Source organism: Salvelinus namaycush, chromosome 8 (assembly GCF_016432855.1).
Source record: "Salvelinus namaycush isolate Seneca chromosome 8, SaNama_1.0, whole genome shotgun sequence".
Lineage (NCBI taxonomy): Eukaryota > Metazoa > Chordata > Actinopteri > Salmoniformes > Salmonidae > Salvelinus > Salvelinus namaycush.
The window spans coordinates 13,546,174-13,690,352 of NC_052314.1; the positions used below are offsets into that span (position 1 = coordinate 13,546,174).

At 44.5% G+C, this 144,179-nt stretch overlaps 1 protein-coding gene across 1 annotated transcript; it reads right to left on the minus strand.

The window, feature by feature from the left end:
- Positions 1 to 15,755: 15,755 nt before the first annotated feature.
- On the minus strand, positions 15,756 to 115,679 carry LOC120052413 (potassium voltage-gated channel subfamily KQT member 1-like). The gene is made up of 5 exons (XM_038999300.1): positions 115,608 to 115,679; positions 114,386 to 114,480; positions 110,474 to 110,514; positions 105,863 to 105,924; positions 15,756 to 16,436 (listed from the first exon to the last, which is right to left on the minus strand). Exons 1-5 carry the CDS (start codon positions 115,638 to 115,640, stop codon positions 16,260 to 16,262), a joined length of 408 nt encoding a protein of 135 aa, XP_038855228.1. The 5' UTR covers positions 115,641 to 115,679; the 3' UTR covers positions 15,756 to 16,259.
- Between the last annotated feature and the right edge of the window lie 28,500 nt (positions 115,680 to 144,179).

The following is a 144,179-nucleotide window of genomic DNA, read 5'->3' on the forward strand; positions in this document are numbered from 1 at the left end:
CTTAGAGCACCATGAAGGCCTCACTCCACTACAGCCTTAGAGCACCAGGAAGGCCTCACTCCACTACAGCCTTAGAGCACCAGGAAGGCCTCACTCCACTACAGCCTTAGAGCACCAGGAAGGCCTCACTCCACTACAGCCTTAGAGCACCAGGAAGGCCTCACTCCACTACAGCCTTAGAGCACCAGGAAGGCCTCACTCCACTACAGCCTTAGAGCACCAGGAAGGCCTCACTCCACTACAGCCTTAGAGCACCAGGAAGGCCTCACTCCACTACAGCCTTAGAGCACCAGGAAGGCCTCACTCCACTACAGCCTTAGAGCACCAGGAAGGCCTCACTCCACTACAGCCTTAGAGCACCACGAAGGCCTCACTCCACTACAGCCTTAGAGCACCAGGAAGGCCTCACTCCACTACAGCCTTAGAGCACCAGGAAGGCCTCACTCCACTACAGCCTTAGAGCACCAGGAAGGCCTCACTCCACTACAGCCTTAGAGCACCAGGAAGGCCTCACTTAGAGCACCAGGAAGGCCTCACTCCACTACAGCCTTAGAGCACCACGAAGGCCTCACTCCACTACAGCCTTAGAGCACCAGGAAGGCCTCACTTAGAGCACCAGGAAGGCCTCACTCCACTACAGCCTTAGAGCACCAGGAAGGCCTCACTCCACTACAGCCTTAGAGCACCAGGAAGCAGGATGCAACAGGAAGACACCTGCAGCAGCTCTTAGGGGGCTCCTGATTCATTCTGAAGTGTGCAGGTGGGTAACCTTAGCTCTGCTGTTTACCCCCCACTCAGAGCTGGGCCCATTGTCCCTGTGTGTTTGGCTTTGTGCAGAGGGCCATTGTGAGGTGCGGGCGCTCGGCACTGTTGTGTCTGGGGCTCCCATTCAGACAAAGGGCCTGCTGGCTGAAACACTGGAGTGGATGAAGGGGGAAAAGGAAGTGGTGTCTGCAGTTTGAGAATACCACACTGAGAGGACCGTTGGGGGTGGTTTGTGTCATTAAGTCATATTGACATGGATATTGGTCAAGCTCAACGTGGGGTTATAGGTGGCAAACATTTATTACACTAATTAGTTGGTTCATTTAAAACAGGAGCCCCTGTGTTTTTTATAAAGCTCACCAGGAATAAATTGTATAATTGGAATTGTATAATTTCTGTATAATACATTTCTATCCATCTAAATGGTAAGTTTGACCTTGCAGGTGATCCTGGCTATTCTCCAGAGGCCCAACCAAAGGCTGGACTGGAAATGTTCAACATAAAAGTAGCTTACACTGTTATTACATTGTTATTATCTGTGGTTTGACAAACAAGGTTTCAGGTTTAGACAAAGACAGTCATCCAATGAGCCATACCTGATGGGTCCAAATATATTGTATCTGAACTGCTGTCAACTGGCTGCCACCTTTCATATACCCAGAACTGTGGAGGCCAAAGAATATAGTCAATTTGTAAGTCCTAACTTTCAGCTTTGCTATCTCCCTGAAATGTTTTAAATTCACACACAAAACAACACATATATTTTTTAACTTTATTCTTATTCACTTTGACCACCACAAAGACCACTATGAAGTTGGGTAAATAGCAGACATCCAGTGTATCAGAAATTGAGAACATTTCTTTGTCTCAGTGTTATATGTACCAAGCTAGACAGACTGAATCACACTTCCTAGCTATATCAACAGCAACAGGTTATCTTTTCCTGTTAACCACCCCAGCACTTAATATAAAACCACTGGTTCCTCCCCATGTTTCCTGAACTGGCCACAACCAACGTCATAACCCAATCTGCTGGCACAATTTCCTACGAAGGAAGAGCGCCTACAAACACGTGCGTGTGTTCCCTTTTCTCTGAAACACAGAGCACAATGATGACAAATCCGTTGTTGGAAATGAGTGATTGGAGAGCGAGAGAAAGAGAGGAGCATGCAGACAGGGATGTATGCTGTGTAGAAATGAGATGCTGTATAGCATCAAATGGTAGATGTACAGATGTGTCTGTGGCATGTTTGGTCTTGGTGGGAGCGATGGGTAGGTCATAACGCTCATTAAACGAGCGCACCTGCCGCTTCATCAAAAAGCCTTTATCTGTTATCGCCGCAAATCTGCTCACTCTCAGATAGAACGGCGAAAACAAGTTAGGCACACTCTGTCCCTTTCCTACATACCTCCTACCCCATGACCAGTATGTCTGTCTGTCTGTGGTACCTGGCCTAAGCTCGTCAGGAATGTCTGACAGATGCATTCAGATGCTGTTGGCCGGAAAGGAGGGCCTCTCAAACATCTGAGCAGTGCAGATAGCTAACAGAGTTGTGACAGACAGGGATTGGAGGGAGCTAAGAGCTAATGAAGTGGCAAGCTCATGGATATCATCAGGGGTGAAGACCTGCAGATGACTGCTAGAGAGGAGGACCACACTTGATACAACCAGCTGTTCTACAGTACATATACAGGGCAGAGATATTTCAACAGGTTGTAGTCAGAGGAACTATTTGTTCAGTGGTAGGTGGGGTGGGTGGAGGGTGTACGGTTCACATTTTGAAAAATGTCCACACTACTGAAGCAATAAGAGGTCCAACCACTGTGTATTACTATGCTGTATACAGCTGTTTGTTGAAGATAAATATGACAGAGGTTAAATGTAATCAGAGTTGACATGCTTAGCTGGTCTGTCGTTTACTGGGCATGATGATGAGACAGAGTGTGGTGGTGTGTGACATCACTTCACCACAATGATGCAAAACGCAGCAACATTCTGAAGAAGTGTATGTGGCAATCATTCCTGTCAGTCAAATCAGTCAAATGCTATTACACAGCAGTAGTAGTAGTAGTAATAGTAGTCATAGCAGTAGTAGTAGTCTTAGTAGTCATAGTAGTAGTCTTAGTAGTCATAGTAGTAGTCTTAGTAGTCATAGTAGTAGTCATAGTAGTCATAGTAGTAGTCTTAGTAGTCATAGTAGTAGTCTTAGTAGTCATAGTAGTAGTAGTCATAGCAGTAGTAGTAGTCTTAGTAGTCATAGTAGTAGTCATAGTAGTAGTAGTCATAGCAGTAGTAGTAGTCTTAGTAGTCATAGTAGTCATAGTAGTAGTCTTAGTAGTCATAGTAGCAGTAGTCATAGCAGTAGTAGTAGTCTTAGTAGTCATAGTAGTAATAGTAGTCATAGTAGTAGTAGTCATAGCAGTAGTAGTAGTCTTAGTAGTCATAGTAGTAATAGTAGTCATAGTAGTAGTAGTCATAGCAGTAGTAGTAGTCTTAGTAGTCATAGTAGTAGTCTTAGTAGTCATAGTAGCAGTAGTCATAGCAGTAGTAGTAGTCTTAGTAGTCATAGTAGTAATAGTAGTCATAGTAGTAGTAGTCATAGCAGTAGTAGTAGTCATAGTAGTTGTCTTAGTAGTCATAGCAGTAGTAGTAGTCTTAGTAGTCATAGTAGTAGTAGTCATAGCAGTAGTAGTAGTCTTAGTAGTCATAGTAGTAGTCTTAGTAGTCATAGTAGTAGTAGTCATAGCAGTAGTAGTAGTCTTAGTAGTCATAGTAGTAGTCTTAGTAGTCATAGTAGTAGTAGTCTTAGTAGTCATAGTAGTAATAGTAGTCTTAGTAGTCTTAGTAGTAGTCTTAGTAGTCATAGTAGTAGTAGTCATAGTAATAGTAGTAGTCTTAGTAGTCATAGTAGTAGTAATAGTAGTCATAGTAGTATTAGTAGTCATAGTAGTAGTCTTAGTAGTCATAGTAGTAGTAGTCATAGCAGTAGTAGTAGTCTTAGTAGTCATAGTAGTAATAGTAGTCATAGTAGTAGTACTCATAGCAGTAGTCGTAGTAGTCATAGTAGTTGTAGTAGTCATAGTAATAGTGGTCATAGCAGTAGTAGTAGTCTTAGTAGTCATAGTAGTAGTCGTAGTAGTCATAGTAGTAGTAGTAGTCATAGTAATAGTAGTCATAGCAGTAGTATTAGTCTTAGTAGTCATAGTAGTAGTCATAGTAGTAGTGGTCATAGTAGCAGTAGTAGTCATAGTAGTAGTAGTTATAGTAGTAATAGTTGTCATAGTCGTAGTAGTCATAGTAGTAGTAGGAGGAGTAGTCATCGTAGTAATAGTAGTAGTTATAGTAGCAATAGTTGTCATAGTCATAGTAGTCATAGTAGTAGTAGTAGTAGTCATAGTAATAGTAGTAGTAGTCATAGTAGTAATAGTAGTAGTCATGGTAATAGTAGTAGTGGTCATGGTAGTAGTAGTCATAGTAATAGTAGTAGTAGTCATAGTAGTAGTAGTAGGAGTAGTCTTCGTAGTAGTAGTAGTAGTTATAGTAGTAATAGTTGTCATAGTAATAGTAGTAGTAGTCATGGTAGTAGTAGTCATAGTAATAGTAGTAGTAGTCATAGTAATAGTAGTGGTAGTCATAGTAGTAGTAGTAGGAGGAGTAGTAGTAGTAATGATGGTAGTTACTTTATTGTCCCAGATAGAAAGTTGATTGTGGAATACAATTTTTTTTTTACAGTAACAAGAACATTTCAAGAAGATTGAGATGTATACATAAATACATGACTATATATGAGGATAAGGAACATATTCATAGTAATCCAGTAAGCGTTGAACATGTCATAATGAAACAGAAGCCCTGTTTACACCTGGTTCTAACATGTCCTTTGTCCTGATCTTATCCACATTCTGACTGTGCCCACAAATTTTGACAGGTGTAGACAATTAAAATACGCTTTGGGGTAAGATTGTGATCAGATATTATAAGTAGAAACGTACAATATCAGGACGAAGGACGCATGTTAGAACCAGGTATAAACGGAGCTAGAGACACCAATAAATAAATTACCTCACATCTGGCACATCCATAGAGGAAGAAGGGCCAAGGCACACTAAAAAGCCACTCTCTCTCTTCCCCCCTAAACACCACAGCCAATCTGTTTTGTGTCACAATTAAAATAAATCAGCGTTTCTTGAAACTGCATTAAAACACTGTTGAGTGTTCCTTTGATCAATCAAGCAGCCAATGACTCTAGCTGATTCAGGCTATAACTGAGGCCTTCCCAGGCTACCAGGCAGCACTTCAAAAGATAGTAGAGGTTTATAACACACATCTGCAGCACTCAGAAGAAGGCTTTTCTTCTACATGCGGGTCTCTTGCATCTTTGTAGGAGCCACAGCAGGCCTGAATCCTGGCTTAGTGGGGTCCAGAGAAGATGGCTGCTGTAGGGAGGAATGAACATGTTCTCAAACACACAGCATGATGAGAAAAATAGAACACGCTCCTCTCTTTCTGTGTTGGGACTTACTGTATCTCCATTGGCCACAAGTACTTCAATATTCACTCTGTTATGTGTTGGCAGCAACCTGTATGCATCAATACTTGTGCCTTTTTAGTAATTTTACATAATGGGAGGTACATCAAACATGGAAGTAAAGCTTAACCCTTGTATATTTATTGGCTATTGTATCAGAATGTGTTGTATGTGACATAACGCCATGCCTCCTCCTAGCCTATGGCTCCCTGTCCCTTCCTGTCCTCTCTGGCCCTGCCCAGTCTCTGACTCCACTGTAGCTCCTAGCTGCAGCTGTCCTCCAAGCCTCACATACTGTTCTGGCTGGCCAAACCCCACCGCACCACTGAAGTCCTTCCAGTTCCAGCCAGGAATCTCAGGCTGTCTGGGGGAAAAGTCCCCAATACTGTAACCAGGGGTGCAACTTTGGTTTTAGAAGTGGGGGGGACATAATATATTTCATCAAATAGGGCTATCTTCCTTACACCATCCCTACCTTGTCACAACACAACTGATTGGCTCAAACACATTAAGAAGGAACACCTGTTAATTGAAATGCATTGCAGACTACCTCATGAAGCTGGTTGAGATAATGCCAAGAGTGTGCAAAGCTGTCATCAAGGCAAATGGTGGCTACTTTGAAGAATCTCAAATATAAAATATATTTGGATTTGTTTAACACTTTTTTGGTTAATACGTGATTCCATATGTGTTATTTCATAGTTTTTATGTCTTCACTATTATTCTACAATGTAGATAACAGTAAAAATAAAGAAAAACCCTTGAATGAGTAGGTGTGTCCAAACTTTTGACTGGTACTGTATATATATATTTTTTAATCCAGTCGGATAAACACTCAAAACAGCCTATCCGACCGCTCTGAGCCATCCGCATGGTCCTAAAGCACACCGTTGCCTCGTTTTGTATCACATTCCATTGATAAAACTGGGGAAACGTCCCCAGTGAAAGTTGCGCCCCTGACTGTAACCTAGATAAGCAACGGACAGCCTCTCTGTCCCCTGGCCTCTTTACATAGCATGTGTGCACTACCCCGGACCTCTCCTCCTCCTGCACCTCCTTCTCCTCAGCAGCTGCTGTTGGCTTACTTGGCCAGTCTTGGGTGGGGTTATTGTGGCCGGCTGGCATGCCCTGGCCTGGACATGAAGCAGAGCAGCGTGGGGCGTTGCAGAGGGATCTTGAGATCTGGTTGTTGATGATGTTGTTGTTGGCTATTGGTTGTTGAACTTACCCTGGTTACTGGGAAGGACGAATACCAGACATATGGCCAAAGGAAATCTCAGAGGGCGAAGGTCACAGAGGGCCAAACTAAACCTTTAACCTCTTGGTGATTTGTCTCCCAGGGGTGATGTAGCAACTAGCTATACCAACCACAGCAGAAGTCAAAGCTCATGCACTGTATCGGTTCCTCTTGTAAATGATTACATGGAAAACCATTATCCTGTGCTCAGCAGAAGGAGGCTGGGGCGAGGGAGGCCTGTTTTTAAGTTGTAGTGGGTCAAAGGCCAGGTTCCCTAAGGACAGTACTTACTGCGGCCTGCTTTACACATTACTATGTTACACATTACGTGAATGGTGTATGCCATTTTTATTCCCCTTTACTTGCTTTTTTAGCATGAAGCACATTGTCCTGCACTGGTTTTGTGTGACATTTATATATTTTGAAGGAGCCCTTGGGTGAGGGGATTTTGAATGGGAATTTGAATTATGCTTCAACACTAACAGGGGCTGAGAAGCCTCAGTAGCAACAAAACCAACTGTCTCTAACCCAACCGTTGCCCTCCACTATTTAGGGACTCTCGATGGAGTGTCTAGCATCAGCTGCTGCTGACACTGTCTGTGTCCCTCTCCTACACACATGCAGGCGCACACACACGCAGTCTCTCTCGCTCTCTCTCACACACACACACACGCACGCACGCACGCACGCACGCACGCACGCACGCACGCACGCACGCACGCACGCACGCACGCACGCACGCACGCACGCACGCACACACACACACACACACACACACACACACACACACCTGTTCTCTGATATCTGCTTTCATATGGCGTTGATGGGCCTCCATAATGCCTGCCTACCAGACAGGTGGCCCTGCTGGGGCCTCACTGTGGGCTAGCATGGCCCCTTAGGGTGCTGCAAGGCCCCTCCTCCCGGTAGACTTAAAAAACATATTGCATGTCTCCACTATTCTCAGTCCAGCCTAACATGCATAAGGAGATCTCACCTACAATCTAATGTTAGTGAAGACTACATGACTACACAGGAATAAAAACAATTGGTAAAGGAATGTTTGGGAATTAAATGAACCCAAAGCCTACTTGGTAGCTGGGAGTGGTGAATTTCCACAGTATACTTCACGTGATAACCCATTGATATAGATATACAGTAGCTTTCTCAGATTCTCTAACATTCCATCATGAATATGGGGTATAGGGTTTATATGAGGGTATAGGGTACATACGAGGGTAAAGGGTATATATGGGGTATAGGGTATACATAGGGTATAGGGTATATATGAGGGAAATGGTATATATGGGGGTAAAGGGTATATATGAGGGTGCAGGGTATATACGGGGAATAGGGTATATATGAGGGTATAGGGCGTATATGGGGTATAGGGTATACATATCTTTATTTAACCAGGTAGGCCAGTTGAGAACAAGTTCTCATTTACAACTGCGAACTGGCCAAGATAAAGCAAAGCAGTGCGACACAAACAACAACACAGAGTTACACATGGAATAAACAAATGTACAGTCAATAACACAATAGAAAAGACTATATACAGTGTGTGCAAATGAAGTAAGATTAGAGAGGTAAGGCAATAAATAGGCCATAGTGGTGAAATAACTACAATTTAGCAATTAAACACTGGAGTGATAGATGTGCAGAACATGAATGTGCAAGTAGAGATACTGGGGTGCAAAGGAGCAAAAAAATAATAATATGGGGATGAGGTAGTTGGGTGGGCTATTTACAGATGGGCTATGTACAGGTGCAATGATCTGTAAGCTGCTCTGACAGCTGATGCTTAAAGTTAGTGAGGGAGATATGAGTCTCCAGCTTGAGTGATTTTTGCAATTCGTTCCAGTCATTGGCAGCAGAGAACTGGAAGGAAAGGCGGCCAAAGAGGAGTTGGTTTTGGCGGTGACCACTGAAATATACCTGCCGGAGCGCGTGCTACGGGTGGGTGCTGCTATGGTGACCAGTGAACTGAGATAAGGTGCGGCTTTACCTAGCAAAAACTTATAGATGACCTGGAGCCAGTGGGTTTGGCGACAAATATGAAGCGAGGGCCAGCCAACGAGAGCATACAGGTCGCAGTGGTGGGTAGTATATGGGGCTTTGGTGACTAAACGGATGGCACTGTGATAGACTGCATCCAATTTGCTGAGCAGAGTGTTGGATGCTATTTTGTAAATGGCATCGCCGAAGTCAAGGATCGGTAGGATAGTCAGTTTTACGAGGGTATGTTTGGCAGCATGAGTGAAGGATGCTTTGTTGCGAAATAGGAAGCCGATTCTAGATTTAATTTGGGATTGGAGATGCTTATATGTGAGTCTGGAAGGAGAGTTTACAGTCTAACCAGACACCTAGGTATTTGTAATTGTCCACATATTCTAAGTCAGAACCGTCCAGAGTAGTGATGCTAGACGGGCGGGCAGGTGCGGGCAGCGATAGGTTGAAGAGCATGCATTTGGTTTTACAAGCGTTTAAGAGCAGTTGGAGGCCACGGAAGGAGAGTTGTATGCCAATGAAGCTCGTCTGGAGGTTTGTTAACACAGTGTCCAAAGAAGGGCCAGAAGTATACAGAATGGTGTCGTCTGCGTAGAGGTGGATCAGAGAATCACCAGCAGCAAGAGCGACATCATTGATGTATACAGAGAAACGAGTCGGCCCAAGAATTGAACCCTGTGGCACCCCCATAGAGACTGCCAGAGGTCCGGACAACAGGCCCTCCGATTTGACACACTGAACTCTGTCTGAGAAGTAATTGGTGAACCAGGTGAGGCAGTCATTTGAGAAACCAAGGCTGTTGAGTCTGCCGATAAGAATGCGGTGATTGACAGAGCCGAAAGCCAGGTCGATGAATACGGCTGCACAGTATTGTCTTTTATCGATGGCGGTTATGATATCATTTAGGACCTTGAGCGTGGCTGAGGTGCTACCATGACCAGCTCGGAAACCAGGTTGCATAGCGGAGAAGGTACGGTGGGATTTGAAATTGTCGGTGATCTGTTTGTTAACTTGGCTTCCGAAGACCTTAGAAAGGCAGGGTAGGATAGATATAGGTCTGTAACCGTTTGGGTTTAGAGTGTCTCCCCTTTGAAGGGGATGACAGCGGCAGCTTTCCAATCTTTGGGGATCTCAGACGATACGAAATATATTTTTTACAGGCTAGAGGGTAAAGTGTATATATGGGGTATAGGGTATACACTACCGTTCAAAAGTTTGGGGTCACTTAGAAACGTCCTTGTTTTTGAAAAAATAAATAAATTGTCCATTAAAATAACATCAAATTGATCAGAAATACAGTTTAGACATTGTTAACGGATGATTTATAACAGAATATCTACATAGGCATACAGAGGCCCATTATCAGCAACCATTACTCCTGTGTTCCAATGTCACGTTGTGTTAGCTAATCCAAGTTTATAATTTTAAAAGGCAAAACACCATTCTCAACGTCAACAGTGAAGAGGCGACTCCGGGATGCTGGGCTTCTTGGCAGAGTTGCAAAGAAAAAGCCATATCTCAGACTGGCCAAGAAAAGAAAAGATTAAGATGTTTCTAAAACTAGACATTCTAATGTACTTGTTGTGCACCGGGGCCTCCCACTCCTCTTTCTATTCTGGTTAGAACCAGTTTGCGCTGTTCTGATCTTTAGTTTCTTTGCAATTTCTCGCATGGAATAGCCTTCATTTCTCAGAACAAGAATAGACTGATGAGTTTCAGAAGAAAGGTCCTTGTTTCTGGCCATTTTGAGCCTGTAATCGAATCCACAAATGCTGATGCTCCAGATACTCAACTAGTCTAAAGAAGGCCAGTTTTATTGCTTCTTTAATCAGAACAACAGTTTTTAGCTGTGCTAATATAGTTGCAAAAGGGTTTTCTAATGATCAATTTGCCTTTTCAAATTAGAAACTTGGATTAGCTAACACAATGTGCCATTGGAACACAGGAGTGATGGTTGCTGATAATGGGCCTCTGTATGCCTATGTAGATATTCCATAAAAAATCTGCCGTTTCCAGCTACAATAGTCATTTACAACATTAACAATGTCTACACTGTATTTCTGATCAATTTGATGTTATTTTAATGGACAAAAAATGTGCTATCCTTTCAAAAACAAGGACATTTCTAAGTGACCCCAAACTGTTGAATGGTAGTGTATATGAGGGTATAGGTTATATATGAGGGTATAGTGTATATACAGTCCCTTCAGAAAGTGTTCAGACCCCTTGACTTTTTCCACATTTTGTTACGTTACAGCCTTATTCTAAAATTAATTAAATTAAAATACATCTCAGCAATCTACACACAATACCCCATAATGACAAAGCGAAAACAGGTTTTTCGTATTTTTGCTAATTTATTGCAAATAAAAAACAGAAATACCTTATTTACATAAGTATTCAGATACTTTGCTATGAGACTTGTAACTGAGCTCAGGTTCATTGATTGGAGTCCACCTGTGGTAAATTCAATTTATTGGACATGATTTGGAAAGGCACACACCTGTCTATATAAGGTCCTACAGTTGGCAGTGCATGTCAGAGAAAAAACCAAGCCATGAGGTCGAAGGAATTGTCCGTAGACCTCCGAAACAGGATTGTGTCGAGGCACAGATCTGGGGAAGGGTACCAAAACATTTCTACAGCATTGAAGGTCGGCAAGAACACAGTGGCCTCCATCATTCTTAAATGGAAGAAGTTTGGAACCACCAAGACTCTTCCTAGAGCTGGCCGCCCAGCCAAATGGAGCAATCGGGGGAGAAGGGCCTTGGTCAGGGAGGTGACCAAGAACCCGATGGTCACTCTGAAAGAGCTCCCGAGTTCCTCTGTGGATATGGAAGAACTTTCCAGAAGGACAACCATCTCTGCAGCACACCACCAATCAGGCCTTTATGGTAGAGTGGCCAGACGGAAGCCTGGAGTTTTCAAAAAGGCACCCTCAAAACTCTCAGACCATGAGAAACAAGATTCTCTGGTCTGATGAAACCAAGATTGAACTCTTTGGCCTGAATGCCAATCGTCAGGTCTAGAGGAAACCTGTTATCCCCCTATGGTGAAGCATTGTGGTGGCAGAATCATGCTGTGGGGATGTTTTTCAGTGGCAGGGACTGGGAGACTAGTCAGGATCGAGGCAAAGATGAATGGAGCAAAGTACAGAGCGATCCTTGATGAAAACCTGCTCCGTAGCTCTCTTTCTTCCTGTTTTTCAACAGGACAATGACCCAACACACTGCCAGGTGGCGTAAGGGCTATTTTACCAAGGAGAGTGATGGAATGCTGCATCAGATGACCTGGCCTCCACAATCCCCCGACCTCAACCAAATTGAGATGGTTGGGATGAGTCGGACCACAGAGTGAAGGAAAAGCAGCCAACAAGTGTTCAGCATATGTGAGAACTCCTTCAAGACTGTTGGAAAATCATTCCAGGTGTCATCCAGCTGTCATCAAGGCAAAGGGTGGCTTTTTGAAGAATCTCAAATATAACATATATTTTGATTTGTTTAACACGTTTTTGGTTACTATATGATTCCATATGTGTTATTTCATAGTTTTGAAGTCTTCACTATTATTCTACAATGTAGAAAATAGTAAAAATAAAGAAAAACCCTTGAATGAGTAGGTGTTCTAAAACTTTTGACTGGTAGTGTATATGGGGGTATAGGGTATATATGAGGGTATAGGGTATATATGAGGGTTTAGGGTATATATGGGGTATAGGGTATATATGAGGGAATATGGTATATATGAGTGTATAGGGTGTATATGAGGGTATATGGTATACAGTATATGGGGTATAAGGTATATATAGAGGTATAGGGTATATATGGAGGTATTGACTAGCATGTCTCACTGACCACACAGAGCTACATTCTATTCAACTTTCTTCCTGGCTCTCTCTTGATGTTCCCTTTTAGCTTGTGCTCTTGCTCTTGTGTTCTTCTGACATCAAGCCCTCGTTTGAAGTGGGGAGTCAGAGATGAAAGTGAAGTAGCAGGGTCTCAGTGGTATAGAGCTGAGCTGGCTCAGTAAACACCAACTAGACCAGGGGGAGACCGTGATATAAACCAGGGGAGGACAAAGGCAGCATAACACCATGGCTTGGCTGTGGAGACAAGGCTCTCTGGGTAATTGAAAATGGCTCTGGGCTGCTCCTCTACTCCCTCCACCTCCTCCCAGTCTGCCTTCTCCTGCCCTTCTCCCCTCCATCCACCCCTCCCTAGAGACCTCTCTCTCCCCGCTCTGGCCGTGCTGTTTTTGGGACATCCCCAGTATTTCTTGGCCTTTGAAGGGAAATATAATTGAGTGGTAATTTGAGACGTATTCTCTTTCTTTCTCTCTGTCTCTCTCTCTTTCTCTGTCTTTCTCCCACATGCCTCCTTCGCTCCTCAATGGATATGGAATATTGAAGTTCAAAGTGTAAAAGTGCAGTGTAAAAAAATAATGAATTGAAGAATTCTAAACGTTGTGGGATTGAGAGGATATGGCTTACCTTGACCTGATGTGGCCTGCAAATCGAACGGACAGCCAAGAGAGAAGAGTTGAATCCAAGGAAAGGAAATTATAGACTAACTGGTAATCAAGACACACTGAGCCCAAGGAGAGCCCAGAAAATGAAATTAAATTGATTTTTATTTACACCAGATTTACAGAGGGTTGTGAATATAATTTACAGTCATTCCAATCCATTTTACAACACTTCTCTTTATTTCTCATCATCACTCTGCAGACCAGGAGTATTCCCAGGTTGATCGTTTGTTCCACATGATAATAAATATAAGTCAATGTTGCTATTTACAACTCTTATAAAACTGTACAGGAGAATGGTCAAACAGCCAGTATGTGAAGCAGTTATCTCAAAGAAACTGGCTTTAAAAAGCAGCCTGTTATATAAAATACATATTCCAAATCTTCAACCACAGCAAAATAATAAAACATACTGAACAAAAATGTAAACGCAACAGTGTTGGTCTCATGTTTCATGAGCTGAAATAAAAGATCCCAGAAATGTTCCATATGCACAAAAAGCTTATTTCTCTAAAATGTTGTGCACACATTTGTTTACATCCCTGTTAGCGAGCATTTCTCCTTTGCCAAGATAATCCGCTTCTTCACCTGCGGGATTGTCTGAGACCAGCCACCCGGACAGGTGTGGCATATCAAGAAGCTGATTAAACAGCATGATTACACAGGTGCACCTTGTGCTGGGGACAATAAAAGACCACACTAAATGTACAGTTTTGTCACACAACACAAGTTTTGAGGGAGTGTGCAATTGGCATGTTGACTGCAGGAGTGTCCACCAGAACTGTTGCCAGAGAATTTAATGTTAATTTATCTACCATAAGCCGAATCCAATGTCGTTTTTTGAGAATTTGGCTGTACGTCCAACCGGCCTCACAGCCGCAGACCACGTGTAACCATGTCAGCCCAGGACCTCCACATCCAGCTTCTTCACCTGCGGGACCGTCTGAGACCAGCCACCCGGACAGCTGATGGAACTGATAGGTATTTCTGTCTGTAATACAGCCCTTTTGTGGGGAAAACTAATTCTGATTGGCTGGGCCTGGCTCCTCAGAGGGTAGGTCTGGCTCCCAAGTGGCTGGGCCTATTCCCTATCAGGCCCACCCATGACTGCACCCCTGCCCAGTCATGTGAAATCTATAAATTGGGGCCTGATTTATTTATTTAAATTGACAGATTTCCTTATATGAACTGTAACTCAGTAAAATCGTTGAAATTGTTGCATGTTGCGTTTATATTTTTGTTCAGTATATATACTAGTAGTTCAGTGTTTTTCTCTTCCTCCCCTCTCTCTCGTTTCACCCCTCCTTTGTGTTGCCATCTTTCGAGGAATGTGCACACTATAATTATGGAAGGGATTGCACACATAGCTTAGTTATTGTTTTCTATTTTCAACTGGCTAAACCCAGCTGGGTCCTGGCCGTACGACAAATACATGGAGTGAGAACAAAAAGAGAGACATTAATTATATTCAACGCTTTAAAGGGCTTTAAAGTCAAAGCTGAAGCTTGGTACGTCTCTCTCTCTTAGAAGTAGCCTGATATTTCAGACCTTCACACTGAATTATGGAGTGAGCCGTTCAAAGCCTACTGTTTAAATTGTACACATTTTCCAGTGTTCTTTTCATTAGTCAACTCACATACATTGCTATCTCCCCTTACCAGGAATTCAGCACTTAATTAGCAATAGACAGATAAATAGTCAGCGCTCTAATGGGGCAAATTAATTACAAATTGCACACTGCAGTTTAAGTCCAAAGAGGGAAAATGAAAGTGTTTTAGCATTGAGAAGGATGGGTGGGGTGAAGTGGTTCATTGGAATATCCTAGTGAAAATCTTGGCACGGGGTGTTGCGTCAACTTTAACTTCGTACCATAACTCTCCGTACTGTTCTTTCCCTCTCTGTATTTCTGTAATACTGCGTTCTGCCTTGTCACGACTGTTCTGCTATTTTTATTAGCTTAACCATAGCTGTAAATCAGCGGAAGATTAGTTCCTGCAGAGCTGTTTCATCACTATACTTTGCTCCAGCAGCCTAGGCCCAGCCACTAACAGAGGCAGACCCTGGGCAAAGTCAACAGATAGTCTCCTGGTCCTTCTCTATGTCACTCGATTACTACTAACAAACATACGCCGGCAACTAAATACAGTAAGGTGAGATGAATTGGTGGCTATATAGAAATAGTGGTGCTGTATTTTGGTTTGAATGGTGCCAAGATCAGGATTTGATCTCTGCTGGTCTCCTCATTCTCTGTGCTGTACCCTTTAACAAGTGCTTTACCGCTTTGACTGCACAATCTCCAAATAATATCATTAGTGTGATGGTTTGCTTGGAAATAATATTTTAGTGCTTGGATGTGCCTCGCTGAATGAATACAGTTGAATACATTCTCATATCTTACGTGATAATGTGCTGAGTAGTGAAAGTGTCAGGCTAATCTTATAAAACAAAAGGGAATTGAAGTATGCTTTTGCTACAATGTATGCTGTGGAAGTTTCAGTACACTCTTAGAAAAAAAGGTTCCAAAAGCGTTCTTCGGCTGTCCCCATAGGAGAACCCTTTTTGGTTCTACCTGGAACCAAAAGGGTTCTACCTAGAACCAAAAAGGGTTATTCAAAGGGTTCTCCTATGGGCACAATCGAAGAACCCTTTAAGCTTCTAGATAGCACTTTTTTTCTAAGAGTGTAGTATGTTTTCATAGTGCTGATATTAAAGAGGGAGAAAGAGGGAAGAAACTTCTGAAGAAGAGGAGGACCTCGTATGCCCATTCACCATGATGGGGGGAGGGAGGATGGACGGCATCACTGTACGTCTCTAGCTGTCAGTATACTGCTGCCATGTCCCCTCTCATAGTTCTCTATAGCCCTCACTTTCATACAAGCACGCCTCTTCAGCAGAGGAGAACAGAAGCAGGAGCTGAGTTGTTCACGTTCTCTCTCTAAGGTCAGCGGTCAAAGACAGTGATGTAAAGGTTTTGGGGGTTATAAAACAGAGGGCACTAGAAGTAGCCAAACGACACCATCTTTTTAATAAGGTAAGAAGAGTGCTCCCTTTTCTTTATTGGAGTCTGTGCCCTCCTGGTCAAGCAGCTGACAATGAATTTTTAAATGATTTATCTTCACATTGCAACTGATATCTCACGGTTGGTCCTACTGGTCCCTGGTGGTTCCATCCCCGGCGCCTGTCTGCCCACTGTGACATCACCGTCCCTCGTCCAAGCTGACGCCCATGTTCTGACGCCTCATGATGCTGATGCGAGAGCTGTAGGGGGCTGGGAGTGGAGGGGCTGGGGCCCTCTGGAGCAGCTCTGCCTTGGGTTTGTACTGGTCCACCAAGATCTTCAGCACCGCCTCCATCTTATGGCTCATCTGGTCCATCTATTTATACAACACACAGCAAACAAAGGTACATGTTTTAGGTTATAGATCGGTGACTATAGTGAGGACATTTAACAAACAACAGTGAGGGCTATGTTAAAATGTCTATTCTACTGAGACATTTACTTTATGTTCCAATTCTTATTTTTTACTATTTCTTATTGTTGTTGCATTGTCGAGAAGGAACCTGCAAGTAAGCATTTCATTGGACGGTCTATACCATGTGTATCCTGTACATACGACTAATACAACTTGAAACTTGAAACATGTTACATACATTCGTGACTGTAGATTTGTACTGCTGTAGTAATTATATGTGCGGGACTAGTCAGTCAGTGAGGACATTTCAATGGGTGAAGCATTTGAGCAGTGTCACTGAGTTTCAGCCTTTCTTTTGTCCGCCAGGCCTCCAATACTGAATACACATATTCAAGTCCACACTAAAGATACACCTCTTCACACAGGCTTATCCGGATTATTTGTCGTCTTAACTTTTATCCTCCCTCTAGTTCACTTCCGGATTAGTCTGTCCTTATTCTTTTATTTACTTATGTGACTTTGGGTTTTGTGAAAAGCGCTTAAAATAAAATGTATTATTATTGTTATAATATGGCCCCATCCCAATGACAGACCTCTAGTGTATAATAACATGTTTGTCTGTCTGTCATGGTATACCTGCAGAAGCCACTCATTAAAGCAGCTGGCCCGGCTCAATGATCCAGGAGTGGGAGGGAGGGCTTTTAGTACACACGCATGCACACGCACGAACGCATGCACACACACACACGCATGCACACCCATGAACACACACGCACGAACGCATGCACACACAAACACACACACACACGCACGAACGCATGGACACACACACACGCGCACTCACACACATGAACGCATGCTCACACACACGCATGCACAAGCACAAACGCATGCACACGCACAAATGCATGCACACACACCCCAGGGACTCAACTGTAAACACAGGTGTGTCTGTCACACAACAGACAGAGACATCTCAAACAGGGAACCTCCTTAGTATTTCTAACCCCTGTGTGTACAGCCAGCGCCCACGCCCTGTATGGCAGAGGTAAACAAGCCAGGCTGTCTGCCGACACACAGACACACACGCTTGCGCGCACACACCTTTCTAAACATCAAATAGTTTTTTTTACAGATCTTTATCATCCTGCCCTCTGCCTTTACATTGAAGTTATGTAGTTATACTTTCAGGAATGCATTATCTTTGGCTTAATTTATCACTACTTGTTAACCTGATTTATAAATGTAATAATCATTGAGATAAGTGGTAATGGATTCCGATAAAGTTGGAGAGGTTATGTGTACATCATAGTACATGAAAGAGCCATGGCATCTCACACAACAGGCAGGCAGGCAGGCAGGCAGGCAGGCAGGCAGGCAGGCAGGCAGGCAGGCAGGCAGACAGACAGACAGACAGACAGACAGACAGACAGACAGACAGACAGACAGACAGACAGGCAGGCAGGCAGGCAGGCAGGCAGGCAGGCAGGCAGGCAGGCAGGCAGGCAGGCAGGCAGGCATTTGCCGACGTTCATTCCAGTCAAAACTGATAGTGAGGAACTGCAGTATTTTGTCTGACATTCACATCGCAGAATCCACTGGTATGTTTGTGTGTTGAGGATTGGGCTCCTTGCTCTTTTAGTGAGTGTGCTTGACGGCCATCACACTTTTATAGTACAACAGGACATTGAGCATCAGTCATTGTTCTTGAGATATGAAACCATGGATGACGCCTATTCAATTACATCAAATAAGATCACCGCATGTATACCAATGACTCACAGGTATCATAGACTCGTCAAAGTAGGAGGAAAAAACGAAATAACAAAAAGTTAGAACAAGCCCTGGATTAGACTACAAGGTTAATCATGACCTAAATAGCTGTTTTAAAACCTCTCTGGGATATTCGGGACGCTAGCGTCCCACCTCAACAACAGCCAGTGAAATTGCAGGACGCCGAATTCAAAACAACAAAAATCCCATAATTAAAATTCCTCAAACATACAAGTACCTGTAGTCTCCTGGTACAAATACAAAAATATTGGGTGGAATAAATAAAAAGACAGACAACCCATTTTAAAGATAAACTTGTTGTAAATCCAGCCACAGTGTCCAATTTCAAAAAGGCTTTACGACGAAAGCACACCAAACTATTATGTTAGGTCAGTACCTAGTCACTGAAAAACACACCATTTTTCCAGCCAAAGAGAGGAGTCACAAAAAGCAGAAATAGAGATAAAATTAATCACTAACCTTTGATCATCTTCATCAGATGACACTCATAGGACTTCATGTTACACAATACATGTATGTTTTGTTCGATAAAGTTCATATTTATACCCAAAAATCTCAGTTTACATTGGCGCGTTATGTTCAGTAGTTCCAAAACATCCGGTGATTTTGCAGAGAGCCACATCAATTTACAGAATTACTCATAGTAAACATTGCTAAAAGATACAAGTGTTATGCATGGAATTTTAGATCCACTTCTCCTTAATGCAACCGTTGTGTCAGATTTCAAAAAAGCTTCACCGAAAAAGCACACCATGCAATAATCTGAGTACAGCGCTCAGACAACAAAACAAGCCATACAGATATCCGCCATGTTGTGGAGTCAACAGAAGTCAGAAATAGCATTATAAATATTCACTTACCTTTGATGATCTTCATCAGAATGCACTCCCAGGAATCCCAGTTCCACAATAAATGTTTGATTTGTTCGATAAAGTCCATAATTTATGTCCAAATACCTCCTTTTTGTTTGAGCGTTTAGTACACAATCCAAACTCATGACGCTCAGGTCAGACGAAAAGTCAAACAATTCCATTACAGTTCGTAGAAACATGTCAAACAATGTATAGAATCAATCTTTAGGATGTTTTTAACATAAATCTTCAATAATGTTTCAACCGGAGAATTCCTTTGTCTGTAGAAATGCAATGGAACGCAGCTAACACTCACGTGAGCGCGCGTGATCAGCTCATGCCAGACTCCTGACTCAATCAGCTCTTATTCCCTCATCCTTCACAGTAGAAGCATCAAACAAGGTTCTAAAGACTGTTGACATCTAGTGGAAGCCTTAGGAAGTGCAATATGACCCCATAGACACTGTATATTCGATAGGCAATGACTTGAAAAACTACAAACCTCAGATTTCCCACTTCCTGGTTGGATTTTTTGTCAGGTTTTTGCCTGCCATATGAGTTCTGTTATACTCACAGACATCATTCAAACAGTTTTAGAAACTTCAGAGTGTTTTCTATGCAAATCTACTAATTATATGCATATTCTAGCTTTTAGGACTGAGTAGCAGGCTGTTTACTCTGGGCACCTTTTTATCCAAGCTACTCAATACTGCCCCCTAGTCCCAAAGAAGTTAAGAAAACGGAGTACTCGCTGCCTGGTCAGGGGGCAGAACATACACTATATATACCTCACCCTTCAAATGAGTGGATTCGGCTATTTCAGCCACACCTGTTGCTAACAGATGAACAGAGCACACTGCCATGCGATCTCCATAGACAAACATTGGCAGTAGAATGGCCTTAGTGAAGAGTTCAGTGACTTTCAACGTGGCACCGTCATAGGATGACACCTTTCCAACAAGTCAGATTGTCACATTTCTGCCCTGCTAGAGCTGACCTGGTCAACTGTAAGTGCTGTTATTGTGAAGTGGAAACGTCTAGGAGCAACAACGGCTCAGCCACAAAGTGGTAGACCACACAAGCTCACAGAACAGGACTGCCAAGTGCTGTCATCTGTCCTCGTTTGCAACACTCACTACCAAGTTCCAAACTGCCTCTGGAAGCAAGGTCAGTACAAGAACTGTTCGTCGGGAGCATTATTTACATTTTGGTCATTTAGCAGATGCTCTTATCCAGAGCGACTTACTAGTAGCGAGTGCCTACCTTTTCATACTGGTCCCCCGTGGGAATAGAACCCTCAACCCTGGCGTTGCAAGCACCATGCTCTACCAACGGGACCCTGAAATGGGTTTCCATGCCCGAGCAGACACACACAAGCCTAAGATCAACAAGTGCAATGCCAAGCGTCGTTTGGAGTGGTGTAAAGTTCACTGCCATTGGCAAGTGATGAATCCCGCTTCACCATCTCGCAGTCTGACAGACCAATCTGTGTTTGGTGGATACCAGCAGAACGCTACCTGCCCCAATGCATAGGGCCAACTGCAAAGTTTGGTGGAGGAGGCATAATGGTTTGGGGCTGTTTTTCATGGTTTGGGCTAGGCCCCTCAGTTCCAGTGGAGGGAAATCTTAACGCTACAGCATACAATGACATTCTAGACGATTCTGTGCTTCCAACTTTGTGGCAACAGTTTGGGGAAGGCTCTTTCCTGTTTCAGTTTGACAACGCCCCTGTGCACAAAGCGAGGTCCATACAGAAATGGTTTGTCGAGATCGGTGTGGAAAAACTTGACTGGCCTGCACAGAGCCCTGACCTCAACCCCATCGAACACCTTTGGGATAAATGGGAACGCCGACTTCGAGCCATGTCTAATCGCCCAACATCAGTGTCCGACCTCACTAATGCTCTTGTGGCTGAATGGAAGCAAGTCCCTGCAGCAATGTTCCAACATCTAGTGGAAAGCCTTCCCAGAAGAGTGGAGGCTGTTATGGCAGCAACGGGGGTACCAACTCTATGTTAATGCCCATGATTTTGGAATGAGATGCTTGACGAGCAGGTGTGTAGTGTCTTTTGGCCTAGGAGTGTATAACAGAGTAATAAACATGTCAGCAGTAATCTATACTTATCAGCATTCCTGTGGTTTTTAGCATGGATCAGGAAATCATTTCATTTCTTTGGGCTGAACAGGGTTAGAATCTTGAACAAGGTTAGGGTTAGGGCTAAGGTTAGAGGTCTGAACAGGGTTAGGGTTGGAGTTAGGGTTACGGTTAGGTTTAGGGATAAGCCTTTCTCATTACAGTGTTTTCCTCCTTTTACAGGGCTCTAACCCTAACCCTAGCTTCATGTCCCCATCCTGGTTCAACATTACCCTAGCCTCAACTACAACCATAACCCTAACCCTAGCTTCATGTCCCCATCCTGGTTCAACATTACCCTAGCCTCAACTACAACCATAATCCTAACCCTAGCTTCATGTCCCCATCCTGGATCAACATAACCCTAGCCTCAACTACAACCATAACCCTAACCCCAGCTTCATGTCCCCATCCTGGTTCAACATTACCCTAGCCTCAACTACAACCATAACCCTAACCCTAGCGTCATGTCCCCATCCTGGTTCAACATTACCCTAGCCTCAACTACAACCATAACCCCAACCCTAACTTCATGTCCCCATCCTGGTTCAACATTACCCTAGCCTCAACTACAACCATAACCCTAACCCTAACTTCATGTCCCCATCCTGGTTCAACATTACCCTAGCCTCAACTACAACCATAATCCTAACCCTAACTTCATGTCCCCATCCTGGTTCAACATTACCCTAGCCTCAACTACAACCATAACCCTAACCGTAGCCTCAACTACAACCATAACCCTAACCCTAACTTCATGTCCCCATCCTGGTTCAACATTACCCTAGCCTCAACTACAACCATAACCCTAACCCTAGCTTCATGGCCCGATCCTGGTTCAACATTACCCTAGCCTCAACTACAACCATAACCCTAACCGTAGCCTCAACTACAACCATAACCCTAACCCTAACTTCATGTCCCCATCCTGGTTCAACATTACCCTAGCCTCAACTACAACCATAACCCTAACCCTAGCCTCATGTCCCCATCCTGGTTCAACATTACCCTAGCCTCAACTACAACCATAACCCTAACCCTAGCCTCATGTCCCCATCCTGGTTCAACATTACCCTAGCCTCAACTACAACCATAACCCTAACCCTAGCTTCATGTCCCCATCCTGGTTCAACATTACCCTAGCCTCAACTACAACCATAATCCCAACCCTAGCCTCAACTACAACCATAACCCTAACCCAAGCTTAATGTCCCCATCCTGGTTCAACATTACTCTAGCCTCAACTACAACTACAACCATAACCCTAACCCTAGGTTCATGTCCCCATCCTGGTTCAACATTACCCTAGCCTCAACTACAACCATAACCCTAACCCTAACTTCATGTCCCCATCCTGGTTCAACATTACCGTAGCCTCAACTACAACCATAACCCTAACCCTAACTTCATGTCCCCATCCTGGTTCAACATTACTCTAGCCTCAACTACAACCATAACCCTAACCGTAGCCTCAACTACAACCATAACCCTAACCCTAGATTCATGTCCCCATCCTGGTTCAACATTACCCTAGCCTCAACTACAACCATAACCCTAACCCTAACTTCATGTCCCCATCCTGGTTCAACATTACCCTAGCCTCAACTACAACCATAACCCTAACCCTAACTTCATGTCCCCATCCTGGTTCAACATTACCCTAGACTCAACTACAACCATAACCCTAACCCTAGACTCAACTACAACCATAACCCTAACCCTAGCTTCATGTCCCCATCCTGGTTCAACATTACCCTAGCCTCAACTACAACCATAACCCTAACCCTAACTTCATGTCCCCATCCTGGTTCAACATTACCCTAGCCTCAACTACAATCATAACCCTAACCCTAGTTTCATGTCCCCATCCTGGTTCAACATTACCCTAGCCTCAACTACAACCATAACCCTAACCCTAGCTTCATGTCCCCATCCTGGTTCAACATTACCCTAGCCTCAACTACAACTACAACCAAAACCCTATCCCTAGCTTCATGTCACCATCCTGGTTCAACATTACCCTAGACTCAACTACAACCATAACCCTAACCCTAGACTCAACTACAACCATAACCCTAACCCTAGACTCAACTACAACCATAACCCTAACCCTAGCTTCATGTCCCCATCCTGGTTCAACATTACCCTAGACTCAACTACAACCATAACCCTAACCCTAACTTCATGTCCTCATCCTGGTTCAACATTACCCTAGCCTCAACTACAACCCTAACCCTAACCCTAACTTCATGTACCCATCCTGGTTCAACATTACCCTAGCCTCAACTACAACCATAACCCTAACCCTAGCGTCATGTCCCCATCCTGGTTCAACATTACCCTAGCCTCAACTACAACCATAACCCTAACCCTAACTTCATGTCCCCATCCTGGTTCAACATTACCCTAGCCTCAACTACAATCATAACCCTAACCCTAGTTTCATGTCCCCATCCTGGTTCAACATTACCCTAGCCTCAACTACAACCATAACCCTAACCCTAGCTTCATGTCCCCATCCTGGTTCAACATTACCCTAGCCTCAACTACAACCATAACCCTAACCCTAGCTTCATGTCCCCATCCTGGTTCAACATTACCCTAGCCTCAACTACAACTACAACCAAAACCCTATCCCTAGCTTCATGTCACCATCCTGGTTCAACATTACCCTAGCCTCAACTACAACCCTAACCCTAACCCTAGACTCAACTACAACCATAACCCTAACCCTAGCTTCATGTCCCCATCCTGGTTCAACATTACCCTAGCCTCAACTACAACCATAACCCTAACCCTAGCGTCATGTCCCCATCCTGGTTCAACATTACCCTAGCCTCAACTACAACCATAACCCTAACCCTAGTTTCATGTCCCCATCCTGGTTCAACATTACCCTAGCCTCAACTACAACCATAATCCCAACCCTAGCCTCAACTACAACCATAACCCTAACCCTAACTTCATGTCCTCATCCTGGTTCAACATTACCCTAGCCTCAACTACAACCCTAACCCTAACCCTAACTTCATGTACCCATCCTGGTTCAACATTACCCTAGCCTCAACTACAACCATAACCCTAACCGTAGCCTCAACTACAACCATAACCCTAACCCTAACTTCATGTCCCCATCCTGGTTCAACATTACCCTAGCCTCAACTACAACCATAACCCTAACCGTAGCCTCAACTACAACCATAACCCTAACCCTAACTTCATGTCCCCATCCTGGTTCAACATTACCCTAGCCTCAACTACAACCATAACCCTAACCCTAACTTCATGTCCCCATCCTGGTTCAACATTACCCTAGCCTCAACTACAACCATAACCCTAACCCTAGCTTAATGTCCCCATCCTGGTTCAACATTACCCTAGCCTCAACTACAACCATAACCCTAACCCTAGCGTCATGTCCCCATCCTGGTTCAACATTACCCTAGCCTCAACTACAACCATAACCCTAACCCTAACTTCATGTACCCATCCTGGTTCAACATTACCCTAGCCTCAACTACAGCCATAACCCTAACCCTAGATTCATGTCCCCATCCTGGTTCAACATTACCCTAGCCTCAACTTCAACCATAACCCTAACCTTAGCCTCAACTACAACCATAACCCTATGGTTAGGGAGGGGGGGATAGGTAATGATGACGCTGTCAACCTCCTTGTGTCAAAGGACATATGATACAGGGACAGATGATACAGGGGCAGCCTCAACTGTCCCCAACCCCCCACCACCCCACCCTCCCAAACAACACATGACCACAAACAGCCTACCCCACACATTCTCTGTGGCACAATAAATGTTTCTAGGGCGGGGCACCAAGGCCCTTAGGATAACACAGTAGCCTGAAAAACACAACCATTTTCAGTTGAATGTTCAACTGAATTTAAGCGGGGCTAAACGTGTGCAGGTGGGGGACAACAGAGCTAGACTGGGAGCCCACCCCGCCAAGCCTAAGCAGAGGTAGGTAAAACACTGTTCTGAGAAACATAGTGGCCCAACCCTCCCTCTGCAACCCTGTCTGTCCCAAAGTGTCTCCTCACAGGGGTATCACAGTGGTGGGAACATGGGCTTGGTGGGGACTGACTGGAGACAGGGGACCAGGACACAATGGCTGTGTTAACAGAGGAACACCCTTCCATTCGTAGCTTACCATAGCTGTATTATCTGCAGGGCAGCCTAACCCAGCCGCTAAACAGTGCTGAACGCCAAACACCCCTTTCTCTGTTTGTTTGTGCTTGTTTGTCACTGAGAAGACAACAACAACAACAATAACAGCGAACCATTCAGTCCAGTCCAGAGCTCAGGCTTGTCACAATGACTTGGGACTTAGTTTATACAATTCATACTCATGTGTGACCCTAGTCACCCTACTAAACACTAGTAATCAAAAATAAACAAGAGAAAAAAACAGTCTAAAAGGATAGTAGCTGTTGTTACAGTTCATTTGCCCATCTAACATACGTCATCAGGTCAGTTCTCTACTCACAGACAAGACACTAAAAGACTGGTCCGCCTCGTCTAATCGGATGGTTCAATTTTAGTCTAAATAAAGGCCATGTCTGCGTCTGAAATGCCACATTAAGTCGGTCTTATTAGGTGAAATCATAAAGTAGGCTCTTATTCAGGAGTTAAACACAGGACTGAACACGAACAAGGGTGTCATATATATTGGGGTCTTGGCTAAGTGAGCAGATAACTCACTGAATATATACCAGATGAATGAAACCACAATATCCACTCTCTCTTTCTCACCCACTCACCTTCTCTGACTTTCTTTTTCACTCTCTTCTCTCTCTTTCTCTCCTTTCTTTCTTCTTTCTTTCTTTCTCTCTCGCTCTCTTTCTCTCTCTCTCTCACTCTCCAATCTCTCTCTCTCTCTGACTCTGACAGTGAAATAGAGAGGAGAAGACTGCAAGGGGGGAAAACAACCATCTCCAGGAATTCCTTGGCATCTAATAGGAGTCAGCCTCATTCAAAAACAAGATTCCCATCATCGAACTGCTGTAGCTCTCCATCGCAACTGACAACGAAGAGAGAGGAGGGACAAAATGGTGGGAGACAATGGGCAAAAGAAAACATTTCCACACATCACAATCAGTGCCCATCATGGTATACGTGACATTTATTTTCCCTCTGGTGACCCTTGACTGGAGCCCCTGCGTATCAGCCTAGACAGCCACATCCAACAGCCGGTGCCCCCCCCCTCTCTCTCTCTCTCTCTCTCTCTCTCTCTCTCTCTCTCTCTCTCTCTCTCTCTCTCTCTCTCTCTCTCTCTCTCTCTCTCTCTCTCTCTCTCTCTCTCTCTCTCTCTCTCTCTCTCTCTCTCTCTCTCTCTCTCTCTCTCTCTCTCTCTCTCTCTCTCTCTCTCTCTCTCTCTCTCTCTCTCTCTCTCTCTCTCTCTCTCTCTCTCTCTCTCTATATATATATATATATATATATATATATATATATATATATATATATATATCCCGACCCTGGGTCTGAAGCCGAGGGAATGTCAGTGGAGCTTCCTGTAAAGAACAACAACACAAGGTCAGGTCAGGTAAGCTCGGCACGGCCCTGAGGGAGCTTCTGCCCAGGCCTACGCTGCCCTGGCTGCCTCCTCATTGTGTGCAGTTTCCCCGACCACAGCCACTGACCAAGCCTTACCTCCCCTCATCTCCCCGCCTCCCCGCCTCCCAGCCTCCCCACCTCCCCGCCTTCCAGCCTCCCAGGGTTGGGCCTTGAGAAGAGCAATGGAGCAAGGAGAGAGGCTGAGCGCATATGAAGCCTCAGACAACCTATGGGATCTAGTGTACCATATTACCTCCTAGACATCTGCCTTCTCCCTCAGCACACACAGAGAGAGAGAGAGAGAGAGAGAGAGAGAGAGAGAGGGAGAGAGAGAGCGAGCGAGCGAGATAAAGAGAGAGAGAGAGAGAGAGAGAGAGAGAGAGAGAGAGAGAGAGAGAGAGAGAGAGAGAGAGAGAGAGAGAGAGACGGGCTGTTTTCTGATGTCTGCTTCTCTCTCGGAGCATAGGACAGAAAGGGCCTGAGGAGACAGAGGGAGGAGGGAGTGATGGAGGGAGGAAGAACAGACAGATCGACATCAAAGCAGACCTAGCCCAGCATTCGTCTGGCTTGGAGTTAGTTCTTCCTCCTTTCTGTGTGTTGACTGGGAGATTGTTTGTCATGAGATTTTTCAGATACTCATATCTCATCACTTATATATTTGAAGTGTGTGCATGTGTATGTTGATAGTGTGTTGTGTTTTGCTAAAAAGCTGGTACAATCTGGGTAAAGTGTGTGTGTACTGTACGTGTTTGTGAGATTCAGAAGACTTGGGTCAAGGGTTGTGTTTTGATTTGAGCAGTGCATCTGCATGTTTTGTGTGTTTATTTGAGTCCAGTGCAGGAGAGAAAGGATCCTAAACAAATGTGTGTGTTCACAGATCCAATTCACCACCCACCAACCAACCAACCAACCAACCAACCAACCAACCAACCAACCAACCAACCAACCAACCAACCAATCAAAGGACCAACCAACCAACCAACCAACCAACCAATCAAAGGACCAACCAACCAACCAACCAACCAACCAACCAATCAAAGGACCAACCAACCAACCAACCAACCAACCAACCAACCAACCAATCAAAGGACCAACCAACCAACCAACCAACCAACCAACCAATCAAAGGACCAACCAAGCAGTAACTACGACCAACTGGAAGCCGAAGGAGTACAGCTCAGATTCACAGAGCCGGCCGACCCCTGCCAAGATAAATGGATTCAGTTTAACATTGGCAGTTACAATATGTTCTTTGTATTTGTAAAAAGGAGAAAGTGGAGGAGGGGTGGAGCGAGGGAGGGAGGGAGGGTGGTGTAGGGTTTGAGCAGTGGGATTTGGTGCTAGGGGGAGCTTAAAAAAGAACAGGAAATCAAGCGAGAGCACCTGACGCACATGATAAATATCAAGGCCTTTGCCACGTGCCATTACACTGTAACCAAAGCCTTTCCAGGGGGGGGAGCAGGCACTCGCCACCACCTGATCTCCTTTGCTGAGTGGGCGTGCTCTCAAAGCTGCTTTTGTTTCAGAGCGTTCCAGAGCTACTTTCACAAGGAGGTACAATCACCTTCCATACGGGGCAGGTGGCCTCTCTCTCTACCCCACCCTCCCTCTCCTCCCCTCATCCCTCTCCTCTCTCCACCGACCTTAGCACTCTGTTGTTGGGAGTGCCCTTTTCCTAGTCCACAGGTCTGTGCCATCAGGGCCCATATACAGGGTGTACAGAGGGACAGGGGCATTTTACTTTATTTACTGATCACCCTGTTAAGACATGATGGAGGAGCTGTGAGAGGGAATGTGTGGGAACAGTTAAGACTTTCATGTAGAGTAAATTCAGATGGAGAGAGAAGTTTGATGGCTTTCAAGTCCCGGTGGTGGTCCATTAGAGGTGGTGGTCCATTTTTTACCTTGAGGGATGTGAGAGACGGCGAAATGTTACTGAACACCAAATACATGCGGTGGAATAAACAGGCTAGTAGCTGGATGAAGAGGTGAATTATGAGACGTGTCCTGACTGATGAGGTGGTGGTGTGTTAGGGAACGCTTTCATGTTGTTGTTGTTCTCACAGTAATGTGGATGCATGTTGACTTGTAAGTCTGCATCACTGAATGAGAGTCTGTTATGGCCCGATTCAGACTTAGGAAATCTACGCCTTTTTTATGCACGACTTACCTTATGCAGATGCATAACGGGCTTTGCAGGCGTGGTTCCCTTGCACGCGCTGATTACATTTAATTAAAGTACAATAATCTAAAGCCATCACTTTAAATGTGGTGTACCTTTCATTTTCATTTAATTTACTGACTTACTAGAATAAATAGAGAGAATAGTTCAGAATATTAGGTATCAATGAAAGAAAGCCACATCGGCCTAAATACACGCATATTCATCTCCTTTAAAACACACATTGGTAGAAAAAATATATAAAAGTGTATATTATTTAGGGTTAGGAAAGTATTTCTGGATAATAAAAAAACAGGTCTGGAGAGCCGTTACAAACAAAATATATTGGAGAATCAAAAATGTTGATCCTGAAAGTTGCCATATTCAATTGTTCAATCCATGAAATATTGGAAGGAGAGAAAAATGGAGAACAGGGATTGAACAGTAGTCTTTTAAATCTACCCTAATAATCCTCACTAATCATGGAACTGTGATGACAACAGTCCAGTCGCTGTGAACTGTGCGCCAGGTAAGTATGGTCTGTGTTCCATAATGATTCAAATAGGCTACAAGTCCCAAATGATTTCACAACTTGTAATACGTTAGCCTAATATGATCCACTATTACTAGCGATCCTCAGGAACAACCACACGAACGTGGCAGAGGAAAGAAAGGTAAACTAATTATGTAATGCAATTATACAAAATGAAAGGAAACTTACCCTAAAGTGACAATTATAAATATATGTGGGTTTCACTGACGGTGGCTAAAGGTAGTGGCTAATATTTAACATGATACAAATTGTAAAAAATACAGTGACAATATATAATTAAAACATTTTAGAAATCATAAATCAACTCAGTAGGTTTGGCACTATACTGTCATTTGCTAATGGCTACATCCTTGCAAGTTATAAGGCCAGCATAAACTTCACAGTGGAAAAGGGGCTATGTTGATGTGCTTCAGTTTGTTGCCATATGACTGGTTTCACATTTGTCTCCAGCGATCATAAGGTAAAATAGATCTGTCATTTATATTTACAATCCCCTTATACAAACGGCTTAATCATGTACCTGGCTCTTATCATTAGCTCTTATCAAGTTGTACATTACAGTGCATGGAGAACGGTGTTATTCTATTGGAACAAAGAAAGTAGATGTTGTTCCACTTGGAACCAACAGGTTGCTCCACCTTATTCATAGTTTCATCGTGCGTGAAGGTGGTGGAATTCCGAGGGAATTAAGTGAAGGTCAGAAGAGGGCGTATCTGTAGACACCTCCGCCACACCTTCCATTTCTTACATCTCCACCCCAAAGGAACAGCGGGTGAATAGCATCCTATTCTCATGCTTCAGTTCAAAATCAGAATATGCGTAGAGAGAAGTACATAAAAAGGGAATTACGTTCCATTTACGCGCGCTTATCTCGGGTCGGAATTCCCCCGCCATGTTAGTGAATAAATGGATCTATATACTGTACCTCTCGGCCACAGAATGAAATAGAACACCCAGACCAAGTCAACCTCCATTTACTGGGCTCCACCAAGCTGTCACCACACATGGGGATGCCACTCCAGTCTGGCTGTCATAAAACGTATCATAATCGTTCTTATTTCACAAAGCTGCCCGTAAAGTTGTGTGGATGTGGAATAAAACCAGGGACCTGGGAGAGGGGTCCTGTAAAATATTGGGCCCGATGCCTTTTTTAACATGTGTCCTTAGTGACAGCTGGGAGTCCTCCTCTCTTTACTGGTCCCCAGTGTGGTGGTCCAGGGCAAGAGAGGGGCGGCACACACACACACCCACACACACACACACACCCACCCACCCACGCACGCACGCACGCACGCACGCACGCACGCACGCACGCACGCACACACACATACACACACACACACACACACACACACACACACACACACACACACACACACACACACACACACGGCTGTCTTTCTAGGACCATGATGTTTCTCCATAGAGCCTTTACAATGCTACTACACTTCAATGTGTATTCAGGTCTGAAATTAAACTTTAGTTGAGTCAACCTCCCTGATGAAACTGACAAAAAGCATTTCAACCATAACTGATATCAGAACTGTGTTGAGAGGAAACAATGTGTTCAGCTAATGTCACAATGACTCCTGGCACCTCTCTCAGCCGTCATAAACATGAATTGGACAAACGTCACGTCATCTGTTCGCCAGCCTGACCACTAAGCCCTGCCCTACCCTGGCAACCTGTTGCTGGGCCTGTTTGTGATTCACTCTCTCTCTCTCTCTCTCTCTCTCTCTCTCTCTCTCTCTCTCTCTCTCTCTCTCTCTCTCTCTCTCTCTCTCTCTCTCTCTCTCTCTCTCTCTCTCTGTCTGTCTGTCTGTCTGTCTGTCTGTCTGTCTGTCTGTCTGTCTGTCTGTCTGTCTGTCTGTCTGTCTGTCTGTCTGTCTGTCTGTCTGTCTGTCTGTCTGTCTGTCTGTCTGTCTGTCGCCAGAGTCACAAGGTCTGTTGGCAGCTGGCAGCTAAACCACTGTTACCAACCAGCCATGCGCGTGCCACAACAAGGGAGAGACACAGGGCTGGTCTGTCAGCTGACTGCAGTGCCACAAGTGTGGTTTAAATGTCAAAGTACAGGGACACATGGGGCTTGGGGGCCTGGAGGCTATTTGACTGTGGGCCTGGGGTCCAGGGCGTCACCCCCGAGCTAGTCCTGATCCCTCCTGTGTGGCCAACAGGAGAGGCTTTATAGGGGTGAGGTGGCCCCTGGACCAGCTGCTACCACACATTATGTGCCAACAACAACCAGTCGTGGTAGCTAGCCACACCACATGCCTGGTGACAAGGGACGTGGCTGTTTAAACAAAATAGTGTTTGGGTGACCAACCAGTCGCTTGCATGCCACAAGACTGCACTAGCTTGCTAAGCTAAAGCTTATGTGTCTCTGAATCACCTCTTGTCATCCCTCACTAGTCTTTGTCTTGTTGGCCTATTATAGTAAATCTCATGGAATAAATGGCATTACAGGTCAAAGGTTAATGAGATACTGACTGCTACATCTGTTGGGCGTCATTAGCAACAAAGGGACTCTTGTCAGAGATGATATCAGACACAGATAACGCCTGCCTGCCTGGCGTTATCTGACTGATCTGAACACCCTGACTGATCTGAAGGGAATCACAAGTCAAACACAGTGAAGTACACAATCTAGTCAGAGCCAGTCAGTGTAGGGTAAACAGAGTCAGAGAGAGCCAGTTGTTTGGGGGACAGAGGAATGGTGATGTTGGTGGGACCTCCAGACAGACAGAGTGGGGTCTGGGTCTGGGTCTGGCGTGTGCCCGACCATCAGCTGTCACCCACTGACTCCAGGCAGAGACGTGCCCAGACTGTGACCCTGCCTGGCGCTCAGGTTGGTGCCAAGGCCAGCCAGCGTGCCAGCAGATCCAGCCCGCCCGTCGCCACTGGAGAGCTACCGCCTGCCCCATAAGATGTATTAATCCAGATAAAGCCAGTTTTCTGCTGTATGTCCTCCCAGGTACAGCTGGCCCAGAGAGAGACGGAGAGAGAATACACAGTGGAACCATCATTCATGTACATTTTGTTTTCTATTCATTAGCCATTCCCTCTTTTTCTTATTTTATACATTAGTATATTGTACTGTATTTACTGAAATACAATTTCTAGATATTGCCAAAGCAGTATGTCATGCCAATAAAGCAATCTGAATTTGAATTTGAGAGAGAGAGAGAGAGCAAGAGAGAGAGAATGAGAGGGAGAGAGAGCGATAGAGAGAGAAAGGGATAAAGAGAGAGAGAGAGAGGGAAAGTGTGTGAGAGAGAGAGAGAGAGAGAAAGAACGAAAAAGAACTAGAGAGAGACAATGGAGGAGAGAGAGAGAGAGGGAGAAAAAGAGAGAGAAAGAGAAAGAATGAGAGAGTAAGGGAGAGAGAGAAAGAAAGAGATAGTGATGGAGGGCGGGAGAGAGAAAGAGAGAGAGAGAGAGCGAGAGAAAGAAAGAAAGTAAGAGAGAAAGAGAAAGCAGAGCGAGAGAGAGAGAGAGAGAGAGAGAGAGAGAAAGAAAGAGAGAGAAAGAACAAGAGAGAAAGAAAGAGAGAGAGAGAGGGAGAGAAAGAAAGAAAGTAAGAGAGAAAGAGAAAGCAGAGCGAGAGAGAGAGAGAGAGAGAGAAAGAAAGAGAGAGAAAGAACAAGAGAGAAAGAAAGAGAGAGAGAGAGAGACCTGTCGTCCTCTGGTTCCAAATATAGTATGCTCTGTTTTTGTTATTGTGGCTTTATTTTATTCATTAAAGACGCAGACATGACAAAATCCGTTTTCCTCCGGAGCATTGCTTTGTACAGACGTTTGTTTTGCTTCTATCGGGTGATGTTTTGGTTGCGACTCAGATGGTGAAAGGGCAGAGGAAGATAATTATACATCCTGGAGTCGTCTGGTTGGATGGTGACAGTCTGACGTTGACTGGTTGGCTAGGGACAGTGTTCTGAAGTCTTTTGGTTGGCTAGCTTCAACTCAATTTTGCAAAAACAACCCCACCTCCAAAATAAATGTGAACATTTTTGCAGAACTGAATGAAAAATAGACCAATATGTTACACAACTCTAAGGTGTAATGGCGTACTGTTAAAATGACTATTCACCTTACTACATGTCCAAGACGGGATTTCAAACTCTGTCACCTCTATCACAACCCTACATTCTTCCTGTAAGACCAACAACCACCATGCAGACAAAATATTGAATGTAACGGATAGGGCCAAATGAAAATATTCCAGACATTTTGCTACACTGGCCAGTAACATTGTGTGCCTCCAAGCCCACCGGCACAGCGCTAATATCAACATAAAAATACAGTCATTGCTTTGTTTCGCCCCCCCCCCCAAAAAAAGTGACTATTCTGTTCGATATCCCAGGCTCTGTTTTGGTTGTCCGGTCGGTGCATTAACCTTGTTGGGTTGGCACGCCCAGCATTCCCCCCTAGATGCTAATCATCATGAGATTCTTCAAACACAAACTGTAAGGTATTTAATCAAAACATCGGTAAAAAGTTCCATCTCAGAGAGAGGGAGCAGAATTGCAGAGAGAGAAAGAGATATTTAAATATATATATATAAAAATGTTTATTTCACTTTTGTTTATTATCTATTTCACTTGCTTTGACAATGTAAACATATATTTCCCATGTCAATAAAGCCCTTACATTGAATTGAACATTGAGAGAGAGAGGGAGGAGAGAGAGCTGCCCGGAAACAATCAGCCTCACAGTACCTCCTCAGTCTGCAGCCCGTCATTGGAGAAGGCCAACTGCCTTTTGTCAGTATGATGGTACAAGTGGGTTGAAGAAGAAAAAACACACGGGCAAAAATAGAGCCTTAGTCACTGAGTTGCTGTTCTGAATGGCAAATACTGTACTCACATAGAGCCTCCACACCAACAACAGCCCCATTAACGTCAATGGGACAGGGATTCATAACACTAAAGATGCATTAAACTCTGTGGACTTTTATAGCTTAGAAAGCATGAATAAGAGAATTCAGCTCTGTATTGAGCTGCGGACACAGGCTCTGTGTGATACTGGGCTTTTACAGGGCCCGGGCTGTAACAACACACACACACACACACACACACACACACACACACACACACACACACACACACACACACACACACACACACACACACACACACACACACACACACACACACACACACACACACACACACACACACACACACTGCTCTTCCACCTGTTGCTCCCCCCCACAGCGATGAGGGACCTCTCTCTCTCTCTCTCCCCTTGGGCTGGACCCTCAGCACTCGGGCTGGGCTGGGGGGACAGAGAGAGTCTGAAGGGCCAGAGCACCAGCGACAGGCTGATATTTTTAGCCTGTAGTAAACAGGGGAGAGGGCTGCCTGCGCCCATCAAACACAGCTCGCTGCCTCTCTCCTTGAAACCCCCCATGTCCCCACGCGTCTCCATGTGAGGAAGCAGTCATGAGAGATCACAGTCCTCATTTAGGCAGCATGTTGATTTAAAAAAGGGGGGGGGGGTAGGCCCACTCAGGAAATTGCAACAGGTAGCTCTTTTCAAGTTCCTCCGTGCTGAATTAGGCCTTTCTATTTTTAACACGACGTTGGCACAGTGTTTCACTGTTTCCCTGGGTGAGGTGGTTCCTCTCTGATGGCAGCCAGGGCTACTACATACCTTGCTGCCATCAGACTGAGAGAGACTGAGAGAGACAGAGAGAGAGACAGAGAGAGAGACAGAGAGAGAGACAGAGACAGAGACAGAGACAGAGAGAGAGAGAGAGAGAGAGAGAGAGAGAGAGAGAGAGAGAGAGAGAGAGAGAGAGAGAGAGAGAGAGAGGTAGAGAGAGGTAGAGAGAGGGAGAGAGAGGGAGCGCGAGAGAGAAAGAGAGAGAGAGAGATAGAGAGGGAGGTAGAGAGAGAGAGAGCGCGAGCGCGCGAGAGAGAGAGAGAGAGAGAGAGAGAGAGAGAGAAAGAGAGAAAGAGAGAAAGAGAGAGAGAGAAAGAAAGAGAGAGAGAAGGACACTAAACAAATAACAACACAGAGAGTTATCTATCCAACATGGAGAAGTATGGGTAAACCACTTCTCTAATCTTTTTAGCCCTGTAACAAAGAACAAATAGCAAAAACATATACATGATCAAATACAAATCTAAGAATCAACTATTAAAGACTACCAGAACCCACCGGAAATTCCAATTACATTGAATGAACTACAGGACAAAACACAAACCCTCCAACCCAAAAAGGCCGGTCGTGTTGATGGTATCCTATATGAAATTATAAAATATACAGACCACAAATTCCAATTGGCTATACTTAAAGTCTTTAACATCATCCTTAGCTCTGGAATCTTACCCAATATTTGGAACCAAGGACTGATCACCCCAATCCACAAAAGTGGAGACAAATTTGATCTCAATAACTACCGTGGGATATGCGTCAACAGCAACCATGGGAAAATCCTCTGCATTATCATTAACAGCAGACTCGTACATTTCCTCAGTGAAAACAATGTACTGAGCAAATTTCAAATTGGCTTTTTACCAAATTACCGTACGACAGACCATGTGTTCACCCTGCACACCCTAATTGACAAACAAACAAACCAAAACAAAGGCAAAGTCTTCTCATGCTTTGTTGATTTCACAAAAGCTTGTGACTCAATTTGGCATGAGGGTCTGCTATACAAATTGATGGAAAGTGGTGTTGGGGAAAAAAAATATGACATTATAAAATCCATGTACACAAAAAACAAGTGTGCGGTTAAAATTGGCAAAAAACTCACACATGTTCTTCCACAGGGCCGTGGGGTGAGACAGGGTTGCCACTTTAGAACCAGCCTCTTCAACATATATATCAACGAATTGGCGAGGACACGAGAACAGTCTACAGCACCGAGTCTCACCCTACTAGAATCTGAAGTCAATGTCTACTGTTTGCTGATGATCTGGTGCTTCTGTCTCAAACAAAGGAGGGCCTACAGCAGCACCTAGATCTTCCACACAGATTCTATCAGACCTGGGCCCTGACAGTAAATATCAGTAAGACAAAAATAATGGTGTTCCAAAAAATGTCCAGTCGCCAGGACCACAAATACAAATTCCATCTAGACACCGTTGCCATAAAGCACACAAAAAACTATACATACCTCAGCCTAAACATCAGCGCCAAAGGTAACTTCCACAAAGCTGTGGACAATCTGAGAGACAAGGCAAGAAGGACCTTCTATGTCATCAAAAGGAACAAAATTCGACATACCAATTAGGATCTGGCTAAAAATATTTGCCTTTTATGGTTGTGAGGTGTGGGGTCTGCTCACCAACCAAGATGTCACAAAATGGGACAAACACCAAATTGAGACTCTGTATACAGAATTCTGCAAAAATATCCTCAGTGTACAACATAAAACACCAAATAATGCATGCAGAGCAGAAATAGGCCGATATCCGCTAATGATCAAAATCCAGAAAAGAGACGTTAAATTCTACAACCACCTAAAAGGAAGCGATTCCCAAATCATCCATAACAAAGCCATCACCTACAGAGAGATGAACCTGGAGAAGAGTCCCCTAAGAAAGCTGGTCCCAGGACAGCAACATAGTTAGACCCAACCAAATCATGAGAAAACAAAAATATAATTACTTGACACATTGGAAAGAATTAACAAAACAACTGAGCAAACTAGAATGCTATTTGGTCCTAAACACAGAGTACACAGTGGCAGAATAGCTAATCACTGTGACTAACCCAAACTTAAGGAAAGCTTTGACTACATACAGACTCAGTGAGCATAGCCTTGCTATTGAGAAAGGCCGCCGTCTCATGGCTACCCATGTATTTCCATGGAAATATAACGTTTATTTGGAAAGTAATAAATATATTGCTATTTTAAAAAGCATTCAAATCAAATCAAAGTTTATTTGTCACGTGCGCCGAATACAACAGGTGTAGACCTTACAGTGAAATGCTTACTTACAGGCTCTAACCAATAGTGCAAAAAAGGTATTAGGTGAACAATAGGTAAGTAAAGAAATAAAACAACAGTAAAAAGACAGGCTATATACAGTAGCGGGGCTATAAAAGTAGCAAGGCTACATACAGACACCGGTTAGTCAGGCTGATTGAGGTAGTATGTACATGTAGATATGGTTAAAGTGACTATGCATATATGATGAACAGAGAGTAGCAGTAGCGTAAAAGAGGGGTTGGCGGGTGGTGGGACACAATGCAGATAGCCTGGGTAGCCAATGTGTGGGAGCACTGGTTGGTCGGCCCAATTGAGGTAGTATGTACATGAATGTATAGTTAAAGTGACTATGCATATATTATAAACAGAGTAGCAGCAGCGTGGGGGGGGGCACATAATGCAAATAGTCCGGGTAGCCATTTGATTACCTTTTCAGGAGTCTTATGGCTTGGGGGTAAAAACTATTGAGAAGCCTTTTTGTCTTAGACTTGGCACTCCGGTACCGCTTGCCATGCGGTAGTAGAGAGAACAGTCTATGACTGGGGTGGCTGGGGTCTTTTACGATTTTTAGGGCCTTCCTCTGACACCGCCTAGTGTAGAGGTCCTGCATGGCAGACAGCTTAGCCCCAGTGATGTACTGGGCCGTACGCACTACCCTCTGTAGTGCCTTGCGGTCGGAGGCCGAGCAATTGCCGTACCAGGCAGTGATGCAACCAGTCAGGATGCTCTCGATGTTGCAGCTGTAGAACCTTTTGAGGATCTCAGCACCCATGCCAAATCTTTTTAGTTTCCTTAGGGGGAAAAGGCTTTGTCGTGCCCTCTTCACGACTGTCTTGGTGTGTTTGGACCATTCTAGTTTGTTGTTGATGTGGACACCAAGGAACTTGAAGCTCTCAACCTGCTCCACTACAGCCTCGTCGATGAGAATGGGGGCGTGCTTGGTCCATGGGGGCGTGCTTGGTCCATGGGGGCGTGCTTGGTCCATGGGGCGTGCTTGGTCCATGATTTGCGTTAATGTAATATACTAACTATTACTCTTGTTAAAAATATGAAATGGTATTACTTTTTTAATTATTTTTTTCACCTTTATTTAACCAGGTAGGCCAGTTGAGAACAAGTTCTCATTTACAACTAAGACCTGGCCAAGATAAAGCAAAGCAGTGCGACAGAAACAACAACACAGAGTTACACATGGAATAAACAAGCGTACAGTCAACAACACAATAGAAAAAAAAGAAAGTCTATATACAGTGTGTGCAAATGGCATGAGGAGGTAAGGCAATAAATAGGCCATAGTAGCAAAGTAATTACAATTTGGCAGATTAACACTGGAGTGATAGATGAGCAGATGATGATGAGCAGATGATGGTGTGTAAGTAGTGATACTGGTGTGCAAAAGAGCAGCAAAGTAAATAAAAACAATATGGGGTTGAGGTAGGTAGATTGGGTGGGCTATTTATAGATGGACTATGTACAGCTGCAGCGATCGGTTAGCTGCTCAGATAGCTGATGTTTAAAGTTAGTGAGGGAAATGTAAGTCTACATTTGGTGAAGAGCACATTATGACTTGTTTAGGACTCGAAACTCAAAGTTTAGGACTTGAGAGTTGACTTGATACTTGTTGGTCTTGACTTGAGACTTGACTCGGACTTGCCTGTCTTGACTTGGGAGTTGACTTGGGACTTGTAAAACAATGACTTGGTTCCACCTCTGCTTTACAGTAGTTAGGAAAATGAGTATGAAATAGGAGGAAACTAAACATCTATAGCTATCTACATCGTGAGCGTTAATCATTTATTCAACCTTGGATGGAGCAAGTGAGACATGACAAATGCAGGAAGGTTTCAGACGAGAGGAGGGAGACATTTGTTGCAGAATCTTAAAGGGCAACACTTTTCAACCTAATTTTCATTATCTCCAGCACAAAACCATTATCAACATATGTGAAAACAGCGCATTTCTAAGTTTGTTGTAGAAAAAAATATCAAATAAAAAATGTCTAGCTGATGACATCATCACAAGTTAAAACATTTTAAAAACAGTGATTTTCAAACACTATGAGTTTTGCGGGGATGTGGGGAGCAAGAAAATACCATCCCGTGGCAGAGGTTTTGAAATCGCAGTTTTTTGTTTGTAATCCTACCCTGTGATGTCACAGAGAAGCATTTTTTTAGGACCTTTCTTCTTTCCTTTTTAACCACAGATCATAGAAACATGACGTTTCCACATAGACACTGGTTTGGTGCTGGAGATGATGAAAATTAGTTTGAAAGGTGGTGGAATTGCCCTTTAAGAATCCTGCTACACATAGTATGCATCCCAAATGGAACCCCATTCCCTCTACAGTGCACTGCCATTGACCAGGGTTCTGTTTAAAAGTAGTGCACTATATAGCCTAGGTAATAGGGTGCCATTTGGGACACAGCCAAGTAAAGCCACCCATGTTGGGCAACAGGCAACAGCGTGGCTCAGCTCAGTGCTTTCCAGCCAGCTTTGTGGTAAGGTCAGGAGGAGGCTGGTGGAAATAGGAGTGTGTTCACATCACGCCACACTCTGTCACACCACCACCAGCCTGACTCATCAGAGGAAATCAACAGAGCAGGACTGATGGATTCTACCACTATCTGTATATCATCATCATGTCATTTATTATGCACCATTTAGTTGCTGTTGTAATCATTACTGACATGTATAATGATTAGAATTGGCTTTATAGACATTTAGGAAAGAATATTTACTCGTATTTATATCAGTATATTGCCACGTCTTTCCACATACTGATGTGATTGTGGAAGACTAACATTTATGTTATTTCCATTCAAAAAGCAGGCTCTAGGAAAGTAAAGATTGAGTAGTAAGAAAGGTCTGAACCACCCAGCCTAGCCTTATATGGATGACAATGCAAGCAGCTACACTCATTGCATAATGTCTTTTTTCACGTTTTTGCCTGAATAGGTTTGTGGCGTTTTGTCACGTCCAGGCATGAGTAAGCAGACAGGGCTTCCAGTCATGCTGACTTCCTCAGAACCATTCAGAGCATGGAGGTGACTAATACAGTTTTTTACGATTGCTTACACACTAAAATGTAACTTTTCCCACAATTAGCAAAACCTTACACTCAAGGAGCAAAACACAAGGCTAGATTTGCACAACTCTAAGCACATTGTCAGCTTCACACTATTTGCAAAACATTACACACAGTGATTTGCAAAAAACTAAACACACTTGTATACATCAGACACAGAAGTATATCATGATGTCACTTCCTTGCAATTCCAAAGCACTGACTGTCAAATTACCACACCTATGAGCCAATCTGTTAAACACAGCCATCAGTTGCACAAACACATGATTGCTAAATTGTAGACACACCAATCAGGTTTAAGCACTATAAAAATGCAGCAGGTAGGTTCAACCAAAATGGAAGGAGTCAGAAGAAGAGTGAGGGTGAGAGGAGGAGTACACAGAGGAGGAGAAGGAGATAGAGGAAGAGGCAGAGCCCGAGCCAGAGGTCGAGGAAGACCTGAAGCAGGAGGAGAACGTGCACAAAGAAGAAGAGGACCAAACTTATCAAATGACATTTGTGCAACACTAGTGGACCATGTTGTGAACCACGGATTGACGCTGAGGGAGGCTGGACTGAGAGTTCAGCCAAATCTTAGCAGATATACAGTGGCATCTGTCATAAGGACTTTCGACAGGAAAACAGGTAAAAGAAGATCTGTCTACAGTTACAGTAATCGGCCGCTTATTGTATGCACCATATCAGCACTTGTGATACCCCTTCCTGTGACATTGTCCAGTAAGTTACATGTATTATTCTCTACATAGGATTGAGGGTCGGGAACGGGGGTAACATCACCCTTTGCGCTGCCATTTCACAGCATGGGGTTGTCCTCCGTCATGCCAAAATGGGCCCTTACAACACACCTCATATTCTCACATTTTTGGACCGATTGCACCACATCGTCACAGCAGGAAATGAAATGCACCAGATGCAATACACGGTCATCTGGGACAATGTGTCATTCCACCGCTCTGCTTTGGTCCAGAACTGGTTTCAACACCATCCACAGTTGACAGTACTATACCTTCCACCATACTCTCCGTTTCTAAACCCTATCGAAGAGTTTTTCTCTGCATGGCGGTGGAAGGTTTACGATCTCCAGCCCCAGGCTCAGGTACCCCTCATTCAGGCCATGGAGGACGCCTGTGACCAAGTCGACGCCGCAGCTGTGCAAGGATGGATTCGACATTCAAGACGGTTCTTCCCGTGTTGTCTGGCTAATGACGATGTTGCTTGTGATGTTGATGAAATTCTCTGGCCAGATCCAACTAGGCGAAGAGATAATGTATAGTATGTTTACTGTAGTATTTTCTGTACAATATTGTTCGTTTTTTTGTTATTTACTGTAATTGTAACCTGTACTGGATACAGTATTTTACGTTTGTCTGTTTGCTGAGCTAACAGTGTTATGCACACTACTGTAGTAGCATGAAAACTGGGACATGTTTTGTTGTGATTCTCCATGTTGACATGTTGACTGATTTGGGTATATGGAGAGAAATAAATGATATTTTCCTCAGTCTGCAGCGTTGGTCTTGTGTAGTGTTTGTATAGTTGCACTTTCTCTGTGTACTTCATTTACACTACTCTAATCACTGACAATTAGACTTGCTAAAAGTGTTTTAGGTTAGCAACAGCAGTGTGTAACTGGTTCAAAAAGATTGAAGTCATATGAAATGTGTGTGTTTCGTATGGTAACAAAATATTCTTTTTATGAAGTCGTGTATAGTTTTGACAAAAGTGTTCCATTTTGCAAATGATCTGAAGTGTTGTGCTACTTTGGTGTAGGGTTGTGCTAATTGTGTGTAGTGTTTTGACAAACCGGGCCCTGTTTTCAAAATTGTGCTTAAACAATTGAAAAAAACTGTAATAACTATCTGCAAGGGTGTGTATGTGTGTATGTGTGTATGTGTGTGTGTGTGTGTGTGTGTGTGTGTGTGTGTGTGTGTGTGTGTGTGTGTGTGTGTGTGTGTGTGTGTGTGTGTGTGTGTGTGTGTGTGTGTGTGTATAGGTTCCTGTCCATGTCTGGACCAGCCTGATCACTAGAAGTAGACTTTGATTTCGGACGTTTGAAAAGGTCCATACAGTGCTGTGAACAAATATTTGCCCCCTTTCAAATGTTCTCGATTTTTGCATATTTTTGGTACTGAATGTTATCAGATCGTCAACCAAAACCTTATATTAGATAAAGGGAACCTGAGCGAACAAACAACAATTACATACTTATTTCATTTATTTCTTAAACAAAGTTATGCAACACCCAATGTCCCTGTGTGAAAAACGAATTACCCCCTTACACTCAATAACTGGCTGTGCCACCTTTAACTGCAATGACTCCAACCAAACACTTCCTGTAGTTGTTGATCAGCCTCTCATGTTGCTGTGGAGGAATTTTGGCCCACTCTTCCATGCAAAGCTGCTTTAACTCAGTGACATTTGTAGGTTTTCAAGCATGATTTGCTCGTTTCAAGTCCTGCACAACATCTCAATTGGGATTATGTCTGGACTTTGACTAGGCCATTCCAAAACTTCAAATTTGTTGCTTTTTTGCCATTTTCATGTAGACTTGTGTGTTTTGCATCATTGTCTTGCTGCATGGGCGGCTTCAGCTGACAAACAGATGGCCTGACATTCTCCTGTAGAATTCTCTGACACTAAGCAGAATTCATAGTTCCTTCTATTATTAAGGCAAGTCGTCCAGGTCCTGAGGCACTAAAGCTTCCCCAAACCATCACACTACCACCACCATGCTTGGTATGAGGTTCTTACTGTGGAATGCAGTGTTTGGTCTTCGCCAGGCCTAATGGGACCCTTGTCGTCCAAAAAGTTATACTTTTGACTCATCTGTCCATAGACTTCCAAGAGTCTTGATGATCATCCAGGTGCTTATTGGCAAGCTTGAGTCAACGTTTTGGACAAGATGGGTCCTATCATACCTCCCCGGATTTTGTGTTAAATGCTCTACAACAAAGCTTTCTTAATGTCCAACAAGCTTTCTCTACCCTTAACCTTGTTCTGAACACCTCCAAAACAAAGGTCATGTGGTTCGGTAAGAAGAATGCCCCTCTCCCCACAGGTGTGATTACTACCTCTGAGGGTTTAGAGCTTGATGTAGTCACCTCATACAAGTACTTGGGAGTATAGCTAGACGGTACACTGCCCTTCTCTCAGCACATATCAAATCTGCAGGCTGAAGTTAAATCTAGACATGGTTTCCTCTATCATAATCGCTCCTCTTTCACCCCAGCTGCCAAACTAACCCTGATTCAGATGACCATCCTACCCATGCTAGATTACGGAGACATAATTTATAGATCAGCAGCTAAGGGTGCTCTCAAGCAGCTAGATGTTCTTTACCATTCGGCCACCAGATTTGCCACCAATGCCCCTTATAGAACACATCACTGCACTCTATACTCCTCTGTAAACTGGTCATTTCTGTATACCTGTCACAAGACCCACTGGTTGATGCTTATTTATAAAAACCCTCTTAGGCCTCACTCCCCCCTATCTGAGATATCTACTGCAGCCCTCATCCTCCACATACAACACCCATTCTGCCAGTCACATTCTGTTATCTTCTCTGCACTACGGATCCCTTTTACGGGATCATTTTCCTAAACAACAGCTGAATTGCAGGGCGCAAAATATTACAAAAAATATTTATAATCATGCAATCACAAGTGAAATATACCAAAACACAGCTTAGCTTGATGTTAATCCACCTATCGTGTCAGATTTTGAAAATATGCTTTACAGAGAAAGAAATCCAAGCTTTTGTGAGTATCAATCAATGCTAGAACAGCTAGCCCCAAATTAGCATGGTCACGAAAGTCAGAAAAGCAATAAAATGAATCGCTTACCTTTGATAATCTTTGGATGTTTGCACTCACGAGACTCCCAGTTACACAATAAATGTTATTTTTGTTCGATAAATATTACTTTTATAACAAAAAAACGCCATTTGGGTTGCGCGTTATGTTCAGAAAACTACAGCCTCGTTCCGGTCCTGAAAGGCAGAAGAAAATTCCCAAACGTATCAGATTCAAAAATATTACAAAAAATATTTATAATCATGCAATCACAAGTTAAATATACCAAAACACAGCTTAGATTGTTGTTAATCCACCTACCGTGTCCGATTTTGAAAATATGCTTTGCAACGAAAGCAATCTAAGCTTTTGTGAGTGTCTCAATCAATGCTAGAACAGTTAGCCTTATGTTAGCTTGGTTAGCTTGGTCACGAAAGTCAGAAAAGCAATACAATTAATCGCTTACCTTTGATAATCTTCGGATGTTTGCACTCACGAGACTCCCAGTTACACAACAAATGTTATTTTTGTTCGATAAATATTACTTTTATAACAAAAAAACACCATTTGGGTTGCGCGTTATGTTCAGAAAACCAAAGCCTCGTTCCGTTCGACGAAAATTCCAAAAAGTATCCGTAATGGTCGTAGAAACATGTCAAATGTTTTTATAATCAATCCTCAGGTTGTTTTTAACAAACATAATCGATAATATTTCAACCGGACCGTAACCTATTCAATAAGAGAGAAAAAGAAAATGGAGAGCTACCCTCTCGCGCGCAGGAACTAATCAGAGGAGACCTGACTACTTTTGAAAAATCTCGCTAATTTTTCAAAATAAAAGCCTGAAACTATGTCTAAAGCCTGGTCACAGCCTGAGGAAGCCATTGGAAAAGGAATCTGGTTGATACCCCTTTAAATGGAAGAAAGACGGGCCAGGAAACACAGATAAAAAAAAAAAAAATCCCTTCCGGGTTAGATTTTCTCAGGTTTTCGCCTGCAGAATCAGTTTTGTTATACTCACAGACAATATTTTGACAGTTTTGCAAACTTTGGAGTGTTTTCTATCCTAATCTGTAAATTATATGCATATTCTACGATCTGGACCTGAGAAATAGTCCGTTTACCTTGGGTACATTATTTAAAAAATAACCTAGGTCACTCGTCTTTTCAGTTCGCTGCAGCTAGCGACTGAAACGAGCTGCAACAAACACTCAAACGGGACAGTTTTATCTCAATCTCTTAATTCAAAGACTCACTCATGGACACTCTTACTGACAGTTGTGGCTGCTTTGTGTGATGTATTGTTGTCTCTAAATTCTTGCCCTTTGTGCTGTTGTCTGTGCCCAATAATGTTTGTACCATGTTTTGTGCTGCTACCATGTTGTTTTGCTACCATGTTGTTGTCATGTTGTGTTTCTACCATGCTGTGTTGTCATGTGTTGCTGCCTTGCTATGTTGTTGTCTTAGGTCTCTCTTTATGTAGTGTTGTGTTGTCTCTCTTGTCGTGATGTGTGTTTTGTCCTATATTTATATGTTATTTATTTTTTATTTATTTTTAATCCCAGCCCCTGTCTCCGCAAGAGGTCTTTTGCCTTTTGGTAGGCCGTCAACTGACTTGCTTAGTTAAATAAAGGTTAAATAAAAAATTTATAAAAAATGTAATCTTGGTTTCTGCAAAGTGCACCTTTAACCCTGTAACCAAGCGGAAATAACCCGGTAACCAATCAGAATGAATGCGTCAAAAATAGATGTTCATCCATAATACGGCAAATTTCGAAGGGAAACTATGAGATCTTGTTGCAGCTTGATCACTATAAATATACTTTGATTTCGGACCCTGGAGTAGACACAGAGACAAGGAATGCACGCACACAGACACACATACACACTATCACACACGCAGGCTCACACACACGCACACGCAGGCACATAAGTACACACACCCGTCTGGCGACACTCTCCTAATGACCGCCAGGATTTATTGTGAAAACACAGAGCTGCACGCTTTAATAATTCTGAAAAAGACTGTTCCCTGAGAAAGATCTTCTCACACCATACTAAACCAGAAACCACTATTACCTCAACAAACCTATCGTACCTGAACACCTCAATGTCAAACAACTATATGTCTAAATGTACCTCAGCAGCTGACTACACTCTCACACAACTGACTACAACACAGCTGAGCTTTCTTAGTGAGGCTACGACACATCAATTATGTTTTACTCTAACAAAATGACTGTACTTGAAACAAGAAAACCACAGCCCATAATAAACCTAACCTATAGGTATCAACTCAGAAGCACCTGCAGAATTCATCTGTACTTCCAGTATGTGAACCAGCCCTTCCTGTGAGGGGTTCAACTTAACTGTGCCTTAGTCTGGCTGCTAATTCAAAGAGACTGGGTAATAAAGACTGTGAAATGGCCTCCTCTACTCTTCTCTTCTGTTCCGTGACGTGAACAGTCCACTTCTCTGGCTCTCCCTCTTCAACCAATGGCCAATGAGGCCAGACGTGAAAACACAGGGCCTCCACGCTAATGTAGTTATAATGATAATAAAGAGACAGGCTGTCAGGGCCAATACCTCAGCAGGGTCACTGGTCAGCCACTGATGAGAAAAGATGTCTGCCTGTCTGTCTGCCTGTCTGTCTCCTTGCCTGCCTGTCTGTCTGCTCCTCCTTCCCCTATATTTATAACCCTAGAGTGGAAACTCAGTTGTCAAAACAAGACTAAACGGCCACAGCCAAGAATAAAATAAAAATTCGAACAAAACGGACAGACAAATAGTGTGAACACAACAGGCAACGTCACAGGGGGAGATGTGTAAACAAACACCTCAGGATGGAACACAGGAACGGCTTTTCCGGAGAAATTATAATCCAAATAAAAAAAGACTGAAATGTTTGCCTCGCCGCCCTTCTGACCCCGGCCGTATTCACAAAGAGTCTTAGAGCAGGAGCGCTGATCTAGGATCAGTTTGACCTATTAGATTATAATGAATAACATTACATGGATAGGGAGGAACTGATCTTAGATCAGCAATCTGAGACACTTTGCGAATACAGGCCCAGGACTCATCACAAAAGCACAAAGCAGCAAGAGGGAGGCAGCAGCCCTTAGCGGAGACAGGAGGGACGGTGAGAAACAGGCTGAGTAGTTCAGGAGTAATTATGATACAGTTGGACAAGTCTTTGTAAATTATATGGTAGTATATTACCACAGGTATGACTATCACACCTTTACCACACAATGTGAAGTAAGTATGATTTGAAACTGTTTGAATAGTAACAACTAATTATAATTTATTTCACAATTCTGATAACTTAATCAACATTTTGTTCAAATGTTTCAACACTTAGAAAAATGTCCAAATGAAAATCAAAAACCTTTCTTCTTCCTTGAAGTTTATGGGCTAGCATTATGCTAAGAGCCTGGGGCCATTTGGCAAAGGATTACAGTATAGTTAATGAAAAACATGAAATGCAAATAACAGCATCCCTCTCTTTGTCTTTCACTGGGGGATTTTCCCAACATGACTTTCCAGCTGTCAATAAACATCAGTGATCTAATTATAAAGTACTTTAATGCACCATGTCAGTCAGTCGGGGGTCCCCTCATGGCCCTATAGGGCCCCAGGGTATCACATTGAATTCATATCAGACTAAATCAATTGTATATACACCATTTCCTGGGATCAATGTGCTGCTACAGTAAGTTCACCCACCAGGCACTGGAATCAAATGCCTATAGTATTTCCATACACAGCCAGGGCTGTGGAGTACTACTTCCACAACCTGAGAGATCTGCTGACTTTATGTGCAGGTTAAGAGGCCTGCGTATCACATGTAGCCCTCATCCCGTTGGCAAATAAAGACAACGGTGTTAAATCTCATTCGTTGAGGCCTGCTAAAGACAGACAGACAGACCAGGACGCCAAGAGGCTGAAGCCCTTCTCTCTCACTCTCTCTCTCTCTCTCCAAGTGCCCTACCCTCTGTCTGGCTGCAGCTTGGGAAGACATCAGTGTGGACCAGGGGCTGGGTTGTGGCTGGCTATTGAAACACATTTACTCTAGGGCTGTAGTAGATAGCTACCTCAAGACTGGACTGAACTGAGCTCCTCTGTCTCCCTCTGCACATCTGGAGTGAGCTGGCGGGCAGAGCAGCGGAGAGAGAGAGGGAGAGAAAGAGAGAGTGAGGCAGAAAGAGAGTAGAGAGAAAGAAAGCGGCAGAGGCTTCGAGCACTGTTGCTTCCAGCCCAAGGACTGGCAGTTGAAGCAGAAAGTGCAGCTGCAGTCTTGATGACAAATCATTTCCCAGATAATGCCGTTTTTTCCCCACTTGATTCATGTAACGGGAGCTGATTACCTATCCACATGCAGAAAATAGACTGGAAACACACTGCTGGCCTAATTACATATATGATTGATCCTCAGGCACCAAACATCAGTCACACAACCTTGGCCAACACTACACCAGCTCCACCCTTCAGACTCCCCCTCAAGCTGAGAGAAGAAGGAAAACTGTCAAGGGGGAAAAATAATAATAGCTGTAACTTAACACATATCTCAGATTCCTTATTCATGTAAATAACATTTCTGTGAGCTGAATTGAATCAATACAATAAAAGAGAAGTCCAGGCCCTTGAACTTGATTTGTTCTGGGCTGCCTAGTGGGCAGAGTGCCTCTGACTGACTCCTAGTGTCTTTCTTCATCTATGTGTGTTGGAGAGGGCTTCACAGGAGCACGCTGGTATGTTACACAGGGGAGGGATCCCTTCTCTCTCGCAGGCAGCTGTGCAAATCTGCCTGCATGGGGGGAGGGAGGGAGAGAGAGAGAGAGAGAGAGAGAGAGAGAGAGAGAGAGAGAGAGAGAGAGAGAGAGAGAGAGAGAGAGAGAGAGAGAGAGAGAGAGAGAGAGAGAGAGAGAGAGAGAGAGAGAGAGAGAGAGAGAGAGAGAGAGAGAGAGAGAGAGAGAGAGAGAGAGAGAGAGAGAGAGAGAGTTTCACCACCCCTGGACCACGGCCTCACTCATGATACCCCGGGATGGAGCTCATCACAGCCCAAACCAGCGCCTCCGCCCGCCAAAACCAACATCCGCTCTTCGGCCCTCCACGCTCCTGTGCCACGTGCCTCCTGATCCTAACCCAGGGTGGGGTTGCAGGGTGTGAGGTGACATCATGTCAGTGCCCCTGTCCCCTGGTTCTCCTCCAGTCAGTCTCCAGTGTAGTCTCTCCTCTCAGCCTCCCCGGCCGGCTCCTGGCCTCAGCATCAAAGAGCCCGACGCGTCACAGCCAGGCAGGAGGAACACTATAGGAGCTCGCCATTGTTTTTCTCTCGCTAGCAGCCAGGGCCAGGAGTGTGTGTGTGTGGGGTCAAACGTTCAGGACGTGCAGTTACACAGAGTTCAGCAGAATGAGAAACAGAGGGAGGAAAGAAAAGCAGAGGCCTCGGCTTACAGGTGGGCCACTGACTGTCAGTCACAAAGAAGGAGGAGGAGGGAAGCAGCCCTCTCTCTTTCCTGTATCAGGAAAAAACGGAGGTTTTGAGACACATTCCAGGCCTCTCTATTCCACTACCTGTCTGTATATCATCAACAGGACTAAGATCATACAGTTCTATTTCCAGATCTCTGCTTATCGTTTACATGCTATTGTGTTTGGGATGGTGTTAATATGGAGTTGGTCCCCTTTGCTGCTATAACAGCCTTCACTCTTCTGGAAGGCTTTCCCCAAGATGTTGGAACATTGCTGTGGGGACTTGCTTCCATTCAGCCACAAGAGGAGCATTAGTGAGGTCGGGCACTGATGTTGGGCGATTAGACCTGGCTCGCAGTCGGCGTTGATTTTAAGTTTATTGATCAAGACGTAAGACACACTATAAATACTTATACTTGTAAAGGTCAAGTTATTTTCAAATGTGACATTCTTTGTAAAATATTTGAGTTATTCTTTGAATGTGTCTGGGAACATCCATTTGTGGATATGACATCTATAAATAGACTGGTTCCTGTCAAAACAACGGCATGCTCATCTAAGATGACGATCAGATGAGCTCAGTCTGCTGTGTGTGTGTGTGTGTTCGTGTGCGTGTGTGTTTCTGTCTGTGTGTCTATGTGCATGCATGTGTGTGTTTGATATATATATATATATATATATATATATATATATAGAGAGAGAGAGAGAGAGAGAGAGAGAGAGAGAGAGAGAGAGAGAGAGAGAGAGAGAGAGAGAGAGAGAGAGAGAGAGAGAGAGAGTACTAAAAGCGTGGGAGATTGAAGTTTGGTCACAAAGGGGACAGGCAACTGACGTCAGCACACCATTAATGTTTGGTGTGAATTTCCTGGTGTATTGGTTTCCACAGTGTGGGAGAGAGGGAGGAGGGAGGCGGCAGGGTGTCAGGGGGGAAGATGGAGGAGGGAGGGAGAAGGGGGGAAGAGGGAGAGAGGAGGGAGGAGGCAAGGGGGAAGAGGGAGTGGGAGGAGGGAGGGGCAGGGGGAAGAGGGAGGAGGGAGGGGGCAGGGGAGAAGAGGGAGAGGGAGGAGGCAGGGGGAAGAGGGAGAGGGAGGAGGGAGGGGGCAGGCAGAAGAGGGAGAAGGATGAGGGAGGGTGAGGGAGGGGGCAGGAGGGAGAGGGAGAAGGGTGAGGGAGGAGGAAGGGCGGAAGAGGGGAGAGGGAGGGGGCAGGAGGGAGGAGGGAGGAGAGAGGGGGAAGAGGAGAAGGGGGAGGAGAAGGGAGGAGAGAGAGGGAGGGACAGAGGGTTAATTTCTCATTGTTTGTTAGAAACGGGAGAGAATAGCCTCTCTCACACACATAGCATCAGAGGACAGCTCTAGCCAACAGCTCGCAGATACAGTGCGGGTAGGCTAGCCTACATGATAAGATTATTATATTATTATTATTATTATAAGACTAGAGCAAGATTATTTTTATTTGTCAAACGGCAGCCATCATCATCATGTCACCAGAATAAGACCCTCGAAATGTATTGGAAAGGAGCATCAAGCTCATCACTGTGCACTTTTACCACACGTTGAAGTTCATCATACCTTATTTAATCTGTAGCCTAATAATCTGCATGCTTTCCTGAGTCGTAGTCGGAGGACCACACAACATATTATTGTGTTTACTTCCTTATGATGGTTATTATATCAATATTTGTGCATAAAGTTATTTCCACCGCCATTTCGCACATCATTCATTTAATCGACACAAAAAGATGCCACCATGTCAAACAACAAATTGTATGTTGATATTTATGAAATTGTACCGACATTTCCTGTTTCCATCAGCGTCAGATAATTCACCTGCACAAAGTGGATGGAGGCCTGGTTATAGATATTTTTTTAAAGGTTGGTGATTTAAATACCCATTTATCTTTTGGTCAAATTCTTGTGCATGAACATTGATAAGACAGTTGTGAAAAAGTAGAACATATTCTGCCTGAGGCATCTCTAGAGCAACAAACCTGAAATCTCTCTCTCTCTTTCTTTCTCTCTCCCTGTGGACTTTAACAACGTCCCTCTTATTGTAAACCATTCATCTGTTTTAATGCTGAGCTGGGACATAAATCACGAGTCCTGATGCCCCCGGCATTCTTTCCCCTGGCCAGTGAGCTGGAGATGAGGTGATTTAATATCACAAGGGGCTGTGTGTCACTGACAGCTCCCTCCGCTCCCTCCACTCTGATGATAATCGCTAATGCTGACTCCAGCCCACAGCTGGATGGAGCCAGGCTGGGCTAGGAGAGGCTGGCGGGGATAGGGGTCAGGGGTCAGGGGCAGAGTACAGAACATATGAGTTTTTACATGTTTTTATTTCACCTTTATTTAACCAGGTAGGTTATTATCTACAGTTTGAATTTTGTTCACCTCTGACAGTGAAAGTTTGTGTGTCCACTGACACTTCCTACAAGCAGTGACATAGCAGCGGAAAGACAAAGGGGAAAACACACACGCTAGTGAGATGAGCTTGTTTGGAAGATGTGATGTCACTAAGGACACTATACTACACACTACAGTATGGAGCAAGTGACTAGGGTACATAGGGAAGTGACAGAATGACATGCCCTCTCTTTGATGACGTCATCAAGTCAGTCAATGCCACGCAGCTGCCACCCTTCCCCTCCAAATAAACCCTTACTTCACCATGTACCCACACCCACCATGAGCAACACTTGGCGACAGCAGTGTCCATGTCATAACTAATACCTTATGCCAAAGAGGTGCCCTGCCCGCTGCACATCCTCTCCAATCCTCAATGCCTTTCCCATTGAAACAATGCCAACCAGATGCCTATACATCATGCCAAGAGTATACACTCCACAATACAATTTCCCATGTAACATAATAAAATGAACTGAATAGCATCTGTTGAGAACCGCCGTAGAGCAATGATTAGTGGCAGACATGCCTCTGCCACAAACTGTACCAACGCATCTCTTCTTCCTACTAGTCCTGAGTGTTAGTAAGATGATCAAGGTTTGTATTCAGGAGGACAGGGAGCAGATTAGGCATGGTACTGCTGTATGAGCTGGGGCCAGGCCTCTGATGCTCTGATTGCAGACCCGCTATTAAGAGCCAGGGCTGAGCCAGTCATATTGGTGTGGATAGTGGCATGACTCTCAATGGACTCCTAGAAAAAGAGGGGTAGAGGGAGTGAGATAGAAGAAGGAGAGATAGAAGATAGAAAGAGAGATGAGAAAGAAATAGTGGCTCCTGAGTTCTCCTGAGATTTTTTTCTCTCGCTAGGACTTATACAGGATACTACCCTACACATCAAAATCTTCAAACCAAATCAAAGTACCATACATAAAACCTTACCTGAATGGATTCTTACTACCAAGGACTATCAAGAAAAAAACATCTAGTAAACCAAAACCTGCTGAAGAAACACAGTGGAAACCTGGAATTACCATCCAACACAAAACTGAGTGAGTAATGTTCAGTCTGAACCTACATCTGAAGCCAAAAAGCACAAGACAATAATCTCTAGATAATTTTGTTATATAAAGCTTAGTAGGGGAGGCAGGTATCCTGGCTGGTAGGAGCATTGGGCCAGTAACCGAAAGGTTGCTGGATCAAATCCCCAAGCTGACAAGGCAAAAATCTGTCGTTTTGGCACTGTCGTTCTTGCACCTCTCAGGGGGCTGCCTAAATCAACATCCACATCTTCAGCACCCAGTGGGTTAACTGCCTTGCTCAGGGGCAGAACACCATATTTTTACCTTGTCAGCTCAGGGATTTGATCCATCAACCTTCATGGTCACTGGCCCAACACTCTAACCACTAGGCTACCTGCGCTACTAAGCTACCAAGCTGCTAGGTCAGAATTCAATTAGCACTGAAGTGTGAAGCGTGAAGTGAGATCTGTGAAAATCTTGAGCCTAACAATGGCAAGAGAGTTTCACAGCCTCCCCCAGCCAAACGCAGAGGCCTTTGAAGCCCCTTGTGCAGATGTCATCACAGTACCACTTGGATATTAAAAATAACACGGCATGGAATAAATACAAAAATAAGCTTCTCAAGGACAATCCAGAGACACTATTTGCTGACTGCTACAAAGAGGGGAATGTGAGCAACTTCATTTTCCAAACAGACCATCCCCTGGCATGGCACAGTTCTATAAGAGCACACTACCCCTATGTCAAGAGAGAGGGTATTGGCCCAGGGTGGAAACTCAGAATAGTAGACATTTGAGGAAATTGAAACAACCTCTGTCAACGTGTACAAGTCTAGGACAGTAATGGTTCAGGGCATCCTCATGCAGTTCCAGCAGGACTTTTACGGGATCAAAGAGAGAGCACAGCAGGAAAAGCTCTCTCTCGGTGACGACTCCCCCATCCTGAGTGAGTCTGATCACACCTCTTCAAACTGTCCTGCAGATGAGGATAGTCAACCCCCAGCACTGAACACACCCAGGTCGCACAACTGCACTGCTCCATCACTGAGAGGGATAAATTCACAGAGCTGAAAAGAGACATGGTGGAGCTCAGAGATTTAGTCCACACAATCCAGGCAGAACAGAGCCACAAAACACAGCAGCACAATAACACCCCCCCAACAAGACCCAGAAGGCTGAAGGTGGAGATGGACGGCTGTCTGAGAGAGCTGGCTGCACTCCGGACTGAAGTGAAAGAACTTAAGGAGGAGAGAGAGGAACACATGGCACAGATAACAGCACTGAAGGAGGAGGTGAGAAAGCTGAGGTGTGACAGAGAGCAGGACACTCCCCCAGAGACGTCAGCAGAACAGCCCACCTCATACCTGGACGACAACCTCAACACCACAATGGGACAGACATCACAGGACCCACCAACCCAACAGACCCCACCCCCTCCTAACAGTCCCCCTGTCAGCTTCCCCGATAGCACTCCTAACAACCCTCACACATCCACTGAGGACACACAAAAGCCATAAATTGTGCCCCTAATTGACTCAAATGGCAAATACATTCAAGAGAATAAACTTTTTCCCAAACACAAAGTGGCTAAACTCTGCTGACCAAACACTAGGCATGTCCTAGAGCTGTTGTCAGAGGACAGACAGGGTCCCCCAGCCACATTATAATTCATACGGCACAAAAGACCTGAGGGCCCAGAAGGAAAGGGTGGCCTCAGCACTCAAGGGAGTGATTAAAAAAGCTTCTTCCACTTTCCCCAACGCACAAGTGGTTATCTCCACCCTACTACCACGAAAATACATTTACCTTGTCACCATACAGCAGGTGAATGCAAGCATTTCCCGGGACTGTGCCTCAAAACCTAATGTCTACCTGGCCCACCACTCCACCCTGGACTTGAACAGCCTTTACGACCAGGTCCATCTCTACAAGGCAGCAATCCCAACTTTTGCCAGGACCCTGAAGGTCCTTAAGAAGTTCCTTAAGGAATAAAATAAGATGTTCATAAGATAGTTCGGAAGAGCAATTCCCCAAAATGTTCTTAGGAATTCATAGTTTTCTTAGGAACTTCGTAAATATCTTTCTTAAGAATTTCGTAAATATCTTCTTATGTGACATTGACATGAGTGACGTGCTTGAAACCAATAAATAAGCATATGTGACAGGGATGATAGGATTTGACGCACTATAATAAAGTGTTTGGAACGATGTACGCTGAGAGTCGGGAAGCAAGTTCAGGGAGTGAGTACCTTTAATAAATAAATGAACAAAACAAGAAACACAAACAACGCACCGACATGAAACAGCAACAATGACAACTGGGGAAGAAATCAAAGGGAGTGACATATAAAGGGCAGGTAATCAAGGAGGTGATGGAGTCCAGGTGAGTGTCATTATGCACGTAACGCTGGTGGCAGGTGTGCACCATGACTTAGAGGCCGGAGAGGGAGCACACGTGACAGTACCCCCTCCCGGCGCGCGGCTCAAGCAGCAGGATGCCGACAAAGATGACGATCCCGGGGATCAGAAGCGGACCGGTCACCTCTGCTGAGGCGCGGGAGCATGACGACCTAGAGCGCCGGAGAAGGAGCACACGTGACAGTGTTGATATTTACATTTTATGACATTTCTTTTTTTGCTTTATTTCTCGAGAAGAAAACATTTTTAGTTGAAATTATAATTTTTGGGGGGCTCACAAACCCTTTATGCACAAAAAAACATCAGACTAGCTATATCAAAAACAAAAATGGATAATCAAGGAAAGCGCAATAAAAACTTCAGCAAACAAGAGCTTTGTTTTATCTTTATTTAACTAGGCAAGTCAGTTAAGAACAAAATCTTATTTTCAATGACAGTGGGTTAACTGCCTTGTTCATGGGTAGAAGAACAGATTATTACCTTGTCAGCTCTGGGATTTGACCTTACAACCTCTTGGTTATTAGTCCAATGCTCTAACCACTAGGCTACCCTGCCAAAATGATGGTGGAGGAAATAGCTGCCAGGAAAAGGTTGCTGTTGGGGAGACTCTGTGGGGTCACTGCAGAGACCAAAAAGAGAGGATGGGCGAGAGTGGGCGACTCTGTCACTGCCATCGGGGGTATTGCAAGGGACAGTGACGCCGCCGTAAAAAATAGTGGTCCGACATCAAGTCGGCTGCTAAGAAGAAGGGAGCTGAGAGACCATTAATGTGTACCAGCTGGAGGAGAAGGTGTTGTCCATGATAGGAGAGATGGTGGTAGAGTGACTGTGCGACCGGTAAGTTAGCTAGCTAACGCGTAACAACATTATAGCTAACATAGCTAACGACGTTAACGTTAGCAAAGTTAGCCACGTTCTTCTTTGCAAATTGATGAGCTAACGCTAGCTTTTTAACACTTCTATAATATGGTAATATATTGTTAACTACTAGCTAGCTAGATAATGCATGTATAATTAGTTTTCTTGCTGTATTTAAATGTCCGGTAGCCAACTGTGTCTGTGGCGCAAGAAAACATTCATGGTTACAAAAGTATCCATTCGTCACAAGACAAACGTTTAGCTGTCCTAAAGTTAAGTACATTTCCAAGAAGAAATCCTAGAAAATTATTTTCAAGAATCCCATTTCTTCTTAACTTTTTTCTAAGGAAGAAACATGGGAAAAAAATTAAGAAAATTACAATAACTTTATTGAGGGATAGCAAATTTGCTTAACTTTCTTCATAAGTCTATAGTTAAGGAAATAATGGCAGTTAAGAATAGATTTCTTCTAAAGAAGGTTTTGTGAATACGGTCTCAGCACCTCACACAGGAGCAACAGAGCAACGGACACCTCGCCCAGACCAGTGAGACACCCTCCCAGACCTGCAAGACCCCCTCCCGAAGGACCTGCACGAGAGAACCCATGCCAAGAGGACCTACACCGAGACCACAGCTTCACCAGCCACACCCCAACTAGCTGAGACCACCCCAAACAAACCTTGGCCACACCCTATATAGGCCCCCCCCAGATCAAACCTATGCCCCTTCTGCCCCCCACCATGCCCCTCACCCCTGCAGCAAGGACCACAACATGACAGCCGCACATATGCCCAGGCCATGAGCAGAGCAACAGGCCCAACCCCCACTAATGCACCTCCCCAAGCCCCATCCTGCAACCTAAGAGGTATGTATCAGATGCTCAATATGCTCTGCTCACACCTACTGTAATGGTCTGGGCCTAAACCACACAAAAACAACACTATGGAACACAAAGCTTTTACTATCTATCCTGGAAAATACAAGGTCTGAGGTCATCTGCCTTTGGCCTAAAGAGCAGGAACCCATACTTCATCAAAGAAATTGGAAATACAGACATTGTCATCCAACAAGAAACATGGTATAGAGGAGACGGACCCACTGGTTGCCCTCTAGGTTACAGAGAGCTGGTAGTCCCATCCACCAAGCTACCAGGTGTGAAACAGGGAAGAGACTCAGGGTGTATGCTAATTTGGTATATAGCAGACCTAACCCACTCTATTAAATTAGTCAAAACAGGAACATTTTACATCTGGCTAGAAATTAATAAGGAAATGATCTCAACAGAGAAACATTTCCTCATGTGTGCTACCTATAGCCCCCCAATAGAATCCCCATACTTTAACGATGACAGCTTCCACATTCTAGAGGGGGAGATAAACCATTTCCAGGCCCAGGGACATGTACTAGTCAGTGGCGACCTAAATGCCAGAACTGGACAAGACACTCTCAGCACACAGGAGGACAACACCTACCTGGAGGTGACAGTTTTCCCTCCCAAATATGCCCCTCTAGACACAACTATGACAAAACGACCCACAAAAATGGGTCACAAACACTGCAGCTCTGTCACACACTGGGTCTGTACATAGTCAATGGTAGGCTTCGAGGATGGGCTCATCCCATGGCAGTAATACTGTATATTACTTTATCACTGACCTCAACCCAGTCTCCCAGACGTTTACAGTCAGCCCACTTTTCAAGGTTTTACTGCTAACCTACAAAGCATTACATGGGCTTGCTCCTACCTATCTCTCCGTTTGGTCCTGCCGTACACACCTACATGTACGCTACGGTCACAAGACGCAGGTCTCCTTATTGACTCCAACAACGACGAGACGGCCTACAGGGAGGAGGTGAGGGCCCTCGGAGTGTGGTGTCAGGAAAATAACCTCACACTCAACGTCAACAAAACAAAGGAGATGATTGTGGACTTCAGGAAACAGCAGAGGGAGCACCCCCCTATCCACATCGACGGGACAGTAGTGGAGAAGGTGGAAAGTTTTAAGTTCCTCGGTGTACACATCACGGACAAACTGAATTGGTCCACCCACACAGACAGCGTTGTGAAGAAGGCGCAGCAGCGCCTCTTCAACCTCAGGAGGCTGAAGAAATTCGGCTTGTCACCAAAAGCACTCACAAACTTCTACAGATGCACAATCGAGAGCATCCTGTCGGGCTGTATCACCGCCTGGTATGGCAACTGCTCCGCCCACAACCGTAAGGCTCTCCAGAGGGTAGTGAGGTCTGCACAATGCATCACCGGGGGCAAACTACCTGCCCTCCAGGACACCTACACCACCCGATGTCACAGGAAGGCCATAAAGATCATAAAGGACAACAACCACCCGAGCCACTGCCTGTTCACCCCGCTATCATCCAGAAGGCGAGGTCAGTACAGGTGCATCAAAGCAGGGACCGAGAGACTGAAAAACAGTTTCTATCTCAAGGCCATCAGACTGTTAAACAGCCACCACTAACATTTAGTGGCCGCTGCCAACATACTGACTCAACTCCAGCCACTTTAATAATGGGAATTGATGGAAATTATGTAAAAATGTATCACTAGCCACTTTAAACAATGCCACTTAATATAATGTTTACATACCCTACATTACTCATCTCATATGTATATGTATATACTGTACTCTATCATCTACTGCATCTTGCCATCTTTATGTAATACATGTATCACTAGCCACTTTTAAACCATGCCACTTTATGTTTATATACCCTACATTACTCATCTCATATGTATATACTGTACTCTATACCATCTACTGCATCTTGCCTATGCCGTTCTGTACCATCACTCATTCATATATCTTTATGTACATATTATTTATCCTTTTACACTTGTGTGTATAAGGTAGTAGTTGTGGAATTGTTAGGTTAGATTACTTGTTGGTTATTACTGCATTTTCGGAACTAGAAGCACACGCATTTCGCTACACTCGCATTAACATCTGCTAACCATGTGTATGTGACAAATAAAATTTGATTTGATTTATTGTCCCTAGAATTTCTAAGCAAACAGCTGGATGCAGTGCTTTTCCTATAGAGCTCCATTTTTATGGAATGGTCTGCCTACCCATGTGAGAGATGTAGACTCGGTCTCAACCTTTAAGTCTTTATTGAAGACTCATCTCTTCAGTAGGTCCTATGATTGAGTGTAGTCTGGCCCAGGAGTGTGAAGGTGAACGGAAAGGCACTGGAGCAACGAACCGCCCTTGCTGTCTCTGCTTGGCCGGTTCCCCTCTCTCCACTGGGATTCTCTGCCTCTAACCCTATTACGGAGGCTGAGTCACTGGCTTACTGCTGCTCTTCCATGCCGTCCCTAGGAGGGGTGCGTCACTTGAGTGGGTTGAGTCACTGACGTGATCTTCCTGTCCGGGTTGGCGCCCCCCCCCCTTGGGTTGTGCCGTGGCGGAGATCTTTGTGGGCTATAGTCCGCCTTGTATCAGGATTTGTTGGCGATTGAAGATATCCCTCTAGTTGTGTGGGGGCTGTGCTTTGGCAAAGTGGGTGGGGTTATATCCTGCCTGTTTGGCCCTGTCCAGGGGTATCGTCGGACGGGGCCACATTGTCTCCCAACCCCTCCTGTCTCAGCCTCCAGTATTTAAGCTGCAGTAGTTTATGTGTCGGGGGGCTAGGGTCAGTCTGGTCAGTCTGTCAGTCTGTTCACAAACACAATTAGACCCAACCAGATCATGAGAAAACAAAAATATAATTACTTGACACATTGGAAAGAATTCACAAAAAACAGAGCAAACTAGAATGCTATTTGGCCCTAAATAGAGAGTACACAGTGGCAGAATACCTGACCACTGTGACCGATCCAAAATTAAGGAAAGCTTTGACTATGTACAGACTCAGTGAGCATAGCCTTGCTATTGATAAAGGTCGCCGTAGGCAGACCTGGCTCTCAAGAGAAGACAGGCTATGTGCACACTGCCCACAAAATGAGGTGGAAACTGAGCTGCACTTCTTCTTAACCTCATTGAGCATTCTGCACTGTGCTCTTCCAATCATCTATGCAGGACGGCCACTCCTAGGGAGAGTAGCAACAGTGCTGAACTTTCTCCATTTATAGACAATTTGTCTTTCCGTGGACTGATGAACAGTCTTTAAGAGAGGATTTTAGAGATACTTTTTTAACCTTTTCCAGCTTTATGGAAGTCAACAATTCCTAATCTTAGGTCTTCTGAGATCTCTTTAGTTCGAGGCATGGTTCACATCAGGCAATGCTTCTTGTGAATAGCAAACTCAAATTTTGTGAGTGTTTTTTATAGGGCAAGGCAGCTCTAACCAACATCTCTAATCTCGTCTCATTGATTGGACTCCAGGTTAGCTGACTCCTGACTCCAATTAGCTTTTGGAAAAGTCATTAGCCTAGGGGTTCACATACAACAATTTGTGTGTTATTAGTTTAAGCACACTGTGTTGTCTATTGTTGTGACTAAGATGAAGATCAGATTAAATGTTATAACTCATTTATGCAGAAATCCAGGTAATTCCAAAGGGTTCACAACCTTTTTCTTGCCACTGTATATCCTATATCTATTGATAAACTCCCATATCTATATCAAGTTTGCCATCACAGCAGCAAGATTTGTGACCTGTTGCCACAAGAAAAGGGCAACCAGTGAAGAACAAACAGCATTGTAAATACAACCCATATTTATGTTTCTTTATATTCCCTTTGTACTTTAACTATGTGCACATCGTTACAACACTGTATATATACATAATATGACATTTGAAATGTCTTTATTCTTTTGGAACTGATGTGAGTGTAATATTTACTGTTCACTTTTATTGTTTAATTCACTTTTGTTTATCCATTTCACTTACTTTGGCAATGTAAACATATGTTTCCCATTCCAATAAAGCCCATGAATTGAATTAAGAGAGCGAGAGCGAGAGACAGAGACAGAGAGAGAGGTTGCGGGGAGAGCGAGGGACATTTCTCTTTTGTGAGAATCTGAGGTTTATCAATGAATCATTGTAGTGTGCATGAACAAAACCACAAGACAACGCAGTTAATGAAGTACTATGACATTGGAAACACCAGCGAGAGGAGTTTGTGAATAACAAACTAGTGTGGACAGAATAATGTGAACTAAAAGTCCAACATGTTCCTGCTGCAGAGGAACAAATTCATCACAGAAGACAGGTCAAACACATTACTGTTACATCAGCAGAAAGAGAGAGTGTGTGTGTGTGTGTGTGTGTGTGTGTGTGTGTGTGTGTGTGTGTGTGTGTGTGTGTGTGTGTGTGTGTGTGTGTGTGTGTGATAATCATTCTTTTGTGATTTTATCTTCCTCCATGCTGTCTTATGCAAAGCCTCTGAGACAGCTAACCTTATACCTTTCACACAACTCAAATCTAAGACATAATGAAGATACTGTATCACTGCATCCATTACGGTAAGGGTTGGGTTGAAACAGGAGAAGAAGAAGAAGAAGAACATTGTCCCCTGCTAGCTGACTGACTGTGAGAACCACCGAGGTTTACTGCTGAGAGCAGGGTTATTTTCTCAGCCGTTTTCATGCTTTCAGTTGTCATTAAAGCCACAGAGACAACCATAAGGCCCTCTTGGAGCCCGGGCCCTGGGGTTGAGCAACACTCCATCGCCATAATAAGTGGTTGGTTTAGAGCCACAAACATGCACAAGGGGGCTGGTGCTTAGCGTGTCATAAGGCCTGGCGGGACGGCCTTGTAATTGAAAGCAGAGGAGCTTCTCAGCTTCAGCTGTTCACCTGCAGGAAGTAGTCAAATAGACTATCTTTCTCTTTCTTTCTCTCTCTCTCTTTACCCCTTTTCTGTCTTTCTCCGTCTATGTGTGTTTGCGTGCTTGTATGTGTGTGTGTGTGTGTGTGTGTGTGTGTGTGTGTGTGTGTGTGTGTGTGTGTGTGTGTGTGTGTGTCTATGTGCCTCCCCATTTGCTCTTTCTGTGTGGGTGTGTGTCCTTTTCCCTCTCTCTATGTGTATCTCTCTCTCCCCGTCCCTCCCACATAGCATCAGTGGACAGCTTTGAGATCAATGACTTGAATTGAGAATATTAATCAAATTACATTTCATAGACACAAAAAAAAGGTTGGTGATTTTAAATCCCCACAGTTGGGTCTAAGTACTGACCTGCTCTTTTGCTCAAATTCTTTTTTACAAAGATCATCAATTGAGAAGACAAAACATTAGAACAACATACAACCCATGTGCAGTTGCAAACCGTAGTCTGGCTTTTTTTGGCGGTTTTGGAGCAGTGGCTTCTTCCTTGCTGAGCTCGATATATGTCGATATAGGACTCGTTTTACTGTGGATATAGATACTTTTGTACCTGTTTCCTCCAGCATCTTCACAAGGTCATTTGCTGTTGTTCTGGGATTGATTTGCCCTTTTCGCACCAAAGTACATTAATCTCTAGGAGACAGAACGCGTCTCCTTCCTGAGCGATATGACGGCTGCGTGGTCCCCTGGTGTTTATACCTGCGTACTATTGTTTGTACAGATGAAGGTGGTACCTTCAGGCGTTTGGAAATTGCTCCCATGGATGAACCAGACTTGTGGAAGTCTACAATTTGTTTTCTGAGGTCTTGGCTGATTTCTTTAGATTTTCCCATGATGTCAAGCAAAGAGGCACTGAGTTTGAAGGTAGGCCTTGAAATACATCCACATGTACACCTCCAATTGACTCAAATGATGTCAATTAGCCTATCAGAAGCTTTTAAAGCCAAGACATAATTTTCTGGAATTTTCCAAGCTGTTTAAAGCCACAGTCAACTTAGTGTATATACACTTCTGACCCACTGGAACTGTGATACAGTGAGTTATAAGTGAAATAATCTGTCTGTAAACAATTGTTGGGAAAATTACTTGTGTCATGCACAAAAGTAGATGTCCTAACCGCCAAAACTATAGTTTGTTAACAAGAAATTTGTGGAGTGGTTGAAAAACAAGTTTCTCTCTCTCTCTCTCGTATTTGCAATGGTGTTTGTTCTTCACTGGTTGCCCTTTTCTTGTGATAACAGGTCAAAAATCTCTCTCTCTCTCTCTCTCTCTCTCTCTCTCTCTCTCTCTCTCTCTCTCTCTCTCTCTCTCTCTCTCTCTCTCTCTCTCTCTCTCTCTCTCTCTCTCTCTCTCTCTCTCTCTCTCTCTCTCTCTCTCTCTCTCTCTCTCTCTCTCTCTCTCTCTCTCTCTCTCTCTCTCTCTCTCTCTCTCTCTCTCTCTCTCTCTGTGATGTGTGTGTTCAGTCTGTAATTCGCCAGTCTGCTGTCTACAGATGCTGCTTAGTGCTTACAGGGTGTTTGTTGTCGGTTACATCAACACTAAAGCTGCAGCAGCCCCTGGTTTTACAACCTTCCTCTACTTCCTCCCATAGTACTGTTCACTGGGTTCCTGTCATTGCACTTCATACAGGGGGAATTCACCTCTATAAAACATGTCCAAGCCACCCGTGACTCTGGAGTCTGGGCCCCCTTTGAATACTTCACTTGACTGTAGATATCAGTTGTTCTTTACATGGCATTTAATACTGTTTAATTCATGCTAGATACGTCCAGTATGTAGCATCCGCTTGGCATCATCCAGCCAGCACCTGCCAAGACTGCCACAGACTGCCATAGACTGAGTGTACACCGCGTTTTGAACAATGGGCTGGCTGAATGCTGCCGGGGCTATTGTTACCTGAGCGTCAGTCGGAGAGTAACCTGAAACAAAACAGCTGTTTCACTGAGTACAGGCTAAAAGGCTAGAGCTAACCCTACAAACTAGGTGGGGTAGGGGAGCCCAGCCAAGTTCATATACAAAGAGAAAGAACTGCTGACATTTGCACACACACACAAAAAGTTACTCCTATGACACTACTAAAAACTCCTATGACATATGATCATTACTTTGTTTATTACTTTGCTGACAAGAACGAGTTTACCCACTGCAGATAAATTAGGTACATAAAATAAACACTGAATTGAACTGAAAAGAAAAGGGAGAATTGTATTTCAAGTTAGTAATTCTATTCATTTCAAAGATTTTACTGAGTTACAGTTCACATAAGGAACTTACAAAACTTGAGACATCTGTAGCATTGTGTTGTGTGACTGTGTAATGAGCATGCTGTTCAATTAGCTTCTTGATATGCCACACCTGTCAAGTGGATGAATTATCTTGGCAAAGGAGAAATGCTCACGAACAGGTCTGTAAACAAATTTGTACCAAAAAATAGAGAGAAATGCACTTTTTGTGCATTTGGAAAATTTCTTGGATCTTTTATTTCAGCTCATGAAACATGTGACCAACACTTTACATGTTGCGTTTATATTTTTGTTCAGTATACTATGTAGTAACCTCAAGATAAACTTAAAATACCACACATTTGTGAAACTTAATGCAAACTAGAACAGCAAACTGAAAAAGACATTGAGGCAAGAAAAGAGAAGCCAGCATAGCAATGGCTCACTCTGTTCCCTACACTACAACACTATGTTCTCTACACTACAACACTCTGTTCTCTACACTACAACACTCTGTTCTCTACACTACAACACTCTGTTCCCTACACTACAACACTCTGTTCCCTACACTACAACACTCTGTTCTCTACACTACAACACTCTGTTCCCTACACTACAACACTCTGTTCTCTACACTACAACACTCTGTTCCCTACACTACAACACTCTGTTCTCTACACTACAACACTCTGTTCCCTACACTACAACACTCTGTTCCCTACACTACAACACTCTGTTCTCTACACTACAACACTATGTTCCCTACACTACAACACTCTGTTCTCTACACTACAACACTCTGTTCTCTACACTACAACACTCTGTTCCCTACACTACAACACTCTGTTCTCTACACTACAACACTCTGTTCTCTACACTACAACACTCTGTTCTCTACACTACAACACTCTGTTCTCTACACTACAACACTCTGTTCTCTACACTACAACACTCTGTTCCCTACACTACAACACTCTGTTCCCTACACTACAACACTCTGTTCTCTACACTACAACACTCTGTTCCCTACACTACAACACTCTGTTCCCTACACTACAACACTCTGTTCCCTACACTACAACACTCTGTTCCCTACACTACAACACTCTGTTCCCTACACTACAACACTCTGTTCCCTACACTACAACACTCTGTTCCCTACACTACAACACTCTGTTCTCTACACTACAACACTCTGTTCTCTACACTACAACACTCTGTTCCCTACACTACAACACTCTGTTCCCTACACTACAACACTCTGTTCCCTACACTACAACACTCTGTTCCCTACACTACAACACTCTGTTCTCTACACTACAACACTCTGTTCTCTACACTACAACACTCTGTTCCCTACACTACAACACTCTGTTCTCTACACTACAACACTCTGTTCTCTACACTACAACACTCTGTTCCCTACACTACAACACTCTGTTCTCTACACTACAACACTCTGTTCTCTACACTACAACACTCTGTTCTCTACACTACAACACTCTGTTCTCTACACTACAACACTCTGTTCCCTACACTACAACACTCTGTTCTCTACACTACAACACTCTGTTCCCTACACTACAACACTCTGTTCCCTACACTACAACACTCTGTTCTCTACACTACAACACTATGTTCCCTACACTACAACACTCTGTTCCCTACACTACAACACTCTGTTCCCTACACTACAACACTCTGTTCCCTACACTACAACACTATGTTCTCTACACTACAACACTCTGTTCTCTACACTACAACACTCTGTTCCCTACACTACAACACTCTGTTCTCTACACTACAACACTCTGTTCCCTACACTACAACACTCTGTTCCCTACACTACAACACTCTGTTCCCTACACTACAACACTCTGTTCCCTACACTACAACACTCTGTTCCCTACACTACAACACTCTGTTCCCTACACTACAACACTCTGTTCCCTACACTACAACAGTCTGTTCTCTACACTACAACACTCTGTTCCCTACACTACAACACTCTGTTCCCTACACTACAACACTCTGTTCCCTACACTACAACACTATGTTCTCTACACTACAACACTCTGTTCCCTACACTACAACACTCTGTTCCCTACACTACAACACTCTGTTCCCTACACTACAACACTCTGTTCCCTACACTACAACAGTCTGTTCCCTACACTACAACACTCTGTTCCCTACACTACAACACTCTGTTCCCTACACTACAACAGTCTGTTCTCTACACTAAAACTGCATCTTGATGATGCTGACTGACTCCAAAATATATTAAATATGTTCTCCCCCTCATCAATCTACACACAATACCCCGTAATGACAAAGCGAAAAAAAACGTACATTCCTTATTTACATAACTATTCAGACCATTTGCTATGAGACTCGAAATTGAGCTCAGGTGCATGCTGTTTCTATTGATCATCCTTGAGATGTTTCTACAACTTGATTGGAGTCCACCTGTGGTAAATTCAATTGATTGGACATGATTTGGAAATGCACACACCTGTCTATATAAGGTCCCACAGTTGACAGTGCATGTCAGAGCAAAAAACAAGCCATGAGGTCAAAGGAATTGTCTGTAGAGCTCTGAGACAGGACTGTGTCGAGGCACAGATCTGGGGAAGGGTACCAAAACATTTCTGCTGCATTGAAGGTCCCCAAGAAAACAGTGGCCTCCATTATTCTTAAATGGAAGAAGTTTGGAATCACCAAGACTCTACCTGGAGCTGGCCGCCTGGCCAAACTGAGCAATCAAGGGAGAAGGGCCTTGGTCAGGGAGGTGACCCAAGAACCTGATGGTCACTCTGACAGAGGTCCAGAGTTCCTCTGTGGAGATGGGAGAACCTTCCAGAAGCCCAACCATCTCTGCAGCACTCCACCAATCAGGCTTTTATGGTAGTGGCCAGACGTAAGCCACTCCTCAGTAAAAGGCACATGACAGCCTGCTTGGAGGTTTCCAAAAGGCACCTAAAGGACTCTCAGACCATGAGAAACAAGATTCTCTGGTCTGATGAAACCAAGATGAAACTCTTTGGCCTGAATGCCAAGCGTCACGTCTGGAGGAAACGTGGCACCATCACTATGGTGAAGCATGGTGGTGGCAGCATCATGCTATGTGGATGTTTTTCAGTGTCAGGGACTGTGGGAGACTAGTCAGGATGAAGGGAAAGATGAACGGAGCAAAGTACAGAGAGATCTTTGATGAAAACTGCTCCAGAGCGCTCAGGAACTCAGCCTGTTGTGAAGGTTCACCTTCCAACAGGACAACAACCTTTAGCAGACAGCCAAGACAATGTAGGAATGGCATCGGGACAAGTCTCTGAATGTTCTTGAGTGGCACAGCTAGAGCCCGGACTTGAACCTGATTGAACATCTCTGGAGACCTGAAAATAGCTGTGCAGCGAAGCTCCCCATCCAATCTGACAGAGCTTGTGAGGATCTGCAGAGAAGAATGGGAGAAACTCCCCAAATACAGGTGTGCCAAGCTTGTAGCGTCATACCCAAGAAGATTCAAGGCTGTAATCGCTGTCAAAGGTGCTTCAACAAAGTACTGAGTAAAGGGTCTGTAAATGATGTAAATGTGATATTTCAGTTTTTTCTAAAACATGCAAAAAAATCTGTTTTTGCTTTGTCCTTATGGGATATTGTGTATAGATTAATGAGGGGAAAAAACAATTTAATTCATTTTAGTATAAGGTTGTAACATAACAAAATGTGGAAAAAGTCAAGGGGTCTAAATACTTTCCGAATGCACTGTAACACAGTGTTTCAGTCAAGACTTGACTGATGAGTATTCTACACAACAGGGGTGTCAAACTCATTCCATGGAGGGCCTAGTGTCTGTGGGTTTCTGTTTTTTCCTTTCAATTAAGACCTAGACAACCAGGTGTGTTCCTTACTAATTAGTGATCTTAATTCATAAATCCAGTACAAGAGAGGAGCGAAAACCTGCAGACACGCGGCCCTCTGTGGAATGAGTTTGACACAGGTGCCCTACAGTCACAACCCAAGAATAAAACAAATAGTACATAACAGTCTGTCTAGCTTGTAATCTGACTGTTTGTTTTTGATTAAATCAACCATGAATGCCTGGGATTAAATATCTGCAAATATCATTACCGACAAGCATGGGCACGGATAGACACACAAGAACAAGACGACTTTCTCCCACACACAGACAGATTCATTATGACAGCCTTAAACGTAGGCTGTCACGAGCAGCACCGGAAATGACGTTGACACGAGCAGCACCGGAAATGACGTTGACACGAGCAGCACCGCAGATATTGAGATGACCAAGACGCAAAACTTTGCTCTTACAAAGTCACACACAGTATCTGTGCATGTGCATGGGTTCGCTTCACGCTGTTAGAGCGTAGTAGCCACGGGACCAAAACAGAGGAGAATTTGAGCCTCTCGCTTCAACGCTCTTAGATGTTGCGGATATTGGCCCACTATGCTGTTTACTTTCTGCATCTACGTCATATCGCTGAGTCTACATTGAAGGTTTCTCTTTTTCTCAGCCAGGCATTAAAGTGCAGCCAAAAGTCCTGTTTTCTCTCAAATTCACATCATCCATTTGAGTTCTATCCTGTTCTATCCATTAGAAAAACTGTTACGGACGGGACAGACAGGCAGACATCATTTTCCTAGAGCTCCCTCCATCCCTCAATCCTAGCCTGGAGAAAAACACACAGACAGACAGTGGGAGGATTCTTCCTTGACCCCTGACCTGTGACCCCTGGCTCTGCTCAGCAGGGTCAATGGGGGTCAGTCTGTCTCTGGGGGGGTCAGCACCTGGATCATTGTACTGAGGGGGCGACAGAGGGGAGGGGGAGCTGGAGAATTGAATCAGCCATTTAGTTCACTTTTTTGATTATCACCCATTCTCTCTCTGTCTCTCTCACTTTCTCTCTCCACCCCCCACCTCTCTCGGAGGTGAACAAGGAACTATTTTAGTGCTATCCGAGAAACCCCACATTTTCTGTAAATATGGTATTGGAACTGACCCTGTATATAGCTTACTTACAGTACTTCTCATACATATTTGTATTTCTTGTGTGTTTTATTTATAGATTGATTACTGCATTGTTGGGGTTAGAGCTTGCAAGAAAGGCATTTCACTGTACTTGTACACGTGAGATTAAAACTTGAAACTTGAAACATAGTGGCTTTGGGTGGGGCTCTGGTATGGATATAAGTTTGAAAACAACAGTATGTTCAATTCCAGGGTTTATCACTTTTATAAAGTATATAATAAGCTCTTTGGCCCATATTCAAGTTGACATAACAGTGAAATGTTCTGTCTTTTTGTTCCTTTGTAAATGAGAAGCTTAAAGATCAAAATGTTTTGTACTCCAGTTTGAAGAAGCAGAGACACCAGATAGTAATCGTATGTCTGAGAGAAAGGTGCAATTAAATACTTTACAGTAATGGTGTGGAATTGGAAAAACCACACTGGCAGACCATCAAAGTCTTGGTAAAGATCATAAGGAATAATCATTTCAGAATCTGCATGCTCTGGGATAAAAATGCTTAGACACATAAAGCAGGCATATACCTGCATGGCTTGTACCCAAAATGTGTGGGTAATAAATTGTGGGTATGTCTATGTATCAGTAATTCAGTGTTTACATATTATTAGCCTCTTGTGACAGGGTTGTAGAAAGCGGGTAGGAATGAGACGCATATGGTATCGCTAACATCATCATTAGGGAATTTCGGTAGATAACTTGCTGAGTTGGACACTACCTTTTCAAATGCACAGTAATTTATCAAGACACTGCAACAACAACAAAAATCCCCTTTGAAAATGTGAAGTGAATTAAGTAGGCATAAGACTTTGAAAAATGAGTGGCTGTACGTGTGTTGGTGACCACAGCGCTCTAGCCAGGCAGGGCTTTCTTTTACTTTGTCACACTGTACAGTACAGTAGCAGCCAATGCCAAAGGGAGACAAACATTAAACGACACATGCCCCCTTATCACCGACAGCACCTCTGCCAAACACACATTGATGGAAAATGGGCAAAAGCCCAGAATGCCCCCATAGGGTTATCGAAGTGGACAGAAAAAACACATAAAAGCAACACACACGCACACACACACACACACACACACACACACACACACACACACACACACACACACACACACACACACACACACACACACACACACACACACACACACACACACACACACACACACACACACACACACACTAAAAAGCGAGAAAGGGTGTATCTGTGGCTCCTCGGAAACATGGGCCTTGGGGATGTTGACAGTTCCCCAGCCCTCGTGGCTGATGAAAGAGACAGATAGCGTGAGCATGTGGCGTGCAACGGAGAAAAAACAAAACCACAAAGACGCAGAGGGAGAAATAGAAAAAAAACGGGGGGAGGAAGGCAGAGGGGAGAAACAGCCCAGAGCACCAGGGCCGTGGCTTTCAGAGCCGCCCCCCACACAGATAGATATCATTGTTGCCTTACGGCATCCAGTTTCCATTCCTGACATTGCCTTAGCAGAGAGAGTCCTGATACAGAATCTGTTAGTGGCTTTATCTGATATCTGCCTTGTCTGTCTGACTGTGTCTGACTCTACCTGCCATGTAGCCAGTCCCTCAGCCATTAATACCAGCCCCAGATTCAGCTAGCTGTCTGCCTGCCACCCCTGGTTATCAGGATAATGACCTGCATTTAGGGTCACTATTAGCTGACCCAGCCGCTGGACTTTGTCTCCAGTTAAACGGGGGCTGTGGCCCAGTGATGGACAGGAGATTTGGAACCCAATACGCCCCACTGCTCTGGAGGGCAGGGGAGGGCAGCACAGTGGTGTTGTGCTGTGTTGTTTGCCTCCATCCCTGCTCTGCTCAGCACTCCCACAAGAAACACGTGTGGCCCAGGATCCAGTTTCTCGAACACAAACTCGAGTATAAGAGTGCATACAAGCGCGCACAGAGAAGATTGCACGCACAGGTCCATAGTCACACACACACACACACACACACACACACACACACACACACACACACACACACACACACAGAAAGATGGCACAAGAAGACACACACACACACACACACACACACACACACAGAAAGATGGCACAAGAAGACACACATACCCAATCTCTCTCTGTCCGTTCTCTCTCACACACACCAACTCAGAACAATAATCTACTGATGGAGAGCCTTAACAAGCTCTCTTTGTTTTTCTCCCACAAATTACTGGAGGATGGCCACAGCAAAAACAACAAGTAATACCACAGAGAGAGAGAGAGAGAAAGGGGAAACCAACAGAGCCTGGCGGAATGGGATGCATATTCATTAAGATAATTCAGGAGAGAGGCGGATGAGAAGCGGTGAAAATAATGTGAGCATAAATCAAAACAAAGGGAGAAGACAAGGGTGGTGATAGACTGGAGAAAGGGAGTAGGGTGGGAAGAGAAAGGAGAGGAGTCAGCAGAACGTGGAACTATGGGAAATATGAGTCAGATAAAAAAAAGAGACAGAGAAGAAACAGAGACAGAGAGAGAGCGACAGAGAGAGAGAGAGAGAGAGAGAGACAGAGAGAAGAAAGAGAGAGAGAGAGAGAAAAAAAGAGAGAGAGACAGAGAAGAAAGAGAGACAGAGAAAGAGAGAGAGAGCGAGAGAGAGAGAGCTACAGAGAGCGAGCGACAGAGAGAGAGCGACAGAGAAAGAGAGAGAGCGACAGAGACTGAGTGACAGAGCGAGAGAGAGAGAGAGAAAGAGACAGAGAAAGAGAGATAGAGCGACAGAAAGAGACAGAGAGAGAGAGAGAGAGAGAGAGAGTGAGAGTGACAGAGAGAGAGAGACAGAGAAAGAGAGAGAGCGACAGAGACTGAGCGACAGAGAGACAGAGAGACAGAGAGAGAGAGAGAGAGAGCGACAGAGAGAGACAGAGAGAGAGAGCGAAACAGAGAGAGAGAGAGAGAGAGACAGAGAGAGACGGAGAGAGAGAGCGAAACAGAGAGAGAGAGAGAGAGAGAGAGAGCAGTGGTGCGGATATGACCAGACCACTGTACACATGACGACTACCCAAAGAAAAGCAGTACACATGACGACTACCCAAAGAATAGCAGTACACATGACGACTACCCAAAGAAAAGCAGTACACATGATGACTACCCAAAGAAAAGCAGTACACAAGACAACTACCCAAAGAAAAGCAGTACACATGACGACAACCCAAAGAAAAGCAGTACACATGACGACTACCCAAAGAAAAGCAGTACACATGACGACTACCCAAAGAAAAGGAGTACACACGACGACTACCCAAAGAAAAGGAGTACACACGACGACTACCCAAAGAACAACAGTACACATGATGACTACCCAAAGAACAACAGTACACATGACGACTACCCAAAGAAAAGCAGTACACATGACGACTACCCAAAGAACAGCAGTACACATGACGACTACCCAAAGAAAAGCAGTACACATGACGACTACCCAAAGAAAAGCAGTACACACGACGACTACCCAAAGAAAAGGAGTACACACGACGACTACCCAAAGAACAACAGTACACATGATGACTACCCAAAGAACAACAGTACACATGACGACTACCCAAAGAAAAGCAGTACACATGACGACTACCCAAAGAACAGCAGTACACATGACGACTACCCAAAGAAAAGCAGTACACATGACGACTACCCAAAGAAAAGCAGTACACAAGACAACTACCCAAAGAAAAGCAGTACACATGACGACTACCCAAAGAAAAGCAGTACACATGACAACTACCCAAAGAAAAGCAGTACACATGACGACTACCCAAAGAAAAGTAGTACACATGACGACTACCCAAAGAAAAGCAGTACACATGATGACTACCCAAAGAACAACAGTACACATGATGACTACCCAAAGAAAAGCAGTACACATGACGACTACCCAAAGAAAAGCAGTACACATGATGACTACTCAAAGAAAAGCAGTACACATGATGACTACCCAAAGAAAAGCAGTACACATGACGACTACCCAAAGAAAAGCAGTACACATGACGACTACCCAAAGAAAAGCAGTACACATGATGACTACCCAAAGAGAAGCAGTACACATGACGACTACCCAAAGAAAAGCAGTACACAAGACAACTACCGAAAGTGTAACGGTGTTCCTCCTCCTCTTCATCCGAAGAGGAGGAGCATGGATTGAACCAAGGCGCAGCGTTGTGAAATGACATGATTTATTTTAAGTAAAGACAAAAACACGAACTTCACTTGAAACTAAACAAAACAACAAACGGAGTAGACGAACCTGAACATAAGAACTTACATAACACGATGAACTCACGAACAGGAAAATGACTACACAAAACGACGAACGAACGAAACAGTCCCGTATGGTGCAAACAAACACAGACACAGGAGACAACCACCCACAACAAACAGTGTGAAAACACCTACCTTAATATGACTCTCAATCAGAGGAAACGACACACACCTGCCTCTAATTGAGAGCCATATTAGGTACCCATTAACCAACATAGAAACAGAAAACATAGACTGCCCACCCAAACTCACGTCCTGACCAACTAACACATACAAAAACTAACAGAAAACAGGTCAGGAACGTGACATAACCCCCCCCTTAAGGTGCGAACTCCGGGCGCACCAGCACAAAGTCTAGGGGAGGGTCTGGGTGGGCATCTGACCACGGTGGTGGCTCAGGCTCAGGGCGAGGTCCCCACCCCACCATAGTCAATCCCAGCTTACATCTCCCCCTTAGAATGACCACCCTCTCTCTCCACCCACCTAATATAAGGGGCAACACCAAGACAAGGTAGCTCAGGACAGCGAGGTAGGTCGAGATAGAGAGGTAGCTCAGGATAGAGAGGTAGCTCAGGATAGAGAGATAGCTCAGGATAGAGGGGCAACTCCGGACTGAAAGGCAGCTCCGGACAGAGAGACAGCTCTGGACTGAGGGGCAGTTCCGGATTACTGGCAGCTCCGGGCTGGCTGACGGCTCTGGACGCTCATGGCTGGCTGACGGCTCTGGACGCTCATGGCTGGCTGACGGCTCTGGACGCTCATGGCTGGCTGACGGCTCTGGACGCTCATGGCTGGCTGACGGCTCTGGACGCTCATGGCTCACTGGCGGCTCTGGACGCTCATGGCACACTGGCGGCTCTTGACGCTCATGGCTCACTGACGGCTCTGGCAGATCCTGTCTGGTTGGCGGCTCTGGCAGATCCTGTCTGGTTGGCGGCTCTGGCAGATCCTGTCTGGTTGGCGGCTCTGGCAGATCCTGACTGACGAATGGCTCTAGCGGCTCCTGACTGACTAACGGCTCTGACGGCTCGGGACAGACGGGCGGCTCTAATGGCTCGGGACAGACGGATGGCTCAGACGGCGCTGGGGAGACGGATGGCTCAGACGGCGCTGGGGAGACGGATGGCTCAGATGGCGCTGAGGAGACGGATGGCTCAGATGGCGCTGCGGAGACGGATGGCTCAGATGGCGCTGCGGAGACGGATGGCTCAGATGGCGCTGCGGAGACGGATGGCTCAGACTGATCCTGTCTGGCGGAAGGCTTTGGCTGCTCCTGTCTGGCGGAAGGCTCTAGCGGCTCCTGTCTGGCGGAAGGCTCTGTAGGCTCATGGCAGACGGGCGGCTTTGAAGGCTCAATACAGACGGGCAGTTCATGCGGCACTTGGCAGACGGACAGTTCAGGCGCCGTTGGGCAGACGGCAGACTCTGGCCGGCTGAGACGCACTGTAGGCCTGGTGCGTGGTGCCGGAACTGGAGGCACCGGACTGGAGACACGCACTTCAAGCCTAGTGCGGGGAGCAGGGACAGGGCACACTGGACTCTCAAAGCGTACTATTTGCCTGGTGCGTGGTACCGGCACTGGTGGCACCGGGCTGAGGGCACGCATATCAGGACGAGTACGGGGAGAAGGAACAGTGTGTACAGGGCTCTGGAGACGCACAGGTGGCTTAGTGCGTGGTGCCGGAACTGGAGGCACTGGGCTGGAGACACGCACCATAGGGAGAGTGCGTGGAGGAGGAACAGGGCTCTGGAGACGCACTGGAAGCCTGGTGCGTAGTGTAGGCACTGGTGGTACTGGGCTGGGGCGGGGAGGTAGCGCCGGAAATACCGGACCGTGCAAGCGTACTGGCTCCCTTGAGCATTGAGCCTGCCCAACCTTACCTGGTTGAATGCTCCCCGTCGCCCGACCAGTGCGGGGAGGTGGAATAACCCGCACCGGGCTATGTAGGCGGACACCATGCGTAAGGCTGGTGCCATGTAAGCCGGCCCGAGGAGACGCACTGGAGACCAGACGCGTTGAGCCGGCATCATGGCACCTGGCTCAATGCCCAATCTAGCCCTACCAGTGCGGGGAGGTGGAATAACCCGCACCGGGCTATGCACACGTACAGGAGACACCGTGCGCTCTACTGCGTAACACGGTGTCTGCCCGTACTCCCGCTCTCCACGGTTAGCCTGGGAAGTGGGCGCAGGTCTCCTACCTGCCCTTGGCCCACTACCTCTTAGCCCCCCCCCCAAGAAATTTTTGGGGTTTCTTCACGGGCTTCCGTGCTAGCGCGTACCTTCATAAATCCGGTTTTGAGCTTCATTCTCCGGTTTCCAGCCACGTCTCTTTGCTGCCTCCTCATACCACCGCTCCTGGGCTCGCGCTGCTTCCATCTCCTCACGAGCGCGGCGATATTCCCCAATGTGCGCCCAGTGTCCTTTTCCCTCTAATACTTCCTCCCAAGTCCATGAGTCCTGATCTCTTGGCCGCTGCTCGAACTCACGCTGCTTGGTTCTGGATCGGTGGGTGGTTCTGTAACGGTGTTCCTCCTCCTCTTCATCCGAAGAGGAGGAGCATGGATTGAACCAAGGCGCAGCGTTGTGAAATGACATGATTTATTTTAAGTAAAGACAAAAACACGAACTTCACTTGAAACTAAACAAAACGACAAACGGAGTAGACGAACCTGAACATAAGAACTTACATAACACGATGAACTCACGAACAGGAAAATGACTACACAAAACGACGAACGAACGAAACAGTCCCGTATGGTGCAAACAAACACAGACACAGGAGACAACCACCCACAACAAACAGTGTGAAAACACCTACCTTAATATGACTCTCAATCAGAGGAAACGACACACACCTGCCTCTAATTGAGAGCCATATTAGGTACCCATTAACCAACATAGAAACAGAAAACATAGACTGCCCACCCAAACTCACGTCCTGACCAACTAACACATACAAAAACTAACAGAAAACAGGTCAGGAACGTGACAGAAAGAAAAGCAATACACATGACGACTACCCAAAGAAAAGCAGTACACAAGACAACTACCCAAAGAAAAGCAGTACACATGACGACTACCCAAAGAAAAGCAGTACACATGATGACTACCCAAAGAAAAGCAGTACACAAGACAACTACCCAAAGAAAAGCAGTACACATGACGACTACCCAAAGAAAAGCAGTACACATGACGACTACCCAAAGAAAAGCAGTACACATGACGACTACCCAAAGAAAAGCAGTACACATGACGAATACCCAAAGAAAAGCAGTACACATGACGACTACCCAAAGAAAAGCAGTACACATGACGAATACCCAAAGAAAAGCAGTACACATGACGACTACTCAAAGAAAAGCAGTACACATGATGACTACCCAAAGAAAAGCAGTACACAAGACAACTACCCAAAGAAAAGCAATACACATGACGACTACCCAAAGAAAAGCAGTACACATGACGACTACTCAAAGAAAAGCAGTACACATGATGACTACCCAAAGAAAAGCAGTACACAAGACAACTACCCAAAGAAAAGCAGTACACATGACGACTACCCAAAGAAAAGCAGTACACATGACAACTACCCAAAGAAAAGCAGTACACATGACGACTACCCAAAGAAAAGTAGTACACATGACGACTACCCAAAGAAAAGCAGTACACATGATGACTACCCAAAGAACAACAGTACACATGATGACTACCCAAAGAAAAGCAGTACACAAGACAACTACCCAAAGAAAAGCAGTACACATGACGACTACCCAAAGAAAAGCAGTACACATGATGACTACCCAAAGAAAAGCAGTATACATGACAACTACCCAAAGAAAAGCAGTACACACGACGACTACCCAAAGAAAAGCAGTACACACGACGACTACCCAAAGAACAACAGTACACATGACGACTACCCAAAGAAAAGCAGTACACATGACGACTACCCAAAGAACAGCAGTACACATGACGACTACCCAAAGAAAAGCAGTACACAAGACGACTACCCAAAGAAAAGCAGTACACATGATGACTACCCAAAGAACAACAGTACACATGATGACTACCCAAAGAAAAGCAGTACACATGATGACTACCCAAAGAAAAGCAGTACACATGACGACTACCCAAAGAAAAGCAGTACACATGATGACTACTCAAAGAAAAGCAGTACACATGACAACTACCCAAAGAAAAGCAGTACACATGACGACTACCCAAAGAAAAGCAGTACACATGACGACTACTCAAAGAAAAGCAGTACACATGATGACTACCCAAAGAAAAGCAGTACACAAGACGACTACCCAAAGAAAAGCAGTACACATGACGACTACCCAAAGAAAAGCAGTACACATGACAACTACCCAAAGAAAAGCAGTACACATGACGACTACCCAAAGAAAAGTAGTACACATGACGACTACCCAAAGAAAAGCAGTACACATGATGACTACCCAAAGAACAACAGTACACATGATGACTACCCAAAGAAAAGCAGTACACACGACGACTACCCAAAGAACAACAGTACACATGACGACTACCCAAAGAAAAGCAGTACACATGACGACTACCCAAAGAACAGCAGTACACATGACGACTACCCAAAGAAAAGCAGTACACAAGACGACTACCCAAAGAAAAGCAGTACACATGATGACTACCCAAAGAACAACAGTACACATGATGACTACCCAAAGAAAAGCAGTACACATGATGACTACCCAAAGAAAAGCAGTACACATGACGACTACCCAAAGAAAAGCAGTACACATGATGACTACTCAAAGAAAAGCAGTACACATGACAACTACCCAAAGAAAAGCAGTACACATGACGACTACCCAAAGAAAAGCAGTACACATGACGACTACTCAAAGAAAAGCAGTACACATGATGACTACCCAAAGAAAAGCAGTACACAAGACGACTACCCAAAGAAAAGCAGTACACATGACGACTACCCAAAGAAAAGCAGTACACATGACAACTACCCAAAGAAAAGCAGTACACATGACGACTACCCAAAGAAAAGTAGTACACATGACGACTACCCAAAGAAAAGCAGTACACATGATGACTACCCAAAGAACAACAGTACACATGATGACTACCCAAAGAAAAGCAGTACACATGACGACTACCCAAAGAAAAGCAGTACACATGACGACTACCCAAAGAAAAGCAGTACACACGACGACTACCCAAAGAACAACAGTACACATGATGACTACCCAAAGAAAAGCAGTACACATGACGACTACCCAAAGAACAGCAGTACACATGACGACTACCCAAAGAAAAGCAGTACACAAGACGACTACCCAAAGAAAAGCAGTACACATGACGACTACCCAAAGAAAAGCAGTACACATGACAACTACCCAAAGAAAAGCAGTACACATGACGACTACCCAAAGAAAAGTAGTACACATGACGACTACCCAAAGAAAAGCAGTACACATGATGACTACCCAAAGAACAACAGTACACATGATGACTACCCAAAGAAAAGCAGTACACATGACGACTACCCAAAGAAAAGCAGTACACATGATGACTACTCAAAGAAAAGCAGTACACATGATGACTACCCAAAGAAAAGCAGTACACAAGACAACTACCCAAAGAAAAGCAGTACACATGACGACTACCCAAAGAAAAGCAGTACACATGATGACTACCCAAAGAAAAGCAGTATACATGACGACTACCCAAAGAAAAGCAGTACACATGACGACTACCCAAAGAAAAGCAGTACACACGACGACTACCCAAAGAACAACAGTACACATGATGACTACCCAAAGAAAAGCAGTACACATGACGACTACCCAAAGAACAGCAGTACACATGACGACTACCCAAAGAAAAGCAGTACACAAGACGACTACCCAAAGAAAAGCAGTACACATGATGACTACCCAAAGAACAACAGTACACATGATGACTACCCAAAGAAAAGCAGTACACATGACGACTACCCAAAGAAAAGCAGTACACATGATGACTACTCAAAGAAAAGCAGTACACAAGACAACTACCCAAAGAAAAGCAGTACACATGACGACTACCCAAAGAAAAGCAGTACACATGATGACTACCCAAAGAAAAGCAGTATACATGACGACTACCCAAAGAAAAGCAGTATACATGACGACTACCCAAAGAAAAGCAGTACACACGACGACTACCCAAAGAACAACAGTACACATGATGACTACCCAAAGAAAAGCAGTACACATGACGACTACCCAAAGAAAAGCAGTACACATGATGACTACTCAAAGAAAAGCAGTACACATGATGACTACCCAAAGAAAAGCAGTACACAAAACAACTACCCAAAGAAAAGCAGTACACATGACGACTACCCAAAGAGAAGCAGTACACATGACGACTACCCAAAGAAAAGCAGTACACAAGACAACTACCCAAAGAAAAGCAATACACATGACGACTACCCAAAGAAAAGCAGTACACAAGACAACTACCCAAAGAAAAGCAGTACACATGACGACTACCCAAAGAAAAGCAGTACACATGATGACTACCCAAAGAAAAGCAGTACACAAGACGACTACCCAAAGAAAAGCAGTACACATGACGACTACCCAAAGAAAAGCAGTACACATGACAACTACCCAAAGAAAAGCAGTACACATGACGACTACCCAAAGAAAAGCAGTACACATGACGACTACCCAAAGAAAAGCAGTACACATGACGACTACCCAAAGAAAAGCAGTACACATGACGAATACCCAAAGAAAAGCAGTACACATGACGACTACCCAAAGAAAAGCAGTACACATGACGAATACCCAAAGAAAAGCAGTACACATGACGACTACCCAAAGAAAAGCAGTACACATGACGACTACCCAAAGAAAAGCAGTACACATGACGACTACCCAAAGAAAAGCAGTACACATGACGACTACCCAAAGAAAAGCAGTACACATGACGACTACCCAAAGAACAGCAGTACACATGACGACTACCCAAAGAAAAGCAGTACACATGACGAATACCCAAAGAAAAGCAGTACACATGACGACTACCCAAAGAAAAGCAGTACACATGACGAATACCCAAAGAAAAGCAGTACACATGACGAATACCCAAAGACAAGCAGTACACATGACGACTACCCAAAGAAAAGCAGTACACATGACGACTACCCAAAGAAAAGCAGTACACATGACGACTACCCAAAGAAAAGCAGTACACATGACGACTACCCAAAGAAAAGCAGTACACATGATGACTACCCAAAGAACAGCAGTACACATGACGACTACCCAAAGAAAAGCAGTACACATGACGAATACCCAAAGAAAAGCAGTACACATGACGACTACCCAAAGAAAAGCAGTACACATGACGACTACCCAAAGAAAAGCAGTACACATGACGACTACCCAAAGAAAAGCAGTACACATGACGACTACCCAAAGAAAAGCAGTACACATGACGACTACCCAAAGAAAAGCAGTACACATGACGACTACCCAAAGAAAAGCAGTACACATGACGACTACCCAAAGAAAAGCAGTACACATGACGACTACCCAAAGAAAAGCAGTACACATGACGACTACCCAAAAAAAGCAGTACACATGACGACTACCCAAAGAAAAGCAGTACACATCAGCACAAACCAACATCTGCTTAAATGACACTCCAAATCACCAACCACCCGGCACATAGAAATGATCATCTACATTCTCTCAATATAGTAACATGACATGTCTTTTTCCAGTGATCTTTTCTTTTCATTAAGCTTGATATACTGTAATTTAGTCCTACATTTGTCTAAAAACATCACCATCAACTTTATTTACACAATGTCATTAGTAGTTCATAAAACAGTGGATTGCGTAATGTTCTTCAAAAAATCTAGAGGGGGCTACAAAACGGCCTGATACAGATCTGAAATCACTCCAGATAGGACCCTAAAGCCATTGCGACAACAATCCTTTGTTGTGTTTAAATGATTCATTAGAGATTGGATGGTTAATGGCTCTTGATGTTAGTGAATGTAAAGCTTATCAGTGGTGAGGACTGTCAGCTCAGTGCCTGTTGAACCCGGCCCAGCTCGCTCTGACCCAATTCCAGTAGTACTGGAGCCCTGAGGCGTCTAGTGTGAAGGTGTTTATATCTTCATGAGGAAGGAACCAGAGCTCTTACCAGATGGCCTGTTCACTGATAGGCTTTAGAACAACATGCTTTCAGAGAACTGTACTGTCAGTGTCCGTTTGGTTTGGAGATGCCTTTCCTCTGTCATTGTGCTTCGTCTTTATCTATTGACCATCACTATATCTTCCTTTGTCATTTTCTAGTTAAAGTGAAATCCATTAGACAATCCCAGGCCTGTTAGACAGTCAACCAAACGGTTACAGTTTTTTATGAGGTAACAAATACAAACAGCAGTTTGTTGGTTGTTGGTTGGTTGGATGTTGGTTGGTTGTTGGGTGTTGCTTAGTTGTTCGGTTGTTGGTTGGTTGGTTGGTTGTTGGTTTGTTTGTTGGTTGTTTGTTGGTTGTTTGTTGGTTAGCAGCCTGATGACTTGTGGTGGGTGCATAGTGTGTTTTCCTGGATTTGTGTGTACAACTGCCATTGTAATTGTACCAGTCTAAGTGTCCCTTTAACGAGCAACATTAGTGTTTTCCATCACTGTGCAATTACTGACTATTCATAAACGCAGCAGCTCTATTCCATTGAGGCCAGTGAATGGAAAAGGCATTGGCCGTTTCTGGGAAGGTCAGCTCAGCATAGGCTACCTATTGACATGCAAAAACACTTAAAGATCCAGTCCAGGATCATAAGCACTTACAAATTCTTAACATATCGTAGGAATTGGAATTCGTAACATATCATACTAATTGCACACACAAAAAGGACGTAACATATCATACAAAATGGATGACATAGTACACAATTGTCGGGGACCCGTTTTGGTTCGTGAGCACTACTTTCAGCACTACTGACTGAAATTATACGAAAATTCAAGAGCATCACTTTAAGTACAGACTGGCTGCCTGACAACATCCCGAAAATGATGTGCTCGCATCCCAGGGGTGGCAAGGGCGGCAGGTAGCTAAGCGGGTAAGCTCCTTAGGCTAGTAACCAAAAGATTGCTGGTTTGAATCCCGGAGCCAGCAAGGTGGAAAAATCTGCTGCTCTGTCCTTGAGCAAGGCAGTTAACCCCCAACAACAACTGATCCCCGGGCGCCAATGACGTCGATTAAGGCAGCCCCCCGCACCTCTCTGATCCCGAGGGGTTAAATGTGGAATAAACATTTTGGTTGAATATAGACATAACAATATCCTCTACAGTGCCCTCAAAAATATGTAATTCTACGTTTCAAGATGCGCTTAGAATGACAATTCATATAGCATGGACACTAATAACCCCCTACTTATCATTCTTCTACAAAACACCGCTAATAATTAGAGATTGCACCTTTTGTAAAGCTGATGACCTTCCCACACATACTACTGCCTTTTAGGAATCTGTACCATCATGGACTTCTGAAACCACAGCATGACAATATGTAATGCATGTATCAGGGGAAAGCAGCTCAGCGCCTCGTTGCCTCTCCCCTCTCAGCTACGGATGAGACAAGGAATTTCAGTCATTCCCACGTTGCCCAAATGAGCTTCCCATCCTGTGAAAAGGGCTGACTGCAACACACATAATGACATAGGCTGAAAGATTTAAGAATCAACTAATTCTGGGGTATTCCGCTGAAAATCTTTACGTTTCTACTCTGTCAGCCTTTTTAGCGCCCGTTCCGTACGTATATCGCGTCAAGTTAACAGACCAAAACATCTATCATCCTCTGACACAAGTGTCCCCCTGACATATTACTTTCGGAGATATTCCTGAATATAGAAATAGGAAACAAGGACTTCTCTCTGACCAAGATACCCAGAGAGAGAGAGAGAGAGAGAGAGAGAGAGAGAGAGCGAGAGAGAGAGAGAGAGAGAGAGAGAGAGAGAGAGAGAGAGAGAGAGAGAGAGAGAGAGAGAGAGAGAGACAGCGAGAGAGAGAGAGAGAGAGAGAGAGAGAGACAGCGAGAGAGAGAGAGACAGCGAGAGAGAGAGAGAGAGAGAGAGAGAGACAGCGAGAGAGAGAGAGAGAGAGAGAGAGAGAGAGAGACCCACTAATTATCAAAATCCAGAAAAGAGCCGTTAAATTCTACAACCACCTAAAAGGAAGCGATTCCCAAACCTTCCATAACAAAGCCATCACCTACAGAGAGATGAACCTGGAGAAGAGTCCCCTAAGCAAGCTGGTCCTAGGGCTCTGTTCACAAACACAAACACACCCCACAGAGCCCCAGGACAACAGCACAATTAGACCCAACCAAATCATGAGAAAACAAAAAGATAATTACTTGACACATTGGAAAGAATTAACAAAAAAACAGAGCAAACTAGAATGCTATTTGGCCCTAAACAGAGAGTACACAGTGGCAGAATACCTGACCACTGTGACTGACCCAAACTTAAGGAAAGCTTTGACTATGTACAGACTCAGTGAGCATAGCCTTGCTATTGAGAAAGGCCGCCGTAGGCAGACATGGCTCTCAAGAGAAGACAGGCTATGTGCACACTGCCCACAAAATGAGGTGGAAACTGAGCTGCACTTCCTAACCTCCTGCCCAATGTATGACCATATTAGAGAGACATATTTCCCTCAGATTACACAGATCCACAAAGAATTTGAAAACAAATCCAATTTTGATAAACTCCCATATCTACTGGGAGAAATTCCACAGTGTGCCATCACAGCAGCAAGATTTGTGACCTGTTGCCACAAGAAAAGGGCAACCAGTGAAGAACAAACACCATTGTAAATACAACCCATATTTATGCTTCATTTAACTTGTGTGCTTTAACCATTTGTACATTGTTACAACACTGTATATATATAATATAACATTTGTAATGTCTTTATTGTTTTGAAACTTCTGTATGTGTAATGTTTACTGTTAATTTGTATTGTTTATTTCACTTTTGTATAATATCTACCTCACTTGCTTTGGCAATGTTAACACATGTTTCCCATGCCAATAAAGCCCCTTGAATTGAAAAATTGAATTGAGAGACAGCGAGAGAGAGAGAGACAGCGAGAGAGAGAGAGACAGCGAGAGAGAGAGAAAGAGAGACAGCGAGAGAGAGAGAGAAAGAGAGACAGCGAGAGAGAGAGAAAGAGAGACAGCGAGAGAGAGAGAGAGAGAGAAGGCAGTATCCCTTTCTTTTCTGTAAATGCTTATGAATGATTACCCACACATTGCTTTCTTTGGATCTGCCACCCCCCAACCACCCCCAACCATGCAGTTCCTTGCTTTCTGAACGGAACATCCATTTTACTAAACTCTAACTGTAGTGAATGAATAACAATGATATAGACACTCTAGCCCAATGATTCTCTCTACCTCTGCATGTTATACAGTTAGAAGGGGTGAGGTAGTGAGTGAGGACAATGGGTGATGTCCACAGATTACGGGGACTATTTCTGTCCTGAGGCCATATTGTGGTGTAAATAATAGGTATTGAATGCAGGACCTTCCTACATACCTTAATGCACTGTTGGCCTGTTTCGCTGGCACACTGACAGCCAGGCAGCCACATAACAAGCAGCAGCAGAACAGCACTATAACAAAGGAACTCCTGTACGGAGTTGAGTGTGTGAGTGCCCTATTCTGTAGGTAGCTAGGTAGTTAGGTGAGGATGTTGGTTAGCGGTTAGCCTATGACCAACCACTGGTGCCTGCCTGATGCCCTACTTGCGGTTTCACTAATTGAATGGCTGGCTTTACCAGCTTTTCCAGTCACGCTAGACTAGGTCTAGGGCTGGGCAGGGAAAACATCAGGCCTCAGTTGTCTTTCAATGTGTTTTAATGTGATAATGCTAACAGCCTGACACCAGTGATAGGAGTAGTTACAATGCTATTTCCATTGGCTTAATGCCATTTGTACACTATATAACTCAGATCTACTCTCAACTATCCTCAATTACTTTGTATAGACAATATCAACACAGACAGAAAATAAGAATAGTTTTCCACAAGTCTACAGTTTGAGGCAGATGTGTGTAAGTGTTGCGTGACACAGTTACCACTCTGAGACACTCACTCAACATAACGCCTCTCTGTGAGGGCCCTGTTGTCACGGGAACCTGTGTCAGACAAAGCGTGCCTTAAAGCTCTTCCTCATTAGGACACTGTCACTGAGTCACACTGCCACTGAGACACACAGTCACAGAATCACACTAATCACACTGCCACTGAGACACACAGTCACAGAATCACACTGCCACCGAGACACACAGTCAAAGAATCAAACTAATCACACTGTCACTGAGACACACAGTCACAGAATCACTCTAATCACACTGCCACCGAGACACACAGTCACAGAATCAAACTAATCACACTGTCACTGAGACACACAGTCACAGAATCACACTAATCACACTGCCACTGAGACACACAGTCACAGAATCACACTAATCACACTGCCACTGAGACACAGTCACAGAATCACACTAATCACACTGCCACTGAGACACAGTCACAGAATCACACTGCCACCGAGACACACAGTCACAGAATCACACTAATCACACTGCCACTGAGGCACACAGTCACAGAATCACACTAATCACACTGCCACCGAGACACACAGTCACAGAATCACACTAATCACACTGCCACTGAGACACACAGTCACAGAATCACACTAATCACACTGCCACTGAGACACACAGTCACAGAATCACACTAATCACACTGCCACTGCCACTGAGACAGACAGTCACAGAATCACACTAATCACACTGCCACCGAGACACACAGTCACAGAATCACACTAATCACACTGTCACTGAGACACACAGTCACATAATCACACTAATCACACTGCCACAGAGACACACAGTCACAGAATCACACTAATCACACTGTCACTGAGACACACAGTCACAGAATCACACTAATCACACTGCCACCGAGACACACAGTCACAGAATCACACTAATCACACTGCCACTGCCACTGAGACACACAGTCACAGAATCACACTAATCACACTGCCACCGAGACACACAGTCACAGAATCACACTAATCACACTGTCACTGAGACACACAGTCACAGAATCACACTAATCACACTGTCACCGAGACACACAGTCACAGAATCACACTAATCACACTGCCACTGAGACACACAGTCACAGAATCACACTAATCACACTGCCACTGAGACACACAGTCACAGAATCACACTAATCACACTGTCACTGAGACACAGTCACAGAATCACACTAATCACACTGCCACTGAGACACACAGTCACAGAATCACACTAATCACACTGCCACTGAGACACACAGTCACAGAATCACACTAATCACAATGCCACTGAGACACACAGTCACAGAGTAACATTGAGGATGCAGCACCCCCTTCTCACAGTCCCTACGTATAAGATATCAGACCTGTTGACTATTGAGGTTTAGAGAACATATGTTTTCACTTCTTCTGAATTAGCGTATAGCGTGGGGCAAAATGGATTAAGTGGTAATCCCGCGCCCTGCCTCAGCTCCATCCCAACCCAGGCAGACCTACTACCAGGTGGCCTATTCACCACAGCAAGACTGGCCCACTAACCTTTAGGCATGAAAACCAAGCTGATTCTATCACAGACTGCACTTTTATGCACAGCAATGTGTCTTCTACCTGAGTCACTGTTAAAGGAGGGGAGGGTGTGGCAGTGTGACAGGCATTGAATTCCATTCATGCCACAGACAATATGGCTTTCCGCACGCACGCACGCACACACACACACACACACACACACACACGTTCCAATCTCAGCGGTGATGAGGAGTGACTAAACAATGTGTGATAAGGGTAAACAACAAGGTCATGTGATGTGACTAAGACATACATTCAGTAGGACAGGTTAGACTGGTTCAGGGAGTAAACACACATACACACAAACACACACACAGACACACACTGAGCAGGGGACAGTAAAAGGGCCCAGGCTGTAATTCTGTCTGGCTCGTAGAGAGTGTAATCTCCAGGGTGGAGTAATGTACATATTGAGTTTCCAGGCAATTCTCTTTTTTTGTTTGGTGATCTGGCTAAAAAGAGAGAAGAGGACAAAAAAAGCAATTTTTTTCTGCCTGGCACATTGTTGATGAGATGTAATGTAATGTAATACAAGTGGTGGTTAACCTCTTTGGTCTGGGAGATAACATAGCTACTCCTCTCAAGCTGCTTCTTGATTCGTTGACTTCCAAATGGTTTCACATTATCCTGGCAAACATACCGCGTCTTTGACTACGATGTTTGAAATATTGTTCAGATACGCAGCAAATGAAGGGTGAACGGAAAAGTATTGAAATCATCATCAACATCATCCAACAGACATGGATCCAGAGATCATACAACCTCCCCTTCCTCTGAAGTGATGTGTTTCATGTTAATGAACTCCATGTTAACTGTCAACAACCTTCTTCTTGAAGTACTGTACATTTATCTCCATGACAACTATCCAAACGTCTCACATGAGAGACAGTGTTGCCTAGACTACGTACACACGCAGCCCAGCTCCCATACGCAGTGCTCTCCAACCACCAACTCCCACACTCGTGTTAGGGGTTCAGCATGGAGGAAGGGAGGGAGAGGTAGGGCGCCCCGGAGGGAGAGAGAATGTATTTAAGGTTTTTGCTCCCGGGTGAGGGTAGCTGGCAGGCCCTGGTGTGGAGGTGGGAGGAAGGGTGGTGGTGGGGGTGGGGGTGACTGAGTGATGGAGGGATGAACACAAAGGGAGGGAGGAGTGGGAGAAGGGAGAGAAAGGAGGGAGCTCCCCACCTGAGGCTGCAGATCTCTATTGGGGCCCTGTGCCAATGTCAAGGTGCAGACTGAAGGAAGGAGGAGGGGAGCTCCAGACAGACCAGGAGGCTACACAACAACCAGGCCTCTTACAACATCAGTCTTGTCCTTAGCCCTCAATGGTAAGTAAGTCAAGCATTCAGAGCCATTGACAGAATACACACCAAGTCCAGGGCAGACAGTCTCTTCACAAAGCCTGTTGGATAACTTGGTGGAGTTATTCTCAGGGGGAGAATGTCTTGTCAGCTGTAGAAGGTTGCTCTGTAGCAGGCAGCTGCATAGAACAAACCACACCGTTTCCAATGGGGCTTTTGTGCTTGAATTACTAGCCTTCTGAGATGCCCTTTGACCTGTTGACGCTGTCTGTTTTGCCACTGTGGACTGGTGGGAATGACCCCTGGGCAACCGTGACCTTTCACAGAGTTCATCTCACCACTCTGTCTCTGTGTGAACAGCCTAAAGCTCAATGAGTTCTACCACCATCTATGACACAACTGAATGAAAATGAAAGCTGATAAACTGATGCATGATGCATGATGCATGCATATATATTGGCATTGAACAACATAAACAGGGGAACTCCTCAATAGCAAAATGTGTGAACTAATAAGCAGCCGTATTCTGCAAGTAATGTAATTTCTGGGACGTAATGGCTAGAGCCAGGAGTTTTTTCCTGACCACATGACCTGACCAGGGAAAAACTCCTGGCCCTTTGTGACATTATAAAGAATTGACTGCCAGCTTGTTGGATATGTTCTCTCATGTCTTATAGCTCTAGACTGGCAGCTTGTGAAGACAGAGAGTGAAGCCCAGCTTCTTATCACCTTGACTTTGAGCCAGCCAGACCAGCCAGACCAGCCAGACCAGCCAGACCAGCCAGACCAGCCAGACCAATCAAAAGACCAGGACAATCAGACATAGCCTTTATTTTACAATAGAAAGTCAGTGTGTGCCTGATCGAAAGGGAGGGCCTCTGAATGTTGTTCCTGAAAGGAAACACAAGCCCTGAAGCACCAGAGAAACCCGCACCACCACTTAACTCCTTCCAGTGAAATCATTAGTCATTACCAAGAAACAAGGTGCTACCATACAATGGAATAATACAAAGCTTGTAAAGTGTTCTGTTCTGTTTCCTTGAAACGGACACCATTAAAAGCGATGGGAAGAGACAAGAGCATGTAGGAGCTGGAACGAGAGGCACCACTGTTAGCAGGATTTGAACAGATAGTTCAAATCATTCCATCATCTGAGGGCTAGGATGCATCCCAAATGGCACCCTATTCCCTAGATCCCCTAGCATATGGCTCTGCTCAAAAGTAGTGCACTATCTAGGGAATAGGATGCCATTTTGAGATGCAACCTTAGTCTTCTGTGTTGCCATGCTGTAGTCAGCAGTGCTAGATAGTGCCACTGACCTGTCAGCCATGTTCAACCTCTGAGGCATTGGTGCCTTGGTATGTTGGAAAAGTACCCATGGTACCTATAGGCTCAGTGAGTAAATGTTGCTGGTTCCTTAGTGTGCGTTGTGTAAGCTACATGTATGTTTGACTCATCATGCTTTTTATACACAAATGTGTATATATATATATATATATATATATATTTGATGGGTTCACTTAAGGCAAGCAAAAGACACAGTGCACACAAACGCACTAATACATGTGCGCGCACACACACACACACACACACAAAGACAGACAAACACACACACACTGTCCCCTGTCGCAGTGTGAGGGAACAATGACATTTACACACTGTTGTCTGTGTAATCATCTCCGCAGTACTTGGTTATTGCATTCGCATGTATCCCCCATGTATCAGACTGATTGAATGGGGCCCTACAGTGGGCTGGCACCAGGGGCGCCACAGTGGGCTGGCACCAGGGACCCCACAGTGGGCTGGCACCAGGGGCGCCACAGTGAGCTGGCACCAGGGACCCCACAGTGGGCTGGCACCAGGGACCCCACAGTGGGCTGGCACCAGGGACCCCACAGTGGGCTGGCACCAGGGGCGCCACAGTGGGCTGGCACCAGGGGCGCCACAGTGAGCTGGCACCAGGGGCGCCACAGTGGGCTGGCACCAGGGGCGCCACAGTGGGCTGGCACCAGGGACCCCACAGTGGGCTGGCACCAGGGGCGCCACAGTGAGCTGGCACCAGGGACCCCACAGTGGGCTGGCACCAGGGACCCCACAGTGGGCTGGCACCAGGGGCGCCACAGTGAGCTGGCACCAGGGGCGCCACAGTGGGCTGGCACCAGGGGCGCCACAGTGAGCTGGCACCAGGGACCCCACAGTGGGCTGGCACCAGGGGCGCCATAGTGAGCTGGCACCAGGGACCCCACAGTGGGCTGGCACCAGGGGCGCCACAGTGGGCTGGCACCATGGGCCCCACAGTGGACTGGCACCAGGGACCCCACAGTGGGCTGGCACCATGGGCCCCACAGTGGGCTGGCACCAGGGACCCCACAGTGGGCTGGCACCAGGGACCCCACAGTGGGCTGGCACCAGGGGCGCCACAGTGAGCTGGCACCAGGGGCGCCACAGTGGGCTGGCACCAGGGGCGCCACAGTGAGCTGGCACCATGGACCCCACAGTGGGCTGGCACCAGGGACCCCACAGTGGGCTGGCACCAGGGGCGCCACAGTGAGCTGGCACCAGGGGCGCCACAGTGGGCTGGCACCATGGGCCCCACAGTGGACTGGCACCAGGGACCCCACAGTGGGCTGGCACCATGGGCCCCACAGTGGGCTGGCACCATGGACCCCACAGTGGGCTGGCACCAGGGACCCCACAGTGGGCTGGCACCAGGGGCGCCACAGTGAGCTGGCACCAGGGACCCCACAGTGAGCTGGCACCAGGGGCGCCACAGTGAGCTGGCACCAGGGGCGCCACAGTGGGCTGGCACCAGGGGCGCCACAGTGGGCTGGCACCAGGGACCCCACAGTGGGCTGGCACCAGGGGCGCCACAGTGAGCTGGCACCAGGGACCCCACAGTGGGCTGGCACCAGGGACCCCACAGTGGGCTGGCACCAGGGGCGCCACAGTGAGCTGGCACCAGGGGCGCCACAGTGGGCTGGCACCAGGGGCGCCACAGTGAGCTGGCACCAGGGGCGCCATAGTGAGCTGGCACCAGGGACCCCACAGTGGGCTGGCACCAGGGGCGCCACAGTGGGCTGGCACCATGGGCCCCACAGTGGACTGGCACCAGGGACCCCACAGTGGGCTGGCACCATGGGCCCCACAGTGGGCTGGCACCATGGACCCCACAGTGGGCTGGCACCAGGGACCCCACAGTGGGCTGGCACCAGGGGCCCCACAGTGGGCTGGCACCAGGGGCGCCACAGTGAGCTGGCACCAGGGGCGCCACAGTGGGCTGGCACCAGGGGCGCCACAGTGAGCTGGCACCATGGACCCCACAGTGGGCTGGCACCAGGGACCCCACAGTGGGCTGGCACCAGGGGCGCCACAGTGAGCTGGCACCAGGGGCGCCACAGTGGGCTGGCACCATGGGCCCCACAGTGGACTGGCACCAGGGACCCCACAGTGGGCTGGCACCATGGGCCCCACAGTGGGCTGGCACCATGGACCCCACAGTGGGCTGGCACCAGGGACCCCACAGTGGGCTGGCACCAGGGGCGCCACAGTGAGCTGGCACCAGGGACCCCACAGTGGGCTGGCACCAGGGGCCCCACAGTGAGCTGGCACCAGGGACCCCACAGTGGGCTGGCACCAGGGACCCCACAGTGGGCTGGCACCAGGGACCCCACAGTGGGCTGGCACCAGGGGCGCCACAGTGGGCTGGCACCAGGGGCGCCACAGTGAGCTGGCACCAGGGACCCCACAGTGGGCTGGCACCATGGGCCCCACAGTGGACTGGCACCAGGGACCTCACAGTGGGCTGGCACCATGGGCCCCACAGTGGGCTGGCACCATGGGCCCCACAGTGGGCTGGTACCAGGGGTACTTAGTGCTGAGTGTAGAAAACACTATGGGACTCATAAAGACATGCCTCTATTTCACTACACAGCATAGTGAGTGACCCGTTCATTACCTTCTTAAATATACTGCTGCTCACCCTGTCCTCTCCTGTGGGACTGCTGGACCTGTCTGTGTAGGAGACTAGATCTGCGTCCCAAATGGCACCCTATTCCCTATGGGCCCTGGTCAATTGTAGTGCACTATAAAGGGAATAGGGTGCCGTTTAGGACGTAAGCTAAGAGTACAGGGGCAAAGAGAGCCAGCAGGGGGTTTAGACCCAGTCAATAAAATCAATGTGTAAAAATATAAAGGGGGGCCTGCCAAACTCGGGCAGTGTAGCGTGGGTATTTACAGCCAAGTTAGCGGGCTCTACAGCGGGTGTAACATACTGTAGATACAAACTGAGGAGAGAGGAGAGGAAAGAGAGACATGGGGGAGAAACAGAGAGAGGAGAGAGAGAGTCATGTGGGAAGAAACAAAGAAGGAGAGAGGAGAGAGGCATGGGGGAGAAACAGAGAAGGAGAGAGGAGAGAGGCATTGGGGGAGAAACAGAGAGAGGAGAGAGACATTGAGGGAGAAACAGAGAAGGAGAGAGGAGAGAGGCATGGGGGGAGAAACAGAGAAGGAGAGAGGAGAGAGGCATGGGGGGAGAAACAGAGAAGGAGAGGCATTGGGGGAGAAACAGAGAGAGGAGAGAGACATTGAGGGAGAAACAGAGAAGGAGAGAGGAGAGAGGCATGGGGGAGACAGAGAGAGGATAGAGACATTGGGGGAGAAACAGAGAGAGGAGAGAGGCATGGGGGGAGACACAGAGAGAGGAGAGAGGCATGGGGGGAGACAGAGAGAGGAGAGAGACATTGGGGGAGAAACAGAGAAGGAGAGAGGAGAGAGGCATGGGGGAGAAACAGAGAGAGGAGAGAGGCATGGGGGAGAAACAGAGAAAGAGAGTCATGGGGGGAGAAACAGAGAGAGGAGAGAGACATTGGGGGAGACACAGAGAGAGGAGAGAGTCACGGGGGAGAAACAGAGAGAGGAGAGACGAGAGAGGCATGGGGGAGACAGAGAGAGAGGAGAGAGACATTGGGGGAGAAACCGAGAAGGAGAGAGGCATGGGGGAGAAACAGAGAGAGGAGAGAGTCATGGGGGAGACACAGAGAGAGCAGAGAGGCATGGGGGGAGACACAGAGAGAGCAGAGAGGCATGGGGGGAGACACAGAGAGAGGAGAGAGTCATGGGGGAGAAACAGAGAGAGGGGAGAGTTATGGGGGGAGAAACAGAGAGAGGAGAGAGACATGGGGGGAGAAACAGAGAAGGAGAGACGAGAGAGACATGGGGGGAGAAACAGAGAGAGGAGAGAGACATTGGGGGAGAAACAGAGAGAGGAGAGAGTCATGGGGGGAGAAACAGAGAGAGGAGAGAGACATGGGGGAGAAACAGAGAGAGGAGAGAGGCATGGGGGGAGACAGAGAGAGAGGAGAGAGACATTGGGGGAGAAACCGAGAAGGAGAGAGGCATGGGGGAGAAACAGAGAGAGGAGAGAGTCATGGGGGAGACACAGAGAGAGCAGAGAGGCATGGGGGGAGACACAGAGAGAGGAGAGAGTCATGGGGGAGAAACAGAGAGAGGGGAGAGTTATGGGGGGAGAAACAGAGAGAGGAGAGAGACATGGGGGAGAAACAGAGAGAGGAGAGAGTCATGGGGGGAGAAACAGAGAGAGGAGAGTGACATTGGGGGAGAAACAGAGAGATGAGAGAGACATTGGGGGAGAAACAGAGAGAGGAGAGAGACATGGGGGGAGAAACAGAGAGAGGAGAGAGTCATGGGGGGAGAAACAGAGAGAGGAGAGAGACATGGGGGGAGAAACAGAGAGATGAGAGAGTCATGGGGGAGAAACAGAGAGAGGGGAGAGTCATGGGGGAGAAACAGAGAGAGGGGAGAGTTATGGGGGGAGAAACAGAGAGAGGAGAGTGACATTGGGGGAGAAACAGAGAGAGGAGAGAGACATGGGGGGAGAAACAGAGAAAGGAGAGAGTCATGGGGGGAGAAACAGAGAGAGGAGAGAGACATGGGGGGAGAAACAGAGAGATGAGAGAGTCATGGGGGAGAAACAGAGAGAGGGGAGAGTCATGGGGGGAGAAACAGAGAGAGGAGAGAGACATGGGGGAGAAACAGAGAGAGGAGAGAGACATGGGGGAGAAACAGAGAGAGGAGAGAGTCATGGGGGGAGAAACAGAGAGAGGAGAGAGACATTGGGGGAGAAACAGAGAGAGGAGAGAGACATGGGGGAGAAACAGAGAGAGGAGAGAGACATGGGGGGAGAAACAGAGAGAGGAGAGAGACATGGGGGGAGAAACAGAGAGAGGAGAGAGACATGGGGGGAGAAACAGAGAGAATCTAATCTGACATGAGCCAGAGACAACTAGTAGCTCAGGGAGATGATTTAAATGCTGTGAAGTAAGATTGCAGACCTGTAATCCTCTGGGTTTGGTGGAGATTACCAGGGACTGGTTGGCTGGCTGTGAGACAAACCTAGATCAGATAGTATTTGTTTTCTTTCAAATGTTTTAGCTGAGCTTCATTGAGCGTGCCCATCGCAATGGAACCAATGAATCCCACAAGATCGAACCCTGTGCATCTACAGTGTAGCACTCAGGGCGGGCTAAATCAGATGCTCAAAGTCTTTGAACAAAAACAAATACTATTTGAACCCAGGTCTGCTAGGCTAACTGACTCTGTGAGAATGTGGTAGACGCAGCACATAGGATCCAGGCTGAAATTAGAGCGTGGCGCTGAGAGAGAGGGAGGCAGAAAATGTCTGGAAGCCGCCTCAGACAGCATCCACAGCACACTGCCCAGCTGTGATTTACTGGGACTGGGCTGCAGTAGTGAGGCAGACACAGCACACCAGTCTGTTAAAACTATGAGTGAGTGTGTCATTGTTAACTCACACTAAGACAGAGGACCAGTGTGTGTGTGTGTGTGTGTGTGTTTGCGCACCACGCAGTCAATGTGAAACGGCTAAGAATATGAGATATCTTGATCCTCTCAATGCTGCATCGTGGGATCTCACTGAATCAGCATTTCCACACATCTGAACTGTCTGTAGCCTTCAGACAATTGGAGTTTGGAACATAAAGAACCATGGCGTAACAGGATTCAGTGAACTAGATAACCTTTGATTCAGAAGAAAGGAGCTGTGGCTCCTTCTGAACGCTGCCCAGTCTAGTCTAGACATGCCCTGAAGCCTCTGAGGGGTTTGTCATGTCAGCTGCGCTAGCTAGGTCTGCGTCCCCAATGGCACCCTATTCCCTATATATATTGCACTCATTTTGATCAGGGCTTTGATCAAAAGTAGTGCACTATGTAGGGAATCGGGTGCCATTGGGGACGCAAACCTAGGTCTAGCTCAGCTGAGTACAGTCGAGTGTCTTGCCTGCCTGCCGTGTCGGTGGAGGTTTCCTTGCCAAGTTTCCTCTCTTTGTTTGGTCCACTCTGGTCAGTCTGGGTGCTTGGCCCGGCCGCACTGCAGCCAAACACACATATATCAACAACACTACAGGCTGTAACTACAGGCAACTGTCTGTTGCCAGGACCTGTGGCCTGGGTGAGCAATAGAGGAGAAGGAGAGGAGAGATAGGGAGAAGTAGGGGGAGGTAGAGGAGAGATAGGGAGAAGCAGAGGGAGGTAGAGGGGAGACAGGGAGAAGCAGAGGGGGGTAGAGGAGAGAGAGGGAGAAACAGAGGGAGGTAGAGGGGAGAGAAGGAGATGCAGAGGGAGGTAGAGAGGAGAGCGGAAGAAGCAGAGGGAGGCAGAGGGGCGAGAGGGAGAAGCAGAGGGGGGTAGAGGGGAGAGAGGGAGATGCAGAAAGAGGGAGGGCGATGGAAAGGGGGAAAGAGCGAGAGAGAGGGGGAGAGAGGAAGATCTCTGACAGAGGACTGAACTCTTCCCACAACCTGCCAGGGAAGACCATGGTGACCGCTGTCCATTGAGGTGGTACACGGCTGCCAGGGGAGAAGTCATAGGCATACCACACTCTCAAGAGCTCTTAGTACTTAAACAGTCTGTTGGGTCCTGAACCAGGGAAAGTGCACTTTCACCATTCATATGGGCTACGTGGTTTCCTCAACATAAGAGTGCTTAATTAAGGTCTGGACACAGAATCATAGAATTACGTATGAACTCTCTGTGAATCTAGCAGGGGGACAAGTAGGAAAATGATTATTCTGAAACACGAAGGAGAAGAGGAAAGAATAGCATGGCTGAACAGAATACCATTATAAAGCCCTCATCTTTCTGCTTATTGCCATTTTGATGACACAGACCTATAGTTCCACAGTCACTTAGGAAGTATTCTCTAGCCCTCCTCTCAGTCTATACATTGTCTTGTCATATTGTAGCACTGGGATTAGACTCTTTGAAAGCCACTGCGAGCCCTGTGGCCAAAAAGTGATGAGAGAACAACTCCACTACAGACCGACTGAAGAACCTGTCTCTGTTGAGTTATGGGTCTGTAGTCAGTCTGCCCTTCCCTTCCATCTCTTGATGTTGAGATAATGAGCTTGTTCCTGTTTGGTGGGTAGAGCAACCGACGAGGGAGAAGGGACGTGTTGTGGACGTGCCCTGAGGTTAGACTAGCAGGGCCGGATGGACTACAGCAGTGTGCTTGTGTGTTTACCAGGCCAGCCCTGTCTCTGGCTGTAGTGCTGGGCCGACCAGTCTAAACAGAGTACCGTCAGGCCCTGGCTGTTTGGGGATGGGATGGAGGGCTAAATGACTTACAGATGGACTTCTCATACACACAGCATGCGTCCCAAATGGCACCCTATTTCATATAGTGCACTACTTTTGACTAGAGCCCTATGGCCCCTGGCCAAATGTAGTGCACTATATATAGGGAATAGGCTACCATTTGGGACACAATCACAAACAGCAGAGCATAGGGACCATGGCGTGTTGAGGGGCTGTATTCAGCCTTGATGGAATTTACAGCATACTTATCTAATTGAGATCTCATTACAAGGGGAGAACATTCCTCTGTGTATACGCCTACTGCTAATATGTAGGATATATTTGTTATACTTGCACTAATAAAGTGTACACAGCAGCCAACCGCAAATCCTGATTTATGCTCCATATACTTTGAGTAAGGCCAATAATGATGTTGGGTACAGAGACATGTATGGACATGTCTGGAGGGCGTGTTACACCAGGGGTGCTGCTTTCAACAGGGCAGACTTTTGATGTCTATACCTTCAAAACATCCTCTGAGGGCTTTTGACTAACCCTGACCAAACATATCTGATTATGGTAGGAAATGGGATAAACGTGATAAAGGACTAAATTACCAAATATGAGGGGATGGACAATAACTTAAACAAATGAAGAGAAAGAGAAAGACATTAACATGGAACTGTCCCACCTTGAGCAACACTGGAATGAGGTTGGAAGAATCCCTGTAATATTGTTGCTAGAGTCTCCAGAGCATGTTTTGAGTGTTGTCTTGTGAAAACAGGAGGTTTGTGACATGAAGTCTTCTGTCTTCCACAGTGTTTCTCAGGGCTCCCCTAAGTTGTTGGTCTTCAATGGAGCTTGTTGTTTCTGTATTTGTCAGGGATGCCGTCTGACAGAAAGATAACAGACTGTCACGTCCTGCAATCTGTCTTCATCCCCATTCCGTCTGGAGAATTCAACCCAATGCTGTGCTGCCTCTTCCTTTCCAAAGGAGTTAGAGAAAGCCAGAGAGAGCCTTTAGGCTGGATGTGTTGTCTTTGTCTGTGTGCCATAAATCACTGTCTGTCGGAGTACAGGGCCCAGGCATTAACACAGCATAACTCACCATCACGCCACTCAAACGCTTCACAACTTTCACCCCCACTAAGATTAATGCTCCCAATGTGTGTGTGTGTGTGTGTGTGTGTGTGTGTGTGTGTGTGTGTGTGTGTGTGTGTGTGTGTGTGTGTGTGTGTGTGTGTGTGTGTGTGTGTGTGTGTGTGTGTGTGTGTGTGTGTGTGTGTGTGTGTGTGTGTGTGTGTGTGTGTGTGTGTGTGTTGAATGCTTCCAGGACTGATGTGCTGGTAAAACAGGGACAAGGAAACTCTGAAGGCTCCACACATGCATCTACATGCAGCCAGTCAGAGAGCAGAGCAGTAGAGACACATCTACACACAGCCAGTCAGAGAGCAGAGCAGTAGAGACACATCTACATGCAGCCAGTCAGAGAGCAGAGCAGTAGAGACACATCTACATGCAGCCAGTCAGAGAGCAGAGCAGTAGAGACACATCTACATACAGCCAGTCAGAGAGCAGAGCAGTAGAGAGACATCTACATACAGCCAGTCAGAGAGCAGAGCAGTAGAGACACATCTACATACAGCCAGTCAGAGAGCAGAGCAGTAGAGACACATCTACATACAGCCAGTCAGAGAGCAGAGCAGTAGAGACACATCTACACACAGCCAGTCAGAGAGCAGAGCAGTAGAGACACATCTACACGCAGCCAGTCAGAGAGCAGAGCAGTAGAGACACATCTACACACAGCCAGTCAGAGAGCAGAGCAGTAGAGACACATCTACATACAGCCAGTCAGAGAGCAGAGCAGTAGAGACACATCTACATACAGCAAGTCAGAGAGCAGAGCAGTAGAGACACATCTACATACAGCCAGTCAGAGAGCAGAGCAGTAGAGACACATCTACACACAGCCAGTCAGAGAGCAGAGCAGTAGAGACACATCTACATGCAGCCAGTCAGAGAGCAGAGCAGTAGAGACACATCTACATACAGCCAGTCAGAGAGCAGAGCAGTAGAGACACATCTACATACAGCCAGTCAGAGAGCAGAGCAGTATAGCTCTCAGTCATTGTTTGTTGATGTTTAGTGTTGAGAAAGAGGGGAGAGCCAAATAGTGGCTGGCTGGCGCTACGCATCACAACTCAAAAAGATGTAGGATCTTAATTTGAGCCAGTTTTCTACAGCAGGAAAATAATCCTGCAGCAACAGGAAATGTAAATTATTATGTGGATTATAATTAATATAACTTTTTGTAGGGGTTGATACATTTTTTGTAAGGGAAAATCAAGTCTGAAACCTCAAACACACTACAAGTTTGACATTTCCTGCAACAGGGTGATCAAATGAAGATCAAATGAAGATCTGTAGTGGTGGTTGGAGGCAGACCAAGAATGGACGAAGAGAAAGCCAGGGGAGGGGTGTTACATACACACTGACAGGCACACACAACACACACTGATGAACACACACTGACAGGCACACACAACACACACTGATGAACACACACACTGATGTATACACTTGATTAATAATTCCTCTGGGCTGTTGGGAAAGACCCTATTCATGGCTGATTCTACCATAACACCTTGGTGGGTTATGTCTGTGTGTTTAGGTTTTCTATTAGAAGTGACGCAGACATTATGCAACTTTGAGGTTCTTTCAAGGAAAGCTAAGCTTTCTTTGGTCCATGATGAGATGATTTTAAAACTTGATGAGGTCAATATCTTTTCAATCATCAAAATGATATCCTGTTATTCTGAGTGTAATTAAACACTACTTGCAATCAATCACATTATTGTCAGTGGGAGAAGAAAAAGTACCCAATTGTCATACTTAAAACTAAAGATACCTTAATAGAAAATTAATCAAGTAAAAGTAAAAGTCACCTAGTAAAATATTACTTGAGCAAAAGTCTGAAAGTATTTGGTTTTAAATATACTTAAGCATCAAAAGTAAATGAAATTGCTAAAATACACTTAGGTATCAAAAGCAAAAGTATAAATCATTTCAAATTCCTTATATTAGGCAAACCAGACAGCACATGTTTTATTTGTATTTTTTTAGGGAGAGCAAGGTGCACACTCCAACACTCACACATCATTTACAAACCAAGCATTTGTGTTTAGTGAGTCCTCCAGAGGCAGTAGGGATGACCAGGGGTGTTCTGTTGATAGGTGCGTGAATTGGACCATTTTCCCATCCTGCTAAGCATTCAACATGAAACGAGTCCTTTAGGTAACAAAGAAAATGTACGGAGTAAAAAGTACATTATTTTCTTTATGAATCTAGTGAAGTAAAAGTAGGACTAGGGCTGAGGGCTGAGGACTGAGGCTGAGGACTGAGGGCTAGGGCTGAGGCTGAGGGCTGAGAACAGAGGGCGAGGGCTGAGGCGGGTGGAGGGAGAGTAGAGAAGGAAACAATGAGATGGACCTAGCCAGGCTGCCTCTGGAGCAGCAGAGTGGAGAGAGGAGGAATGTGCCAAGGCACGGACAGACAGAGGGTGGGCCATTGGGTTCATCCACCTGCCTGCCGGGGGCACTGCACAAACCCGTCAAAACAAATGTTTCACATGACTACAACTATAATATGAGAGGACATACACACAGAAAACAGTCAAGCAAGTTGGTGCTCTGGGTATCATGCTTTTACTGCTATTTTTCAGTTCTGCTGTGTGGAATTGGTCACCATGGCAACTCTACTAGGAGTCATGCAAAACACTTTTCATATTGTACTCGGGGAGCATGCAGTGATTGGAGACACATTTGATTTGGGGGCTTTGGGTTCCTCACAATAGGCTGCTGCTGCCTGCTGCTCTGAACAGCTGTTTCACCTGAATCAGTCTGCTAATTAGGAACCTTCGGTTTCACTTTACGTTTCTGTCAGATTGCTTTGCTGTGTGACACAGGATGTAAGAGGGACAGCGAGTGTGTTTTATAAATGTGGGTTTATGTTACCAATCAGGAGATTGTGATCACAACATGCACAGACAGCAAATGGGCCAGAACTCAATCTGTGGTGGAGTGAGTCTCTCCTTTACCCTCCTGTAGGGTTAGTCTTTAGTTCAGGATCATTTCACTCTTGTCAATACCAGAGGTCTTGGAGAGCTGTGTCCTTTCACTCATGCATTATAGTAGACATGAAGCCATGAGCCAAAGTCAATGCCTATAGCAAAAACCATGGTAGAATGGAGAAAAGTATTGAACTGCACACACACAAACACACACACATACACTTTCGCTCCCTTTCTCTCTCAGCTTAAAGAGAACCAGAGACCTTTGAATGACAGGCAGCTTAATGGCTCCCATTCCAGCCATATTGTCATCCTGTGAGACTTCCCTGAGCGGAAAAACACCAGAATCGGATTATTTCCGACGCGAGTGAAAGGCTTCACACATGCTGACAGTCACAGGACGGCAGTGGCACCGCATCCGGCCCACAGGCTCCAGTCAGACCAACTAACGCTGGCACAACATGGTCCCTGGTGGGCAATGACTGGGCATTAGGCAGGCATCACGTGGTGGCACTGCCCTGCCTGGTCTCTGCCTAGTGGGACACGCCTGGTTACAGCACAGGCCTCCATAACACAGCTGCTGCCTATTGGCTATGATCCACTGAGATCCAGAGGGCTGTGTGTGTGTGTGTGTGTGTGTGTGTGTGTGTGTGTGTGTGTGTGTGTGTGTGTGTGTGTGTGTGTGTGTGTGTGTGTGTGTGTGTGTGTGTGTGTGTGTGTGTGTGTGTGTGTGCGTGCGTGCGTGCGAGCGAGCGTGCGTACGTGCATGTGTGCTCTCTCCCTTCTAGCTGGTATTAGAAATGCCTTTTTAAAACTTCCATGTTCTCCTTTGGAATCATAAACACAAGTCACAACCCACTGTTGTCACAAGTCAACTTGTTGTTGTAGAGGACAGAGGGTATAGGGTCGTTGGCATGGAAACACTGACGAAACGTTAATCAACAGACAAATATGAAACACCTTGCGTGTCACGTACACACTGGCAAGCAGCAGATTACAACTAAGAGATTAGGATACCATCAGGAGTGTTTAACGTCTCGATGGACCGTAACCAGCCATAACATACTCTGTTGAAGAAAACCCACATGAAAAAATACTACAGTTTACAATAGAATACTGCAGTAGGAACTGCGTTTTTTGGGGTATATGTACTTTACTTTACTATCTATATTTTTTTTTACTTTTAATTTTACTTCACTACATTCTTAAAGAAAATAATGTACCTTTTCCTCCATAAATTTTCCCTGAACCCCAAAAGTACTCGTTACATTTTGAATGCTTAGCAGGACATGAACATTTTCCAATTTACACACTTATCAAGAGAACATCCCTAATCATCCTTACATGCTTCTGATCTGACGGACTCACTAAACACAAATTCTTAGTTTGTAAATTATGTCTAAGTTTTGGAGTGAGCCTCTGGCTATCTGTAAATAAAAAACAAGAAAATGGTGCTGTCTGGTTTGCTTAATATAAGACATTTTAAATTATTTATACTTTTACTTTTGATACTTAAGTGTATTTAAGACCAAATACTTTTAGACTTTTACTCAAGTAGTATTTTACTGGGTGACTTTTATCTTTACTAAAGTATGACAATTGGCCCATTCTGCCCATTCCCCTTCCCATATCACAATATCACAATCACAATTTGTCTACCCATAAGTGAGAAGCCTACAAGCCAAGTATAGAATATATTGTTCTCTACAGATTATAGATAAAAAGCAGAAGTGCTGAACTATCTGCTCAGACCCCAAACCTACCAACAGGCTTTGGAAAATTTGCTCTTTAAGTATTTCTCCAGTAGGTTTCCTGAAGGAGAAATCCTCCACTTCTATGTCAAAGATAATAAAACAATATAGTAAACACTACATTAATGTCTGCAAAAACTCTACAGTAAATACTACAGTATACTACTGTCCACAAATACACCACAGTATACTACAGTCCACAAAAACCCTACAGTAAATACTACAGTATACTACAATCTGGAAAACACTACATTAATTTCTATAGTATATACTATAGTTTTCTTTGACTACATTATTTATAAACTCAGCAGAAAAAGAAACGTCCTCTCACTGTCAACTGCGTTTATTTTCAGCAACCTTAACATGTGTCACGTTCCTGACCTTGTTTTCCTTTTGTATAGTTGTGTTTAGTGGGTCAGGACGTGAGCTGGGTGGGCAGTCTGTGTTTGTTCTATGTTAAGTGTCAGGTTTAATTGACCTTGTATGGCTCTCAATCAGAGGCAGGTGTTTTACGTTTTCCTCTGATTGAGAACCATATATAGGGAGGTTGTTTCACATTGTTTGTTGTGGGTGGTTGTCTCCTGTGTCCGTATATGTTACCACACGGGACTGTATCGTTTGTTTGTAGTCGTGTACCTGTTCGTGCGTTCTTCGTTATATGTAAGTTCACATGTTTTAGGTCAGTCTACGTTCGTTTGTTGTTTTGTAATTTTCCAAGTGTTTTTCGTGTTCGTCTTTGACTTCAGTTAATAAATCATTATGTCATCATACCTCGCTGCACATTGGTCTTCCGATCCCTCTCTCCTCTCCTCGTCCGAGGAGGAAGAGCTAGAGATTCGTTACAACATGTGTAAATATTTGTATGAACATAACAAGATTCAACAACTGAGACATAAACTGAACAAGTTCCACAGACATGTGACTAACAGAAATGGAATAATGTGTCCCTGAACAAAGGGGGGATCAAAATCAAAAGTAACAGTCAGTATCTGGTGTGGCCACCAGCTGCATTAAGTACTGCAGTGCATCTCCTCCTCATGGACTGCACCAGATTTGCCAGTTCTTGCTGTGAGATGGTACCCCACTCTTTCACCAAGGCACCTGCAAGTTCCTGGACATTTCTGGGGGGAATGGCCCTAGCCCTCACCCTCCGATCCAACAGGTTCCAGACGTGCCCAATGGGATTGAGATCCGGGCTCTTCGCTGGCCATGGCAGAACACTGACATTCCTGTCTTGCAGGGAATCACGCACAGAACAAGCAGTATGGCTGGTGGCATTGTCATGCTGGAGGGTCATGTCAGGATGAGCCTGCAGGAAGTGTACCACATGAGGGAGGAGGATGTCTTCCCTGTAACGCACAGCGTTGCGATTGCCTGCAATGACAACAAGCTCAGTCCAATGATGCTGTGACACACCGCCCCAGACCCTCCACTTCCAAATCGATCCGGCTCAAGAGTACAGGCCTTGGTGTAACGCTCATTCCTTCGACGATAAACGCAAATCCGACCATCACCCCTGGTGAGACAAAACCACGACTCGTCAGTGAAGAGCACTTTTTGCCAGTCCTGTCTGGTCCAGCGACGGTGGGTTTGTGCCCATAGGCTACGTTGTTGCCGGTGATGTCTGGTGAGGACCTGCCTTACAACAGGCCTACAAGCCCTCAGTCCAGCCTCTCTCAGCCTATTGTGGATAGTCTGAGCACTGATGGAGGGATTGTGAGTTCCTGGTGTAACTCGGGCAGTTGTTGTTGCCATCCTGTACCTGTTCTGCAGGTGTGATGTGTGGATGTACCGATCCTGTGCAGGTGTTGTTACACGTGGTCTGCCACTGAGAGGACGATCAGCTGTCCATCCTGTCTCCCTGTAGCGCTGTCTTAGGCGTCTCATAGTACGGATATTGCAATGTATTGCTCTGGCCACATCTGCAGTCCTCATGCCTCCTTGCAGCATGTCTAAGGCACGTTCATGCAGGTGAGCAGGGACCCTGGGCATCTTTCTTTTGGTGTTTTTCAGAGTGAGTAGAAAGGCCTCTTTAGTGTCCTAAGTTTTCATAACTGTGACCTTAATTGCCTACCATCTGTAAGCTGTTAGTGTCTTAACGACCGTTCCACAGGTGCATGTTCATTAATTGTTTATGGTTCATTGAACAAGAATGGGAAACAGTGTTTAAACCCTTTACAATGAAGATCTGTGAAGTAATTCGGATTTTTACGAATTATCTTTGAAAGACAGGGTCATGAAAAAGGGAAGTTTCTTTTTTTTCTGAGTTTACTATAGTTAACTGCAAATACTACAGTATACTACAGTAAAGGGACTTAAGTCCGTAAAACCACTACATTGAATTATACAGTTTAGTCCGCAAAAACAGTTAGAAAATACTATAGTATTTATTTATGTGGGAATCCATTATGCACGCAAACACACAACCACTCACGCACAAAGTTATCTAATGACACACATGCACATACACACACATACAAAGATCGCAAATCCACACACACACACATACAAAGAACAGGGAAGGATAAACCTGTTTTTACCTTGTCCTCCAGGCGGACCAGTCTGGCTCCCACAGTGTAGTATTCTTTATCTACACCTTTCTCTGAAAAACAACACACACATTTCCCTTCATTCAAACACTGGCCTCACTATTGTGGTGTGTGGTACAATCTCAATCATCATTGGTGGGGGCAACACAAGGCATGCAAAAGATCCTGATCTATTCCTATAGGGTCAATAGTGAGACTTGCTGTAACTTAATTCTCTGAGGTCATTGCTGGTATCAGATGTCACAAGGCCTAGGGGAAGTTAGATAGCAGGAGTGGAGACTAAAGTGGGTCCGTTCAACCATTGTTTCTCTACTACAAGCCAATTTACATCTAACTGCCATGAGACAAGACCAATAGCCTATTGTACCCAACAGCCCCGGGTACTCATTCATTTGACTAATTGAATCATCTTAAATTACACCCTATTAGTCTGAGGCCCGTACCCAACCCTAACCTGCAAATATAGAAAATGCACTATGGACTACAGTCAAAGATGGAAGAACAATTTTTTGACAACGGGTGCAGGATTTTTGGGGGCCTGATTTAGATATGTTTCTGCTTATAATTTTTGACATTTTGGTAGGCTATTTGTTAGTCAACTTGTCTATAATTAGATGCATGCAGCTTCTCTTCTGTCATTATGTTGCCCTAGAATACTAAATAAACCCTCAACAGAATAATGTCATAGATCGATAAAATGAATGCTTCAATCTAGTTACATCTGTATATTTGTCTCTGTCATCTCTCTGTCATCTCTCATTTAGGGACTGGGGAGAAAATACAATAACGCAACAACAACAAAAAAAACAGGAAAGATTTTCTGTGCAAAATGTACAAATGACATCAGTTTGACGGGTTATAAGGAAAAAGAAAGCTGTGAAAATGACCCAACCCCAAAAAGTTTCTGATATGATTTCAGTTCAGGTTCATTTTATGTGGTTGAAATACTATCAGCTTTTATGATGCTTGTATGATGAAGACATCACCTGTACAGATTCTATCTTACTGAGCATTGCATTCATTCAAGATGCAGAAATAAATAAATCACATTTCTCCACTCCTGTTCCCAAGTCCAAATGTTGCCTACATATGGTATATCATTTTACTGCAAGAAATGCTTAATTCTGCAGGAGTTGTGAGAGGTTATGTGAGAGGTTATAGACCTACAGTCATTGTCCAGATTTCAGTTTCCATTTAACCCATCTAAACAGGCTACAGTTCACTTGACATGCCATAGACCTATTTAAAGTCCCGTCTTGTGACTGTCAAATTTTTATAGTGCCTCACAATCACCGCACAGAGCATAGCCCGCACTCTTCTCATCCTCTTTTACCACTTTACCAAATCTTTCCCAAACATGACTTTTTCTGGCCCTCCCTTCTCTTTATTTTCAACTCTCCTTTCACAGCTTTTATCTCATTGAATTAAACTTATAGAATTCCCTTTTTGCCCCCGTGGATTGACATGAACTTTTTCTGCCAGTTTCCAAAAGCATTACTTGGTGATTGGCTGTGTAGGCTATTTGGCGTGTGTACAGTTAAGTCCTAAAGTTTAGGCTGGTGCACTAATACCAGACAGACTAAAATAATGAAAGAAAAACATCAATGTAGCTTATATCAATTGCACAAGAACTTTCCATTCATGGATTTTGCAAGGCATTTTATAAATCTTTATTCAATCCGCCCACCATCCACATACCCTTCAGCCACACAATATTTAATGACCCTAAACCCATCCATGTCTAGGGTGGGCATTCTAGTTTCTTTATTTCTATGTTTTGTATTTCTATGTTTTGGCCGGGTATGGTTCTCAATCAGGGACAGCTGTCTATCGTTGTCTCTGACTGGGAATCATACTTAGGCAGCCTTTTTTCCTTTGGTGTTTGTGGGTAGTTTACTTTGTTAGTGGCACTTTTGCCCTAGTAAGCTTCACGGTCGTTTTGTTGTTTATTGTTTTGTTGGCGACATTTAAAAATAAAAATAAAATGTACGCTAACCACGCTGCACCTTGGTCCGGTCATTTCCACCTAGACGACGGCCGTGACTATCCACCCACCCTTCAGCCACAATGACCCTAAACCCATCTACCCACCCTTCAGCCACACAATATGTAATGACCCTAACCCCATCTACCCACCCTTCAGCCACACAATATGTAATGACCCTAAACCCATCTACCCACCCTTCAGCCACACAATATGTAATGACCCTAAACCCATCTACCCACCCTTCAGCCACACAATATGTAATGACCCTAAACCCATCTACCCACACCTCAGCCACACAATATGTAATGACCCTAAACCCATCTACCCACCCTTCAGCCACACAATATGTAATGACCCTAAACCCGTCTACCCACCCTTCAGCCACACAATATGTAATGACCCTAAACCCGTCTACCCACCCTTCAGCCACACAATATGTAATGACCCTAAACCCGTCTACCCACCCTTCAGCCACACAATATGTAATGACCCTAACCCCATCTACCCACCCTTCAGCCCCACAATATGTAATGACCCTAAACCCGTCTACCCACCCTTCAGCCACACAATATGTAATGACCCTAAACCCATCTACCCACCCTTCAGCCACACAATATGTAATGACCCTAACCCCATCTACCCACGCTTCAGCCACACAATATGTAATGACCCTAAACCCATCTACCCACACCTCAGCCACACAATATGTAATGACCCTAAACCCATCTACCCACCCTTCAGCCACACAATATGTAATGACCCTAAACCCGTCTACCCACCCTTCAGCCACACAATATGTAATGACCCTAAACCCGTCTACCCACCCTTCAGCCACACAATATGTAATGACCCTAAACCCGTCTACCCACCCTTCAGCCACACAATATGTAATGACCCTAACCCCATCTACCCACCCTTCAGCCCCACAATATGTAATGACCCTAAACCCGTCTACCCACCCTTCAGCCACACAATATGTAATGACCCTAAACCCATCTACCCACCCTTCAGCCACACAATATGTAATGACCCTAACCCCATCTACCCACCCTTCAGCCACACAATATGTAATGACCCTAAACCCATCTACCCACACCTCAGCCACACAATATGTAATGACCCTAAACCCATCTACCCACCCTTCAGCCACACAATATGTAATGACCCTAAACCCGTCTACCCACCCTTCAGCCACACAATATGTAATGACCCTAAACCCGTCTACCCACCCTTCAGCCACACAATATGTAATGACCCTAAACCCGTCTACCCACCCTTCAGCCACACAATATGTAATGACCCTAACCCCATCTACCCACCCTTCAGCCCCACAATATGTAATGACCCTAAACCCGTCTACCCACCCTTCAGCCACACAATATGTAATGACCCTAAACCCATCTACCCACCCTTCAGCCACACAATATGTAATGACCCTAACCCCATCTACCCACCCTTCAGCCACACAATATGTAATGACCCTAAACCCATCTACCCACCCTTCAGCCACACAATATGTAATGACCCTAAACCCGTCCGCCCCGCGGATATAACCGTGGGGACTGCAGGTTCATCATTACACCCCATGTAAAGAAACACAGAGTACACTACCACCCCCGTCACACACACACACACACACACACACACACACACACACACACACACACACACACACAACCCATCCCCCCACTTCCTTACTAAGGGGCCCCTAACGCAAATAGGTCTTAGTCATGCAGTGAGTTCCTATAAACATAACAGCAGTAGATCAGTGTAATGGGGCTCCATCCTAGGGCCAGGGCAGACTCAGTCTAAGGCTTTGGACTTGGGGGAAGTGGGCTGTGTGTTTGGCAGGCTGACTGCGCTAGTTTTATACTGTATGGCTGGTTTGGTTGTAATGGACGTGGAGTGTGTCGTGTAGTGTGTGTGTGTGTGTGTGTGTGTGTGTGTGTGTGTGTGTGTGTGTGTGTGTGTGTGTGTGTGTGTGTGTGTGGAGAACACGTGGAAGTGCGCTAAGCTTCTCAGCTGGATTCCTAATCCAATACCAGGGCCAATCAAGAAAGTGTTTAACCATGTTAGCTCCCCCGTTAGCTTCCTGGGTCAGCCAAGACATTTTAACATCCAGGAGGAGTTGGAGGGGGAGGGAGGAGGAGGAGAAGGAAGAGGAGGAGGAGGTGGAAGAGAGAGATGGAGAAGAGGAGGAAGATGGTGGTACACAGAGCAGGGGGAGGAGGAGGAGAAGAAGCAGAGAAGGAGGAAGAGGGGGAGAAAGAAGGAGAGGAGGAGGGAGGGTGGTACGCAGAGGAGGAGAAAAGATGAGGAGGAGGCAGAGGAGGAGAGGGGGAGACGGGTTGGCAGCGTTGTGCATACAAATACTAGTGTGTGTGTGTGTACCCAAACACACATATCCAAACATACACACTCACAAACTATGTATATACTCTATACACACTACGTGTACACACTAAACACACTGGGGATCTCTTGGCAGAATATTTAGTCTAGTCTATTCAGCCTTATCATGGTGCCTGGTTGTCTCTGTTTGTGAGATATATATAACATTAGGGGGCACAGTGAGGAGTGACAAGAGTTCATGAGTATCCTCAAGTGGGTTTTACCTGCCAGAAACATTCCTGCTTTCCCCAACGTATGGTCCAGTCTGGGGACAAGAAGGAGCACAAGACAGACACGTTAGGGAAAACTTTGGACAAAGCTTTGCAGCATTGGTTAGTGTTTCATGTCTGTGACAGAAAAGTGGAAGGAAAGAAATATAGATAAAGCAAGAGAGTGAAAGAAAGAGAGAGACGGACACAGAGAAAGAAAGAGGAAGACGGAAAGAGAGAGAGGAAGACGGAAAGATAGAGATAGAGAGAGAGAGAGAGAGAGAGAGAGAGAGAGAGAGAGAGAGAGAGAGAGAGAGAGAGAGAGAGAGAGAGAGAGAGAGACACACAGTTGAAGTCGGAAGTTTACATACACTAAAGTTGGAGTCATTAAAACTCGTTTTTCAACCACTCCACAAATGTCTTGTTAACAAACTATAGTTTTGGCAAGTCGGTTAGGACATCTACTTTGTGCATGACACAAGTAATTTTTCCAACAATTGTTTACAGACAGATTATTTCAGTTATAATTCACTGTATCACAATTCCAGTGGGTCAGAAGTTTACATACACTAAGTTGACTGTGCCTTTAAACAGCGTGGAAAATTCCAGAAAATGATGTCATGGCTTTAGAAGCTTCTGTTAGGCAAATTGACATAATTTGAGTCCATTGGAGGTGTACCTGTGGAATTATTTCAAGGCCTACCTTCAAACTCAGTGCCTCTTTGCTTGACATCCTGGGAAAATCAAAGGAAATCAGCCAAGACCTCAGAAAAAAAATGTAGACCTCCACAAGTCTGGTTCATCCTTGGAAGCAATTTCCAAACGCCTGAAGGTACCACGTTCATCTGTACAAACAATAGCATAAACACCATGGGACCACGCAGCCATCATACCGCTCAGGAATGAGACGCGTTCTCCTAGAGATAAACATACTTTGGTGCGAAAAGTGCAAATCAATCCCAGAACAGCAGCAAAGGACATTGTGAAGATGCTGGAGGAAACAGGTACAAAAGTATCTATATCCACAGTAAAACGAGTCCTCAGCAAGGAAGAAGCCACTGCTCCAAAACCGCCATAAAAAAGCCAGACTACGGTTTGCAACTGCACATGGGGACAAAGATCGTCATTTTTGGAGACTTGTCCTCTGGTCTGATTAAACAAAAATAGAACTGTTTGGCCATAATGACCATTGCTATGTTTGGAGGAAAAAGGGGGAGGCTTGCAAGCTTAAGAACACCATCCCACCGTGCATGGGGTTGGCAGCATCATGTTGTGGGGGTGCTTTGCTGCAGGACGGACTGGTGCACTTCACAAAATAGATAGCTTCATGAGAAAGGAAAATGATGTGGATATATTGAAGCAACAGCTCAAGACATCAGTCAGGAAGTTAAAGCTTGGTCACAAATGGGTCTTCCAAATGGATAATGACCTACAACAAAGTCAAGGTATTGTAGTGGCCATCACAAAGCCCTGACCTCAATCCTATAGAAAATGTGTGGGCAGAATTGAAAAAGCCTGTGCAAGCAAGGAGGCCTACAAACCTGACTCAGTTACACCAACTCTTTCAAGAGAAATTCACCCAACTTATTGTGGGAAGCTTGTGGAAGGCTACCCGAAACGTTTGACCCAAGTTAAACAATTTAAAGGCAATGCTACCAAATACTAATTGAGTGTATGTAAACTTCTGACCCACTGGGAATGTGATGAAAGAAATAAAAGCTGAAATAAATCATTCTCTCTACTATTATTCTGACATTTCACATTCTTAAAATAAAGTGGTGATACTAACTGACCTAAGACAGGGATTTTTTACTAGGATTAAATGTCAGGAATTGTGAAAAACCGAGTTTAAATGTATTTGGCTAAGGTGTATGTAAACTTCCGACTTCAACTGTATGATTATTTACATACAAGTTAGAATCACATTTGGGTATGTCTCTCAGTTTTCTCCTATCACAGCCATTCAACTCTTCAACTGTTTTAAAGTCGCCATTGGCCTAATGGTGAAATCCCTGAGCGGTTTCCTTCCTCTCTGGCAACTGAGTTAGGAAGGATGCCTGTATCTTTGTAGTGACTGGGTGTATTGATACACCATCCAAAGTGTAACTAATAACTTCACCATGCTCAAAGGGATATTCAATGTATTTCTTTTTACCCATCTACCAATAGGTGCCTTTATATGGCACTGGAAAATCTCCCTGGTCTTTGTGGTTGAATCTGTGTTTGAAATTCACTGCTCAACTGAGGGACCTTACAGATAATTGTATATGTGGGGTACGTAGATGAGGTAGTCATTCAAAAATCATTGTAAATGCTATTATTGCACACAGAGTGAGTCCATGCAACTTATGTGACTTGTTAAGCAAATCTCTACTCCTGAATTTATGTAGGCTTGCCATAACAAAAGGGTTGAATAATTATTGACAAAAGTTCAGATATTCATTTTTTATTTATTTGTAAACATTTCTAAAAACATAATTCCGCTTTGACATTATGGGTTATTGTGTGTAGGTCAGTAACACAAAATCTCAATTGAATCCATATTGAATACATGTGGAAAAAAGTCAAGGGGTGTGAATACTTTCTGAAGGCACAGTATCCACTCTATAACAAGAAGTATGTATATATTCCTGCTTATCACGCCTACACTGACACTTTGTTTACTGTTATTATTATTTCTCCTGCAACCAGTCACTTTCTTCTAATCCCCCTCCTACATGTACTGTACATATCTACCTCAAACTACTCCAGTACCCCTGCACATTGTACATTGGGGTATTGGCACTGACCCTGTATTTATTGTGTTTTCTTTATTATATCTATATATTTTGTATTAGTTATACTATTTTGATATTGATTACTACACTGTTGGGTTTTAGGTTTTATTTATTCACAACAAAGAAAAGAAGTGAAAGACAGTACAGATAAAAAAACTTGTAAAAACGCTGGCAAGTTAAGCATTTCACCGTACTTGTGCATGTGACAATACCAAATTGAGAGTGTAATGTTTATTTTACTTCTTCATTTTTTTCAGGGAGTGAGTACCTTTAATAAATAAATGAACAAAACAAGAAACACAAACAACGCACCGACATGAAACAGCAACAATGACGACTGGGGAAGAAACCAAAGGGAGTGACATATAAAGGGCAGGTAATCAAGGAGGTGATGGAGTCCAGGTGAGTGTCATTATGCGCGTAACTCTAGTGACAGGTGTGCGCCCTAACGAGCAGACTGATGACGTAGAGGGGAGAGGGTGAGCACACGTGACAGTCCCCCTTCCCCGACGCGCGGCTCCTGCCGCAGGACGCCGAACAAGATGATGATCCCGGGGATCAGGAGCGGACAGGTTACCTCTGCTAAGGCGCGGGAACCTATCGATCTGGCTGAGGCGCGGGAGCATGGCGACCTAGAGCGTCGGAGAGAGAGCATACGTGACAGTACCCCCTCCCTAGCGCGTTCGGCTCCAGCCACAGGATGCCAACCACCTCGGGGATCCAGAGCGGACCGGTCGCAGAAACCTGATGAACTGAACCAGCTGAGGCGTGAGAGCCTGATGAGCCAGCTGAGGCTTGCCAGGTAGCTCCGGCTCCAACACCCGGACCCGACATCACCCCCAACACAAAAAAAACACTCCTTGATGCTTCCCTTTGTTGAGTCGTCATTCTGTAACGATGTTGCTGTTTCATGTCGGTGCGCTGTTTGTGTTTCTTGTTTTGTTCATTTATCTATTAACTGTATTCACTCCCTGAACTTGCTTCCCGACTCTCAGCGTACATCATTACAGAGAGAGAGCGAGTGACTGCAAGAGACAGAGAGAGAGAGAGAGAGAGAGAGAGAGAGAGAGAGAGAGAGAGAGAGAGAGAGAGAGAGAGAGAGAGAGAGAGAGAGAGTAAATAAAAAGAAGAGAGTGAGTCAGTGGCCCACCTCCTCTGTAGCTCCTTAATGCGGACCATCATGGTGAGGTGTCCCTGGTTGTACTGCTCCATCACGTCCCTCACGTCATACGGTTTCCTCGCTTGCTGTGGAGTATGAATATTGTATTGTAGTAACACACACAACACACACAGCACATTGTCACCCATGGAAATCCATAGGGAAATCCCTAGGCCAACACGGTGCTTTGTTATTGACGATGAGGAAGCCAAGGGAAGAGTGCTCGTTCAGTGGGCTTTCACTTGTTGTTTTGCGTGAGGATGATGCTATCTTCTGACTAAGTCTGCATCGACCCATTAAACATGATAGGCCCTGTGATGGCCCTAGTTTATTTTTTACAGAGAAGCTAATCACCTACGAATAATTAAGTAATGAGAAGATGGTTGAACGTGAAGACTGAAGCAATGGCCTGGGTTTGTTGGAAACTGTTGGAGACGACAACCACAGTCAGATCATAAATAGAGTTGTTGATGACTAAAGGCCATGCGAGGCCATTCTGTGGTAGGTGCTTAGTCTTCTGCAGCTGTGCAGTGAGAGACTCTAGCCACAGAGCCTGAGATGAACAGGGTTCCCATGATACTGAGGCTGAACTGACGACAGGCCAGACACAGATGTGCAGGTGCAAGTTGCAGTCTCAAACATACACACGTACATTGTTAACGCACACACACATTGCGTACATGCGCATGCACGCACGCACGCATACACAAAACACATACGCATGCACGCACGCGCACGCGCACACACACACACACACACACACACACACACACACACACACACACACACACACACACACACACACACACACACACACACACACACACACACACACACACACACACACACACACACACACACCATTTCTGCAGCTGCACAACATGCCCTTGGGCTACCACTCCCCTTCCTGAGTAACCACAACACTCTCCAGAGCCTATTCTCTTTATTCTCCCTCCTTCCACTCCCTTCCTCCACCCCTTCTCCCCCACTCTCCTCCTACTCCCCTCCTCCCCCAGTCCCCTCTTCCACCCCCCACTCTCCTCCTACTCCCTTCCCCCCAGTCTCCTCTCCCCCCCCCCCCCACTCTCCTCCTACTCCCCTCCTCCCCCAGTCCCCTCTTCCACCCCCAACACTCTACTCCTACTCCCTTCCCCCCAGTCCCCCTCCACTCTCCTCCTCCTCCCCCACTCCCCTCCTCCACCCTGTCTTTTACCTGAAATTTCTGTCTGGCCACAAAGTACTTCATTCTCCGGAGTACTTTGATTGCAGATTTTTGGGCGTGAGACAACCTGAGAGACAGACAGACAAACAAAGTTCAATTGGTTGCACTGCAGAGAAGAGAGCTAGCAAGTAAGCATTTTATTGTACCTTGTTCAAGATGCTGTATCCTGTGCATACACTGTAGATTGTGGGGAGAATTCAAATTGACAAAAAATTCATAAACATATACTTAATAAAATGCAAGTCGTGATGATGAATTGTTAATTCAATTTTACCAAAAAAGTTAGGAATAAATCCATCTCAATATGTTGCTTAAAATGTATATTTTATGAGGATAATCAGAGAGGAATGTTTTATTTAATTTACAAAATTTTTATAATATTTTAAGTTCTTGCAACAACTTGCCACCTGGCTCTGTTTTTAGAGGATTGTGGGTAATTCAACATTTGCAGACTTTGATTCTTTACACAATGTTGTATACATGTTTGGAGAAAGATAATTATATGTCTTACCCTGGAAGTTGCATCTACTCAATAATATTGTGTGTAAATTGTTGCCTTAACTTTTTCAAAGTAGAATAAACACCTCAGTGTATGACAAATCAATTTGATGTAATTTGTTCCAGCACACAAGGGGTTATTAAGCCTGCAGATGTTTCCCCGTCTCAGTTGTATTCCTTATCAATGCAACCCGACTTGTTTTCTGCTCTGAAAACAGAACATTTGTACTTGCATGCTTCCAGCCATTCTAATTGGCTTGTAGACCTACTACATTCCTACCATGCAATGGCAAAACACATGTGGCCCTGAGGACTAGGAGAGTCCCCCTCCCTCCCTACCACACACACATGCACACGCACACACACACACACACACACACACACACACACACACACACACACACACACACACACACACACACACACACACACACACACACACACACACACACACACACACACACACAAACCACACGATCCACCCTCTGGAACTAAACAGGTTTATCATACAACTCATGGCTGTTGAACTCTGATGCACTTGTAATAAACAGTGTTCCTCTGTGAATTTCACCATATTAATAAAAACTGTGAATTAGTGTCCCTCTGTGAGTCTGGGGAGAACAAAACACAGCTTGTGTAATCTGAGTCACACACACACAAACACACACACACAAAACACACACACACACACTCGCTCAACTCGCCTCATCTGTGTCAACAACCACCGCCACTAAACTAAACACCATAACAGCACACACTGTATATTAGCTATACAGGCACAGACACACGTCTTCCATCACACAAGGGTTCTGCACGATGTGTTGGTGTTCGCTTGGTTTCCCTGTTTAAGCTGAAAAGCATTACAAGAGGCACACAGAATTGGTTTAAAAACAAAAAGATGTTGTTGTGAACCAAATGTGATGGTTGGGATGAAAGGGCAATACTTGGGCGGGTGTTTATGTGCGGTTCTACTGCTGACCACTTACAGGGTTCATGGGGGTCATGGCTAGGGGACGACTACAGAGCAGTAGAGGAAGTGGGGACCTGCTAGCTAAATCTGCAAATAGGCCCTTGGAGTCGATTCTAAAACCTGTCTGTGTAACGTTCGTTGTTGGAAGGATTGGACCAAGGTGTAGCGTGGAAGGCGTTCATCATGTTTATTAATGTGAACCAGCAACAAAACAAGAAAGAGGAACAAAACGAACGTGCAGCTTTGTAGTGCAAAAGGCTACAATACAAAAACAAGATCCCACACACAACAGGTGGAAAAGGCTGCCTAAATATGATCCCCAATCAGAGACAACGATAGACAGCTGCCTCTGATTGGGAACCATACTAGGCCAACCTAGAATCGAAAAACTAGAATGCCCACCCTAGTCACACCCTGACCTAACCAAATAGAGAAATAAAAGGATCTCTAAGGTCAGGGCGTGACAGTCTGATTATTTTGGTCCATGTATAGAATGTGCCCTTTCCTTTTACAGTTTATCATTCATGTGGTGGTTTCATATTTCTGGACTGTTATTATAATCTCGTACTATGTTGTCTCTGTACTGTAGGTACTGTGTGCTAGAACTGTAGCGTGACTGTGAGTAATGCTCATTCAGTGCAAACCCATGTTCATGTTATTTCCAGCCAAGTATCTCTGTCTGTTGCTTCTCTATGACACTAGCTTTGCTGACAGATCAAAGAGAAAGCAATCAATTGAATGTGGATGTTTTTTTCTATCTTAAGAACGAGAACTAAAATATCTGCTTTTACTTCATGCGTGTTTTAAACCATGTGACCCTTCGCCTTCGGCCGTATCTTTCACATGAAAGGGGTCGGTAAGCCGCAGGATGCCGTTTGGAGTGTTTCTTGAGAGATGCCGGATTAACGCTGAGCAATGCCACCGGATTCTTTAACAATCGACAACATTCTTAAGGAATTCGGAGAGGGGACACACATGGTAAAATACCACAGATATGAGTGATGAGCACAGGAACAAACGAGAGACAGAAGACGGAAGTTGCATCCATCCAGAGATAACGGCAAAACACAGTCTGTAGAGTCACAAAGTCTGGGGGTTTAAAAGAATGTGGTCCCAAATCCCCAAAACATCCTCCCATAACTAGAGCGCTAGAGAGAGAAAATGCGTGTGTGTGTGAGAGTGTGTGTGAGTGAGTGAGAGTGTGTGTGTGTGTGTGTGTGAGTGAGTGAGTGAGTGAGTGAGTGAGTGAGTGAGTGAGTGAGTGAGTGAGTGAGTGAGTGAGTGAGTGAGTGAGTGAGTGAGTGAGTGAGTGAGTGAGTGAGTGAGTGAGTGAGTGAGTGAGTGTGTGGTGTGGCACACTTTGCCGGGCTCTGAGTGTGACTGTGGTGAGAGATAAGGTCTTCTCCTCTGAAGTACTCCACAGCAAATTAATCACTCCATTCTGAAGGAAGCAGGCAGCAGCCCTTTGTAGGGGAAAGGAAGGGGTTGGGGGGGGGGGGTGTATGGGCAGGGGCGCACTTAGTGATTTGGAGGCCCCAGGCAGAGGCCAGTCTCAGGCCCCCTCCCCACTCATGTTTATTTAACACAATCATAGCTACTGAATGAAGAGCTGTTCAGAGCCGGCTCATTAAGTCAGGATTCCTATTTGACTCAGCCGTGCTGCCTTGCTCGTCCCACATTTCCCCATCTCCCAGCACTTCTAATGTGACTAGCCCCCATGCTTCACCCTCTTTTTCCCCTGTCCTGCTACACAGTTTCTCCCTGCAGGCGGTCACTGAGTGGAGGTGCTAAAGGAGCTCCTTAAACTTGACCCCCAAAAACCATCTGGGTCAGATGGTTAAGATCCTTTCTTCTTTAAGGTTGCTGCCCCTATTATTCGCTGAGCCTCTCTCTGACCTTTATAACCTGTCTCTCCTCTCTGGGGAGGTTCCCAGTGCTTTGAAGGCAGCCACGGTACATCCTTTATTTAAAGGGGGAGATCAAGCTGATCCTAACTGTTATTATAGGCCAATTTCTATCTTGCCCTGTTCATCAAAAGTGTTGGAAAAACTGGTCAATAATAAACTGACTGGCTTTCTTGATGTCTATAGCATTCTCTCTGGTATGCAATCTGATATCCATTCAGGTTATTGATGTGTCACTGCAACCTTAAATGTCCTAAATTATGTCACCATTGCCCTTGATTATAAGCAATGTTGTGCTACTATTTTTATTGACTTCGCTAAAGCTTTAGATATGGTAGATCATTCCATTCTTGTGGGTCGGCTAAGGAGTATTGGTGTCTCTGAGGGGTCTTTGGCCTGGTTTGCTAACTACCTCTCTCAAAGAGTACAGTGTACTGGATCGAGCTGAAAAAAAACACTCAAACTGGACAGTTTAATCTCCATCTCTACATTTAAAGACTCAATCAAGGACACTCTTACTGACACTTGTGGCTTCTTCCCGTAATGTATTGTTGTCTCTACCTTTTCTCCCTTTGTGCTGTTGTCTGTGCCCAACAATGTTTGTACCAGGTGTGTTCTGCTACCATGTTGTGCTACTGCCATGTTGTATTGCTACCGTGTTGTTGTCATGTTGTGTTGCTACCGTGTTGTTGTCATGTGTTGCTGCCATGCTGTGTTGTTGTCTTAAGTCTCTCTTTATCTAGTGTTGTGGTGTCTTTCTTGTTTTGATGTGTATTTTGTCCTATTTTTATTTTTTTATCCCCCGTCCCAACAGGAGGCCTTTTTTCTCTTGGTAGGCCGCCATTGTAAATAAGAATTTGTTCTTAACTGACTTGCCTAGTTAAATAAAGGGTAAATAAAATAAATAAATGAAAGGACATTTTTGGTGAACGAAGCAGAATAAAAAGGCTCACTGAAAAGACTTGAAATGCCCTTCAGATATTTGCATCAACACATAGAACTGGGGTTGGCAATATTTTAGACTCGAGGGCCATATCAGGATAAAAAAATTCAACGGAGGGCCGCAGAGATTTTCGTCAAAAACTATTTGTGGGCCAGAAAAAGGCCTGTTATTTAAAAAAACATTCAGGGGACAGTTTATTAGGTCAATACCCCATTCACGAAAATGGTTACCTCCTACAGACAGTGAGTCATGTGGCTATGGTTTGCTATACAAAGCAGGCAGACAGGCATCGAGGCATTCAGTTACTGTTCGGTTTAACGTTAGAATGGGCGAAATGAGTGACCTAAGCGACTTTGAGCGTGGTATGATTGTCGGTGCCAGGCGCGTCGGTTCCAGTATCTCAGAATAGACCAGCCTCCTGGGCTTTTCACGCACGACAGTGTCTAGGGTTACAGAGAATGGTGCGACAACGGAAAAAACCATCCAGTCAGCAGTAGTCCTGTGGGCAAAAACATGAGTCCATGGCCCCATCCTGCCTGGTGTCAATGGTACAGGCTGGCGGCGGTGGTGTAATGGTGTGGGGAATGTTTTCCTAGCAACGTTTGAATGCCACACCTTGCAGAATCAATGCCTCAAAGAATTATGGAGGCAAAGGGGAGTCCAACCCGGAACAATCCAACATTTATTTTTGATATTGTCGCTAAGCTAAATAAAAAGCAGCCTTCCAAAGAGAGGATGGCTTTCACTTCAGCAGCGATGAATTCATGAACTTCTTTGACGAAAACATCATGATCATTAGAAAGCAAATTACGGACTCCTTCTTGAATCTGCGTATTTCTCCAAAACTCAGTTGTCCTGAGTCTGCACAACACTGCCAGGACCTAGGATCAATTAAAACACTCAAGTTGTTTAATCCTATATCTCTTGACACATTCATGAAAAGAGTAATGGCCTCTAAACCTTCAAGCTGCATACTGGACCCTATTCCAACTAAATTACTGAAAGAGCTGCTTCCTGTGCTTGGCCATCTTATGTTGAACATAATAAATGGCTCCCTATCCACCAGATGTGTACCAAACTCACTAAAAGTGGCAGTAATAAAGCCTCTCTTGAAAAAGCCAAACCTTGACCCAGAAAATGTTAAAAAAAACTATTGGCCTATATCAAATCTCCTATTCCTCTCAATTTTGGGGGGGGAAAGCTGTTGCGCAACAACTCACTGTCTTCTTGAAGACAAACAAAGTATACGAAAAGCTTCAGACTAGTTTTAGACCCCATCATAGCACTGAGACTGCACTCGTGAAGGTGGTAAATTACCTTTTAAATTACCTTGGCGTCACACCAAGGCTCTACATCTGTCCTCGTGCTCCTAGACCTTAGTGCTGCTTTTGACACCATCGATCATCTCATTCTTTTGGAGAGATTGGAAACCCTAATTGGTCTACACGGACAAGTTCTGGCCTGATTGTCACGTTCTGACCATAGTTCTTTTGTGTTTTCCTTGTTTTAGTGTTGGTCAGGACGTGAGGTGAGTGGGCATTCTATGTTGTTTGTCTAGGTTTCCCGTTTCTATGTTTGGCCTGATATGGTTCTCAATCAGAGGCAGGTGTTAGTCATTGTCTCTGATTGGGAACCATATTTAGGTAGCCTGTTTTGTGTTGGGTTTTGTGGGTGGTTGTCTTCTGTCTTTGTGTCTATGCACCAGATAGGACTGTTTCGGTTTTTCACATTTGTTGTTTTCGTATTTTGTAGTGTTCACGTTTATTGTCTTAATTAAAGTCATGATGAACACTAACCACGCTGCGCTTTGGTCCGATCCCTGCTACTCTAAATCTGCCGTTACACTGATTTAGATCTTATCTGTCGGAAAGATATCAGTTTGTCTCTGTGGATGGTTTGTTTCTCGACAAATCAATTGTAAGTTTCGGTGTTCCTCAAGGTTGAGTTTTAGGACCCCTATTGTTTTCACTATATATTTTACCTCTTGGTGATGTCATTTGGAAACATAATGTTAACTTTCACTGCTATGCGGACGATACACAGCTTTACATTTCGATGAAACATGGTGAAGCCCCAAAATTGTGTTTCAGACATAAGGAAGTGGATGGCGGCAAATGTTTCACTTTTAAACTCAGACAAAACAGAGATTCTAGTTCTAATGTAGGTCCCAAGAAACAATGAGATCTTCTGTTGGATCTGACAATTAATCTTAATCTCAAATAAAACTGTGAAGGACCTCGGCATTACTCTGGATCCTGATCTCTCTTTTGACATCATATCAAGAATATTTCAAGGACAGCTTTTTTCCATCTTCGTAAGATTGCAAAAATCTTACATTTTGGTCCAAAAATGATGCAGAAAAGCTAATCCATGCTTTTGTCACTTCTAGATTAGACTACTGCAATGCTCTACTTTCCGGCTACCCGGATAAAGTACTAAATAAACTTCAGTTAGCGCTAAACACGGCTGCTAGAATCTTGACAAGAATCCCCAAAAATCTATCATATTACTCCAGTGCTAGCCTCTCTACCCTGGCTTCATGTTAAGGCTAGGGCTGAGTTCAAGGTTTTACTGCTAAACCTACAAAGCATTACATGGGCTTGCTCCTACCTATCTCTCCAATTTGGTCCTGCCGTACATACCTGCACGTACGCTACGGTTGCAAGATGCAGGCCTCATTATTGTCCCTAGAATTTATAAGCAAACAGCTGGAGGCAGGGCTTTCTCCTATAGAGCTCAATTTTCATAGAATGGTCTGCCTATCCATGTGAGAGATGCAGACTCTGTCTTGACCTTTTAGTCTTTATTGAAGACTCATCTCTTCAGTAGGTCCTATGATTGAGTGTAGTCTGGCCCAGGGGTGCGAAGGTGAACGGAAAGGCACTGGAGCGAAGAACTACCCTTGCTGTCTCTGCCTGGCCGGTTCCCCTCTCTCCACTGGGATTCTCTGCCTCTAACCCTATTACAGGGGCTGAGTCACTGGCTTACTGGTGCTCTTCCATGCCGTCCCTAGGAGGGGTGCGTCACTTGAATGGGTTGAGTCACTGACGTGTTCTTCCTGTCTGGGTTGGCGCCCCCCCTTGGGTTGTGCCGTGGGGGAGATCTTCGCATTATCAGCAACCAACACTCCTGTGTTCCAATGGCACGTTGTGTTTGCTAATCCAGGTTTATCATTTGAAAAGGCTAATTGATCATTAGAAAACCCTTTTTCAATTATGTTAGCACAGCTGAAAATGGTTGTCCTGATTACAGAAGCAATAAAACTGGCCTTCTTTAGACTAGTTGCGTATCTGGAGCATCAGCATTTGTGGGTTCGATTACAGGCTCATAATGGCCTGTAATCGAAACTTCTTCTGAAACTTCTCAGTCTATTCTTGTTCTGAGAAATGAAGGCTATTCCATGCAAGAAATTGCCATCTCGTACAACGCTGTGTACTACTCCCTTCACAGAACAGCGCAAACTGGTTCTAACCAGAATAGAAAGAGGAGTGGGAGGCCCCGGTGCACAACTGAGTAAGAGGAAAAGTACATTAGAGTGTCTAGTTTGAGAAACAGACGCCTCACAAGTCCTCAACTGGCAGATTCATTAAATAGTACCCACAAAACACCAGTCTCAACGTCAACAGTGAAGAGGCGACTCCGGGATGCTGGTGCAACCTTCACTGGGGACGGGGGAAGCATGTTCCCCCCACATTCTGAAATTGCATTCTTGCCCCCCAAGATTTATTATTGGAATGTCATACAAATGAGGCTCGGTGTGCTTTAGGACCATGCGGACGCCTCTGAGCGGTCGGGTAGGCTGTTTGGAGTGTTTGTCTGACTAAAATATATACAGTACCAGTCAAAAGTTTTAATTTTTAAATTTGTACTATTTTCCCCAATGTATAATAGTGAATACATCAAAACTATGAAATAACACATATGGAATCATGTAATAACCAAAAAAGTGTATAACAAATCAAAATATATTTTAAATTCTTCAAAGTAGCCACCGTTTGCCTTGATGACAGCTTTGAACACTCTTGGCATTCTCTCAACCAGCTTCACTTGGAATGCTTTTCCAACAGTCTTGAAGGAGTTCCCACATATGCTGAGCACTTGTTGGCTGCTTTACCTTCACACGGTGGTCCAACTCATCCCAAACCATCTTAATTGAGTTGAGGTCGGGTGATTGTGGAGGCCTGGTCATCTGATGTAGCATTACTCTCCTTCTTGGTCAAATAGCCCAAACACAGCCCGGAGGTGTGTTGGGTCATTGTCCTGTTGAAAAACCAATGATAGTCCCACTAAGTTCAAACCAGATGGGATGGTTGCAGAATGCTGTGGTAGTCTTGCTGGTTAAGTGTGCCTTGAATTCTAAATAAATCACAGACAGTGTCACCAGTAAAGCACCCCTGCATCATCACATCTCCTCCTCCCTGCTTCACGGTGGGAAATACACATGCAGAGATAATCCGTTTACCTACTCTGCGTCTCACAAAGACATGGCGGTTGGAACCAAAAATCTCAAATTTGGACTCATCAGACCAAAGGACAGATTTCCACGGATAGAATGTCCATTGGTCGTGTTTATTGGCCCTCTTCTTCTTAATGATGTAATTTACTAGTGGTTTTCTTTGCAGCAATTCGATCATGAATGCCTGATTCACGCAGTCTCCTCTGAACAGTTGATGTTGTGATGTGTCTGTTACTTGAACTCTGTGAACCATTTATTTGGGGGCTGGTAACTCTAATAACTCTGGGTCTTCCTTTCCTGTGGCGGTCCTCATGAGAGCCAGTTTCATCATAGCGCATGATGGTTCTTGACATCATTTGATTCAACTGGAGGCCTACCTTCAAACTCAGTGCCTCTTTGGTTGACATCATGGGAAAATCAAAAGAAATCCCGCAGCCGTCATACCGCTCAGGAAGGAGACGCATTCTGTCTCCTAAAGATGAACGTACTTTGGGGCGAAAAGTGCAAATCAATCCCAGAACAACAGAAAAGGACCTTGTGAAGATGCTGGAGGAAACAGGTATAAAAGTATCTATATCCACACTAAAACAAATCCTATATCGACATAACCTGAAAGGCCTCTCAGCAAGGAAGAAGCCACTGCTCCAAAACCGCCATAAAAAAGCCAGACTACAGTTTGCAACTGCACATGGAGACAAAGATCGTACTTTTTGGAGAAATGTCCTCTGGTCTGATGAAACAAAAATAGAACTGTTTGGCCATAATGACCATTGTTATGATTAGAGGAAAAAGGGGTAGGCTTGCAAGCCAAAGAACACTATCCCAACCGTGAAGCACGGGGGTGGCAGCATCATATTTTGGGGGTGCTTTGCTGCAGGAGGGACTGGTGCACTTCACAAAATAGATGGCTTCATAATGATGGAAAAGTATGTGGATATATTGAAGCAACAGCTCAAGACATCAGTCAGGAAGTTAAATCTTGGTCACAAATGGGTCTTCCAAATGGACAATGACCCCAAGCATACTACCAAAGTTGTGGCAAAATGGCTTAAGGACAACAAAGTCAAGGTATTGGAGTGGCCATCACAAAGCCTTGACCACAATCCTATAGAAGATTTGTGGGCAGAACTGAAAAAGCATGTGCGAGCAAGGAGGCCTACAAACCTGACTCAGTTACACCAGCTCTGTCAGGAGGAATGGGCCAAAATTCACCAAACTTATTGTGGGAAGCCTTTGGAAGGCTACCTGAAACGTTTGACCGAAGTTAAACAATTTAAAGGCAATGCTACCAAATACTAATTGAGTGTATGTAAACTTCTGACCCACTGGGAATGTGATGAAAGAAATAAAAGCTGAAATAAATCATTCTCTCTACTATTATTCTGACATTTCACATTCTTAAAATAAAGTGGTGATCCTAACTGACCTAAGACAGGGAGTTTTTACTATGATTAAATGTCAGAAATTGTGAAAAACTGAGTTTAAATGTATTTGGCTAAAGTGTATGTAAACGTCCGACTTCAACTGTATACATATTTTTTTATGGCTTTTTCAACCATTCTATCACAGATACAAACTCCAACCATGTTCATATGGCTAATAAGAAAATATTTAATTTGCATCACAAAGGGAGTGAAATGCATCAGAAATTAGTGGAAAGTTTGGGAAAACACCAGGAAATATCATCAGGTAATAATTGTGTGTGTAGAAAAAAGATCTGCATTGTTTTCAATTGCGGTTCCTTCACAGTCTTTTCTAACGTGTCCTGCGGCTTGTGAGCGTCGTAGAGTGAAATAGAAGACACACAAGTGTTCCTGAAAGTCTTAGTCTAATAGACTCAACCGTTCAAAAGCTACAACCAAGTATGGAGAAAGAAAACTGAAACTGCTCTATTTGTCAAAACCAGAGACGGTCACAACCGCTAAATATCGCACATTGGAGTAGGGCCTCGAGCAGAGAAAGAAGGCAAGAAAACATTAGGTATTAGGTATTACACTAGGAAATTAGGTATTATTAAACAAAATGATGCCAAGTTCCCAAGGCCCCCAGTGATGTGAGGCCCCAGGCAATTGCCTGAGTTGCCTAATGGTAAGTCTGCCACTGTGTATGGGGGGATGTATGCGGAGATAATTCTTGTTGTGACTGCTGCGTCCTGGCCCTATAGCTGGCTAGCTGGTGCTCTGTGAAGAAGCACACACTCCCGCCTTTGTGGAGTCAACCAGCCGATTTGAAGACTTCATTACAGGGTAGGGACAACCAGTCAGTCTAAAGACTTCATTACAGGGTAGGAACAACAAGTCAGTCTAAAGACTTCATTACAGGGTAGGGACAACAAGTCAGTCTAAAGACTTCATTACAGGGTAGGGACAACCAGTCAGTCTAAAGACTTCATTACAGGGTAGGGACAACAAGTCAGTCTAAAGACTTCATTACAGGGTAGGGACAACCAGTCAGTCTGAAGACTTCATTAGAGGGTAGGGACAACAAGCCAGTCTGAAGACTTCATTAGAGGGTAGGGACAACCAGTCAGTCTGAGGACTTCATTACAGGGTAGGGACAACAAGTCAGTCTAAAGACTTCATTAGAGGGTAGGGACAGGAAGATGGTCTGAAGACTTCATTACAGGGTAGGGACAACAAGTCAGTCTGAAGACTTCCGTAGAGGGTAGGAACAACAAGCCAGTCTGAGGACTTCATTACAGGGTAGGGACAACAAACCGGTCTGAAGACTTCATTACAGGGTAGCGACAACAAGCCGGACTGAAGACTTCATTACAGTGTAGGGGCAACAAACCGGTCTGAAGACTTCATTACAGGGTAGGGACAACAAGCCGGACTGAAGACTTCGTTAGAGTGTAGGGACAAAAGGACTTAACAGACAATACACTGACAGGGGCCATAAAACATATGGATGAAAGCAGACTGCAGGGGACTGCTTTTTCCTGCCTCAGACCTGGGCCTATACAGTGAGGGAAAAAATTATTTGATCCCCTGCTGATTTTGTAGGTTTGCCCACTGACAAAGAAATGATCCGTCTTTAATTTTAATGGTAGGTTTATTTGAACAGTGAGAGACAGAATAACAACAAAAAATACAGAAAAACGCATGTTAAAAATGTTATAAATTGATTTGCATTTTAATGAGGGAAATAAGTATTTGACCCCTCTGCAAAACATGACTTAGTACTTGGTGGCAAAACCCTTGTTGGCAATCACAGAGGTCAGACATTTCTTGTAGTTGGCCACCAGGTTTGCACACATCTCAGGAGGGATTTTGTCCCACCCCTCTTTGCAGATCTTCTCCAAGTCATTAAGGTTTCGAGGTTGACGTTTGGCAACTCGAACCTTCAGCTCCCTCCACAGATATTCTATGGGATTAAAGTCTGGAGACTGGCTTGGCCACTCCAGGACCTTAATATGCTTCTTCTTGAGCCACTCCTTTGTTGCCTTGGCCATGTGTTTTGGGTCATTGTCATGCTGGAATACCCATCCACGACCCATTTTCAATGCCCTGGATGAGGGAAGGAGGTTCTCACCCAAGATTTGACGGTACATGGCCCCGTCCATCGTCCCTTTGATGCGGTGAAGTTGTCCTGTCCCCTTAGCAGAAAAACACCCCCAAAGTATAACGTTTCCACCTCCATGTTTGACGGTGGGGATGGTATTCTTGGGGTCATAGGCAGCATTCCTTATCCTCCTAACACGGCGAGTTGAGTTGATGCCAAAGAGCTCCATTTTGGTCTCATCTGACCACAACACTTTCACCCAGTTGTCCTCCGAATCATTCAGATGTTCATTGGCAAACTTCAGACGGGCATGTATATGTGCTTTCTTGAGCAGGGGGACCTTGCGGGCGCTGCAGGAATTCGGTCCTTCACGGCGTAGTGTTTTAACATTTGTTTCTTGGTGACTATGGTCCCAGCTGCCTTGAGATCATTGACAAGATCCTCCCGTGTAGTTCTGGGCTGATTCCTCACCGTTCTCATGATCATTTCAACTCCACCAGGTGAGATTTTGCATGGAGCCCCAGGCCGAGGGAGATTGCCAGTTCTTTTGTGTTTCTTCCATTTGCGAATAATCGCACCAACTGTTGTCACCTTCTCACCAAGCTGCTTGGCGATGGTCTTGTATCCCATTCCAGCCTTGTGTAGGTCTACAATCTTGTCCCTGACATCCTTGGAGAGCTCTTTGGTCTTGGCCATGGTGGAGAGTTTGGAATCTGATTGATTGATTGCATCTGTGGACAGATGTCTTTTATACAGGTAACAAACTGAGATTAGGAGCACTCCCTTTAAGAGTGTGCTCTTAATCTCAGATCGTTACCTGTATAAAAGACAGCTGGGAGCCAGAAATCTTTCTGATTGACAGGGGGTCAAATACTTATTTCCCTCATTAAAATGCAAATCAATTCATAACATTTTTGACATGCATTTTTCTGGATTTTGTTGTTGTTATTCTGTCTCTCACTGTTCAAATAAATCTACCATTGAAATTATAGACTGATCATTTCTTTTTCAGTGGGCAAACGTACAAAATCAGCAGGGCATCAAATACTTTCCCCCCTCACTGTATGAGGAAATGCCCACGAACAATACCAAACAAAAAGCTGAGGCAGTTGTTTCCCTTCTTCCCCCCTTCTTCCCAAGTGTAAGGAGGATGTGTTTTTGCGCTGACGTTGGAGATTGAACATAATTGGGAAAGAAAACACATGTAGGAAACAGAAAACATGTGCAGTTTCCCCCTCTCGTCGCAAATGCACACACATGTTCTGCAAGTAACCATGATAAAAGAATAACATATTTTACATAACTTAAAAGCCTGCCTGCCCCAGATGGGGCGCTCAACCACATTTGGCGCAAAAGGAACCTTTACAATGTCAGGTTTCCCACATCTTTCTCTGGTTGATGACTCACAACACTTGCTGCTAGAGTCACATTCTTCTTCTCCTCTCCTCTTATTCTTTTATTTTATTCATCCCTCTTCTTGCCAGACCAGAGAATTTGCCAGACAACACAGTGTCTTTAATCTCCCACACACAAACTTCAATATTATTTTGATTGTCCCGTGCCGTATGATTTCAGGGCCAAGAGGGAAGGTTGTTTTCTCCAGTGAATACCCAGGCTAAACACTGCCACAGTCCTCTACAGACTCACCATTCTTAACCAGGGCCATTGTGGTCAATTCAATTGGGTACAATGTTGAGGATAAATGAGTTGGTGTGGTCCTTTGAAATCCTGGACAGATTATAGCCACATGCCCTCCATTGAAACTTGGTAGTTTCTCTCTTAATAAAGCTTTTTTGGTAGCTTTTTTCAGGTGGTTACTTTAGAAACTTCAGAGTTGTCAATGGCAACTTTCCTCTCTGCTATTCATTGGCTGGAGCCAGTCTAATATCCTGTCTGTGCTTCCTAGGAGCAGACAGTGTAATAACGTCTGGGGACAGAGTCCATCAGGGGAAGAGTCTAGAGACGATGGTCAGAGCTCAGCAAGAGCACAGGCCTGTGGTCCAAGATCAGCTTTAGGAGGGGTCTTTGTTCAGTGCAAGAGAAACAGACACCCACAGTCTTTCTGTATCAAATCAGAAAAGACACAACATAACACTTGAAATGTGAGAGGGGTTTAATTTGCAGGGAGCCAGTAACTGCCTTTCATGTGAAATGTAGTTGGTGTGTTGTTGAATCATCAGAGAGACAGGGAGAATGTCGGCATGCATGCAGCATTACTCTGAGCCCATCCAACCCAGCCAGACCTGGGAGTCTGTCTCTAGTCTCTCTCTAGCCTGCTGTGTATAGTAACTGGTGCCGTGTGTCTCTACCCACTGGGCACAAACTGGATGAATCAAAGTAGTTTCCACTTAATTTCAACAACAAAAAATCTACACTACTGTTCAAAAGTTTGGGGTCACTTAGAAATGTCCTTGTTTTTAAAGAAAAGCAAATTTGTTGTCCATTAAAATAACATCAAATTGATCAGAAATATGGTGTAGACATTGTTAATGTTGTAAATGACTATTGTAGCTGGAAACAGCTGATTTTTAATGGAATATCTACATAGGCGTACAGAGGCCCATTATCAGCAACCATCACTCCTGTGTTCCAATGGCACATTGTGTTAGCTAATCCAAGTTTTTAATTTGAAAAGGCTAAGTGATCATTAGAAAACCCTTTTGCAATTATGTTAGCACAGCTGAAAACTGTTGTTCTGATTACAGAAGCAATACAACTGGCCTTCTTTAGACTAGTTGAGTATCTGGAGCATCAGCATTTGTGGGTTCGATTACAGGCTCAAAATGGAGGCTTTCTTCTGAAACTCATCAGTCTATTCTTGTTCTGAGAAATGAAGACTATTCCATGCAAGAAATTGCCAAGAAACTGAAGATCTCGTACAACGCTGTGTACTACTCCCTTCACAGAACAGCGTAAACTGTCTCTAACCAGAATAGAACGAGGAGTGGGAGGCCCCGGTGCACAACTGAGCAAAATGACAAGTACATTAGAGTGTCTAGTTTGAGAAACAGACGCCTCACAAGTCCTCAACTGGCAGCTTCATTAAATAGTACCCGCAAAACACCAGTCTCAACGTCAACAGTGAAGAGGCGACTCTGGGATGTTGGCCTTCTAGGCAGAGTTGCAAAGAAAAAGCCATATCTCAGACTGGCCAATAAAAATAAAAGATTAAGATGGGCAAAAGAACACAGACTGGACAGAGGAAGATTGGAAAAAGGTGTTATGGACAGACACATCTAAGTTTGAGGTGTTCGGATCACAAAGAAGAACATTCGTGAGATGCAGAAAAAATGAAAAGATGCTGGAGGAGTGCTTGACGCCTTTCAAGCATGTTGCAGGCAATGTGATGGTCTGGGGGTGCTTTGGTGGTGGTAAAGTGGGAGATTTGTACAGGGTAAAAGGGATCTTTAAGAAGGAAGGCTATCACTCCATTTTGCAACACCATGCCATACCCTGTGAACAGTGCTTAATTGGAGCCAATTTCCTCCTACAACAGGACAATGACCCAAAGCACAGCTCCAAACTATGCAATAACTATTTAGGGAAGAAGTAGTCAGTTGGTATTCTCTCTATAATGAAGTGGCCAGCACAGTCACCGGATCTCAACCCTATTGAGCTGTTGTGGGAGCAGCTTGACCGCATGGTACATAAGAAGTGCCCATCAAGACAATCCAACTTGTGGGAGGTGCTTCAGGAAGCATGGCGTGAAATCTCTTCAGATTACCTCAACAAATTGACAACTAGAATGCCAAAGGTCTGCAAGGCTGTAATTGCTGCAAATTGAGGATTCTTTGATGAAAGCAAAGTTTGGACACAATAATTATTTCAATTAAAAATCCTTATTTATAAACTTGTCAACGTCTTGACTATATTTCCTATTCATTTTGCAACTCATTTCATGTATGTTTTCATGGAAGTGACCCAAAACTTTTGAAACGGTAGTGTTTGTGATAACATTGAATCAACGTGAAAAACCAATTGGATTTGCAAAAACTCATCAACATAACGGAATTTCAGGGATGTTTGTATTTTTTTCACGCAACTTTTAACCTAAATCCAATAACATGCTTCAAATGTTTCTTATTTCATGAATTCACATTAGTTGACAACTCAATCAAATGACATCTGTGTCCATTAGGTAATCTCTCGCTCGGCTGCGGTGTATAGTTACCGGTGCTGTGTATAGATAGTTACTGGTGCCGTGTATAGATAGTTACTGGTGCTGTGTATAGATAGTTACTGGTGCTGTGTATAGATAGTTACTGGTGCTGTGTATAGATAGTTACTGGTGCCGTGTATAGATAGTTACTGGTGCCGTGTATAGATAGTTACTGGTGCCGTGTATAGATAGTTACTGGTGCCGTGTATAGATAGTTACTGGTGCTGTGTATAGATAGTTACTGGTGCTGTGTATAGATAGTTACTGGTGCTGTGTATAGATAGTTACTGGTGCTGTGTATAGATAGTAACTGGTGCCGTGTATAGATAGTTACTGGTGCCGTGTATAGATAGTTACTGGTGTTGTGTATAGATAGTTACTGGTGCCGTGTATAGATAGTTACTGGTGCCGTGTATAGATAGTTACTGGTGCTGTGTATAGATAGTTACTGGTGCCGTGTATAGATAGTTACTGGTGCTGTGTATAGATAGTTACTGGTGCCGTGTATAGATAGTTACTGGTGCTGTGTATAGATAGTTACTGGTGCCGTGTATAGATAGTTACTGGTGCCGTGTATAGATAGTTACTGGTGCCGTGTATAGATAGTTACTGGTGCCGTGTATAGATAGTTACTGGTGCCGTGTATAGATAGTTACTGGTGCCGTGTATAGATAGTTACTGGTGTTGTGTATAGATAGTTACTGGTGCCGTGTATAGATAGTTACTGGTGCCGTGTATAGATAGTTACTGGTGCTGTGTATAGATAGTTACTGGTGCCGTGTATAGATAGTTACTGGTGCTGTGTATAGATAGTTACTGGTGCCGTGTATAGATAGTTACTGGTGCCGTGTATAGATAGTTACTGGTGCCGTGTATAGATAGTTACTGGTGCCGTGTATAGATAGTTACTGGTGCCGTGTATAGATAGTTACTGGTGCTGTGTATAGATAGTTACTGGTGCCGTGTATAGATAGTTACTGGTGCTGTGTATAGATAGTTACTGGTGCCGTGTATAGATAGTTACTGGTGCCGTGTATAGATAGTTACTGGTGCCGTGTATAGATAGTTACTGGTGCTGTGTATAGATAGTTACTGGTGCCGTGTATAGATAGTTACTGGTGCCGTGTATAGATAGTTACTGGTGCTGTGTATAGATAGTTACTGGTGCCGTGTATAGATAGTTACTGGTGCTGTGTATAGATAGTTACTGGTGCCGTGTATAGATAGTTACTGGTGCTGTGTATAGATAGTTACTGGTGCCATGTATAGATAGTTACTGGTGCCGTGTATAGATAGTTACTGGTGCCGTGTATAGATAGTTACTGGTGCCGTGTATAGATAGTTACTGGTGCCGTGTATAGATAGTTACTGGTGCTGTGTATAGATAGTTACTGGTGCTGTGTATAGATAGTTACTGGTGCCGTGTATAGATAGTTACTGGTGCTGTGTATAGATAGTTACTGGTGCCGTGTATAGATAGTTACTGGTGCTGTGTATAGATAGTTACTGGTGCCGTGTATAGATAGTTACTGGTGCTGTGTATAGATAGTTACTGGTGCTGTGTATAGATAGTTACTGGTGCTGTGTATAGATAGTTACTGGTGCCGTGTATAGATAGTTACCGGTGCTGTGTATAGATAGTTACTGGTGCTGTGTACAGATAGTTACTGGTGTTGTGTATAGATAGTTACTGGTGCTGTGTATAGATAGTTACTGGTGCCGTGTATAGATAGTTACCGGTGCTGTGTATAGATAGTTACTGGTGCCGTGTATAAATAGTTACTGGTGCTGTGTATAGATAGTTACTGGTGTTGTGTATAGATAGTTACTGGTGTTGTGTATAGATAGTTACTGGTGCTGTGTATAGATAGTTACTGGTGCCGTGTATAGATAGTTACTGGTGCTGTGTATAGATAGTTACTGGTGTTGTGTATAGATAGTTACTGGTGCTGTGTATAGATAGTTACTGGTGCTGTGTATAGATAGTTACTGGTGCTGTGTATAGATAGTTACTGGTGCTGTGTATAGATAGTTACCGGTGCTGTGTATAAATAGTTATTGGTGTTGTGTATAGATAGTTACTGGTGCCGTGTATAGATAGTTACTGGTGTTGTGTATAGATAGTTACTGGTGCTGTGTATAGATAGTTACTGGTGCTGTGTATAGATAGTTACTGGTGCTGTGTATAGATAGTTACTGGTGCTGTGTATAGATAGTTACTGGTGCTGTGTATAGATAGTTACTGGTGTTGTGTATAGATAGTTACTGGTGCCGTGTATAGATAGTTACTGGTGCCGTGTATAGATAGTTACTCGTGCCGTGTATAGATAGTTACTGGTGCCGTGTATAGATAGTTACTGGTGCCGTGTATAGATAGTTACTGGTGCCGTGTATAGATAGTTACTGGTGCTGTGTATAGATAGTTACTGGTGCCGTGTATAGATAGTTACTGGTGCCGTGTATAGATAGTTACTGGTGCCGTGTATAGATAGTTACTGGTGCCGTGTATAGATAGTTACTGGTGCTGTGTATAGATAGTTACTGGTGCCGTGTATAGATAGTTACTGGTGCTGTGTATAGATAGTTACTGGTGCCGTGTATAGATAGTTACTGGTGCCGTGTATAGATAGTTACTGGTGCTGTGTATAGATAGTTACTGGTGCCGTGTATAGATAGTTACTGGTGCTGTGTATAGATAGTTACTGGTGCCGTGTATAGATAGTTACTGGTGCTGTGTATAGATAGTTACTGGTGCCGTGTATAGATAGTTACTGGTGCTGTGTATAGATAGTTACTGGTGCCGTGTATAGATAGTTACTGGTGCCGTGTATAGATAGTTACTGCTGCCGTGTATAGATAGTTACTGGTGCCGTGTATAGATAGTTACTGGTGCTGTGTATAGATAGTTACTGGTGCCGTGTATAGATAGTTACTGGTGCCGTGTATAGATAGTTACTGGTGCTGTGTATAGATAGTTACTGGTGCTGTGTATAGATAGTTACTGGTGCCGTGTATAGATAGTTACTGGTGCTGTGTATAGATAGTTACTGGTGCCGTGTATAGATAGTTACTGGTGCTGTGTATAGATAGTTACGGGTGCTGTGTACAGATAGTTACTGGTGCTGTGTATAAATAGTTATTGGTGTTGTGTATAGATAGTTACTGGTGCCGTGTATAGATAGTTACTGGTGCTGTGTATAGATAGTTACTGGTGCTGTGTATAGATAGTTACTGGTGCCGTGTATAGATAGTTACTGGTGCTGTGTATAGATAGTTACTGGTGCCGTGTATAGATAGTTACTGGTGCCGTGTATAGATAGTTACTGGTGCCGTGTATAGATAGTTACTGGTGCCGTGTATAGATAGTTACCGGTGCTGTGTATAGATAGTTACCGGTGCTGTGTACAGATAGTTACTGGTGTTGTGTATAGATAGTTACTGGTGCTGTGTATAGATAGTTACTGGTGCCGTGTATAGATAGTTACCGGTGCTGTGTATAGATAGTTACTGGTGCTGTGTATAGATAGTTACTGGTGTTGTGTATAGATAGTTACTGGTGCTGTGTATAGATAGTTACTGGTGCTGTGTATAGATAGTTACTGGTGCTGTGTATAGATAGTTACCGGTGCTGTGTATAAATAGTTATTGGTGTTGTGTATAGATAGTTACTGGTGCCGTGTATAGATAGTTACTGGTGTTGTGTATAGATAGTTACTGGTGCTGTGTATAGATAGTTACTGGTGCTGTGTATAGATAGTTACTGGTGCTGTGTATAGATAGTTACTGGTGCTGTGTATAGATAGTTACCGGTGCTGTGTATAGATAGTTACTGGTGTTGTGTATAGATAGTTACTGATGTTGTGTATAGATAGTTACTGGTGTTGTGTATAGATAGTTACTGGTGCCGTGTATAGATAGTTACAGGTGCAGTGTATAAATAGTAACTGGTGCCGTGTATAGATAGTTACTGGTGCTGTGTATAGATAGTTACTGGTGCTGTGTATAGATAGTTACTGGTGCTGTGTATAGATAGTTACTGGTGCTGTGTATAGATAGTTACTGGTGCCGTGTATAGATAGTTACTGGTGCCGTGTATAGATAGTTACTGGTGTTGTGTATAGATAGTTAATGTTGTGTTGTGTATAGATAGTTACTGGTGTTGTGTATAGATAGTTACTGGTATTGTGTATAGATAGTTAATGGTGTTGTGTATAGATAGTTACTGGTGTTGTGTATAGATAGTTACTGGTATTGTGTATAGATAGTTACTGGTATTGTGTATAGATAGTTACTGGTGCTGTGTATAGATAGTTACTGGTGCCGTGTATAGATAGTTACTGGTGTTGTGTATAGATAGTTACTGGTGTTGTGTATAGATAGTTACTGGTGTTGTGTATAGATAGTTACTGGTGCTGTGTATAGATAGTTACTGGTGTTGTGTATAGATAGTTACTGGTGCCGTGTATAGATAGTTACTGGTGCCGTGTATAGATAGTTACTGGTGCTGTGTATAGATAGTTACTGGTGTTGTGTATAGATAGTTAATGGTGTTGTGTATAGATAGTTACTGGTGTTGTGTATAGATAGTTACTGGTGCTGTGTATAGATAGTTACTGGTGTTGTGTATAGATAGTTACTGGTGCCGTGTATAGATAGTTACTGGTGCCGTGTATAGATAGTTACTGGTGCTGTGTATAGATAGTTACTGGTGCCGTGTATAGATAGTTACTGGTGCTGTGTATAGATAGTTACTGGTGCCGTGTATAGATAGTTACTGGTGCCGTGTATAGATAGTTACTGGTGCTGTGTATAGATAGTTACTGGTGCCGTGTATAGATAGTTACTGGTGCTGTGTATAGATAGTTACTGGTGCCGTGTATAGATAGTTACTGGTGCTGTGTATAGATAGTTACTGGTGCCGTGTATAGATAGTTACTGGTGCTGTGTATAGATAGTTACTGGTGCCGTGTATAGATAGTTACTGGTGCCGTGTATAGATAGTTACTGGTGCCGTGTATAGATAGTTACTGGTGCCGTGTATAGATTGTTACTGGTGCTGTGTATAGATAGTTACTGGTGCCGTGTATAGATAGTTACTGGTGCCGTGTATAGATAGTTACTGGTGCTGTGTATAGATAGTTACTGGTGCTGTGTATAGATAGTTACTGGTGCCGTGTATAGATAGTTACTGGTGCTGTGTATAGATAGTTACTGGTGCCGTGTATAGATAGTTACTGGTGCTGTGTATAGATAGTTACGGGTGCTGTGTACAGATAGTTACTGGTGCTGTGTATAAATAGTTATTGGTGTTGTGTATAGATAGTTACTGGTGCCGTGTATAGATAGTTACTGGTGCTGTGTATAGATAGTTACTGGTGCTGTGTATAGATAGTTACTGGTGCCGTGTATAGATAGTTACTGGTGCTGTGTATAGATAGTTACTGGTGCCGTGTATAGATAGTTACTGGTGCCGTGTATAGATAGTTACTGGTGCCGTGTATAGATAGTTACTGGTGCTGTGTATAGATAGTTACTGGTGCTGTGTATAGATAGTTACTGGTGCTGTGTATAGATAGTTACCGGTGCCGTGTATAGATAGTTACCGGTGCTGTGTATAGATAGTTACCGGTGCTGTGTACAGATAGTTACTGGTGTTGTGTATAGATAGTTACTGGTGCTGTGTATAGATAGTTACTGGTGCCGTGTATAGATAGTTACCGGTGCTGTGTATAGATAGTTACTGGTGCTGTGTATAGATAGTTACTGGTGTTGTGTATAGATAGTTACTGGTGCTGTGTATAGATAGTTACTGGTGCTGTGTATAGATAGTTACTGGTGCTGTGTATAGATAGTTACCGGTGCTGTGTATAAATAGTTATTGGTGTTGTGTATAGATAGTTACTGGTGCCGTGTATAGATAGTTACTGGTGTTGTGTATAGATAGTTACTGGTGCTGTGTATAGATAGTTACTGGTGCTGTGTATAGATAGTTACTGGTGCTGTGTATAGATAGTTACTGGTGCTGTGTATAGATAGTTACCGGTGCTGTGTATAGATAGTTACTGGTGTTGTGTATAGATAGTTACTGATGTTGTGTATAGATAGTTACTGGTGTTGTGTATAGATAGTTACTGGTGCCGTGTATAGATAGTTACAGGTGCAGTGTATAAATAGTAACTGGTGCCGTGTATAGATAGTTACTGGTGCTGTGTATAGATAGTTACTGGTGCTGTGTATAGATAGTTACTGGTGCCGTGTATAGATAGTTACTGGTGCCGTGTATAGATAGTTACTGGTGTTGTGTATAGATAGTTAATGGTGTTGTGTATAGATAGTTACTGGTGTTGTGTATAGATAGTTACTGGTATTGTGTATAGATAGTTAATGGTGTTGTGTATAGATAGTTACTGGTGTTGTGTATAGATAGTTACTGGTATTGTGTATAGATAGTTACTGGTATTGTGTATAGATAGTTACTGGTGCTGTGTATAGATAGTTACTGGTGCCGTGTATAGATAGTTACTGGTGTTGTGTATAGATAGTTACTGGTGTTGTGTATAGATAGTTACTGGTGTTGTGTATAGATAGTTACTGGTGCTGTGTATAGATAGTTACTGGTGTTGTGTATAGATAGTTACTGGTGCCGTGTATAGATAGTTACTGGTGCCGTGTATAGATAGTTACTGGTGCTGTGTATAGATAGTTAATGGTGTTGTGTATAGATAGTTACTGGTGTTGTGTATAGATAGTTACTGGTGCCGTGTATAGATAGTTACTGGTGCCGTGTATAGATAGTTACTGGTGCCGTGTATAGATAGTTACTGGTGCCGTGTATAGATAGTTACTGGTGCCGTGTATAGATAGTTACTGGTGTTGTGTATAGATAGTTACTGGTGCTGTGTATAGATAGTTACTGGTGCCGTGTATAGATAGTTACTGGTGCCGTGTATAGATAGTTACTGGTGCCGTGTATAGATAGTTACTGGTGCTGTGTATAGATAGTTACTGGTGCCGTGTATAGATAGTTACTGGTGCTGTGTATAGATAGTTACTGGTGCCGTGTATAGATAGTTACTGGTGCCGTGTATAGATAGTTACTGGTGCTGTGTATAGATAGTTACTGGTGCCGTGTATAGATAGTTACTGGTGCTGTGTATAGATAGTTACTGGTGCCGTGTATAGATAGTTACTGGTGCCGTGTATAGATAGTTACTGGTGCCGTGTATAGATAGTTACTGGTGCCGTGTATAGATAGTTACTGGTGCCGTGTATAGATAGTTACTGGTGCCGTGTATAGATAGTTACTGGTGCCGTGTATAGATAGTTACTGGTGCCGTGTATAGATAGTTACTGGTGCCGTGTATAGATAGTTACTGGTGCCGTGTATAGATAGTTACTGGTGCTGTGTATAGATAGTTACTGGTGCCGTGTATAGATAGTTACTGGTGCTGTGTATAGATAGTTACTGGTGCCGTGTATAGATAGTTACTGGTGCTGTGTATAGATAGTTACTGGTGCCGTGTATAGATAGTTACTGGTGCTGTGTATAGATAGTTACTGGTGCTGTGTATAGATAGTTACTGGTGCCGTGTATAGATAGTTACCGGTGCTGTGTATAGATAGTTACTGGTGCTGTGTACAGATAGTTACTGGTGTTGTGTATAGATAGTTACTGGTGCTGTGTATAGATAGTTACTGGTGCCGTGTATAGATAGTTACCGGTGCCGTGTATAGATAGTTACTGGTGCTGTGTATAGATAGTTACTGGTGCCGTGTATAGATAGTTACTGGTGCTGTGTATAGATAGTTACTGGTGCCGTGTATAGATAGTTACTGGTGCTGTGTATAGATAGTTACTGGTGCCGTGTATAGATAGTTACTGGTGCTGTGTATAGATAGTTACTGGTGCTGTGTATAGATAGTTACTGGTGCCGTGTATAGATAGTTACCGGTGCTGTGTATAGATAGTTACTGGTGCTGTGTACAGATAGTTACTGGTGTTGTGTATAGATAGTTACTGGTGCTGTGTATAGATAGTTACTGGTGCCGTGTATAGATAGTTACCGGTGCTGTGTATAGATAGTTACTGGTGCTGTGTATAGATAGTTACTGGTGTTGTGTATAGATAGTTACTGGTGCTGTGTATAGATAGTTACTGGTGCTGTGTATAGATAGTTACTGGTGCTGTGTATAGATAGTTACCGGTGCTGTGTATAAATAGTTATTGGTGTTGTGTATAGATAGTTACTGGTGCCGTGTATAGATAGTTACTGGTGTTGTGTATAGATAGTTACTGGTGCTGTGTATAGATAGTTACTGGTGCTGTGTATAGATAGTTACTGGTGCTGTGTATAGATAGTTACTGGTGCTGTGTATAGATAGTTACCGGTGCTGTGTATAGATAGTTACTGGTGTTGTGTATAGATAGTTACTGATGTTGTGTAAAGATAGTTACTGGTGTTGTGTATAGATAGTTACTGGTGCCGTGTATAGATAGTTACAGGTGCAGTGTATAAATAGTAACTGGTGCCGTGTATAGATAGTTACTGGTGCTGTGTATAGATAGTTACTGGTGCTGTGTATAGATAGTTACTGGTGCCGTGTATAGATAGTTACTGGTGCCGTGTATAGATAGTTACTGGTGTTGTGTATAGATAGTTAATGGTGTTGTGTATAGATAGTTACTGGTGTTGTGTATAGATAGTTACTGGTATTGTGTATAGATAGTTAATGGTGTTGTGTATAGATAGTTACTGGTGTTGTGTATAGATAGTTACTGGTATTGTGTATAGATAGTTACTGGTGCTGTGTATAGATAGTTACTGGTGCCGTGTATAGATAGTTACTGGTGTTGTGTATAGATAGTTAATGGTGTTGTGTATAGATAGTTACTGGTGCTGTGTATAGATAGTTACTGGTGCTGTGTATAGATAGTTACTGGTGCTGTGTATAGATAGTTACTGGTGCTGTGTATAGATAGTAACTGGTGCCGTGTATAGATAGTTACTGGTGCCGTGTATAGATAGTTACTGGTGCTGTGTATAGATAGTTACTGGTGCCGTGTATAGATAGTTACTGGTGCCGTGTATAGATAGTTACTGGTGCTGTGTATAGATAGTTACTGGTGCCGTGTATAGATAGTTACTGGTGCTGTGTATAGATAGTTACTGGTGCCGTGTATAGATAGTTACTGGTGCCGTGTATAGATAGTTACTGGAGCCGTGTATAGATAGTTACTGGTGCCGTGTATAGATAGTTACTGGTGCTGTGTATAGATAGTTACTGGTGCCGTGTATAGATAGTTACTGGTGCTGTGTATAGATAGTTACTGGTGTTGTGTATAGATAGTTACTGGTGCCGTGTATAGATAGTTACTGGTGCTGTGTATAGATAGTTACTGGTGCCGTGTATAGATAGTTACTGGTGCCGTGTATAGATAGTTACTGGTGCCGTGTATAGATAGTTACTGGTGCCGTGTATAGATAGTTACTGGTGCTGTGTATAGATAGTTACTGGTGCCGTGTATAGATAGTTACTGGTGCTGTGTATAGATAGTTACTGGTGCCGTGTATAGATAGTTACTGGTGCCGTGTATAGATAGTTACTGGTGCTGTGTATAGATAGTTACTGGTGCCGTGTATAGATAGTTACTGGTGCTGTGTATAGATAGTACTGGGTAAGTACTGGTGCCGTGTATAGATAGTTACTGGTGCCGTGTATAGATAGTTACTGGTGCTGTGTATAGATAGTTACTGGTGCCGTGTATAGATAGTTACTGGTGCTGTGTATAGATAGTTACTGGTGCCGTGTATAGATAGTTACTGGTGCTGTGTATAGATAGTTACTGGTGTTGTGTATAAATAGTTACTGGTGCTGTGTATAGATAGTTACTGGTGTTGTGTATAGATAGTTACTGGTGTTGTGTATAGATAGTTACTGGTGCTGTGTATAGATAGTTACTGGTGCCGTGTATAGATAGTTACTGGTGCTGTGTATAGATAGTTACTGGTGTTGTGTATAGATAGTTACTGGTGCTGTGTATAGATAGTTACTGGTGCTGTGTATAGATAGTTACTGGTGCTGTGTATAGATAGTTACCGGTGCTGTGTATAAATAGTTATTGGTGTTGTGTATAGATAGTTACTGGTGCCGTGTATAGATAGTTACTGGTGTTGTGTATAGATAGTTACTGGTGTTGTGTATAGATAGTTACTGGTGCTGTGTATAGATAGTTACTGGTGCTGTGTATAGATAGTTACTGGTGCTGTGTATAGATAGTTACTGGTGCTGTGTATAGATAGTTACTGGTGCTGTGTATAGATAGTTACTGGTGTTGTGTATAGATAGTTACTGGTGCCGTGTATAGATAGTTACTGGTGCCGTGTATAGATAGTTACTCGTGCCGTGTATAGATAGTTACTGGTGCCGTGTATAGATAGTTACTGGTGCCGTGTATAGATAGTTACTGGTGCCGTGTATAGATAGTTACTGGTGCCGTGTATAGATAGTTACTGGTGCTGTGTATAGATAGTTACTGGTGCTGTGTATAGATAGTTACTGGTGCCGTGTATAGATAGTTACTGGTGCCGTGTATAGATAGTTACTGGTGCCGTGTATAGATAGTTACTGGTGCTGTGTATAGATAGTTACTGGTGCCGTGTATAGATAGTTACTGGTGCTGTGTATAGATAGTTACTGGTGCCGTGTATAGATAGTTACTGGTGCCGTGTATAGATAGTTACTGGTGCTGTGTATAGAGAGTTACTGGTGCTGTGTATAGAGAGTTACTGGTGTTGTGTATAGATAGTTACTGGTGCCGTGTATAGATAGTTACTGGTGCCGTGTATAGATAGTTACTGGTGCTGTGTATAGATAGTTACTGGTGCCGTGTATAGATAGTTACTGGTGCTGTGTATAGATAGTTACTGGTGCCGTGTATAGATAGTTACTGGTGCTGTGTATAGATAGTTACTGGTGCTGTGTATAGATAGTTACTGGTGCCGTGTATAGATAGTTACTGGTGCTGTGTATAGATAGTTACTGGTGCCGTGTATAGATAGTTACTGGTGCCGTGTATAGATAGTTACTGGTGTTGTGTATAGATAGTTAATGGTGTTGTGTATAGATAGTTAATGGTGTTGTGTATAGATAGTTACTGGTGTTGTGTATAGATAGTTACTGGTATTGTGTATAGATAGTTAATGGTGTTGTGTATAGATAGTTACTGGTGTTGTGTATAGATAGTTACTGGTGTTGTGTATAGATAGTTACTGGTGTTGTGTATAGATAGTTACTGGTGTTGTGTATAGATAGTTACTGGTATTGTGTATAGATAGTTAATGGTGTTGTGTATAGATAGTTACTGGTGTTGTGTATAGATAGTTACTGGTATTGTGTATAGATAGTTACTGGTGCTGTGTATAGATAGTTACTGGTGCCGTGTATAGATAGTTTACTGGTGTTGTGTATAGATAGTTAATGGTGTTGTGTATAGATAGTTACTGGTGTTGTGTATAGATAGTTACTGGTGTTGTGTATAGATAGTTAATGGTGTTGTGTATAGATAGTTACTGGTGTTGTGTATAAATAGTTACTGGTGTTGTGTATAGATAGTTACTGGTGCCGTGTATAGATAGTTACTGGTGCCGTGTATAGATAGTTACTGGTGCCGTGTATAGATAGTTACTGGTGCCGTGTATAGATAGTTACTGGTGCGTGTATAGATAGTTACTGTTGCCTGTTGTATAGATGTTACTGGTGCCGTTGGGGAGGTAGTTGGGGGGGGGGGGGTTAATAGATAGTTACTGGTGCTGTGTATAGATAGTTACTGTGCCGTGTATAGATAGTTTACTGGTGCTGTGTATAGATAGTTACTGGTGCCGTGTATAGATAGTTACTGGTGCGTGTATAGATAGTTTACTGGTGCCGTGTATAGATAGTTACTGGTGCCGTGTATAGATAGTTACTGGTGCCGTGTATAGATAGTTTACTGGTGCCGTGTATAGATAGTTACTGGTGCTGTGGTATAGATAGTACTGGTGCCGTGTATAGATAGTTACTGGTGCCGTGTATAGATAGTTTACTGGTGCTGTGTATAGATAGTTCTGGTGCTGTGTATAGATAGTTACT

Coding starts and splice junctions, on each gene's coding strand:
- LOC120052413 (XM_038999300.1), bottom strand. CDS start 115,640: ATGAAGTACTTTGTGGCCAGACAGAAATTTCAG. Junction 105,925..110,473: donor AGCAGGAATGTTTCTGGCAG/GTAAAACCCACT, acceptor GTTGTTTTTCAG/AGAAAGGTGTAGATAAAGAA. Junction 16,437..105,862: donor TGGTCCGCCTGGAGGACAAG/GTAAAAACAGGT, acceptor TTGTATAAATAG/ATGGACCAGATGAGCCATAA.